This window comes from Sorex fumeus, unplaced genomic scaffold (assembly GCF_029834395.1).
Source record: "Sorex fumeus unplaced genomic scaffold, SorFum_2.1 ptg000151l, whole genome shotgun sequence".
NCBI lineage: Eukaryota > Metazoa > Chordata > Mammalia > Eulipotyphla > Soricidae > Sorex > Sorex fumeus.
Window position 1 is genome coordinate 1 of NW_026606208.1, and position 144,179 is coordinate 144,179.

The 144,179-nt window shown below is 47.8% G+C and overlaps 2 protein-coding genes, 1 non-coding gene and 1 pseudogene across 4 annotated transcripts in view; 2 read left to right on the forward strand and 2 right to left on the reverse strand.

Moving 5' to 3' along the window:
• Nucleotides 1–4,716: 4,716 nt before the first annotated feature.
• On the reverse strand, nt 4,717–4,832 carry LOC130016319 (uncharacterized; annotated as a pseudogene).
• A 10,461-nt stretch (nt 4,833–15,293) lies between these two features.
• On the reverse strand, nt 15,294–57,460 carry LOC130016284 (alpha-protein kinase 2-like; the record flags this gene model as incomplete). Its single annotated transcript, XM_056106955.1, has 4 exons — nt 57,249–57,460; nt 41,925–42,051; nt 38,939–39,056; nt 15,294–16,123 (listed from the first exon to the last, which is right to left on the reverse strand). Coding segments are annotated over exons 2-4 (1,057 nt in total), but the record flags the coding sequence as incomplete, so codon positions are not given.
• Nucleotides 57,461–95,522: 38,062 nt separating this feature from the next.
• Nucleotides 95,523–144,179, forward strand: part of MALT1 (MALT1 paracaspase) — a 53,730-nt gene continuing 5,073 nt past the window's right edge. Inside the window, exons 1-15 of one of the 2 annotated variants that reach the window (XM_056106961.1) lie at nt 95,523–95,768; nt 102,039–102,205; nt 109,823–109,944; nt 113,538–113,697; nt 118,267–118,445; nt 118,830–118,926; nt 119,598–119,630; nt 122,478–122,504; nt 125,292–125,324; nt 131,393–131,596; nt 137,006–137,183; nt 138,453–138,527; nt 139,061–139,188; nt 142,875–143,024; nt 143,369–143,526. In XM_056106961.1, the coding sequence (XP_055962936.1) occupies nt 95,548–95,768; nt 102,039–102,205; nt 109,823–109,944; nt 113,538–113,697; nt 118,267–118,445; nt 118,830–118,926; nt 119,598–119,630; nt 122,478–122,504; nt 125,292–125,324; nt 131,393–131,596; nt 137,006–137,183; nt 138,453–138,527; nt 139,061–139,188; nt 142,875–143,024; nt 143,369–143,526 (1,932 nt within the window). In that variant the 5' untranslated portion in view covers nt 95,523–95,547. The remainder of the gene's footprint in view (nt 95,769–102,038; nt 102,206–109,822; nt 109,945–113,537; nt 113,698–118,266; nt 118,446–118,829; nt 118,927–119,597; nt 119,631–122,477; nt 122,505–125,291; nt 125,325–131,392; nt 131,597–137,005; nt 137,184–138,452; nt 138,528–139,060; nt 139,189–142,874; nt 143,025–143,368; nt 143,527–144,179) is intronic. The other variant, XM_056106962.1, reaches the window with a different exon arrangement.
• LOC130016322 (U7 small nuclear RNA) lies at nt 130,457–130,515 on the forward strand. Its single transcript, XR_008791227.1, has one exon. It is a non-coding gene; the product is annotated as a U7 small nuclear RNA (small nuclear RNA).

A 144,179-nucleotide genomic window follows, 5' to 3' on the forward strand; every position in this document is an offset into this window, starting at 1 on the left:
CAGGCCCGCAGGCGCAGGGCCCAGGGAATCCGTCTCCCAGCATGGAGCCTGGGTCTCCGCCTGGAAAGAAACAAAGGAGACTAATCAAATAGCCTGCAGGGGTCACAGCAAGGGTGAGAGCCTACCCAGCAGTGACGGTCCCCAGAGACCAGGATCCTGACTTTAGCCCTGAGCTCTGTGAGAAATGCCTGTTTCAGTGGTCAGAGGTGTCAGCCCCCCGCCCTGATACCCAAACCCCGCTCTGGCCAGAGAAGTGGTTTCTTCCCTGGAAGGCGGAGGGTCCTGGACATCTGGGGGCGTCTGGAGATCCCCCACTGGCTGCTGCTCTGTACACTGAGCCCACCCCCCAGTGGATCCAGGCTGGCCCCAGCCGCTTCATCCGGGACTAGGGGACAGAGTGCAGTGTGACCTCTCACAGGGTGACGGGAATGAGCCAGGAGGAGCCACAGGAGAGGGCCAGAGAAGAGAGAGGAGGGGCGGGCGAGAGAGAGAGAGAGAAGGCGCAGGAGGGAGAGAAGGAGCGGGGGAAGACAGAGAGAGAGAGAGAGAGAGAGAGAGAGAGAGAGAGAGAGAGAGAGAGAGAGAAAGAGAGGGAGAGAGAGACAGAGAGGGAGAGGAGAAACAGAGAGAGACAGAGAGAGGGAGAGACAGAGATAGAGAGAGGGAGAGAGAGCCAGAGAGAGAGGGACAGGGAAAGAGAGAGACAAAGAAAGGAAGAGAGTGACAGAGAGAGGGAGAGAGAGAGGGCGAGAGAGATAGACAGAGACAGAGAGAAACAGAGGGAGAGGGAGACAGAGAGAGACCAAGGGGGGGGGGGAAGAGAGGAGAGAGAGAGAGAGAGAGAGAGAGAGAGAGAGAGAGAGAGAGAGAGAGAGACACTCTGAACTCCCAGAACCTCAGTTCTGTCCTGGTCCCCACATTCCTGCTTCTCTCTCCTTCATGCAATTCAACCTCATCCAACAGACCCGCCCCATCACACGGGCCCAGGCTGTTCCACAGCCCCCTCACACAGGGCTGAGGACAGAGGTGCTGACCGCGCTCTCCCACCCATTTTGCTCCCAAACTTGGAGGCTGAAGAAGCTTATTACTTTTTTCCCAGAACGCCTGGTCTTGCCTGCGTGGTTTCATTTATTAATTTCAGGGATGTGGGCTGGAGAGATGCTCAGGAGGTCTGACACAGGCTTTGCATGTGAGAGGCCTGGGTTGGATCCCCCACATGACACAGATCCTGAGCACTGCCAGGGTGACCCCAAACCAACAATCAAACAACAAAAAAAAACCACTTAGGAACTTCCATGCCCCCACCAACACCAACACACAGCCCATTCCTCTCTAACACCACCCCCACACAGCCTATCATGTACACACACACACACACACACACACACACACTCAGCCCATTCCTCCCCACCTCCACCCCTAAACACACAGCCCATCACCCACCCACCCACACACACACACAGCCCATCCCTCCCCAATCCCTCACAGAGCCGATCATACACACAGCACATCTCACACACAGACACACACACACACACACACACACACACACACAAGCACGCATGCACACACACAGAACTCATCTCTCCCTAACCCCCAACACATAGTCCATCACACACACAGCCCATTACACACACACACACACACACACACACACACACACAGAGGAGCTCACGGTTCATCCCTCCCTGCCTTGCAGACCTCCCATGGAGAGAAACTAGAAACTTTTTCTGTGCATTTCAGGCTGGATAAAGGCCAGGGGGGTAGCACTGAGCCTCCTCTGTGGCGGAAGGAGCCCATCTGCAAAGTGATGTCTCCCTTGGCAGTTCTAGAAGTCAAAGAGTGAGGGATAGCGGTCACCCTGAGCCCTGACAGTGACGAGCATCAGGGCTGGGCCCCTGCCGATGGTGTACACAGGAAGTCCCGGGTCAAGACCCTGCCCTGTTGGAGATCAGGGGGGCGTCCCTGCACCCCACAACTCGGCATCTAAAAAAGCCGGGCGTGAATTTCCCAAAGACCCTTCCCAGAGCCAGAGAAGAAGATAAGGACACAGGAGACAGCTGTCGGTCATCAGGTCTGGTCTGGACTCCGCCCTGAAGTTCCCTCCAGGTCCTGCCCTGGGTATCCCAGAAGCTGCCAGCGAGGAACTGGGCAGTGAGTCCCATCACAGAGAGGACAATTTCAGGGGCGGAGCTGGATCAGTGGAGAGGCCGTCCGGCCGTCTCTCCCAGGCCTGGCTCCCTCTGCCTGCAAAGCCTCGAGTCTGTTTCAAAACTGAGTTTCCTCCTGGCTCTGTGCTCAGGGGTCAGTCCTGGTAGGATAGAGGGGCCCTACATGGGATGCCGGGTATCAAACTGGTCGGCTGAGTGCAAGGCCAGCGCCCTCCCCCCTCTGTGCTCCAACCCGTGAATATTGTTTGTGTTTTATTGTTTTTTTTCTTTTTGGGTCACACCCAGCAATGCTCAGGGGTTCCTCCTGGCTCTGCACTCAGAAATTACTCCTGGCGGTGCTCGGGGGACCCTATGGGATGCTGGGAATCGAACCCGGGTTGACCGCGTGCAAGGCAAACGCCCTCCCCGCCGTGCTATCGCTCCAGCCCCTTGTTTATTTTTAAAACATGACTTCAAAGACATGTCAAACTGCAAAGCCCTGGCTTGGGGTGGGCAGGGGGAGAGAAAGATGCTGCAGCTGCTCTGGGAAGCTGCCTGGTGAGGGCGGGGGGTCTCCCAGAAGCTGACTTCCAGTGCCTCCCCCCCAACCAGGCCATGCAGGGGGGAGTCACCTGGGAGAACTGAGAGCACAGGTCCACACAGACGCTATACACAAAGGCCACGGGGGCGTCCACACCCTCCAGCTGCAGGCATGGCCGTGCAGGTGATGCGGGCAGTCCCCAGGCCGGCTTGGGGAAACATCCCCCAGCCGCGTGCTGCCTTTCCTCCTCTCCGTGGGCCATTCTCCCTTCTATGCTTGGCTCTCTGAGCAGGCCACGCCATTGTCCTGTCCAGTGAACACTCGCCTGGGGGGCTGCTTCTACAACTCACGGCTGGCACTGGTCTCTGGGGGCCTGGGAGCAGGGTTTTCTCAAGAATGTGCACCGCAGGGGCTGGAGCGATAGCACAGCGGGTAGGGCATTTGCCTTGAACGCGGCCAACCTGGGCTCCATCATCAGCATCCCATAGGGTCCCCCAAGAACCACCAGGGGTAATTCCTGAGGGCAGAGCCAGGAGTAACCCCTGAGCATCACCGAGGTGTGACCCAAAAAACAAACAAACAAACAAAAAATGGACACTATCGTGTGAAAGAACTACTTGATCAAGCAAGGACTTTGGGACAGCAAAGATATTGGCCGGCCAGGGGCCTGGCTTCCCTGAGAGTCACACATCTCGCATGTTACAGATCTTGGGTGATAATCACAGCCCTCAGCAACACAACCACAACAAAAGAGTGTTGCTGTGGACACACCAGCTAGCATACCTGTTTCTCTATGGTCCCCACAACTTGTCACACTCACCCTTCACATTTGTTATTTATCTGCCAGGTAAGAGAGTCATAGTTTTGGTCCTTCACGCCCAACCGAGGCCATGAGTTGCCCCCACAAGTGGCTCTCTGGCACGGCCATGGCATCAGAGGTATACGGACTTAATCCAGGGCCCCAGCAGCTTTTGGCAGAAACGTGAATGGACTACGCGTTAAACTACGGTGCCATGCCCCCACCCACCCAGGAGGGAAAGAGTGTCTGTATCTTCCACCTTCCTCCGCCCCCAGCCCAGCAGCACAGCGGCTGCCACGTCAGAGCTTATTGGAAAGCCAGGTATGAGCTGGCGGTCATGGGGCAACTGCAGCCTTATAGGAAGGGGGGCGGAACCGGCTTGTCCTTCACGCCCAACCGAGTTTCCCTCCATGAGCAGCTCTCCGGCATGGCCATGGCACCAGATGCACAGAAACCAATCTCATAATTATCTGGCTCTTGGCAGAAATTCCTCCAGACTTAATTAATAACATATCAGAAATCACATGGTTTTCATAACCACTAATAGAAAACAAATTATTTCACAATGCCTTTTCAGCAGTTCTGATTGTTGGGGGGAAATTCCAAACAATAATGGTTGTTTGTTGAAATAATGAATGTAATCAAAGTAGAGAGAGGGTTAAGTAAAAATCATCTGCCTCACAGGCTTTGGGAGGAGTGAGGGGCTATATTGGGGTTCTTGGTGATGAAAAATAATTACTGGTGAGTGGAGGGGTGTTTGATCATTGTATGACTGAACACTTAAACCTGAAAGCTTTGTAACTTCTCACAGTGATTTAATAAATAAATTTTTAAAAATAAATAAAATAGTCGCAGAAAAAAAAGAGGTCATATTTTTAAGATGACAGAGAAGTCCAGATATCTCGTATGTGCCTTAATGCTTTGTAGTTCCTCTTCTGTGAACTTCATAATTACTTATTTAAAGCTTTGGGGGGTTTTATTCAGTTGTTGACTTAAAGGTTTTTTTAAAAAATCCCTTTGGGATATATATATATATATATATATATATATATGTGAAATTCATCTTTGTCTATCAGGTGTGTTACCAATCTCTTATTTCTAGATCATAGGAATAGTTTTCATTATTTTCTCCTGCTCGTGAACATTTCTGTTTTTAGATTACACTCAGAAGCCCTACAGGAGTTGACACAGTTTCACCGGAGCACTCATTCTTCACTCAGTGCCTGATGTCTTCACATCAGCTAAGGGTTCATTTCTCTGCTAGAGGTTTTAAGTTTTCAATTAGCAATAATCGCGCCTCAGATAAACCTCATTGGCTATGATACTGCCACTGCGCAAAGCTTCTGCTAGAGGTTTAAAGGTCACCTTTATCCAAGCCCAATTTCTTGGGTCTGATTCTGTCTTCTCCACTTGGTTCCCTTCAACTTACTGTTCTATTGGGAGCTACTGCCATGCTGTTTCGATTATCATGGCTTTAGCATTTGTTTGGTTCAGTGTGTGTGTGTGTGTGTGTGTGTGTGTGTGTGTTTGTGTGTGTGTTTGGGGGTGGCGGGTGGTTAGCTGCTTAACCCATCTCTCTCATCTAGAGACTTAGCAAAATCTATAAATAAACACACACCTTCCCCCCCCCCCCAAAAAAAAACCATCAGGGCATGTTTCTGGTCCCCGGTGATGGGAAGCTTGATATGGGGGTAGCGGTCCTGAAACCCACCCTCACAACCGTGTGACCCCTCTCACTGGCCTCACATGCTGCCGCCCAAATTCCTGTCACTGAACCACTCCCTGAAATAAAGCGCAGCTGTAGCTGGCACACCTGTTCTGGATTAGCGACAATAAATCAGGAGCAGGACCCGTTTCAGAAGCCGGACAGGTGAGCCCACACCACGTGGCCAGCAAACAGCCCTTTCACAGCCCAGAAAAGTCCAGATCACGAGGGGTTTTGCTTGCCCTGGAAAAGCCCCAGGGGGCCGGGTTATTCTGCAGGCCCAAAGCAAGATTCACACCAGGTCTCTGTAGAACTCAGCTCGGAACGCCAGCACCAGCGTGCTCGAAGGGCGGTGGAGCAGTCTGGGGTGACAAGGAGAGCCCTTTCACGTGTGAAAATATCTTCCCTCTGGTTACAAAAGAACCCAGGCTTCGATGCCTGGCCCTAGGGACTCAGTGGCCAGCACCACCTGGGCAAGGGCAGCCTCTCGCTGCAACGTCTCGGTGCCCCCACAGATGTGTGGAGCAAGCTGGCACTGTGCGGCCAGTTTGCGTTGGGATGGCGGTGGGGTGGCATAGCCGAGGCTGCCTCAGTTTTGCTGCAGTTTTTCCCAGTGTCGGGGCCTGAGCAGCAGGAATAATGGGTGCAGGAGACAGAGCAGCCTTTGAGGGGGGTTGCTCTAGATGGGCCCCACCCAGTGGTACCCAGGGATCACGCCCAGCTATGCTCAGGTCACCCCACGAGGTGAGAACCCAGAGCACAGCAGGCGCTGGGTGTCTGGAGCACCAACCTCTCTCCTGGCTGCAGGGGCCCTCAAAGCCTGGGAGATTTCAGCTGAAGCCGGGGGTGGTGTGCGTGTGCGGGGGGAGGGGGGGTGCGACCGCCCGGCAGTGAGGCTGGCGCAGGACCCACTCGGGCCGGGGCCTCAGCCTTAGGGAGTCCTGGTACCCACGGGCAGCCGCCATTCACCCGCTTCCCTGGAGCATGGCAGTAACAAAACAGAGCCTGCAGTCCCCGGCCAGCCTGAGTGCCCCAGCCGGTGACCCCGGGGGTCCGGTCCTGCTCTCCGAGTCTCAGCTCTCACGTGGCCTCTCTGTGGCCTCAGGACGGCTCTGCAGGAGGGAGCCCGCCATACAGGCTCTGCACGGGTTAGCTCCCTGTTCCCGGGAGGACGGGCGGCACGTGAGCACACACACACAAACACACACATGTGCACATACTCATGCACACACACATGTGCACGCATGCACACGTGCACACACATGGACATGCACATACAGTACGCATATGCACACACATACACACATGCACACACAAATGCACGCACACACGCGCACACACACATGTAAACACACGCACATGCACACACGCACGCACACATGCACACACGCACATACATGTGCACACATATATACACACACAGTGTGCTCTTTCAGGCATACTACATCCAAGTGTGTGCCACCCTCACGTACGCAAAGCAGACCCTGTGAGAACCCCAGCTGAGTGCGTGAGCAGGGCAGACACGCAGGAGCCCCTGGGTCCCGAAAACAGTGATAATGGGGGGAAGGAAAACAGACGTGTGGGTGTATATGTGTATACATGTGTCTCTATGCATCTATGCCCCTATAGGTATACAGGCGTGTACATGTGTCTAGATGTATCTACACATAAATGTGCATACATGTATACATATATGTTGTGTATATCTGCATATACATATGCATGTGTCTGTATATGTGTGTGTGTGTCTGTGTATATGTAAGCTCGGCTAGAACAGGCGGCACGCGAGGGATGCTCGGGAGGCCCAAGGCCCCTTGGCAATCCTGTCTCAAGGGCACCCTGGGCTGCTGACAGCAGGTCCTGTGGGCACACCCTATCCCCGCCCACTTTCGTGAGCCCTGCTGCTCCAGGAGCACTGTGGACCGGAAGGGAACTCACAAATGACCCTGCAGAGACACGGCAGAGGGAGAAGACGAGTTTGCGTGCAAATGTAGCACTGGGTCATCTGGTGCCGCATGAGTGTTCAGGGGCCCTGGACTCCAGAGGGGAGAGAGGGGCGGGGTAGGATGAGAGGGGCAAGGGGAGAGAGAGGGGGGGAGAGAGAGAGAGAGGGAGGGAGAGGGGGAGAGAGAGAGGGAGAGAGAGAGAAGTTAGGGAGGAGGGAAGAAGGGAGGGAGGGAGGGAGGGAGGGAGGGAGGGAGGGAGGGAGAGAGGAGGGAGGGAGCATACTTGCAGGACATGTTCAACCTTTAGCTCTGAGGGTCTAAGACCTGGCACCCAGCAGAAGTTTGTACTTCACTCCCTTTAGCATCATCTGCATGTTCAGCAAATGTGAGTGGTCCTAGAGCGTGGCGAGTGCCCACCCTCAGGACATCCGGGAAGCACTCCCAGAGCTGACAGCACCCCCAAGTGCTTAGCCACACTGCATCAAGCTACACCCGATTCTGGAGATGGAACAAAGGGCCCGCATGGTCAGTCCCTGGGGAGGAAGGACAGGGACCTGGTCTCGCCTGCAAAGATCCCACAGTGGAGACCAGGGCTCCGGGGACCAGGCGCTCACGCCAGTCTCCCGGGACCTGGTTATGAGCAGGGTGGGATTACTCAGCTCGTGGGGGCAGGCTCAGAAGTCTGCATTTGAACGAGCAAGCCCTTGCACCGCGGAAGGGAGCAGAGAGGCTGCAAGTCCTATCACCTTTCCAGGGCTTATTTACCTAACCGCTTGCGCGTCACGGTGGCCACGAGGCATTAAAGGATCTTGTGGGTTCGGCACAGTCATGGTATTTGGCAGAGGAGGGCAGCTCGCGGGTCATCTGTGGAGGGGTGCTGACAAGGGGCGTGAGAGACAAAGCGATGATGATCAACGTGTGCTCTCGCCAACGCCACCACCACTAGTGGATTCCCGCCCTCAGGAGTGTCCCTTTAAACAGCAGTTATTCAGGAACGTGTTTTGTTGTGCAAATATCTTCAAGACTCCAGGGATTCTGTCCGGGAATGCGAAAATTATAGTTCAAGGAGTTTCTTCTTAGAAATCCTAGAATTGAGCAGAAATCCTAGAATCCTTAGAGTTGAGCAGTGGTCTAAGAGCTGGAGACTCACGTTTGCCCTGCGTGGCCCTGTGTGAGATTCAAACCAAGCCAGAGTGCAGCCTTGACAGGCGGCAGAAATAAGAAAAATAAGGTGGGCCTCAGGTTCAGTTCCTGGCACTGAAACAGATTCAGTTTCCTAAGCAGTGAAACAATACGTAACTAGCCAACCCGAACCCACCTGGGAAGTTGCAATCTATCATTATGCCTCCATTAAAGGGCCCCAGAAATTATCTTTTGTTAACCATAAGGAATGGGTAGTCTATGCAATCATAGAACTGGTACTGTTATTGGAAACTATTGTTTAATTGTTGCCAGATCACTGTTACATTAGTGCTTGCTTGACTTGGAGACTTTGAAACCTACATAAACAGCTTGTGATTTGGTGTCAGCGTCCTTGTCAAGACTCCACTGTGTTGGATGAGACTTGGACCCTAGCTCGAGCAAAGGAGCTAATTTCTTTGCTTTTGCGTTATCATGTGTAGAACTGGTCTCTCCACAACCACGGATCTGAAATTCAAACCCAATACATGCATATCTCCAAGGGGGCTCAACACCCTGTTTTTCATCCTGCTTAGTGATGAGGCCGACCCCACATCAACATAAAGAGTAAAATACCTTTCTCTCAAGATCTTCTACAGGGGATACAGGTCAGTCTCTCTCTCTCTCTCTCTCTCTCTCTCTCTCTCTCTCTCTCTCTCTCTCTCTCACACACACACACACACAGTCTCTCTCTCTCTCTCTCTCTCTCTCGCTTGCTCTCTCTCTTGAAAGCCTAGCCTGTCTATTGAATTCACACACACACACACACACACACACACACACACACACTGTTCTCTTAAAAGTCTAGTCTGTCTATTGCATTCACACACATACTCCTCTTGAAAGCCTAGCCTATCTCCTGAATTCACACAGACATAGACAGACACACACACACACACACACAGACACACACACACACAGAAGAAAATGGGAATATCTGCATAAGGTCGGTTTTGGGAGTCAATGCAATAGCTTAGTGCGTGCCAGATATCATAAACACTATGCTTTTCGTGAAATATTTCCATCAGAAAAGCTGAGCAAAGGAGACAGCTCTCTCTGTACTATTCATCACAACTGTGTGCGCATATGTACATATCTCAATAAATTCATCACTTAGAAATGATATAAAAATCTATCATCTTGGGGTTGGATAGCAGAAAAGTGTAGGTGCTTGCCTTGCATGTGGCTGACCCTGGTTCATTCCCTGGCACTGCATTTGGTCCCCCGGGGACCCTTGGAAGTGATCCCTAAGCATGGAGCAGGAGTGAGACCTGAGCACTGGCCAGGTGTGGCCCAATTCCGCCTACCCCCCTAAAATGTGTAGTTAGCTTCCAACAAGTCTTCCACATGGGAGAAAGGACGTATGTATCAGGAAGATCAATGACACACAGAATTTAAGTGACAACAACAAAAAATTTTTTACTTGATGCTAACTGCCGGGGCCAGAGAGATGGTACACTGGTAAGGAGTTTTCCTTGCAAGCAGCAGACCCAAGTTTAATCCCTGGCACCACACATGCCCCCCCCAAGCACTGCCAGGATCCCAGAGCCAAGAATTAAGCCCCGAGCACAGCCAGGTGTGGCACCAAATGACATTAACTTCACAGTAGGTACTGTGCTGAACTGAACTGCAGATTTGATTCTCCCCCAACCATGAAGCATTCCTCTCATTATTACTGCCAATGTTATTATTACTATGATTGTTATTATTATTACCAATAGAGGAGGAAACTCGGCCAGGGTCATCACAGCCACAAAGCCCTGGGGCATGAGGTGGTGCCAGATTCAGCTCAGCAGGTGGGGGCTATGCCACTGCCTGCAGGCATGAGGCCCTGAGTCTGATCCCTGGGCACCGCCAGGTGTGGCCCCTGTAAAGAAACCCACAGATGGGGGAGGGAAGTGCTCCCAGGGCAGGAGCTGGGCTGAGGGTCCCTTGAGCTGCGCTGTGCTGGCGTCAAGTTTAAGTAATCCTAGGGAAGGGTAGGTGGCTCCCGGGAGGCAGATCAAACCTGCCTGAGAGACCTCACAATGCATGGGGAGGTGTGTGCCCCGCATGCAAGATGTGGATAGGTTTTAGTTTTAGTTCTAGTTTTTTAAAAATAGTTAATTATTTATTTTTCTTTTTGGGTCACACTCGGCGATGCTCCGGGGTTACTCCTGGCTCTGCACTCAGGAATCACTCCTGGCTGTGCTCAGGTGGACCATACGGGATGCCAGAGATTGAAACTGGGTCAGCCATGTGCAAGTCAAACAAACGCTCTACCCGCTGTGCTATCACTCCAGCCTCCACGTCGACAGTTTTGTGCCAACCACTCCAGTCCCAACATGTGCTTGCACAGACAGACACACAGAGAGACACACACAGAGATACACCATATACATATACAAACATACACACACAGAAACACACACTCATACATACAAACACACACAGAAACACACTCGTACATACACAGATATACACACACAGAGACACACACACTCAGACACACATTCTCATACAGACAGACACAGATATACACAGAGACACACACACTTAGACACACACTCTCAGACAGACAGACAGACACACACAGAGTAATGGGGCCACTCCCAGTGGGATGTCGGCAGTATCCTCTTCTTTCTTTCACCTTTGTGCCTGTGCTTTCAGTGCTGTGGACCCCACTCGGGGCGGCACCCCTGACAGTCCTGTGCTCTAGCCCTGGGCCATGGACTCGTGTGCCGTGAAGGGACCCAAAGGCTGTGCAGGCCAGTTGAGACTGAGACCAGAGATCAGAAGGCGCATGTTGACCTGAACTTGGGGTGTGGCCTCGAGGAGGCGCACTCGGTGGGTCTGTACTGAGCGTCACCCGTGTGGCAGGTCCGAGTCCAGAGATGGGAAGTAAGCGGAGGAGACAGATGGCGCTGCACGGGAGCACCCCTCTACACAGCCCCCCCTCAACTGCTCCGGCCATTCCCGCAGACCCTCAGCATGCCTTTGCGCACTGCACTCTGGAGACCCCCTCCACCCTGGGACCCCAAGAGAGGCGGCTGTTTCTGGGGTGTCGCCGGGAGGGTTCGGGCGGGAGGACAGATGCTACACTTGTGCTTTGCGGAGCGTAGATGGTCTGACCCCAGGCCGCGAGGGAGAAATTCAAGCTGGGCCGACTGGCAGGGGGACGGTGAGGCCAGAACCCAGGGGAGGGGCTGGCTCGAAGCCCTTGAAAACGGTTCAAGCTCGCCCGGGGTACCCTCGCCCGGCTCCCCTCCCACACTGGGGCTGACTCTGGAGTCCTCCATAAACGTAGGGAAATTGGGGCCTTTCCAACACTAGCCGGGCAGAGTACAACGTGGGGGAAAGCAGGGGAGGAGGGTGGAGGGCCCAGGGCCAAGGGAGCAGGCGGCAAAGAGCTCCCCACAGAGCCGTGCTCAGCTGCAGAGCCAGAGAAAGGGACCAAAGTCAGGCCGCTCCGAATCCACGCACAGGAAAGCTAACACCCTAAGAGAAACTGCTGGCCCGTTTCCACAGTGACACACCTGACAGGTAAGTGAACCTGGCCCCAGTCCTCAGGGGGGAAAATCTATGCTCATCGCCTCACCCCAAATAAGGACTTGAAACCCAGTCAAACATTGAGGTTGACGCAAGCCCCAGCTATGGGAGAATAAAGATCTTTTTTTTTCTTCCTTTATGTTTTTTTTTTTTTGTTTGTGAGGCAGCAGAGTTTTTCATTGAACCTTATTTAGGAAGTTGTGAGGGGAGAGAAAGGAGTAGTATGTGTTCTCTGGAGTGGAAATAGGCAAGCAAAGAGACAGAGAGACAGGCAAACGAGAGGCGGGTTCCAGGGCGACGCTCGAGCCGCAATAATAGCCTAAGCATCTCTCTGGCCCAGCGACAGAAAGACGAGGCGGCTGCTCTTGGAGCCTTCTTAACTGAAAAGTCCAGCTTCCCTCCCCAAGCCCCCGGAGCCTTGGCGTCACAGTAGCGGGGCCTCAGGCCAGGCGGTGAGTTGGCCATGCTGGGTTCGTGAGTCAGAAGCAGACCCCGGCAGGCAGGCAGCCCCTTGCGGTGTGGACAGAACCACCCACACTGCCGGCACCTGTTGCTGACACCAAATCTGCCCGCCTTGCTCAGGGGAGAGTTAAGATCCTGGATCCCTGAGACCCCGTTTCTAACCCAGGTAGGAGCACACACACACATACACACACACACACACACACACACACACACAGACCTGCAGTCCTGTTTCTGTCCCAGCTGCTGGCTTTCCCTGGAGCGAGCACTGCTCAGTGAGCCCAGGAAAGCTTTCTGTCTCTCTCTCTCTCTCTCTCTCTCTCACACACACACACACACACACACACACACACACACACACACGGGTCGCAGGTCATGGCCTTGGATGCCCCACAAGACACCCTGAGAAGCGGCAGAATCAGTGGATGTGTGTGCATGTGTGCATGTGTGTGCGAGTGTGTGTGAATGTGTGTGCACTTATGTGTAAGGATCAGTCCCCTGAGCACTGGCAGAGACCAAGGCTGTTGGCTCCGAAGTCTTTCTGCTCACTGCTCCCCCCGGGAGCCCGTGGTCTTGCCCAGTTTCTGCACTAGGGGTTTGGTTAAAGATAAAGGGGGGTGCCTACCTACAGCTTTTCTCAATTGTGGGCAGCCAAGAGGCTAGAAATCCCTCCCTAGTGGGGTGGTCCAACACGGGGGTGGTCCCCAGCCTCCTCTCCTCTGTCCTTTCCTTTCTGCCCCCTTGACCACCACTCCAACTTCCTCACATGCACCCCTTCTGGAAATCTTTTACAATGAGAGCAATTTCCCCAATGAAACACACTCAATGGATGAGCTAACGGCACTCAGCTCTCCATTTCACAGATAGAAATAAGAATTTATTGAAACAAAACTTACATATTGACAGGGGAAAAAATGCACCTGGTAACTTTTTTTTTTCAAAAAAATATTTTGCCAAACTACCCACCTCCATAACTTCTCTTGGGCGTGAGCTTGTGGTCTCTGTGTCCGGGTAGCTAAGAGCCAAGTGTTAAACAACCAAGCAGGAGAAGAAACAAATGACTCCCCTGCAAAGGATAAAGTGTGCGTGGCCTTTATCTGGCTAAATCAGTCTGGAACAGGACGTTTTGCTTAGTCAATAATTACTGAGAATCTTTAGATTGACTCTTTAGCACTGGATCTTTCGAAATCAATGCACAAAATTTTAACATTTTCACAGGGAGCTGTCCATCACTTTGCATTTGGGTGTATTTTGTTCTCTAGAAAAACAAAACTAAGTTCCTCCTGCAAAATTGGAGGAAGGGAGAAGCCAAGGATTGCCAAAAATGATTGATCGATCATCTTTCTGAGGTATTTCTTGACACAAATCCATGCACGGCCTAGGAGGGCATTGAGTTCTAAGCCAGTGCATTTGGAATTCTTGAGAATTAACAGCGCCTTTGTAAGTCCACAGAGCAAACACAAGATCCTTTGCGCATTAATTATTCCCACCAACTTAATTCCATCTCTTTCATACATGCCCCCAAACCAGTAGCAGGGCGAAACACATTAACATCCTGGCAATATTTTCTTCGCCCCTTTTACACTCGAAGGCTAAGAAAATAAAACACACAGCCCTTCAGAAACACCTCACCGGCTTCACAAAACCTGAGTCCCCCAGCCTCACTAAGTGAATCCAGTCAGACTTCAGACCCACCGCAACCATCCACGCACGTCACGAATTAAGACGACAGGCAGCCAGCACCAGCATTTTCAAAGCACCTCTAGAGGGAAATGACCAAGGATCGGCTTTCGACCGATTTCTTTGTTTCCTCTCCCCCCTTTTAAACACAGTCCCCCAAACCCTTCTCCTGCAGCCCTTTCTGAATGGTGACATTGCCTGGTTAAAACACATGCAATCCAACCAAGATCGGGTTTCTTTTTCCAGCTGTCCAGAATCCCATTAGTGGCTCTTACTTTATCTGCCTTTTGCTATAATTAGGATGGCTTAGGGTTTATCTGGGCTTTCTGTCAAACCCAGATTTCCTTCCTCGCCGCAGCTGTCATGCACAGGTACCCTGGGCGGACCAGGAGGCGCATTCCCATTTCCATTGCGGAACGGCCCCCAGAGACACGGCCCGGCACACACGCCCCCTTTAGCTTCCTTCTTTCTCGCTTTTAAAAGTGGAATCTTACCTGTGGGCGATCGTTCCCCTTCGGAGCACAACTTGTTTCCGGCAGGTGCTGGGAGCAAGCCTGCTCTCCGCTGTCCACACGGGCGTCCTGGGGGAGGGGGCACCACGGCTGGGTCTGCAGCGGGGGACCCGCTGGCTGCACCGGGGACCGAGAAGCACCTCCTCCGGCAGGCTGGGCATCAGGAAGGGCGGCTTCTGCCAGGGCACAGGGGCCCTCGCTGCTGCCAGCCTGATTGAGGGGCTGCTGAGCTGGCCCTGTGGGACCCAGCAGCTGGTCGGGCGGGGCTCTGGGGACACTTCCTTTGAGCTTCTTCACTTTGCCCTTCATTATCGCCGGCCGCTTCCCCCGGGAAGGCTTCTCGGAATTCCTCTTTCCCAACGGTCCCTTCTCTCCCGCTCTCCCCTGGGTTCCAACGGGCTCCGCACCCTGGTCTCTTCCCGCTGCTGTCTCCAGCTCACGGGATTCGGTCCCCGCTCCTGCTTCCTCCATGTTCAGCAGCTTGTCACTGCCGAATTCCTCTCCGGCTCTGGTGTCTCCCGGAATTCCTGGATAATCATTTCCCGCGGCCCCAGACGCTGTGGGGCGTTTATAGCCCCGCTGGTCCGCTACCGTGGACATTCCAGCCTGGTGAGGTCCCCGAGCCAGGGTCATGGGGGATGAGGGCCGGTGGGGGGAGGCGGGGTGACTCCTCACCCCCACTTCTCGGGGCCGTGAGTGATGACCACAGACGTCGTCTGGGGTGGAATCCATAGGCGCCGTGTTACCCGACACCCCAGGTCCACCGCCCGTGTCACTGCCCAGCGGCTCACATCCCTCCAGGCCCCGCTCGCTGAATTCCGGCTCTTCGTCATCGCTTTCTAATAAAAAAACCCGCTCGGCCCCTTGCAGACTCCGTTGCCAAATGGCATTAGAGTAATCCGTCATCACATCGGAACATTCCAGATACTCCAGGTCATCATCTGAAAACTTCTCCGTGTAGGTGAAGGTTATCTCCGGGCAAAGTTCATAGTCGCTGTCGGAGTCCTCGCTGGGGAGCCGAGGGCTGGGGTGCTTGGAGCAGGCTGCTGGCTGGCCCAGGGTCCCCGACTCAGCTGTCACCGGCGGGGGTGGTGGCAGCGGGAGACTGAAGCTAATGTACTTTTCGGCTCTGGGGTTTGGAGGAGCAGCGCTGAAGGCGGCATGGCTGGGGCCAGCATGGCTCAAGGCCTCCTTCTCCTGGACCCCGGAGATGGGCCGAGGTGCAGAGCCTGAGGGGCGATGCCCATCTTGGGCCACAGAGGCAGGACTGGACTCTGGCCGGAGCTGCCCGTGGACCAGCTCCTCCGTCTGCCTGGTGGCCTCCGCGCCGCGGGGATGGTCAGTACTGGATGCGCTGAGGTCACCGTTGGCCAGCGACTGGCCCCAGGCTAAGCCATGGCTCTGGGAGGAGGGGGGGTCAGCTGACCCGGGGGCGGCCCAGGAGGTCCTGGCTTGGGCCTCGTTAGGAGGGGCCTTCTCGCAGTCCACCGGCCTGGTCTCTGGGGCCCCAGGGTCCGGCAGGGTGGTCGGGCGCTCGACTTCTAGGGAGGCAGAGCAGCAGATCATGCCCTGCCCGTTCCTGGCAGAGACCTGGTAGACGGCAGCGTCGTCCTGGGTGCAGCTAGGAGCGAGAGCACAGACAGGTAAGCCCACGGGGGCAGGGGGTCACTCAAAGCGGGGTGCACTTGGGGAGCCCTGCGGTCCCCCTGGACAGGGCTCAGAAGCCACTGGGCCTGTTTGGGGAACCCCCAGCATTTTCCCAGATGACTTCCCAGAATCATGCCCAAGTAGAAAACATAGAGCGAGACAGAGGGAAGGGATGCCAGCTTGGCTCTCTCCCCCTCTCCTATTCTAAGACATTTTAGTGTCCAGCGATCTAGAAAGGGGTGCGCCAGAGGGAGACACCATCTGGGAGGGAGGGAGGGATTCTAGCAGGGTAGGAATAACTCACTTTATGACCACACTATGCCATGGAGGTGGTTTAAGATGGGATGGTAACAAGCCTGTGCGTGTCAGTGCAAGTCTGTGAGGGGAGGTCGGTCCCTCCCAGGTCTCAGCCCCCGAGGTCCTTTGACTGGATCCCCGGAACCAGGCACCACTCGGCCACAGGCTGCTGGGACTCACACAGCACATACGGGGGCTGGACCTGGCTCATGCTAGGGAGGCACTGATGCCTGGATCATACCATACCTGCTCTCCTGTTCCAGGAAGGACAAGACAGCGAAGGTCCTTCTAGCCTAGTTCCACGTGGAGCCAGAGACTGACCGTGAGGATCCCTCCTGTGTCCATTAAGATTGTTACTAATGTCTCTCTATGTTTTACCCAGTATAGAAGTCCCCAGCTATTTGGAGAAGCTGAGATCTGGTTGGAGAGAATTTCCTTAGAACTTCCTTGGCTGGCTTGGGTAAGCCACGTCCAGAATCTAACCCAGGGGGCTCCATGCCGGAGACCCTCACTCAGCCTTCCTTTGCCTCTTTCTTGCTGGAGGGATGCCAGTATCTCCCACAGCTTATACAAGTGCAGCGACCCCTTCACTTCCAGAGGCTCTGTTTTCCAAGAGCAGTCTCTAGCTCCAATTTTGCTAGTTGGTGTGTTGGTTTCCTGACGCCCAAGCAGAGGCCACTCGAGGTGGCTGAGACAGGCCAGCCCAGGCCTGATCTGCCTTGTCGTGCCAACAGTAAAGGGGAGACTGAAATGTAGGATGATCTGGGAGCCACACGACTGACTCCTGCCTGTTTCATGAGGTTACTTGGAGGTTGAAAGAAGAGGTTGGTGGGCAGGGGCTTGGGAGAGCAAAGCCCCTGTGATGTGTGTGTCCTAGGGGGGGGCGGGCGAAGGCACTCAGACCAGAATGCCCGCGCCATTCCTACACGGAGCAGAAGACACCAACAGAGGATCATCAGGGGCCAGAGAGACAGCACAGGAAGAGTCAAAGCATTTAGCCTGTCTCCATCCTGGGCTCTATAAATGTCCCCTGAGCACAGCCAAGAACGCTAGTGCTCAGAGCCCAGCAGTAGTGACTCCTGAGAATGTGTGACCCCCAAGCAAATGTGCTAGTCAGATTCCAGAATCCAAGGGGGGAAATGTGGGTGCCTGGTTGTGAAGATCCCAAAGACACTGCCAGGTGTGACCCCCAAGACACTGCCAGGTGTGACTCCCCCAGCAAATGTGCTAGTCAAATTCCAGAATCCAAGGGGCAGAAATGTGGGCACCTGGTTGTAATTATCCCAAAGACATGAGCTGACTGAAATGACAAAAAGCACCATGGGTGAAACCCCCCAATTTTTTTTTTTTGTTTTTTGTGTCACACCTGGCGATTCACAGGGGTTACTCCTGGCTCTGAACTCAGGAGTTACTCCTGGCGGAGCTCAAGGGACCATATGGGATGCTGGGAATCGAACCCGGGTTGGCCGCGTGCAAAGCAAACACCCTACCCGCTGTGCTATCTCTCCAGCCCCGAACCCCCCAAATTAATCCAAGTAAATCCTGACTTCCTGATTACCCAGGTCAGGAGCTCTCTGCTCGGGAAGCCTCGCCTCCCAAGACACTGTGATTGGAGAGAGGGCAAGACATGCAAGAGTCGAAAAGGCAGAGAGGTGAAGGACCAGGTAAGAGATTTATCAAGGAGCAGAGTGGAGTTGGTTCTCCAGAGTCAAGGAGGGGAAATGAGAGCAACCCAGAAACATGACTTGATGACGTCTGCTTCATGTGGGAGGGATTGAACGTGAGGGAGAGGGTCATGGTCATGGTTTGGTTATGGATGATTTGGTAGACCGTGTGTTTGAGCTGATAATAGATTTACAAGGCGTCTTAAGCACACTGGAGAGGAAATGAGCCTGGATTAAGGGTCATTACTTTCTAAGTGGTTCACGATTGCCTGAGAGACTGTTATGGTTTGTGGCTGACACACTGTGGATAATGATCTCTGAGCACTTTAAAGAAGAGGGGAGACAGTTGGGCAAGAAAGCCCACGTGGGTTGCATGCTTCCTTAACAACTACTTAATGTGCTAGCTAGCTTCTCCTCATATGCCTAGCTGGGGCTTTTAGGTACTGAAGGATTTCCCGAAAGGAATGAAGCCAGGAGGAAGGGGAGAAACCAGCAGCTTCTGCTACTGGGCCCTGGCTCTGGAAGTCCCACCAGGAAACCAACACCAGGAAGAAAGGAAGGGCTGGGGCCAGCACACTAGCACAGCAGGGAGGGTGTTTGCCTTGCACACCGCCAACCTGGGTTTGATCCCTGCCATCCCATAAGGTCCCCAAGCCTGCCAGGAGTGATTCCTGAGTGCAAAGCCAGGAATAAAACCCTGAGCATTGCCAGGAATGGCCTTCCCCCAAACAAAATAATATTTAAAAGAAAAAAATTGTTAATGCAAATCAAAGGCTCCTGTCCTAAGTTTGGTTTTCTCTGGTCAAGTGACTCCAGGGGATAGGGTATATCCTGGGATTCTGGATTGTGGCAAGAGTCGGGAAAGAGTTGGGAACGCAGGAGGCATCAGGTCCAGATGCAAATATAAAAATCTGCTGAGAGACGGCACATAAGTGTCTGGAGAACCTGGGCCAGGTCTGGCTAAGTGGTGCAGTAGAGGCAGAGGGTTTGGGCTGGTCAGGTGGAGCTCGGGCAGGAACGGAGGGCATGGGGCAAACTGGGCTGGAGCTCAGCGTCTTTTCTAGACTCTGGTGGAAGGAACTATGAGGCGCACGGTGGAGTGACAGAGAAGCACAACATGGGGCAAGGAAGTGTCACTACAATCGATTGAGTTCCTGCCTTGCCAAAAGCCTTTCTTTTGGCCAAAGGAAGTGAGAGCTTTTTTTTTCTTTCTCCTTGTGGTTGGAGTCTTTCTGGAAACCTCTAGGTTTTTTCTAAAGTTATCCTTTCCATATGAAAGAAAAGGAGGCATGAGCTTCTTTAAGGCATCCATGCTGAAATTTGTATTAAGTTACATTCAAGCAAGAGCCACTATGGATACGACACTGGCATGAGCATATGAAAAAGTGGGATACATGGAGGGGTGTAGACTGTGGGGGGACAGGTGGCTTTTTTTGAGTTGAAGCCCTTTGGATCAGTCTAAACCAGAGTCTCAAACTTTTGCAACAGAGAACATCTTTTAATTCTCAAAAAAAGTTTTGAGGGTTCAGATCATTTGCCTGAGGAGGGAGTTACTCTATCAATACAGACCATATTACAATTAAAAAGAAAAAAATTAAGCATTTATTCATTCATTTTCAAAGAACAAAAACTTATTACATGTTATCGTAAGTAATTTGTATGGAGATACCGATCCCAAGCAAAGTAAAATTTTATGACAGTGATATGCTTTTATATTACATGTATTATGTCTATTATATATTATAGAAGATGGTGAGACTTTTGTGTGTGTCTGCATTTTCTGTCTTGCAGTACAGTGCTTGACTTAAAGCATTAGAAGGAAATGTGTCCTGGTACAGATATAGAATCCAAAACCCCATCAATAATCTTGCTACATGAAAGCCAATGGGGATCTTTTTTTAAAAGATGCATGTAAAATATTTATTTCGCATGCATCTTTTAATCATATCGGGCTGGAGCGATAGCACAGCGGTAGGGCGTTTGCCTGGCATGTGGCCAGTCTGGCTGACCTGGGTTCAATTCCTCTGCCTCTCTCGGAGAGCCCAGCAAGCTACCAAAGAGTATCGTGCCTGCACAGCAAAGCCTGGCAAGCTCCCCGTGACGTATTCGATATGCCAAACACAGTGACAACAAGTCTCACAATGGAGATGTTACTGGGCCCGCTTGAGCAAATCGATGATCAATGGGAGGACAGTGCGACTGTGCTTTTAATCATATATTGGTCATGTGGGAAAATGTGGTTTATGAGATCCTTTTAATACTCATGTATTTAATGATACAATATTTTTAAATCCATTCGGTTTTATGAAACTACTGACCTTTATTTAGAACAATTATGAAGCATTGGGAAATTATCAAGTTCTGGTGAAGAATATAAATTTTCCTCATTTCTGGTAAGGAAGATAATAGGAACATAAATTGATTGTAACTATGTAAGTGAAGTCTGTGATAAGTAGCATAGTAGAAGCAGCAGGGAAATGTGTCATCAAAGATGACAGAGTAAAGTGCCCTGGCATCTCTCTCCTCCATAAGACCCTGGTAACATTGACAAAATGTCATTGGAAGCATCTCTCAGTGTTCTGAAACTGAACCGAACGAAGGCAATATGTTATTTTTGTTTTGCTTTAAGGTTGGCATATATTAATATTCCTTTTCTTTCACTTTTTTTTGAGGGAGGCCACACCCAATGATACTCCTGGCTCTGCCCCCAGGAATTACTCCTGGTGGTGCTTGGGAGACCATAGGGAATGCGGGGGGTTGAAACCAAGTCAGCCACCTACAAAGCAAAACCCACCTTCTGGACTATCACTCCAACCCATTTTTCTTTTACTTATTAATTTTGGGCCACACCTGGTAGTGCTCAGGGCTTTTCCTTAGCTCTGTGTGTAGTAATCACTCCTCATGTTTTTGGGGTACCATATATGGTGCCAGTGATTAAACCAGGGTCAGCCACATGCAAAGCAAGCACCTTAACCTCCGTGCTATTGCTTCAGTCCCCCATTTTATTTTCATACCAGCACTGCTGTGTATTACACTCACTCCAGAGTGCCAGGACCCTCCACTATTACCCCAAGGTCGCTTCTGCCAACCCCAGCACCCTCAGGTGGTTGTTGTTGGTTTGCTTGATTTGGGGACCACACCTAGAGGTGTTGAGGACTCACTCTTGGCTCTGTGCTCAAGGAATACTCCCAGCAGTGCTCAGGGGGCTGTGTGTGGTGCTGGGGATCAAGCTTAGGTCTGCCACATGCCAGGCAAGTACCCTACCTGCTGTCCTGTCTCTCCATCCATCAGGGCACAGGTTTAGGGAACATATCTCAGAGTTCCAGAGGGGATGGTCTAATCCCTCGCTTTATTTCTGCATATTCTGCATATGAGTGAAATCATCTGGTGTTTGTCTTTTATTTCCGGACTCACTCCACTTAGCCTGGCACCGTCCAGCTCCATCTAAGTTGCAGCAGACTGCAAGATTTCATCTTTCCTCCTAGCTAAGTAGTATTCCATTGTGCATATAGATCACAGTTCCTTTACGCATTCATCCACTGTGGGACACTAGCTATTTCCAGATCTGGGCTATTATAAATAACACTGAGATGAATACAGACATAGATCAGTCCTTTCAGATTAATATTTTTGAATTCTTGGCATGAATGTCTGGGAGTGGAACTGCATGATCATATAGAATCAATCTTTTCTTAATTTGGGGAAATTTTCCGAAGAGGCTGAACCCAGCATCTGTCCCATCAGCAGAGAATACGTGTTCCTTTCTCACCACATCGCTCCCTGCACTTACTAGCTCCAAACCTGTGGATATAGACCCTTCTCACTGGTGTGAAGTGACACCTCATAGTCATCTTGATTTGCAGTTCCCTTGACTGCCATTTCAGTGATAAGCAGTGACGATCACCATCATCTCATATGCTTATTGACCATCTTCCTGTTGTCTTCAAAAAAGTGCTGTCTCCTCTTTCCAGTCTTGGACGGGGTGATTCCATGTTTTGTGGTGGTGCCCCAAGTGTATTTGGGTACCATTTCACTTATCACTTAATCACTTAACTTCCCGTTAGTCGGCGATTTGCTCGAGCGGGCGCCAGTAACGTCTCCATTTGTCCCTGTCGCGTGCTAGTGTAGCCCAATGGCATCTCTTCGCTCCGGGAACATGGAGGGCCTCAAACCCCAAGTGTATTTGGGTACCATTTACTCAGGAAAAACACTTGAATTTGGGTGAAAGGAGAGAGCTGTCAGGTGTTTTCACCCGCTCTCTCATTCTCCCCACTCAGGCTTCAGGGCAGTCTTACAAAACAAGAGTTCACATTCCGGGTGAAACCCACTACTGGCCATCACAGAAAAGGCGCAGAGCAGTGCTGGAGACTCCCCAAAGCCCCATGCCTGGGGACCTGCCATCATATCATCTAACTGTCCCCTGAAAAAGCTCCATCACAGGCCTTCCTGGGAGCTAACTCTGCAACCCCTGCTGGGATGGCAGCTTTAGTCAAAGGTCAGAAGCCACAGCTGAGGAGAGGCAGAGCAAGGCTACAAACACCAATCGGCTCAAAGGGAACTGGGAACGAGATGCCCCGGGAAAGCTCTGGCACCTCCCAGGGGACCTGGAAGGTCATGGCCGTGTACATGGGCATGTGTACACAGGCAGGTGTGGGGCCATGCACAGCCCGAAGATGTGTGAGCAAGCACCAAGCCTCCACTTCTAACTGACCTTCGGGCTCGGCATCAGCAGAAAGTGGAGGTTCAGGCACAGGCAGGGTGATCACTGGCGTGGTCCAGAGCCCCCCAATCCACCCCAACACAAAAACCGAGACTCATGGTTCTGGATGTCGAAGGAAATCCCTTCCCCATCCTTTCGGGAATGTGAAGCTAATGGAGCAGAGACACCCGTGATGCCACGCGGAGAGCAGGGGTTAAAGAATTTGTTTAGCAAAGTCAGCAAAGGGACAGAAATCACCATCCTGGGAAGCTGCTTCCCAGAATTACTGCAAATCCCTGTGGGTCCAGAGACCTGGTTTCCAGGGCTGGAGCACATGGTCTGGAGGACCAGGCTTGATCCCCAACTCTGAGGGGGTCCCCCCATCGGAGCTCCCTGGTTGGGCACAATGAGAGAGAGTACACAAAGGACTGCTGGGGGCAGCCCCCAAGCAAAAGGACATTTAAATAAAGTAAATGTCCAGTTTTAACCCCCCAAATTAGGAGACCCACAAAGAAAGGATGAGGAGTTTATTATAAATGGGGTTTGAGAATTGGGCTATAGCCTATCAATGCTATCCCCGGACTTGCTGGGATAAATCGGTTATTTTAGGTGTGTCCAAAGACCTAAAATACTAAAGGACTAGAGGAAAGTTGGAGAGAAACATCTCAATAGATACGGAAATTAAGAGTTGGAGAGATAATGCAGTGGACAAGGCATTGCCTTGCGTGCTGCTGACCCAGGCTCCATCCCCGGCACCCCATACGGTCCCCCAAACTGCACTGGGAGCAAGCCCGGAGCACTTCTGGGGTGGCTCAAGAACAAAAGTGAATCAATTAACTTGAGAATTAACTACAAAATCTGAAATTTTTAAAAAATTCACTTTTTTTTTTATATCCACTGAAATAAAGCTCCCTGGGAAGGTCTAAACGGAGTAGGTGGAATAAAGGAGGGAGATGGAGGAGGATCACAAGAGATTATCTGGTGATTATCTGGCAGATCCAAGGGCCTTGTGGTACAGGGAGCAAGTGTGGGGCCTGGAATATGCAGGATAGGAGCTGTTTTACTTCAGGACTAGAAAGGAAAAATGGGGAAGGGAAAGGGAAGGGGAAGGGGGAGGGGAAGGGAAGGGAAGGGAAGGGAAGGGAAGGGAAGGGAAGGGAAGGGAAGGGAAGGGAAGGGAAGGGAAGGGAAGGGAAGGGAGAAAAGGAAGGAAAGAAAGAAAAGAAAGGGAGGGAGGAGGGAGGGAGGGAAAATGGAAGGAGGGAAGGAGAAGAGGGAGAAGGGAGGGAGGGAGGAGAGAAGGAGGGAGAAGGGAAGAGGGAAAGACGGAGGGAAGGAGGAGGAAGGGGGAGGGAGGGAGGGCCAGAGAGCTAATACAGGGGTTGCATGTGCCCACCCAGTTTCATCTCCAGCATGGTCCCCTGAGCACCACCAGGAGTGATCCCTGAACACAGAGCCAGGGATTGCCCCTGAAAAATTGCACCATGTATGCATCCTCCCCACACACCCCCCCCCCCCAAAAATGGTGTCTCTTGCTGGGAAACCACCAAGCTGAGAACTTGTGCATAGTTAAGATCCCAGATGGACTAGAAAAGGAAGGAACCGGGGCTGGAGAGATAACACAGCAGTTAGGGTGTTGCCTTGCACGCAGCCAACCTGGGTTCAATTCCCAGCATCCCACATGGTCCCCCGAGCACTGCTAGGACTAATTCCTGTGTGCAGAGTGCAAAGCCAGGAGTAACCTCTGTGCCTCACCAGGTGTGACCCAAAAAGGAAAAAAAAAGGAAGGAACCAGGAAGGATAGTTTGTTCACTCAGATATTTTTTCTCCCTGACAGCAGAATGAAGGTTATAATATGTTCTTGGATAAGCATCTCTATGTCATTACTTGCCTAACTGTAGCGATCAATAATTTCATGAACTGAATCATTCGGAATAACAAAGGAATAAGGAATGGGCTATTTTCAGGCCCTCTAGGACAGACTATGTTTCATAAAGCTCTCTGTTACAGAGAGAATTCTAACACAAGAAATACCAGAATTTTTTTGTCTTTGTGGAGAAGGGGATGGGGGGGGGGGCACCCCAGCATTGCTCAAGAGACCCAGGGTCCCTAAGATCTCGGCCCACAAGTGTTGGTGTGGGGTGCTGCAGAGCTGGGGGCAAGGCGGGGGGGTGGCGTGCCAGGGATCGAATGAACCCTTTCCCTGTTGCCAGAATGGCCTTGCTTTTGGTTTTGTTTTGATTGAGCTGAGTATCTTACGTAGACAATGCATCTGATTTAAGGTTGAACCACGTGCAGACCCCCTTGAAAGTAAAAAGGGGTGTGATGAGCAGAGACTGGTGTGATGATCAGATGAGGGAGATCAGCTAATCGGGAGATACAATCGCCCTCAAAAGGGGCAGATCCCAGATCTGGAAGACTTTCCATCCCACCCCAAAGAGGTTGCAACAATTCACTGTGACACAGAGCTGAGCAGCCGCATAGGGAGGCGAGAACATCATCCTCTGTTCGCAGTGCCCTTCAGGCGGGACACAACCCCATGGAGCATTAGCAACCCCACTGTCCCAGTGTCTAGGTGGTCCTAGGACTATTGTGCACAGAATGCTGCAAGGGGCTTGAGAAGGGAGACGGGAAACCGGTGCTCTCAGTGGAGACACAGTCCAGGGCTCGGGCACGCAGCTCACATGAGGCTCACTCTCGTTTGAGCTCTAGCAGTGCCACGAGGGGCCCCACAACACCTCCCATTATGGCCCAGACCGACCCCCAAAAAGAAAGAGGCGCTCTAACTCCTGCTTATATTGGGAGCTCTAAGCCTTGGTTTTATTTGAAGCTCTAACTCTTGGTTGTAATTTGGGCTCAAACTCTTGGTTGTAATTGAGACTCTAACACACACACCCCCAGTTGTACTGGGGCTTTAACCTGTTGTTGTATTCAGGAGTTTAAACGTTGGTTGTATTGAGGCTCTAACCCCTGATTGTATTAGGGCTCTAGCCCTTGGTTATAACTGGGGCTCTAACCTCTGGTTGTATTTGGGTCCTAACCCCTAACTGTAACTGGGGCCCTAATGCCGGGTTTTATTTGGGGCTCTAGCCCTTGGCTGTAACTGGGACCTTAACCCCTGGTTTTATTTGAGGCCCTAACCCCTGGTTGTTACTGGGGCCCTACCCCCTGGTTCTATTTGGGGCCCTAACCCCTGGTTTTATTTGGGGCCCTAACCCCTGGTTGTAACTGGGGCCCTAACCTCTAGTTGTAACTGGGGCCCTAACCCCTAGTTGTAACTGGGACCCTAACCTCTGGTTGTAACTGGGCTCTATCCCTGGTTCTTTCCTGGGGAGCTGCCTGTTGTGCGAGAGAGCTGGTGTTCCGAGAAAACGGGGAGCAGCAGTATGTGACTTTTGCAAACTTGGGAGTCATCGGATTCCAGAAAGCCACAGTTGAGGCAGGACAGGCTCCCGGTGGCCAGGAGGGGAGAGGTCACAGTGGCCTGCATGTCCAGGCAGGAAGCCAGCCAGGGAACCTGAGCCTGAGGCCGAGGATTAAAGCTTGGCCCAGCGGGGAAGGCACGCCGGGCGATGTCCCGGCCTGGGCCCGGGTGGTGAGTAAAGGGACAGTTAAGACACAAGGTGATACAGAGTCGCGGGGGGGCAGGGCGGGCCGGGAGGAGGGGATGAGGGTTGGCAGGCACAGAAACTCGGGGTCACGGGGGGATCCTGCTTCTCCGCTTCACCCAAGTGCAGTGCGGAGAGGATTGACGAGGCTGAAACACATGCCAAGTGGGGACACAGCCACTAGCTGGTCGGGGACAGACAACCACCTGCCCCCTGGGCTGCCACCCCATGATGCTAAAGGGCTCAGGGCATTGATGCCACAAGGAGGGACAGCCTGAGGATTTCAGAAGCTACTTACCAATTCCTGTCACACTCAGACACACTCACACAGACACACACACACTCAGACACATACACAGATACTCTCTCATACATACAACAAATACTCAGATACACACACTCATAGACTCTCTCTCTCTCTCTCTCACACACACACACACACATTCTCAAAAACACACTCACTGACTCCCATTCAGACACAGACTCTCACACATGCCGACACACAACCAGACATATATACTCATACACACACTCTCTCAGATACACACTCACACATACACAGACACACATCTCAGAGACACACTCACTGACTCACATTCTTTCACACTTGGGCCCACCCCCACTCAGACACCGACTCACACACAACTCACACACACTCACTCAGACACACACTGATATACACACTCAGACACGCACACACTGACACAGTCTCACACACTCAGATACACATACTTACTGACACACACCCACACACTTAGACACACATTCGTGGGCACTTACATACTCAGATGCACACACTCCCGGACACACACACACACTCTCACACACTTAGACACACACTCACTGACACCCTCAAGCTATGCATGCACTCCTGGCTGTGGTGCTCACTGAGGTCCTTGCTCCTTTCACTGGAGGCTTGCACCCCCTTGGGGGATTCACATATGTCACTGAGGTGCCCACATTCCAGCTGGGGATCATGTGGTGTCAGCACAGACACTCCCCCTGGCATGGTGCTCTTTCCACTTGCAGTACCCACTCGGGTGCTCACTCTCCTTTCTACTTGCAGTACCCACTCGGGTGCTCACTCTCCTTTCTACTTGCAGTACCCACTGTGCCAGCAAGATATTGGTCCCCAGATGCTGCCTGGGTAGTGCTGGTCCCCGGAAACTGCCTGTGTGGTGCTTATCTATACTTCCCACACTCCCATGTCCCTCATCCGCAAGACCCGAGACTGGACCTGCTCTCCACCAACACTTCCTGCCTCCGTCTCTAACAGTCCCTGTGGGGCCTCAGAGGTCAGATCTTTCTGGGTCTGCCAGCCACAGGGTACAACAGGTGACAGGTGTCACCAACTAGGCACCAGGAACCTGGAGAGACACAATTCTAAGGTCTGAATCCTCTTTGTACCTAACCTAATTAGGGACATGAATAGCAGCCCCTGACCCCTGGCCCTGGCGCTGGGTGAGAGATGGGTTCCCCTGACCCTCACCGATCAGATTGGGGTGAACCGCGGGGCTCTCAGGTCCCAGGGGTGATGGACAGCCAGGGTTGGCATCATCCTGGGGACCATGCCCCCTGGTCACCCGGGATCCCAGTCAAATGCAGAGTCTGTGTTTTATGAGGATAAAATTTCTTACTTGGACTTGGCCAGCTGGACGGAGTTTAGAGAATCCCAGTGTCGTGGGCGACCTCCCAATTGTGTGGAAAGTGCAGAGTGCAGCTGGCTGGGTCGGGGTGGGCGGGAGCTGCCATGTGCTCCTGCCCCCCCGAATCCTGGAGTTCTGGTGCCACAGGCAGAATGATTCCCCCCCACAGGCTGGGGCCTGGGGTTCCTTCTAGCTCTGGCCCCTCCCCTCAATTTCATGATGCCTGAGAGCCCCTTGACTCAAATCCAAATCCTCCCGGGCAATATTGGGCTGCTGCTCCATTGGACCCAAGTTCCCTGTGCTAAGAGCCTGCCACAATGTCCGCAGGCCACTCTATGGGTGGGCTTTGCTCTTTGAAGAAATTGAACACACGGCTGGAGAGATAGCACAGGGCTAAGGCGCTGAACCGGGTTCAAACCCCCACAACGGGGCTGGAGTGATAGTACAGCAGGGAGGACGTTTGCCTTGCATGTGGTCAACCTGGGTTTGACACCCAGCATCCCATATGGTCCCCTGAGCATCGCCAGGAGTAATTCCTGAATGCAGAGCCAGGAGTAACCCCCTGAGCATCCCCAGGTGTGACCCAAAAAGAAAAAAAAGTCAAACCCCCCACACCATATGGTCCCACCCACAGAGTTAGGAGTAGCTCCCAAGCCTGCCAGGCCTGACTCCCCACCCCCAACCCCACCACAAAAGGTAAAACACTTCAAGATGGTTTTAATTAGGGTCTGGAGCAATAGCACACCAGGTAGGGCATTTGCCATGCACCCAGCTCACCCAGGTTCCATCCCTGGCATCCCAAACGGTTCCCCAAGCTCTCCAGGAGTGATCCCTGAGCACAGAGTCAGGAATAAAACCTGATTATCACCAGATGTGGCCCCAAAACCCAAAAAAGGGGGGAGGGATTTAATTAAAAACTTCGAGCTGGCACAAGTGGATAGTGAGGGGTGGTGCTGGTGCCCACCAACACACCCATCATCCTTCTGCTTCACTCTGCTTCCTCTCCTGTGTGGGTAGGCCTGAGGGGGGCGCACACTGCCTGGGAGAGACTGCACCCCACCACAGAGCAGGCAAGTGAGGGGTTGCCGAAGATCAGCTATAGCCCAGGGAAGGGAGACCCCCGGCCTGCCCCAATCACAGCCTGGGAATGGGGGTGACAGAGACAGGAAGTGGAGGGAGGGGGGAAGACCAAGCATTCAGGCTGCCTGGAGCGACTGACTGGGTTGCCTCCTACATCTCTGGGGCTGCGGGACTCCCTCTCCAAACTCTTGGGGTCTCGGGTGGGCCTGAAAATGAAGCTGACAGAGATGTGAGGCCTGTATCCCCTCCCCAACACCACAGGCCCACCCCTCCCCACCCCGGGCAAGCACTGATTTATGAGAAGCCCCATTTAAAATCATTCGGGGGGGAGGGGGGTGCTGGAGCTATAGTACAGCGGGTAGGGCATTTGCCTTCCATGTGGCCGACCCGGGTTCGATTCCCAGCATCCCATATGGCTCCCCGAGCACTGCCAGGAATGATTCATGAGTGCAGAGCCAGGAGTAATCCCTGAGCATCACCGGGTGTGACCCAAAAAGCAAAAATAAAATAAAATAAAATCGTTCAGGGCCAAGAGACAGTTCGGGGGAGGGCGCTCAACTTGCATGCAGTTGATCCAGGCTTAATCCCCTGCACCAGTATGGACCCCCCAAGCACCACCAGGAGTGGTGCCTTAAGTAAACCAGAAGTAAACCCTCAGCACTGCTGGGTATGGCCCCCAAACCAAAAAGAAAGTACAATAAACAAGTACACAAAGACAGATGACCTGGAGGAAATGCACATATGCTTTACTGAATGGTTCAAGAGCTGTAAGTAATAGTAAAGTAAAGGCCCTCCCGTTGATCATCGATTTGCTCGAGCGGGCCCAGTAACGTCTCCATTGGAGACTTTGTTGTTACTGTGTCTGGCATATCGAATACTCTCGGTAGCTTGCCGGGATCTCCGAGAGGGGCGGAGGAATCGAACTCGGGTCGGCCATGTTGGCTGCGTGCAAGGCAGACGCCCTACCCGCTGTGCTATCGCTCCAGCCCATAAGCAAGCGGCTGATTTGGAGATGCCGGGGACAAGAGCTGAGTAAATGAAAACCCCACGGGCAGCAGTAGGCAGGCCAACAACCTATGAGCAGGGAGGAGCAAGGCTAAGGGGTCTGCTAGGGGCAGCAGAGGGAGCAGTCACCATGGAGACAAGGGTTTGGCTGCTATGTTGTGGGCGGTAAGTCCTGATCCCTCATTCCCCCACCCCCAGCTCTTCCCCTGACCTTGAGCCAGACTCTGTGAAGCCTACAACAGATAGACCACGTGCCTGGTGCCATTTTCCCTCAGTTCTCCTGCAGGCCTGGGGATGGGCACGAAGCTGGCCCTACCACGAGGCAGGAAACATATCAGGCAGGGAGCAGAGCGGGCAGGGAAGTGGGGAGCCGCCCAGAAGAGCTAGTGCAGGAAGAAAAGCACTGCCGTGCACGTGGCCAAGCCCAGTCCCATCCCTGGCACCCCAGATGGTTTCCCTCACACCACCAGGAGTGATTCTTAGTCGCACAACCAGGAATTAGTGGTTCCTGAGCACCCCCTAGAAAAAAAAAAAAAGCTCAAATCAAAGAAGTAGACATCCTGATCAGAAACATCCCAAGAATCAGATTGTTTCCTAATAACAGGGAACAGACAACGGATCCAAGGAGGCTCCAGTCAGGAAACTTGGATCCCAGGAAGTTCTGCCGCGGGAAGGAAGTCACACACAGGAGAAGATGTGATGGCCTGTTTTGAAAATTCTAGAAAAGACTGCTGCGGGTCCAGGCATTGGAATTAGGTGGGTGGAGGGATAGTGGGTGTCCCGCTGGAGGTGATGGGTCTGTGGCCACGTGGCAATGCCCAGCACACGGCACTTTAACACTGAGGTTCACTGTTTGCCAGACCGACTCATGGCCAGCACAGAGGACTCGGGATTGCTGTACGAGCAGACACACCAAGCGGGTGAGAAACAGAAGAAAGGGAAAGGGGAGCCCTGCCAGGGTCTTGGCATGGGGACAGTGGGAATGGCGGGTCTGAGCAGATGGTGGCCATCAGGAGACTGAGTAAAGGCCCTGGGGCTCCCAGGGAGAGAACATCCCCACAGAAGGAAGAGCAAGGCCCAAGAGTCTGCCGCTGGGCCGAGTTCTCATCCTTATGGCCGCAAGAGTCTGCCACTGAGCCAAGTTCTCAGTTCCCTGTCCACTCTCAGGTTCTACTGAGGAACTTCTCAAACTTCCTTCATGGATGGGGAGCCCGAGGCTGACCCCATTGAGGGTCAACCATGACATGAACAGAGCCAGCAGGACCCTCGAGCCAGCCCACCTGGCATGGCCATTACCAAAGCCACACCTGCGAACTCCCCACCCAAACCCAGTCCTTTCATGCCCATAAAATGCCTGATTACGAGTCCACGGCTACTGGGCGGGGCAGCCCCAGTTGGCCCTGGAATCGCCCAAAGTTCCTGGGGGCTCTCTGTGTCCACGGGGTCTGGGGCGAGCTCTCCAGAGATGCAGAGCACGTGTCTCAGTGCCTTTCTCTGACTGCCTGCTGCAGGATTAGGGGATGGGGGTCCCCCACCCTCCCGTTGACTTGCCCCAAGAGTGGGCAGCAGCTGAGCCAAGCCTGAGTGTCCAGGCCAAGCAGTGTGGCCAAGCAGGGTGTGGCTTCTGAAGCCACAGAGTCAAAACGGGAAAGTGACGAGGCCCCGAGATGCCGCATGGACCTGTCACCCTGGCACTAATTAGGTGCTGCTCACACAGCCCAGGTGGGGTGGGGGACTCATTCAGGCACAGACCCAAAAACAGCCACGACACACCTGCCACATTCATTCAGAGCAGTCCTACGTTGGCTTGCAACCACACCGAGAAACACAGGAGCCACCACCCAGGGCCCCGAGATTCGACCTGGCCTTGAGACATGACAGCACCTAAAGCTACAGAAATACACAGGTCACAGAAGGCCCTTTTGGCCTGCATGGGGTGCAGGGAGCTGGTCATGGCCTGTCCAGGCCTCCCAGACTGACCCAGGGCTTTCCTAGTTAGACCTGCCTAGGATATTTCATCTCTCAAAAGGAAGCGGCTACATCGTGAATCATCAGGGAGATGCAAATCAAAACAACAATGAGATATCATCTCACACCACAGAAACTGGCACACGTCGAAAAGAACAAGAACAACCAGTGCTGGCGCGGATTCAGGGAGAAAGGGACTCTCTTTCATCATTGGTGGGACTGCTGACTGGTCCAGCCTTTTTGGAAAACAATATTGGACATTCCTCCAAAAACTAGAAATTGAGCTCCCATATGACCTAGCAATACCACTTCTGGGAATATATTCCAGAGATGCAAAAAAAAAATACAGCAGAAAGGACACCTGCACTTGTGTGTTCATTGCAGCACTGTTTTATAATAGCCAAAATCTGGGGGAAAAAAAATCCGAGTACCCAAGAACAGACAACTGGTTAAAGAAACTTTGGTTACATCTACACAGTGGAATACTATGCAGCTGTTAGAAAAGATGTAATCATGAAATTTGCATAGAAGTGGATGGATGGATAATGGAGAATATTATGCTAAACAAAATGAGTCAGAAAGAGAGGACTAGACAAAGAATGACTGCACTCCATTGTGGAATATAAAGTAACATAATAGGAGACTAACACCTAAGGATGGTAAAGATAAGGGCCAGGAGGTTCGCACCATGGCTTGGAAACTGGCCTCACATGCTGGGGGAAAAGGCAGCTGGGATAAAGAAGGGACCTCTAAGTCAATGATGATTGAAGGGCACGCTTGGGATGGGAGATGGGTGCTGAAAGTAGACTATGGATCAAACATGATGGCCTCTTAGCACCTGCATTGCAAACCACAACACCCAAAAGGAGAGAGTAAGAGGGAACGCGCCTGCCACAGAGGCAGGGGGTGGGAAGGGGTTGGGGTGGCGGGAGGGATACTGGAAACATTGGTGGTGGAGAATGGGCACTGGTGGAGGAATGGGTACTCGATCATTGTATGACTGAAACGTAAACGTGAAAGTTTGTAAGTCTGCAACTGTACCTCAGGTGATTCAGTTATAGAGAGGAAACTGCAGTCCCAGGAGAGCTCCGTCTTTCCTCTCCATAATAAAAAGTGCCATTTGCATTTTACACTGTTCCCAGGATGCTAAAGAGCCATTAGTAGTCGCAGGTTCTGAGTTCCTGGCATGTGCTCCCATAAGGCAGGCACTGCAGGTCTGCGGATGAGGAAACTGAGGCACAGAGAGGCTCAGGACCAGCCTGAGCAATACCGCTCCTCACTCTGGGGTGGAAGGGGGCTTTGTGCAGCAACTTGGCTGTGACAGTGCCACCTCCGGCACGACACACACCTGGAAGTGCTTTGGAAATGGAGCAACAACATCCTGGCTTCTCTCCAGGTTTGGCAGGAGCAACAGCATCCTGGCTTCTCTCCAGGTTGGAGTGTCTCTGGTTGGTCATGTGATCATAGCATGTGTGTTAAAGCCCTCACAGGGGCCCACTTCTGCAGTTCACATACAAATGGATACAAATGCTGGTAAGCAGTTGTGCCTATTGCAGGCCCAGGGAAGGCAACCAGTGTCAGAGTGTCAGCCACAGTTACAGCTGCACAGCACCCAGAGGCACCGAGACAGGGTTTCCAGACATCCACTGCACAATCCAAACTGCTTCATCTGGGCGTCTGGGCCCCATCGCACCCATGAACCATCCAAGCCCTCATGGGTTCCAACACTTTCAAAGCTATTCTGATCCTGTGGTTCTGGCTCCAAACCCAACGGTTATTATAAAAGGAAAGAGTATTTCAGAGGAGGCTAGACAGTGCAGCAGGGGAGGCTCTGGCTTTGTGAGCGGTTGACCGGGGTTCAATTCCTTGGCACCACATATGGTCCCCTGGGCATTACCAAGAGTGAGCCCTGAGCCAGGAGTAAGCCCAGAAGGCTGGTGTGTATGTCCCCCAAACAAAATAAACCTAAAAGGTGGGGCTCACAGAGCTACTGGGTTAGTGGAGGTGGGGTGGGCACCCACAGCCACCCCCCCCCCCACATGTGTACATCACTTCCTTCCCCGGGGCTGACTCAGAACTGAGGACGGTAGAGCATCCGAGATTCGAAGCCAGGCCTCCTCCTGAGTTGTTCTCACAAACAACACATGTCTGAGGTGTGGGGAGACTGATACCGAGTCTGCAGCCGGCAGGAAGCGGTGTGGGTTACCTGGGACCCAATCTTCGCACCTGCATCTGAGGTGGGGCGCAGGGCAGGGGGATGGGGCTCTCAGCCCTGTGCGGTCCAATACGAGTGCTGGGGAGATGGTGTCAGGACTGAACGTCCAGAAGAAAAGCAGGTGACAGTCACCATCTCCCCCAGGGTGAGTAGCAGAAGGCAGGAACTCGTTGTCTTCCTACCCCGGCCCGCCCTGTGCTCTGAGGTGGGGATCACACCAAGGCCCCCCAACACTGTGGGCTCACTGAAGGGGTGAAGACCAAAACACAATGATTCCACAGGCAAACGGCAGAGCAGGAGCTCTTGAGCAGGACGAATCTGAGACAGGTGACTTGAAAGAGGAGTTGGGTGTACCAGGGAGGAAGAAGACCACATCCCCCCAATAGATGGTGTTGACCCCCTCTCCTGCCTCTTAAATCTGCCCCAGCCTGGACCTTGCTTTATCTGGTAGGAGGGCCAGGATGGCCTTGGGACTCCAGTCCCCGGCAGGAGGCGACCAGCCCTAGCCTTCCGGGGGCCCGGAGCCCCCAGGAGACTCCAGCACCAGCTCCCGGCGTGAACCATCCAGTCTGATCTGTCCCCACTGAGCCTGAGAGGGCCAGGAAAGCCAATAGCGGAACGCCAGTAGCCCCCAGAAATCTTGAGAAGCGGGTTCTGGTGGGAGGCGCTGTCTTGTTTGGCGTTTGAGAAGAGACAGCTTTTTGTGTTGGGGTGGCACCCTGGACTTGTCTCCCGGGAAGCAGTTTCCTTATCCTCAGCCCCTACCCCTCCCTCACTGCAGCGCCCAGCTGTGCCAGTGTCTGTTCGGCACGTACACGTGATCTCAGGACCCTCATGTGGATTTTTCCTTCAAGGGTTTTTTTTTGCGGGGGGGGAGGACAAGAACAGACCCAGTGATGCTCAGAGGCTATTCCTGGCCCTGCACTCAGGGAACTGTGTGTGATGCTGCCATCTCACCTGGGGCCGGCCATGGGCAGGGCCAGTGCCCTAACACCAGATGCTCTCTCGGGTCTTCCTCCTGAGTCTAGAGCAAGCAGCCCGGGCAGAGGTGGGGAAATGTCCTTCCCCTCCTTGACCTGGAGCTGCTCGCAGGTGGCCAGGAGCAACACTGCTAGCCGAGAGGGCGGGTGGCCCCAAAGGCTGTCTTCCCTTTGCTTTTATCTGAATGCGTTCTCTTCCCAGAATGACCCTGTGGGAACCGTGTCAAGCAGAGAGGCCTGCAGCAACTGAACCGTCTTCCTTCATGACACGGTGACCACAAGTCCAAGGTCCAGGCCTCCAGGGTTCCCTTGACCCTCAACAGGCAGCTGGCGATTCAGGGTCTTCCTGGTTTATCACCCCTTCACCCCCACTCTCTGCCTGTGACCTCTGCAGCAGCATCCCTTGCTGTGTGACTCTGGTTTCTCCACATACCCGTCAGGAAACTGGGGTTCACGCTCGTCCATCACGAGCTCATCTTCTTCAATGAGTGATGACTGTAGTGACCCTGTTTCCCTATGAGTCACTTTCTGGGTGTGTAGGCGGATGTGAATTTGGGGTGCACCATTTAACTGGCCCATGCAGGAGCAGATGGACTTATTGCAGGGGATGTCTCCAAGCCACTGTCTCTACAGGACACCCACTGGGCCACCTCCAGTCCCACCAAAGCCAGGGGCTGCCGGTCCTCTGGGAGCTGCCAGCACCCCAACCTGCCCCTCTAATCTGCCTGTGTACCACGATGTGCCGATGAACTGTGGCTCTGCTGTCTCTCCTTAATGATGGCAAAGCTGGGTTTCTTGTGTTCCCCAGAGTCCACTGTCCCTCCATTTATAAGCACGTATTTCACACATATGCACACGCATCCTATTTTATATATGAGGCAACCAGCTTTAGAAAATGTTGCTTTGCATTTTCCTCCCCTCCCCACCACTCCATATATTTTGGAAACCGTTTTTTTTTTTTTTTCCACTCGATGGTGTCAAGCTTCCTACATTCACTGACACTTCTCTCCCGTGGCCTTTCCTGGACCGGGCGTGCCCAGCACACCTGACCTGTGAGAGAAAACAGGTCTTCAGGGCCAAAGAAAGTCCTTCTGAGGGTGTGTGTCCGTTTGTCCAAAGTTCCGGGTTTTAGGGATTAGGAGGGAGTGTGGGAAAGATCTAGAAGGGGCTGGGAGGAGGCTGAGGTGTGTGGAAGCTGGTTCCTGGCCTCAGAGGGGAGCAGCAGACAGACACATCTGCTAACCCAGAAACATCCCGGGGAATCACAAAGAGCCCGCGGGCTCTAAGACTCAGAGCCAATGAGCCAAGGACTAAACTCAAGACAAATCCTTTTCTTTAAGGACTCTGAACTTATCTGCTAATGTGTTAATTCTAGCAAGAAAATTTGAGGCTAATAGTGTAATCACCAACTCTCCCTCAAATAGAGTTTAATGCAGCAGGACGAGCCAGATCACTTTGTGGGTGCATCTTCTTTTTCCTTTTTTTTTTTTTTGGAGCTATTGATTTATTTATTTTAATTTTTTTTATTTATTGAATCACCATGAGAACAGTCATAAAGCCTTTCAGTTTAAGTCTCGCTTGGTCATACAATAATCAAACATTCGTCCCTTCACCAGTGCACATTTTTCCACCACCACGAACCCCAGTATACCCCCCCTCCCAGACTTCCCCCTGCCTGTGTGGCAGATCTCCACTTTACTCTCTCTCTCTCTCTACATTGGTCACATTCAACATTACGACGAAAGAGTGGATGCATCTTCTGGGACATGAAGGAAACACCTGTCGCCTCAGCCCACACACTGGAATCACCTGGTGTTCAGACTGAATATGCCAACGAGGCAGAACACCCCTTGGTGGGGTTTGATTTAAGGAAGGGGAGCTGGGGCCGCACCTAGCAGTGCTCAGGGCTGACTTGTGGCTAAGTTCTGGGGTCAGTGAGGGGACGAGAAACCAAACCCAGGTCAGTCAGATGCATGCAAATCAAGCACCCCACCCAATGTACCATATCTCTAATCTGCTTTAGTGGGGTTTTGAAGTCCCCTGAATATGCTAATGGCAGCTCCAGCTCTGCAACGTGGTGTAAAGTCAGAACTTGCGTGGTCATCAGTACCAGACTTTGCTATGGGGCAGGAAAATGCAGCTGCCCCTCTCGGCAGTGTCTTCATGGGGTCTGCCCTGGGAGGTCCACAGTTAAATGCTAAACAATAACTCAACACCTTAAAAGAGACCTGAGTGAAAGAGAAGAGTAATTTTGATCCAGGGCAAATCCAGGGGTACCTAGCACTGCTGGTGAACCAGAAAGAGTGCTCTAAGCTGACAGGGGTGCAGAGGAGGGAGGGTCAAGCCTTGGCCAAACTGGGGTGAAGGATGCAGGAAAGAGGGAGCGTGGATGAGGAATGGGGGGCTGGGGTAGGGAGTTGGTGATGGGCAGAGAGGAATGGTCAGACCTAGAATCAAAGCACATGTCTCCAGCAGAAGTGCTCCTTAACGGGATGAAGTCACACATGGATGAACGCTGCCTGCACCATCAGACTAGAGATGCTGGAGGCTCATAGGGTCAGCCTTTCAGGCAGGGCAAAATGGTTTCTTATGTGATGAAGAGCAGATGGAGAGAGAAGAAATCTAGTGCTTCTTGAACAAACCACGGCACAACAAACCTTTCATGAGCATAAAATCATTTCATGCTCCCAGTGATGCCTTTATTTCGCAACTGAAGAAACTGCTTCTCCAAGAGGTAAATTCCTGTCCAGACTAAGCCAGAACAGAAACACTCAGGCTGGGAACTCTCAGGTCCAAGGTCACTGGTGCAAGGTCCGGCCTCCACGACATCTTCATACCAGGCTCTGCAGAGCTCGGGCCCCTCAGAACCAAGTAAGGAACGTAGGAACAATCCAGGCCGTGCTAGGGATCTAGCATGAGGACTGCACCCTAAGTTCCAGTCAAAGCTCACTCCCCTTTCCTTACTTTCTAGATGGCATTTCCGGATTGCATTTGAACAAACAGTTCTTCAGGGCAAAGAGAAAAAGAGGTCATTATTCTACACTGTTCCTTTCCTAAAAGGCGGAAGTTCAGTTTTGTCTTTTTGTTTTGTTTTTGCTTTTTGGGTCACACCTGACAATGCACAAGGATTACCTCCTGGCTTTGCAATCAGAAATTACTCCTGGTGGTGCTCAGGGGACCATATGGGATGCTGGGAATTGAACAGGGTTCGGTCGTGTGCAAGGCAAACGCCCTACCCGCAGTGCTATGGCTCCAGCCCCTCAGTCTTTAACTCTATCACCCTTTGCTGTGGACACACAGTCAGCCACTTTTTACTTCCATCCTTTACAAGGTTGGATGACAACACTGGGTTGGTCCAATCCTTCTGTACTACTTGACTTTCCAGAGAGAACAAGATTAAAGTGGGTGGATCACCTTGAGGAAAGTTTAAGGTAGAGCTGGAATTCCATATGTGGCAGCACATGGGCCGGGTGGGGGTGGGCAGTGTCAGGTCAGCAGTCATTGCCGGGTGCTCTGGGCAATGTCTGCCAAACAGCACCTAAAGACTTAAAGAGAAAACCCAAGGTCGCACAAGGCAGAACACAGGGGTCTTAGTATGCGATCACAGAGACACGACCACTTACTTACCAGTAGAGATGTAACATATGAATATACTGATTCTGGAAGAACTCATAACTGGAAATAATACCGCACTCTTCTATGGTTTGACCATTCTTATACCAGGTTACCTCTGGTTTGGGCTGACCTGATGATAAACAAATGAGAATATTCTTATTACGTGAGCCGTCATTAGGAAACCAAACCATAAAACTATGTGCGAGAATAGGTAAGGGCCAGAGGGATGAGTGTGATGTTTTAGCTAGGGAAGGAGAGAAACGTCTACTCACTGCTAAGAATCCAACTGGGGCCTGGTATCTACCTGGGACCCCCATGCTCCTTCCTGGGACTGAGCACTCAGGTTAGAAACTCCATCTCTTGTCCAAGGAGCCCCCAAGAACCATTTGTCTGAAACTCAGATGTCATTTAAAAAAAAAAATCTGGCTAATTTCTTTCAATGGCTCATGGGGGCAAAGTTCCATCCGAGAAATAGCTAAGGAGAGTCTGCTTTCTTCATTAAATGAGCTTTATTGACTAAGCTCCCACATTTGGTGAAATTCCATGAAAACTTAGAGATTTTTAAAAATGGGGTGCCTGGCTGGTCCTTGTCTGGCAGAGAGATAACCCCACAAATTATGATTTCTTGCCCTAAATGTTATTCATCAATGTTTGACCTCACTTGATGCTTCTATCCTACCTGCCCCTTACTAAATTGCCTGTAAATATCTATATCCTCAAACATTTTTTGTGGAGCCTTAAGACTTGGTGGTTCTCTGTTTATTCTTTGAAAGGTTTGTTTCATATCTGTATGGGGACAGGGGCTTTCACAAGAGCCCAGAATTGTGTGTAGTTGGAAGGGGGAAGAACAAAGTGATGTTGCAGTATCCTTTGTCCCCACGTCTGCAGGAAGCACCACAGAGCCTGATCTCCTCTCTTCCAGGTGATCCTTAACCCCTTTGATGCCAGAGGTTCATCTGGACACCCCACCACCACCACCACCACCCCGCACCCACACACACAATGCCAGTGGCTCCTCGATTTCCCCCTTTGTGACAGGACCAGACGGTTCCTTAAGTCCCTGAAAAGGCCCTGAAGGTGCATTTTTGCAGGACGGAAGCCCTCACTGGGCCTCCGCCCACTGAATCCATCGCTGCGGTGGTCCAGCTGCCCCATGACCAGGTGCCTGACCAGCAACTGCAGCGCCCTCGCAAGGCAGCCCCTTCCTATGGCCCTAAAGCTAAGAGAGGTGGGGGGTGGGGGGTCTGTACCCCGACGGGGCCTGCAGAAGCATAGTGCCCTCTGCCTCAATCTCCAACTCTCCCCCAGTGTTCTGCCAGCTGTTAGATCTGACAGCTGACGCCCTCGGCTGCGCCTTCAGCACCGTCCCTGTGACCGGTCTGGGGACACAGCAGCCAGGCTTACAGGCCTGTGACTCATCCCCTACATGACTAACGCCGAGAACGCGTTTCCCCGAAAGCCCAACTCCATCCACTCTGCCATGAGCCCCCACGGGGGTCTCCCCTCCCCGCACTGGCAGAGAGTCCCCCCACCTGCCCGGAACCCGTGTGCGCATGCTCACACCTGAACCAGCCGCACATCTCCGCAACACGCAAGTGCGGGACCCGGGCTCAGGTCTCGCTGCAGCTGAGCCCGGTAGACTGTTTCCCTTCCTAGCTTCACTGTTCATGCCGTTCAGCCCCAACACCGAGCCTCGAATGAGAACTGCGCCGTGGACTCGGTGTCTGGGATAGCTGGTGAGCGCTGGGCCTTCATGCTTCCTTGCCCTTGCTTGGTCCCCAGCATCCTACCCTACAGTGTGAGCCTGCCCGCTGTGAGGCCTCTGCAGTTGGCTACTAAGGGGGTCGGGCCCTAGAGCGCGTTGAGGGTCCAAGCAGTGGGGCTTCCGGAGGTGGGGCAAGGGGACCCTTCTTGGAAGGGTCAGTAGTGGACATGTGTCTCTCCACCTGTGTCGCCGGGGACAGACAGGGGATGGGTGGCTGCGTGGTGGGTTCAGAGAGATCTATAGGCCCTTTCCTGCAGCATTTGGGGTACGAGGACGGAGGAGGAGGAGGAGGAGGAGGAGGAAGAGGAGGACGAGGAGGGAAGGGCTGTTTGAGAATCTGGAGGAGGAGGAGCAGAAGGAAGAGGAGGAGGAAGAGGAGGCTGTTTGAGAGTCTGGCCTTCCTCTGGATGGTGCAACAGGCTGGGCAGGAGGACACTAGGTCTTCACAGAGTTCTGGGGTAGACCCAGCCTCAGGCAGAAAAAAACCACAGCGACCCAATCCCACTGTGCTGCCCAAGGCCAGCGCTCTGCTTTTAATAATAAACCATTCAGAGAGTGGGGGCAGTTCTGGGTCAGCTCTGGGTGATGGTTCTCCACCCCAGGGGGAATTCCAGTGCCCTGCGTTTCCACCATGGCACTCTGTGCCTTGGCTTTAACCTCTTCACCACTGACATTGACTGGCAACCTAAGGAAGACAAACCTTAGATTTTGGTGTAGAGGGGAGAGTTCAATGAACAGAAGAGGCCAACTCCATCCCCATGCACTACAGGTAGTTTAAAAGTGGATTCGAGGGCCAAAATGATAATACTTGCCTAGGAAGGGTGCTTGCCTTGCATGCAACTGACCCGGATTTGATCCCCAAAATCTCCTATGAACTGAACTGAACTCCTGCCAGGAGTGATTTTTGAGTGCAGAGCCCCGAGTAATCCCTGAGCAATCACAGTTGCAGCCCCCTCCAAAAAAATTAAAAAATGGATTAGGAAAAGAGAGCCAATGTGGGAGTCATAGAACCTCAGTGGGAAGTAGAGAACAGACCACAGGAACGTGTCCAGGAAGTGACTGGAACAAATGGTTTGGGGCAGGGCTGTGAGGGAATCGTTCAGGATACCCAGGGATCCCTCAGCCTAGTGGAGGTGCTTCCTGGGGAGTTTCCCGAGGTAGGGCTCCAACGGTGCCTCTAGGGGGTTGACGCCGGTCCATGGGGCCGTTTCAGGGGGGAACTAGGGATGTTACCAGAGATCATGCAGCGAAGCACCGTGTCCGACTTCTCGGGGACCTTCTGCGAAAGCAGCGTGGAGAGAAAGCACAGCCCCCGCTGCGGTGGCCCTCTGGAATCCGTCATCTCTCCTGCCCTGTGGATCTGGAAGATAAAAGCCCCGCTGTTGTGCTTTGCTCCAGGATGGCTCCCACTCGCCAAGGAGCTGCAACCCAGGAGAGGCTCCTGTGGGAAGAATGTCACCCATTCCTCAGCCTCCCGCTGCTGGCCTTGGGGTGCAGGGGGCGACCTGTGCCTTACGGGGTTTTGAGTTGCAGGCCTGGCTCCCACTCACAGACCTTAAAGCACCCCTGCCCCAGAGCTGCTACCATCTTAAAGGATTCCAGACCCACCCGCTGGCCAGGCAGAGAGCAGGGCTGCCAGGGGACACTTGCAGGACACGCACCCCATTTTTCTTTTGCATTTTGGGTCATACCCAGTGATGCTCAGGGGTTACTCCTGGCTCTGCACTCAGGAATTACTCCTGGCAGTGCTTGGGGGACCATGTGGGATGCTGGGGATTGAACCCAGGTCCTGCAAGGTACGTGCAAGGCAAACACCCTACCTGCTGTTCTATCCCTCCAGCCACGTTTCTTTATTTCCCTCCTCCTGTCTTTGCATCCCAGGCCCCAAAGCTACCTATGGTTGAGCATCCTGCTCTCTGAGGTGGAGGAGAGGGCTGTATGCAAATGTGTCTCCAGGTGGGAGGCACTTGGAAAGGTGGAGAGGTTGCTACTGAGCCCCAGACAGCTGCCAGGGGCAAGCAGAGTGGAGAGCATTTTTGAGCAAGTATGTAATCAGACGCTTGGGGCATTCAGCGCCCCATTAATCACCAGGCATGCTAGTTCATCTGGTCTCTGTTGGACTAATGGCCTATGAATACTCCTGATCTCACAGTGAGGGGTGGGGGGGAAGTAAGGCGTCCAGGGTCACACGGCTCAAGGGGGTGTCACCCAGCCTCTGGGCAATGCCAGGCATCCCTTGCACAAGTCTGCTGGTGTGCCAGCCCCAAAACTTACCAAGGGTGTCAGGTGTGGGGGGGAGTCCAGCTTGCAAATAGGGCTTTAAACTCTTCAAACCCACCCTGAGCAGCTCTGGCCCACCAGGGAACTCAGAAGGAACCATTTCCAGGTCAAGGGGGTCGCATTTAGCATGAATAGAGGAGAGGCTGCCACCCTGCAGGTGGGACTCAGGGGATGCTGAGGGTCCCACAATAGAGTCTGAGCTACGTTCTTGCTGGGAAAGCTGGGCTCAGACAGCCCCCCATCTGTCTTCAAAGGGGGGCCATCCTCCTCAATGCAGCTCAGCCCAGCTCCCAGCCCACTGGATCTGGGTTCTAGATTGTTCCAGAGAGCCCAAGAAAAAGGCTCCCCGTGACAATTCCAGCTTGCACCTACCCTGAGACCTGAGCAGAAGGTGCAGGCATGGGGAGGGGGTGATCGGAACCTCTGAGGGGCCACCAGGATGCAAGAACACGGATCTCAGGGGAGACTTCTGCTGACCACAGGAGCACTGCCAGGCATGTGCAAAGCCCGCAGACCACAGAAGAAAATAGGGGGTGGAGGGGTAGTTTTTTCCGTCCAGATCTGACAAGGGGACTGGAGACGGAGACAGCAGCAGTAGACAGGACAGGGACACCCGGTTCCAGGCGAGTCCCAGGTTCTGTGACCCCCCCCCCAGGGTCTGCCAGCCCTAAACGGGATCTGCTCAGGCGCCAGAGCTTCGGTCTAGAAATATGGGGAGTCTTTGGGAACAAGTACTGCATCCTCACTCTGCCACTGTGTGACACCCCCCTCTCCCAGTGCTCCCCATGCGGGGAAAGGAGAAAGAATGGGGGACCCCTCTCCCACCACACACACACACACAGTTCCACTGGAAGCATGTGTAGGAGCCTCTGCCGTGCAGCCTGGGGTACTCAGGGGGTTGACGGGGAGAGGAAGGAAACTGGGAGAGCTTTAAGGAAGCAGAAGACCAGTGGCGGGCTCGAAGAGCTGCAAGGAGACAGCGAGTCTAGAAAGGGAAGTGAGGACATCTCCCTCTGCCGCCGAGCTATGCCCTCTGCTGTTCTTTAGGAAAGACTCGACGCCAGCTGCAGTTACCTTTCCCCCAGGGAGTTGGGGAGGGGCTGTTTGGGTGTGTGCTCAGCAGTGCTCGGGCTCTCCTCCTGAGTCTTCACTTGGGGATCACTCCTGGAGGGACTCACGGGGACCCTGTGTGGTGTCAAGGATAGGATCAGGGTCTGCTGCATGCAAATCTAGCAGCCACTGCACCAACTATCCACCAGGCCCTGCCTTGGAGAACTTTGCTTAATGCACCTGCTTGGGGGCTGGAGAATGGCTCAAAGGGCTGAGCTCCTGCTCTGCGTGTCTGGACCCCAGCTTCCATCCCTGGCACTGCCTAGTCCCCTGAGAGCAATTCCAGAGCTCTGAGCTCAGCTCTGAGCACCTGAGCACCGTTGGCCGTAACCTCAAAACTAGCAAATATACATGAGGTCATTCTGAGATGGGCCCACAGTGGATCCTGGTTGATAGGGGCTGCGTGTTGTGTTGAAGCAACACCCAAGGGCTGGGCAGAGAACATAGGGGTCAGGAATGCTTTTCAAACCTCCGGCACCACATAGACCCCCTGAGCACTGCCTGGTGTGACCCTGGAAGCCGGTGACTCCCAGCACTGTAGGTCCGAGCAACTTGGCATCCTTAGCCCCGAGTGCCACCAGAAATAGCTCCGAGATCTCCCCGCACCCAGCGGACTGCTTGGGGGCTCCCCTTGCCTAAAGAAAGCCCTCCACCCTGCTCAGAGCTCTTGGTGACTGAACTGCACAGAACAAGAAGGAAAGAAGGAAGGTGGCGAGCAAACTTTGGGAGCACCCAAATGGCAGGGAAGGGCCGGATATGACAGAAGTTATTGTCATTTACTTAGCAGTCAGAGTGTTGCCTAACAGGGAACAGCTATTCTCAGATGGGTTGAAAGACATGTCTAAAAAAATATTCAAAAGAAGAACTTCCACACTGGCCATCTTGCACAAGAATGGAAATATGGTGAGTGACGCAGAGCCTCGTCTGAAGAACTGAACAAGATGCATGGGTGGTGGCCTCAGCACCTGGGAACCAAGGAGGAGGAGGGGGCCGCATTTTCCATGCACCCCTGAGGATGTGGGGCTGCCCCAAACCCACCGGAGCAGGAGGAACCAGGTGTCTGTTAACAACACACAGTGCCAGCTAGAGGCTCACTGTGGGGCTCGGGGACTTGACAGATCTCAGAAGGGTTGGAAGATTGTTGAACCAATCGTTGTAGGAGATGGCTGCACACCGAAGCAGAAGGAACTGCATCTAAGTGCAATTTTCCGGTTTTCTTCATGATATTTCACAACTAAAAGGAAGGTTTCTACTCCTGTGCTGAGTTACTATCCCGGATGCAAAGTAAGGTAGGGACCAGAGGTTGACAGAAATCTAAAAGTGCAGACATTTTAAGAGCCTAAATCTGCATGCACTTGTAGGTTTTCAGACAAAAATCTGAAGGTACATGACTTTTTCTTTTTTTAACAGCTTCAGTGAGATAGGATTTGCATGCCGTACAAGCTGTCCATTGTTTAAGGGCTGGAGCACATGCTTAGCATGCAGGAGGTCTGATCCCCAGGAGTATGAGGTCCCTGAGCACTGCCAGGAGCAACTTCTGAGCACTGAGCTGTGAGAAACCTCTGAGCACTGCCAAGAAAGACGGAGAGACAGACAGGAAAAGGACAGGAAGGAAGGAAGGGAGGGAGGGAGGGAGGGAGGGAGAGAGGGAGGGAGAGGGAAAAATGGGGAGAGAGGGAAGAGAAGGAAGGAGAGAGAGAAAACGATTTGATAGTTTGCCTGATATTTTGATAGTTTTCCTTATGTTGATAGTTTTCCTTATGTATTTGATATTTTCCTTATGTTTATGTTTCCTTATAATTTCCTTATGTTTATTATACAGCTGTTCCAAATTTAGAGATTTTCGTTGCCCTAAATAAAAATTAGCTTTCACCTCTCCAACCCCTCTCTCACACACAGTATCAGGGATCACTAATCCACTGTCTACCTCTGTGAATTTGGCTATCTGGATGCTCCTTACAATCAAACAAGATGTGTTCCTGCTTAAACACATCTTCCATTTGGCAGAACCCTTCAAGTTTCATGCGTGTTGTAGCATGTACTTCAGTCTTTTTCACGGTCACTGGCAACTCATCTTTAGGAACTGTAGGGAACCGAGGGATGGTATCTCTCCCGTTCCCTGGAGACTTCCCCAAACCAGTGTGGGTGGGTGGGATGGCGGAGGCAGTGCTCTCTCTCATGACTCAAAGACTCTGGACCAGGAAGCATCGTTGGATCTGGACCAAACCCAAACTTGGTCCCCTTGCTGGGCTGAGTCCACAGGTGGAGAGAGCAGGCAGGCAGGTCGCTCACCTGGAACAGCTGATGGCATCTGGCAGTTGCCTGGGAAGAATCTATTACAGAATTGGTCTTCGAGATGAGAATCAGCAGGCTTTAGGGAAAGACTTGAATTCTTTCAATTTCCTTTACTGCTGTGGGTTGCCACAAAATTTCTTAAAGCCATGTTCCTTCGATTGTTGACCATTGGAACATTTCTGCTGTAAATTATTTCCCTTGGGCCGTGGCTCCTTCTGTTTTCATTCCCGGGGTCCACAGCACCTATTGTTAGAGCCAAACTCTGCTACCAGGAAGGGTTGAGGTTGCGTTGTCAACTGCGACTCCACCCAGGGACAGCTTCCTGACCTCCTCATCCTCCCCAGGCTGTCACACTCACACCTACACTGACTCACTCTGTGGGTTTCAGTTCACACATAGCACAGCAGGGAGGGGACCTGGCCGGACAGGAAGGGACAGTTAAGTCAGGGGAGGCAGAGCATGTTGGCTTGGGTGCAGGTGAGAGTCCTGGAAGACAGATTTATCATGTCTGCTAGAGAAAGGGCAGGTGGACTAGCCAGGTGACTGGGGCCACTCACAGCCCCCATGCAGAGAAAATGCAAATGGGAAAGACACAAGGTTCTCCAGCTTGTGTTTCTTAGCAGGTGGTCTGGGCAAGTTTCTTCGTAAAAAAATTAAGGATTAAGGAGACAGTTCTGCTTTACATGCAGATGCCCTGGGTTCGATCCCTGGCTGTGCATGGACCTTTAAACACCACCAGAAATGATCACCGAGTACCAAATTGGGAATAATCACTGAACACTTTAGAGAATGGCCCAAACACACTCCCCCCAATTTTATTGATAGTTTGTTTATACTCTAGATGCCTACAGTAATATTCTTAAAATTACAGATAAAGTCTCCCAGTGCCATCTCTGTACTTGTCTAAGAGGAAAGCTTCAATATTTTTCATGCATTTAAAAAAAATTTTATTAGTGAGACACCATGAGGTACAGTTGTAGACTTACAAATTTTGTGCTTGGGTTTCAGTTATACAATGATCAAATACCCAACCCTCCACCAGTGCCCATTTCCCACCACCATGGATCCCAGTATCTCTCCCACCCCCCATGCCCCCCACCATCCCACCCTGCCTCTGTGGCAGGGCATTCCCTTTTGTTCTCTCTCTCCTTTTGGGTGTTGTGGTTTGCAAAAGAGGTACTGAGTGGCAATCATGTTTGGTCTATAGTCTACTTTCAACATTTCATGCATTTTTAATGCATCTCCATATACAGCATCTACACATACGTATACATTATAGATCTATATGTTCAGGTGTAGCACTGTAGCACTGTCCTCCCGTTGTTCATCGATTTGCTCTAGCAGGCCCAGTAACATTGTGAAACTTGCTGTTACTGTGTTTGGCATATCGAATAAGTCACGGGTAGCTTGCCAGGCTTTGCCGTGTGGGGGAGATACTCTTGGAAGCTTACTGGGCTCTCCGAGAGGGGCAGAGGAATAGAACTCTGGTCGGCCGGGTTGGCCGCGTGCAAGGCAAACCCCCTACCCGCTGTGCTATCACTCCAGCATGTTCAGGTGTATAAAATGTAAAAAGCTGATGAACCTTAAGGTCTCTTTACTTGCGATCCAGTTGACTTGAAATATATAATTTTGGGGGGTGCAGTGCTAGGGATCCAAGCCAGGACTCACCATACAAGGCAAGTGCTCTGCCATTGAGCCCCAGCCTCCACCACTCCACCCTCTGGCTTATTATTTAATTTTTTAAAGAATCATGCTTTATTCATCACTGTCTCCTGCGGACCCAGGAGTCCCTTCCCACAGAATACAGATCCAGTGAACACTTGTCACTTAATTACAAAGGAAGCAGCCTCTCCACCCATCTCTCTCTCTCTCTTCTCTCTCTCTCTCACTCTCTCTCTCTGTCTCTCTCTCTCAGAATTTGCAAAACAAAAAGACCAAACACCATCTCTCCAACACCTTCCCAGCAGGGCAGCTCCTGGCTTTTCTTGAGCTATTTGGACTTGCATGTTTTGTGCAGGTAAATGGAAGATTTCCTTCAGCTTATTGGCTGAGCTGCTAGTTTCTTTTAATAATAAGTTTCGCAATATTTCCATGAAATTCCAGTACAGAAAGGGCCATGTCGCTTTTAAAAACTGCTTCATGATATCAGTGTTCCTTAACAATAGCATGCTTTATCTGCCTGTCCTTGTACTGGTGACGCATAAAGTGCCTGGAATTTTTCAGACTCACAAACGTGTTTAGAAAACATTCCAGTACATCTTCCTTGGACACAGATCCTATGAAGTGGAGCTACTGGGGGCAAGGGGGTTCACGTGGCACATGTGGACAGACACTCCACCGTGGACAGGTCCTCACAGGATAGCAGAGCAGGTGGAGGACCAAAGTTCCCGTTTCTCTTTAGCTAATTTAGCATCTTTCTTCACGTCTCCATCTGTAAAGCTAATAGGATCAGCTTCCTTTCTAGAGATGAAGCAAATCTATGGAAAGTTCTTCAGAATGGCAGAGGCACCGCTATAATATTTATGTAACTGCTGCAGCAGGATTACAGTGCCTTCCTCTGGACGGGGTGGAGCACAGAGAAGAGGTTCTCAGAGTCGATCAAGAGAGAGCACCTTAGGCTGAGCACCTGCTTTGCCTGGAGGTAGCCAGGTTTCATTTCCTGGCACGATATGTTCCCCCAAGCACTTCCAGGGGCTACCCCTGGGCGCAGAACCAGGAGTAACCCCCGCAGTACTGCCAGATGTGACCTCAAACCCAAACCCACCAAACCAAAAGAAAGTTTCTAAGAGAGTTCCTGGAACGTTGCAAGCGTTCCCACAGGTAGCAGCAGCAGGCGCCTGTCAGCGGCACAGCCCCGTCAGCTGAGGGCACAGGGCAGGGCTCTCTGTGCCCACACAGGCCTGGGGACCAGCTCTCCCGGCGCTGGCAAGGAAGCCAGCTGTCGGGGCACCTTCTCTCTGGGGACAGCAGGGATTAGCTCTGATTACCAGCCTAATCCGATGGCAATTGTGTGCCTGTGCTGGCCATCGAGTGACTACCGATGGGGCTGCCACCCTCGGTGACTTAAGAGCGAGCCCCACGTCACTTAGAGGAAAACGCCCTCCCCAAAGAAGGAGTCTGGAACGTTGGGGAGAGTGGGGGCACTCCAGCAAGAGAGAGACAACGAACAGACGTGTCTTGTGCCAGCCCCCTGTCTAAACCCTTTGGAGACATTATGAAATTTCATCCTCGCAGCAAACCTACCGGGAGGGGTTGGGCCCCTTCCTGTTTCCCAGGCAGTGAATGACGTGAACACTCTTGGAAGTGAGCAGTGTTCCCATGCCCCGTTCCTCCATGTCTGCGGGGACAGGTTGGGATCTAAGTTTGGGGAACAGGTCCCAAGAAGCTGATCTTTTGGACATGAATTGAGGGTGTTCTGGGGTAGAGGCAGGCAAGTAAATAAGCCGATGGAAACAGTGCCTCGCTTCTTCAATCATGACAGAAGAGGAGAGTATACATGAACCCCCCAGAGAGATGGCATCCCCATCCACTCAAACGGCTGTCGTGGATTCAACCAGCAAATGTGGTAAAAGGATGGGGGGGGGGGGGGGACAGGGGGAAAATACCCTCCTACATTGCCAATGGGAATTCCAAATAGTGCAGACACTTTGAAAACAGTCTGGTATTTTCTTCAAAAAGACCCAGAAATTCCATTCCAGGTATGCTACCTAAGAGACATGAAAATGAAAACATGTACCTACACGATGTGCCCTGCCAGATCATAACCCCACATTGGAAACCACCTAAAGATCCACCAAAATGAACAAAGACCAGGTGTGGAACAGCACACGGTAGTCACAGAGGAGACAGGCCAGGAAACACCAGGATTTGGGGGTACAAGGGGGCATGAGCTGGCAGGACATTCTCACCGTGCAGGACGCCACACAGAGGACCCATGCGTCATCTGATTCTATTTATAGGAAGTGTCCAAAACAGCTAGAGAGACAGAAAGTAGGTTAGTGGTTGCTGGAGGGGGAAACAGCGAGGATGACACGAATTAACAACAAACATGCACAAAGAATACAGTCGGGGCAGGGTGGGGGGAGGGAAATATTCTAAAATGACCTACAGGGATGGCTATGCAACATGATGAATTTAAACATCATGAAACTGAACACTCAGGAGGGTGAAGGAGGGACTTTGCATGTGGCTGACCTGGGTTTAATTCCCTGACACCCCCATATGGTTTCAGGAGTGAACAATGAGCCCGGAGTAAACTCTGAGCACTGCCAGGTGTAGCCCCAAATCAAAACAAAGCAAAAGTGAGGGGCGGGGGTGAATAAGACGATGTGAAAAATATAGCACTGTAGCATTGTCCTCCTGTTGTTCATCGATTTACTTGAGCGGGCACCAGTAACTTCTCCATTGTGAGACTTGTTGTTTACTGTTTTTGGCACATTGAATATGCCACGGGGAGCTTGCCAGGCTCTGCTGTGTGGACAGGATACTCTTGGTAGCTTGCCGGGCTCTCCAAGAGGGACAGAGGAATCAAACAGGGGTTGGCCAAGCATGCAAGGCAAACGCCCTACCCGCTGTGCTATCGCTCCAGCAAATAAATAATAGTGAAATATATATCTCTATAGAACTAATTTTAAGATAAAGTCTAGAGGATGATAAACATTTAATAAGCACCTACTACATTCATTGCAACCTACAGCCAAACCTAGATGTCATCAGTAAGGATGAAGCATCCCATTGGCACTGCCAGGGTAGCCAGGAGTCCCAGCACTGGGATTCACATGCTCGGGCCTTCCATGGAATGAACAACCCAGTTGGCCAACAATCATTAATGGGGTCCCTGAATTGCTCTGGAGGCCCCTCATGGGAGGAAAAAAATCTAATTTATGGGATCAGGGATATGAACTCAAGTAATAGAGCACACGTGTGTACCGGCCTCAAGTTCCATCCCCAGCCCCCGGGTCCATCTCCAGCACTGCATGCCCGTACCCCGGCCTCACCAGGCACAAACGTACCCCTCTTTAAAAAAAGAACCTAGTTACAATATAGCTCTCTGATGGAATTTTTTTCAGAGCTATAGACATAACAAAAAATAAGGCAGTTCTACTTCCGCCCTTTTCCCCCCTGGCAGCAAGGTAGCCGCCACCTCAGAGCTTATAGGAAAGCCAGGTACGAGCCGCCAGTGACGGGGCAACTGCAGTCTCATGGGAAGGGGGGCCCTACCGAGGTCATGAGTTATCCCCCCATGAGCGGCTCTCCAGCATGGCCATAACACCAGACATACAGAAACCAGTCTCGTAATTATCTGGCTCTCTGCAGAAATCCAAAATCGTGGCTGCCTGACATTATATGATTCTCATAACCAGCTATAGAAAATAAAATATTTCATAATGCCTTTTCAGCAATTCTGATTGTTTAGGGGGAAATTCTAAACAATAATGGTATATCTTTTGTCAAAATAATGAATGTAATCAATGTAGAGAAGAGTTAAGTAGAAATCATCTGCCTCACAGGCATTTGGAGGGGTGGGAGGGGTGGGGGGGAGAGTATACTGGGGTTCTTGTTGGTGAAAAATGAGTACTGGTGAAGGGAAAGGTGTTTGATCATTGTATGACCGAGACTGAAACCTGAAAGTTTGGTAACTTTTCCCACAGTGATTCAACAAATAAATATAAAAAGAAAAATAATTAATTAAGGTAGAGTTAATGCTCAATTCAATCAGCTAATCAGTGGCTGAATAAATAGCAGTACTCCTACAAAAAAAAGGCAGTTCTATATGCACTGATATAATAATACCCAGGAGTCCTGGTTAAGCGAAACAAACGAGAATAGTCTAAAAGAGAATACAGGGTATGATTTCCCCTGGCTAGGCAAAAAATAAAAAAGTTTTAAAAAGGAGGAAGGTCCCGAGAGATAGTAAATGGACCACAGCTCACAGAGTAGTAGTCCCCAAACACCAGCAGTATATCCCCCACAAAAATATAAAAAGAGGGAGGAGGGGGAGGAGAGGATGAGGACAAGGAAGAAGGATGAAAAGGAAATGAAGGAGGAGAAGGAGGTGAAGGGGGAAAAGAAAGAGGAGGAGGAAAAGACGCTAACATGCCATTTCAACTGATGCACAACACTAGAATCGGGGTTCCCCTCAGGAAGGAGCCCAGAATGCCCAGGTTCAGAAGCGGGCACCAGTGGAGGTCAGTAATAGTCTCTGCAGAACCTTCTGGATGTTTTCCTTTACTTAAATCAACAACCACAATTTCATTGTTTGGGGGCCACATTTGGTGATGCTCAAGGGTCACTCCTGCCTCTGTGTTCAGGAACTACTCCTGGCGGTACTTGGGAACCATATGGGGTGCCTGGGACAGTCCTGGGTCGGCCGTGTGCAAGGCAAGTGCCCTGCCCACAGTACTCTCTCTCTCCGGCCCCCACAATTTCATCTTAAATATGCATAGTGTGTGGCTCCGAGCATCTAAGCATCTGACAGCTTGCTCAGTCACAGAGGCCTGGGCTGTCGCTGCCTCTGCTCTGCCCAGATTTGTCTCATGCTTGTGGAATGAGAGTGCTCCCACTGGACTCCTCCGCCTACCAACAAGTCCTGAGGCAGCTTCTAACTCTTTAAGGGAGGGCTAAGGAAAGCACTCCAGGGGAAGGAAAGCTAGAGGGGTGGTGCCTCCCCTGAGTTTACCACTGAGAAAGAAATACCTGGGACACACACACAGAGAAGCAGCTTCCCCCAGGTCACACAGCCTGTGAGTGGCAAGACCCAGGAATGTTGGGTGGATCCAGGCCATTCACCTGCCTGTCTTCTTGCTCATCGCAGAGTGCAAACAAGAGAGAAGGAAGTTCCCGTCCCCGTGAGTGCACAGAGCAGGACAGTGTCGGAACAAGACCGAGTTTGTGGGAGACAAAACCATGGACGGAGCACAACAGGTAGGGATCTCCCTCCCTCTTCTGGTCAAACCCAGCCCAGATCAGCGGGAATCCCTGCAACCTGTCAGTCCTCAAGCCCAGAGTCTAACCAGGCGTTTAGCTGTCCCTGGCCGGAAGCTGCAGGCCGCAGAGTCCACAGGGGCAATTTGTTTGTTTGTTTGTTTTGGATCACCCAGCAATGCTCCGGGGTTACTCTGGGCTCTGCACTCAGGAATCACTCCTGGTAATGCTCGGGGGGGCCAAACGGGATGCTGGGGATCGAACCTGGGTCAGCCACGTGCAAGGGAAGAGCCCAGTTTTGCTATATTATGGCTCCAGCCAATATTGGGGATGTTTCGATGAGATTCTCCGGAGCTGACCCTCTCTGCTCCCCCACCTCTGCCTCTGTTTACCTCCATGCCAGAGTAAGGGAGCACCCTATGTGTTCAGAATGTTCTCCAGTCTGAAAATCACAGCTTGTGCTGCTAGGGCAACTCACCCACGGTCTCTGCTAACACATACACACACACACACACACACACACACACACACCGCCACCTTCCCCCCGCCCATGACTCCTTTTCATCCACGCCACCCTCTCTCAATGCCCGTGTCTAAACAACCAGAGAACTGGTGCAAGGCCCAGCGACATGCTTCAGGGAAAGCTGGCTTGGATCTACTTGGACCCATCAACCTTAACAACTTCCTAACCCCAGACGGCCCCTTGTATGTGTAGATTGTTCCTGACATTTTCTTACCATGAATTCAGGAAAACTCAGCCTGAAATATACACCCCGAAGCGTGACCCAGACCAAGGAAGGGCTCAGGAGGCTCGATGCATATACTGCATTCACGAGGCCCTTGGTTGACTCCCTGGTACCACCTTCCCTCAGCAGTGCCTGGGATAGCCCACAAAGGCCCTGGTAATAGCAGGGAGGCCCTGGAGGTCCCTGAGTGCCTCTGGCTCTCTTAGATCCAAGCAGCACCACATCTCAGCACACAGGCAATGAACTCTGCAAGCTGGTCTCGGCCAGAACTGGCCTCTGGGCCCCAAACACTGCTTAGAGGGATCCCCCGACACACACACACACACACACACACACACACCATGAAAAGTATTGCCTGGGAAGATGACATCATATGACTCCCTCTTTTGAAATAAGATATACACCATCAGTCATTTTCAGACACAGATAATTTTTTCTCTCTGTAAAGTATCCCAGGCCAGGGATATAGATCAGTGGTGGAACACTTGCCTTTTATTTGTCAGGCCTTGGGTTTGATCCCCAGCATCACGACCGAAAAACAACTTTTCTCTTTTCTTTTCCAAGAATTTGACATTCTAAAATATAACCATTTTATAAATGTTTCTCTCAAACTCATGGCTTTCAGGTTCAAAATTTCCCTAAAACTCTAACAGAGGGGAGGGGGCCTGAAGCAGTAGTACAGCGGGTAGAGTGCTTGCCTTGCATGTGGCTGGCCCAGATTTAATCCCCAGCACCCCTTATGACTCCCCCAAGGAGTGACCCCTGAGCGCAGGGCACCTGAGTACTACCAAACATGGCCCCAAAACCAAAATAATTAAAATATAATTTTGTACTGGTTTGGAGCGATAGCACAGCGGGTAGGGCATTTGCCTTGCACGCAGCCACCTGGCCGACCCAGGTTCGATTCCTCCACCCCTCTCAGAGAGCCCAGCAAGCTACCGAGAGTATCTCGCCCGCACGGCAAAGCCTGGCAAGCTACCCATGACGTATTCGATATGCCAAACACAGTAACAAGTCTCACAATGGAGACGGTACTGGGCCCTCTCAAGCAAATCGATGAACAACAGTGACAGTAAATTTTGTATTAACTGGACGGATTCCACAGAGGTTAAAATGCTTGACTTGCATACAGCAGTACTACATATGGTCCCTCAGGAACTGCCAGGTATGGCCCCTGAGAACCACCAGGTGTGAGCCCCCTTCAAAAAAATCTAATTTTCTATGTTATTTTTGTTTCATTATGAAACCAATGTAAAATGCCTGCTTCCTATTTCCTTAATACCTTATACTATGAAAAGCTTTCTAGAGTCTTAGCAAAAGAAAACAACAGAGTTGCTTTAGGCCGGAGAGACAGCCCAACAGGCTGAGTATATGCTCTGCTGACTGGAGACCCAATCCCCATCACCACGTGGTTCGCCCACCCTCAATACTACCAGGAACAATCTCCCAGCACCGCTGGGAACAGCCCTGGAGCACTGAACCAGGAGCAGCCCCAAATAGGTCTTGCTCCTGCCTCTGTGCTCAGGGATCACGCCTGGTAATGCTCGAAGAACTGCCAGGGATTGGCCTGATTCAAGTTAAGGACCTTAACCAATATGCAGGGGTTTTAATTCAGCAAGGGGAAGAGAGAGCTTTGCGAGGAAACTACCTTGGGGTAGACTCTTCAGGTGTACCTCAGTCATCAGCCCCCCACAGACCCATTAAGCGGGTACTATGATCTTCGTTTCACAGATGCAAATTCTGGGTTGCAGACAGACAGGAAAAAAATGTGCAATCTGGCTCCAAATCTAAGTCCAGCACCCGCCTGTACCCCCTTCCCCAGCACCCACCTGTACCCCCTGGTCCAGGGAAAAGAGCACAGGTCAAGGTCTCCACCCTCTCTGGGCAAATATCTCCAGGGAAGCGTCCCCAGGGGGCTCTTCACAACAAATCTCTGCAAGTGTCAAAGACAGAGAATTCCACAGACCCCAAAGTCTATTCCAAAACCTGATGGAATGTCTTCTGGAACTTCAAAGGAGAAGTGTCATCTGAGGGCTAACATACTTTTAGTTTAAATTTTGATCTCCAGGATTTGAACCTTTTTTGTCGACCATCATGTCTTTGGACACTGGAATTGTCTATTATTCGTGATTCGGAAGCTTGGCTCCCGATTCCCCGGGTTTCAATTCAGAATGTTCCCGCCAGGAAGCAGGTTTAACTCTCCCATACAGTTAGGACGCTGTTCTAAAATGTCTCCCACCATTTCTGGCTCATCAACCGTCACAAGTGAAGGCTACCTTTACTGCAGGAAAGAGTTGTGAAAGGGAAATAATTCTACAGAAGCCATACTAAGACTATTCTTGCTTTTATCTACTTTTAAACGATTTTCAGACTTCATAACTGATACCTGAAATGATGTTTTTAAAGTTTTCGTGTGCTCAGCATCATGGAACATGGCAATGATGCCATTTTATCAATAGATTGGGGGGTGGGGAGGACTTGACATTTTGCCTTAAAATTTTTTTTTAATCTACATAATGACTCAAATACAACAGCATGCCTACAGTTAGCACTTCTGTAACTGCACATTTAAAATGTACTAAGTGGGAAGCATAGGTTAAGGGTACAATAATATAAAACAGGAAAGGAAATCTGTTTAACACCCCGCCCTCCATGACATATACATCAGCTAGTCTGAAATGCCTACGAGCTTTTCAGCAATGTTTCTTGTCTGTTGTCAGACAGAACAGAACTGTCCACTCAGAGGAGTTTTTCCATCATTCAGATAATCCAAATAAAAGGAAAGACTTTTTGGCTAAAATTCTCAAGTATTTCCAGCACAAGTCTCTATGGACCAAGGTACCTGTATTATCAGTTGGATTTTTCACATTCCATTGCAAACCAGCCTTCCGGGACAAACGATATGTTTGCTCTTTCTAATTGCTGAGACAGCACCTGGGGTAGAATCTGCATTAATTACCGTCAAGCCAACATATACAAAGAGGCATTTAAAAAAAAAAAGAATATTTCCCAAAGGGATCACAATGGGATCTCAAACTAGAAAGAGAAAACCCTAACTACCCACACACAGCTGCAGAACCCTCCTCTTTTCCTTCTACTTTTTAAAGAAAACAGACAACTGGGCTTTGTCCACGAGTTAGAAGATGTCCTGGAGACCCCACGAGAAGCCCCCGCCGCCGCGTCGTTACAAGCCCAGACTCACCTTTGGGAACTGTCTGTCCTACATAGGAGGACTGGCTGGACCGTGGGCGCCGGGGCTCAGGGTGAGGCATGGGTTGGCTGTCCCTGCGAAGCCCGGGCGGGGTAGCGGGTGCAGGTCTTCTCCACCCACAGCTCAGCTCAGAACCCGCTGGGGTCTGTTTGCAGCAGGCCCCGAGGCCTCCTGGGCCCTGCAAAACTCTGCCAGAGACGCATTGTTGCCTGCCCTTGAGCGCGGCCGCAGGGCGGCCCGGCCAGCATCACCCTGATGAAACTTGAGGGCGGTGGGGGCAGTAGGTGCCACTCTTGCTGACGCCGCCAGGGAGCCCTGGCCAAGGGGCCCGCGAAAGGCGGCGGCTGCAGTGAGCTGATGAAACGCAGACGGGCTGTCAGAGCTGGGGGCCCCTCACCCTCCCCGGCCCCGGCAGCTTGGTGCAGTGCCTTCGCGGGGTGAGGGGCTCCCTGGTGGAGGAACAAACACAGCTGCCTGCCTGTTGATTGAGGACCGGTCAGAGGAACTGGTCCTGCCCCAGGGCACGCTTGCGCTGCGTGGGCGCTGGGGAATTGGAGTGGGGAGGGGTCTTTCCCACGGGGATCAGCCCTTCTCTGCAGCAGCTGTGAGGACAGTCCGCCAAGGCAGGAAGGACCCGTAGCTTCCACCTGTCCCCCGGGTCCCCCATTTACACTCCCAAAGCGCTCTTGTCTCTCTGACTCTTTCTGAGCCCTCCTCCCTCCCTGTGCTCACTGCAGGATTAAGAAGCAGCGGGGGTTGGGGGCTGGAGCGATAGTACAGCCGGTAGGGCATTTGCCTTGCATGCGGCTGGTTGACCCGGGATGGATTAGGGTCCCCCAAGTACCACCAGGAGTAATTCCTGAGTGTAGAGCCAGGAGGAACCCCTATGCATCGCCAGGTGTGGCACAAAAAGCAAAAAAAAAAAAAAAAGAATAAGTGGGGTGATGAGACACAATCCACACCAGCCAAGTTTCCTTTAAATCGTCAAAACTCAGTTTTGCCCCATATCCAAGAAAGCCTGATCTGGCCACCCTTCCTGCAGGCCTCTGCCACTGTCCACTGGAATGTGAATGCGCCCCACCTAGAAACTGACAGCTTCTAGAGAAACCTCTTCAGACTTAGGGAGCTAAAATTAGCAGTTTGGAGTGGAGGCTTTGAAAGGCGGCAACTGGAAATAGTCCCTCTGTCTGGGCACCCTAGCCCTGGGAAGCAAATTGGGTGTACACAGAGAGTCTTGCAAAAAATATGAGTGACACAGTGTGCAGTGCACCATGGCTTCATGCAATGACTTTTTTTTTTCACCCGAAGAAAAAAATCATCATCTAAAACCATCCCCAAGCTGCCCAGCGTTGGTGGTTGTTTTTCCATTTGATCTTCACACGAGCAGAAAGAAGTTGGCAGAGAGGCCTGTTCCGCGTGGCTGCCCCTGTGGGTTCACATCTGTGAATCAGGTTGGTTGTGGGAAGGTAGCTTCTGGTTTTATTTAAAGTTGGATCCTCGGGGCTGGAGAGATAGCACAGCGGGTAGGGGGTTTGCCTTGCGCATGGCCAACCCCGGGTTCGATTCCCAGCATCCCATATGGTCCCCTGGGCACCTCCAGGAGTAACTCCTGATTGCAGAGCCAGGAGTAAACCTTGTGCATCGCCGGGTGTGACCCAAAAAGCAATAAATGAATAAATAAATAAAGTTGGATCCTTGGGGCTGGAGAGATAGCACAGCGGGTAGGGCGTTTGCCTTGCGCATGGCCAACCCTGGGTTTGATTCCCAGCATCCCACAGGGTCCCCTGAGCACCACCAGGAGTAACTCCTGAGTGCAGAGCCAGGAGTAACCCCTGTGCATCGCCGGGTGTGACCCCAAAAAGCAAAAAAAAATTTTTTTAATTAAAAAAAAAGAACCCCCCCCAAAAATAAAGTTGGGTCCTCCCCTCATGGTGTTTCACTAATAAAAATGTTTAAAAAAGGATCTGAAAAAATAAATAAAGTCGGATCCTCGATAAGTAAAGAGAAAGATAAGAGTGGGTCCCCTGCTCCAAGAAAGGTCCTCTCCAGAGAAGAGGAGATAGCTTTAAACCGAGAGTGAAGAGAGGAGGAAGGTGTGATGATAAGAAACAAACAAGTGTTATCAGTGGGCTGGGGTCATGCCAAAGGGCACCAAGTGTCCCAAGGCCTTAGATAAGCAGGCCACTCAGGAGCAAAGTTCTTCAGTGGAAAAGTTGACCTCATCCTGAAACTTCATTTCGCTCCTCACAAACAATCTGAAGGGCGATGCCCCTTAACCCTTAGGGTGCAACTTCAATTCATAAATTTAAGGAGCAGAGGATTTTAAAGTGATGCATGGGGGACAAAGTGACAGTACAACAGGTAGGGCTCTTGCCTCACTGGAGGCTGACCCAGGTGGCCTCCTTGGCATCCCATATGGTCCCCCTCAAGCACCAGCAGGAGAGATTCCTGAGTGCAGAGCCCAGGGAGGAACCCCTGAGCATCACTGGGTGTGACCCCCAAATGAAAAATTTTAAAAAATAAATTAAAATGATGCAATGATGTCTACCATTATATTTTATCCTTCTCATTAGGTTATCACCTCAGAATTTCCGCTTTGATCTCTGAGCTGAATGACCAAACATGGAAGAAAATCAAAGACAGAGGCTTAGGGCTTGAACTGAATCAGGTCAAGTGATTGAGTTGGAGCCTCTTCTAAATTTTTGGCGATTCTTCAAAAGGTGAAAATAGAAGAACTCAGAAGTTGAGTTGAAGAGAAAAAGAGATCATGGGCATCCCTCTGACAGCATCAACATCTCCATGGAGAGATTTTGACTGTAAGTCAAGGCCTAACCCCATTTAGTATCATTCCAAATAATGTAGCATGAGATACAAAATGCAGGAAAGAAAATGTTCTTCCTGCATTAACATATGCCTCAGAGACCTGGGCCCTGCGCAAACAAGATGAGAACGCTATTCAGGTCTCCCAAAGAAGAATAGAAAGAGCTATGCTTGGAATATCACGTTTCACTCAAATGAGAGAACGAATCCGGAGTTCTGACATCCGTCGACGATCAAGGATCAGGGACGCTGTCTCATTTGCCAAGGTGTCGAAAATCAGATGGGCTGGTCACATAATGAGATTTAAAGACGACCGCTGGACTAGAGCTGTTACCGACTGGATTCCACGGGATGTCAAAAGATCGCGTGGCTGCCCACCTTCCAGATGGTCAGACTTCTTCGTCAAGATCATGAACGATCGGTTTGAGGCCCTTCATGTTCCCGGAGCGAACAGATGCCATTGGGCTACACTAGCACGCGACAGGGACAAATGGAGACGTTACTGGCGCCCGCTCGAGCAAATCGACGACTAACGGGAAGTTAAGTGATTAAGTGATTAAGTGAGATACAAAATATACGTGATGGCAGCTTCTCTTTCTGAAGACATAGGAAGAGAGAAAACAACTTCCATTTGTGAGGACATTTTCTTTCTTTCTTTTTTTTTTTTTTTTGCTTTTTACTGGGCCCGCTCGAGCAAATCAATGAACAACAGGAGGACAGTGATACTGACAGTTTGCTTTTTGGATGACACCTGGTGATACTCAGGGGTTACTCCTGCACTCAGGAATTATTTCTGGTGATGATGGGGGTGGGTGTGGGTCAGATCATATGGGATGCTGGGAATCAAACCCGGGTCGGCTTTGTGAAAGACGAACGCCCTACCCCACTGGCTGTGCTATAGTTCCAGCCCCCGGGACATTTTCCTGTGCAGCAGAATAGGGAATGTTGTGTGTGCGTGCGTGCGTGCGTGTGCGCGCGCGCGTGTGTGTGTGTGTGTGTGTGTGTGTGTGTGTGTGTGTGTTTCCAAACAGATGCTAATTTTTAGCTGCAATCCTGAAAGGCCCTTAGACCTTGTGCTTTCTCGGTTTCTCATGAAAGGGTACCCCAGCTTCACAACCTCCCCAGGCCCTCTAGGAGCTGGGACCTTCCGCATTTCTAACTCATCTGAAGTTTAAAGCAGAGCGACTAGGTGGTCCAGCTCCATTTCCCTCCCTTCTCCCAGCTGGGCTGCATTTATTAAACAGAGCTGGACTCAGTTTATTCCTGCTGGCCCAGAGGCTGTTGAACATTTGTGTCTCCGGGAGGGCTGACAGGGCCCCTAGCTGGACAGCACATTCCTGGCTGAGGCTAAGTACCAATCACATGTCAGCTCAGATCAGATTTTCTGCCGGTCCTTGAGCCAAGCAGGAAAGGGGCAGCTCACTCTAGCAGCGGGGACCCATCATTATCTGGGAGGTTCCCCCAGCACTGAGATGCTCAGCCCAGGCTTCCTCTCCCAGCCATCATCTCTACCCCCCAGCCCCCCGATCAGGCAGTACTGCCGCTGTTCTCTCTGTGTGATTCCTTGCTCTGTGGACATGACCTAAATCGGGCACTTGGAGCTCTCTTTCAGTTCCTTGGACTTTATTTCCACACCCACTTTTCTTTTCTCTCCCTGTGTCAGGGATTGAACCCAAGGTTTTGCCCCCTGGCTCAAATTCCCTGGGTTTCAAATGGCTCCTGGCCCCTCAGGTAAGATGGTATTATTTCGGGGCTGGAGCGATAGCACAGCAGGTAGGGCGTTTGCCTTGCACTCAACAGACCCGGGTTCAATTCCCAGCATCCCATATGGTCCCCTGAGCACCATCAGGAGTAATTCCTGAGTGCAGAGCCAGGAGTAACTACTGTGCATCACTGGGTGTGACCCCAAAAAAGCAACAAAAAAAAAAAAAACAAAAAAGACGGTATTATTTCTCCCCGAGTGCAGTGGTGCAAGAAATAGGTCAGTAGCACTGTTCTCTCTGCTGTCTATAAAATTTCCCATGAGAACATGAAGCTTAAAAAGATTTGCAATCAGAGAGATAGTATAGTGGGTAGGGCACTTGCCTTGTACGTTCTATCCCCGAATCTCATAGGGTCCCCTGAGACTCCCAAGTGATGTCTGTGTGCAGACTCAGGACTAAGCCCTGAGTACAACTAGGGGAGGGAAGGAAGGAAGGAAGGAAAGAAGGGAAGAAGGAGAGAAAAGAAGAAAGGATTCTCCAAGTCTGGAGTTCAAAGGGCCAAGCACATACTTTCCAAGAGGAACCCCATGTTCTGTCCCCAGCAATAGATGGTCTTCGAGCACTGCCAAGAGTGACCCGTGAACCAAACATGGTAACTTCTCAGTATGTGTATTGCAAATCATAATGCCCAAAAGTAGAGAGAGAGTATGGGGGAAATTGTCTGCCATGGAGGCAGAGGGAGGGAGGGAAGGGGGGGTGGATATTGGGGACATATTGGTGGTGGTGAATGTGCACTGGTGGAGGGATGGGTGTTTGATCATTGTATGATTGTAACTCAAACATGAAAGCTTGCAACTGTATCTCACTGTGATTCAATAAATAAATAAATAGATAAATAAAATATGGGCTTTTACTGTAAAAAAAAAAAAGCAACTCATGAGTATTGGTCTGGGAATAGCCCCAGAGCACATTGGATGTGGTAAAAACAAAAGAAACAGAACAAAAACACCTTAACACATTAATATATTTACAAAAATAACAATTTTACCCAAAAATGGAGGGTGTAATTTTAGTTGAATTCATATATTCTAAGAGAAACTTTTCCAAAACTGTTTGGATTGTGAAATTTATTCTTCCCCAGAGTAACCAACATTTTAAAGGGTAGAGACTCAGGAATAACCTTCCAGAAGTGTTTATTTCATCGTTTTCCTTCAGTTCAGTACCTCACCTGTCTGAAACCACAAGATTCAAAAGCCAGGTTGCAATTCAGTGTACCATTATGACCAGGGGGGAAAAACCAAACTCCCATGATAGTGCTCAAGTGTGTCTTATTCCCGTGTTTCCAGTACATTTTTAGCAAGTCACAGTAAAGATTGCAACTTTCAGAAGAGAAGCACAATTCCTGATTTTCCAAACTTCACATGTTGAGACTTTAGTCCGTTTTCACAAATCCTAAGTGAAACCAGTAAGTCAAACAATGTATGGAAATTTGAGTTAAGAAGCAATAAAGATTGGGGGGGGGGGCTGGAACAATAGCAAAGTGAGTAGGGTGTTTGCCTTGAACGCGGCCGACCAGGGTTCGATTCCCAGCATCCCATATGGTCCCTGAGCACTGCCAGGAGTAATTTCTGAGTGCAGAGCCAGGAGTAACCCCTGTGCATCATCGGGTGTGACCCAAAAAGAAAAAAATAAGATTTTCATCTGTTAAATAGACTTTGCATTTCCTCAAAGTTTTCTTTTAAGGCTTTCTTCTGCTAATAAAAGCTATACGTACTCATATCTACACAATAGAATACTATGCAGCTGTTAGAAAAGATGAAACCAGGGCTGGAGCGATAGCACAGAGGGTACAGCATTTTGCCTTGCACTGGGCCAACCCGGTTTTGATTCTCAGCATCCCATATGGTCCTGTGAGCATTGCCAGGGGTAATTCCTGAGTGCAGAGCCAGTAGTTACCCCTGTGTATCGCCAGGTGTGACCCAAAAAGAAAAATATACATATATATATATATGAAACCATGAAATTTGCATATAAGTGGATCAACACGCAGAGTATCATGCTAAGCAAAATGAGTCAGAGTGGGACAGACACGGAATGACTGCACCCATTTGTGGAATATAAAGTAGTGTAATAGGAGACCAACACCTAAGGACAGTAGCGATAAGGGCCAGGAGGATCATTCCATGGCTTGGAAGCTGATCTCATATGCTGGGGGAAAAGACAGGTGTGATGGAGAAGAGACCACTAAGTAAATGATGGATGGAGGGATTGCTCGGGATGGTAATGCATGCTGAAAGTAGACTAAGGACCAAACATGATGGCTGCTTAGTGCCTATATTGCAAACCATAACACCCAAAAGGAGAGCGAGAGTAAGAGGGAATGTGTCTGTCACAGAGGCAGGGGGTGGGAAAGGGTGGGGGTTGGGGGGGATACTGGGAACATTGGTGGTGGAGAATGGGCACTGGTGGAAGGATGGGTATTCGAACATTGATTGAAACATAATCATAAAAATTTATAAGTCTGTAACTGTATCTCATGGTGATTCATTAAAATAAAAAAATTTGGAAAAAAAAGGAAAAAATCTATATATACTCATTAATGAAAATAACAGGCTGCGGCCAGACATTTTTAATGTTTTGGTTTTGGACATTTCGAGCACCCCACTATTCAGTAATGGGCAATATTGGATGTATTTTTTTCTTTTATTTTTTTTTTGTGTGTTCTGTATGGTTTTCTTCCACTGAAAGAAAACTCTCTCTCTCTCTCTCTCTCTCTCTCTCTGTTGGTTTTTGGTCCTCACCCAATTGTGCTTAGGACTACTCCTGACTCTGTGCTCTGGAATTACTCCTGGAGGGGTTCAGGTGCCCAGAAGGGAACCTCTGTCAGCCAACCAAACAACCTTCCCCACTGTGCTGTTGCTCAGCCCCTGAAGCTTACCTCTCTCTTTAAGTGTACTTCTGGAATACCACCTTACTCTTTTTGGTGTCTAAATGCATTACCCTGTCTATGGCCAGTATTGTTGGATTGCTTGTGTATTTTTGCTTTAATAAATATGTAATATTTATTTAATTTAATAATAATTTCATTTCATTTCATTTCATCATCCTGTTATTCGTCGATTGCCTCAAGCAGGCCCCAGTAACGTCTCTTTCATCCTAACCCTGAGATTATATTCAAGGCTCTTTAGGAGAATGAGACCCATCATTGTTATTGGTATTTGGCATATTTGGTATGCCACGGGGAGTTTGCCAGACTCTGCCCTGTGGGCAGGCTACATTCGATAGCCTGCAAGTTTGCCCAAAGTAGGAATGAGATAATAAGATGTCATAAAAGATGTCCTGATAAGAAGTCGTGCAGCCGCAAATGTGGCCGCGCGGTTCCGGGAGCTGGATTTTATAGTCTCTGAGTCTTGGCCGTTGATGGGATTACACGGCGCCAGGGGGCCAGGTGGTGCGTGTGACCCCCGCCTACTGGAATTTGGAGGATCTGGGTGGAGGATGCTCGACTCCAATCCAAGTAATTTAATAGTTTAATAATTTAATAAATATGTGGGCTGGAGTGATAGCACAGCGGGTAGGTCATTTGCCGTGCACGTGGCTAACCCAGCCAACCTGAGTTCAATTCCTCCGCCCCTCTCGGAGATCCCGGCAAGCTACCAAGAGTATCTCACCCACATGGCAAAGCCTGGCAAGCTACCCATGATGTATTCGATATGCCAAACACAGTAACAACAAAGTCTCACAACGGAGATGTTACTGGGCCCACTGGAGCAAATTGATGAACGGGAGGACAGTGCTAATAAATATGCAATATAAGTTCTTGTAAATATATCTTTGGGCTCAGCCCTCTCGTCAAGAGTTGGAACGTTTAATTTGACATCAGTGATGGGTTGAAAGTTAGGAATTTTGGGGCTGAGGCGATAGCACAGCGGGTAGGGCATTTGCCTTGCTCACAACCAACCCAGGTTCGATTCCTAGCATCCCATATGGTCCCCCAAACACCACCAGGAATAATTCCTGAGCATTGCCATGTGTGACCCAAAAAGAAAAAAAAAGGAATATTTTAAGGTTTTGAAACTTGTCCTATATTGTCTCTGCCCATAGGGCAGGAGTCCATCCATGGCCCTGAGAGTAGAGAATTCCAGATCCTCACAAGAGAATTCCAGCTCTCAGCACTAAGAAAGATGGTCGGAAATGCTTTGGGGGCTGGAGCCATAGTACAGTCTGTAGGACACTTGCCTTGCATGCAGCCATCAAGGGTTCTATCCCCGGCCTCCACGCAAACATGGGCTCATTCATTCACTCATCTTTGGTGCGAGGGAAGCTCTAGATCTTTCCCCATGCCAGCCTTGTGCCTGCTGTTGAGTCCCACCCTCAGCCAATATCTCATTTTAATATATATTTCTTTGGTCTGGGGGTGTGACTCAACCATGGAGCACTTAGTCAACTTTGCTATTTTCTGTTTTTCACACATAAACAAACACTTAGTCTATCATTGGCTGAAATGGGCTCTCTCTTCCAATTGGCGGTTTGTCAATTTACATACTTTGGTTTGTAAAGTTTTTGTATATAAAATTATGCATCAATATTTAACAAAAGCTGTCCCAGGGGTAAGGAAGAGGTATTAGTATGTGATGGCTACAGTTTTCAGTTTCCTGAGATAGGGAAATTTTGGAGATCTGTTTCACAATGATATGAATACATTTAACAGTTCATGTTGCCTCTGTTTGTTTGTTTGTTTGTTTTTACCACAATTAAAAACCATTATTATGGGGCTGGAGGGGAGTAGGGTGGGGAGTAGGGTGCTTGTCTTGCAAATGGTGACGGAGGCTCCATCTCCAGCAACCCCTATGGCCCTCCAAACCCACCAGGCATGATCCTTGAAAGCAGAGCCAAAAGTAACCCCTGAGCACTGCCAGGTGTGGCCCCAAAACTAACAAATGATAAATCACTGTTACTTCCTATGGTTTCTTCCTTTACTTATAAATTCCATATCCCATGTTCCCATGTTCCACTTACGTAAAGCCGGGTTCTCTCAAGCGCTTCTCTCTCTGTCCTGGCCCTGGGTCTGTGCTGACGTGCTCACCAGTGGGTGCCTTGTTCCTAGCCCAGGCATCTCAGATCCTCCTGCTGCTGCAGGAGTGTCTCTCTACCCTTGGCAACTAAAAGACGTCTGGTTTGAAAATCCTAGATTAAAACTAAAACGAGGAGCCAGAGAAATCGCTCCATGTCTAAGCACATACGAGGGAGGCCCAGGATTGAATCGTGACACCTGGTGATCCTGCAAGCACCACCAGAAACAACCCTGAGCACAAAACCAAAATATCCTCTGAGGGATGGAGTGATGGTACAGTGGGTAAGTCACTTGCCTTGCACACAGCCAACCTGGGCTCTATCACCAGTACCCCCCAAAATAATAATAAATTGAAGATCTATTTAGGGGGTAGAGAGAAGGCCCAAACCCCTTTCCCTCCCCCGCATTCATCACTCAATGTTCCCTGGAAATCTACTTTCTCTGAGCAAGTAAACAGAAAACACCTGCACTTGCATTTGAAGCTACTGCCACCCACTTTGAATCATCCCAGGAGCCCAAAGGGGGTAGCTTATTTCTCCCTCTTTGGAAAAAAAAAAGCCTAATCTTCAGGTTTCCTGGAGTACAGAGCAGAGAGTAACCTCCAAACACTACTGGGTGTGTCCTTAAAAAAAGGAAAAAACGGGGACTGGAGCAATAGCACAGCGGGTAGGGCGTTTGCCTTGCACACAGCCGACCCAGGTTCGATTCCTAGCATCCCATATGGTCCCCCTGGCGAGCACCGCCAGGAGTAATTCCTGAGTGCATGAGCCAGGAATAACCCCTGTACATCGCCAGGTGTGACCCAAAAAGAAAAAAAAAAGGAAAAAACAACATCAGAAAAGTCAATACTGAAAAGGAGAAATCCCTCATAAAGAGACATGAGGGCCCAGTACTGGGTGAGGCAATGAGGCCTGAGGCGCCGAGTTGGACAACTCGCACCACCCCACACCCCCCACATGAAATCTTGGCAGCAACGCCATAGTGATCTTTGGTGGCAAAGGGTCTGACCTCCAGCACACCAAAACCAATGTACCACCCCCGAAGTGTTGCAGCAATAACAGCAACCAAGGGAAAGGGAAGTCTAAAGAAAGAAAAGAGAAATGAAAGATTAAGGAAATGAAAAGATATTTCATGTTTCTGAACTAGAAGGCTCCAGCATTGTCAAGGTAGCAATCCTTCCACAAATCAATATACATATTTAACACAGTCACTTTCTTTAGACTTTCCTTCCCTTGGCTTGCACGTGGTAGACCCGGGTTCGATCTCTGGCCTCCCATATGGTCTCCTAAGCCTCCCAGGAATGATTCCTGAGTGCAGAGCCAGGAGTAAACCCTGAGCACTGAGGGGTGTGACTTCAAAACAACACAAAACAAAAAAATCCCCCCAAAGACCAGAATTATTATTAATGCAAAATCTTGAGAGTTAAATTCTGTACGCCTTGGGACAGAGAGATAGTACAGCAGGGAAGGCATTTGTCATGTAGGCAGTGGACCCAGATTCGAATCCTCGGAACCACATGTGGTTCCCTGGCAGGTCGCATCTGCTAGGAGGAATTCCTGAAAGCAGAGCCAGGAGTAAGTTCTGAGCACAGCCGGGTGTGGCCCCCAAATCCAAAATAAGTAAGTAGTTTGAAAATGAATAAATAGATTCTGTATGGTTCCTGGCAGGCACGTCCCACCTGTCAAGGTTGTTCAAGACCTCAGTCTCCTGACCTTGGCACAGCTGCTTAGGTTGCCCTGTCACCTTTGCATTTACTGGAGGACAGGCTCCTGGGCACTCCTGTTACATAAGGGAGTGGCACAATCACACCCTCAATTGGGCAAGCGTCCCTCAAGGCGCTAGTGATCATTCTCCTCTTAGCCTTGTGAGACTCCAGGCAGCTGTCACGAGGAATATCATGTTCAGGAGGGTTTACTCGCCGGCTCGCTACTCCTTGGGCTGATAGGGATTGAAATCTGAATTAATTATTCAAAGCTTTACCAAGTGGGTCCTTTGCTTTTTTAATATGACTCAAGAATAAAGGTCAGCTAAAGGCAGCCAAGTCAGAAAGGAGCCAGTAATATTATCTGCTAGCAGATGACACCATCTCATACGTAGATAATCCTAAAGACTTCACAAAGAACCTGTCACAACGCCTATGAAAATTCAGTAAAGGCTTAGAAAACAAATCAGCAGAGAGGGTTGGAGTGATACTACCTCAGGTAGGGCGTTTGCCTTGCACCTGTCTTCCCGGGATTGGATCCCAGGTTCTGCATATAGCTCCCCATGACTACCAGGAGTGATCCCTAAGCATAGAGCTGAAGTAATCCCTGAGCACTACCAGGTGTGGCAAAAAAAATCCAGACAAACAAGAAAACAAATCAGTGAAAAAAAAAAGCACTTGGGTTTCTCCACGCCAATAATGAATTGTGCAAGATGAAAATTTAAAAAAAAAAACAGTCTCATATATGAAAGGAGCAGAGAGTAAATTACTCAGGAATGAACTTCATCCCCAAAAGTGAAAGATTTGTGCATGGAATTCTACAGAACACTGATGAAATAAATTAAAGCAGATAAAAATAAGTAGAAAGACATCCCCATGTATGTGGATTTGAATAAGGAATATTGCCAAGATGGAGGGAACAAGTGGAAAGGGTCAAACAGTCCCACCATATTTGGAAATCTGCTCCATGAAAATAAAGTTATTCCCCTTGAGGACAAAATCAAGGGCACAGAGGATCACATCATAATTTTGCCACCCTGCTTGATGGCCCATTGTCTGGTCAACATTCCTTACACTGTACAGAAAAATATCAAACCCAGTGAAGGCGATGTCTTTCCCCAGTTTTACTCATTTCCCCATAGACAGGAAAATTAAAATCCAAACACAAAAAACGCAGTTCCATTCTTGTTGTGAACATAACAAGCTATTCCTTTACTCGCTAGAGCTTTGAAAACAAGTATCAGTGTCACCCTAACTTGCCTGTGTGTTATGTGTCTCCAGACAGTCCCTAAGCCTATGAAAAGCTCCTACTTGCCCGCGTCTCCAGCAGTTATGATGGCACAGTCTGAAGAAGGCTCCTCGCATCTTTAACCAGATGACCGAAGGGGACTTTTCTTTTTTTTATTTTTTATTAGTGAAACACCATGAGGTACAGTTGTAGACTTACAAATTTTTTGCTTGGGTTTCAGTTATACAATGATCAAGTACCCATCCCTCCACCAGCGCCCATCCTCCACCACCACGGGTCCCAGCATCCCTCCCACCCTCCCATCCTCCCCCATCCCACCCTGAACCATCAGTGGCCAAGGAGAACAATCCTGGCTTTTTTGGGGTACTATAAGGGGATCACTCAGGGTATTCGCCTAATAGTGCCTATGAGTGTCTGGTCATTGCTGGCGACTGGCATTTCTAAGAGACAGGAGGCAGGGCTCTGTCCTCACATGTGAACACAGGGAGCAAAGGGAGGGCAGAGAGGGGGTGGCAAATGCTATTCTGGGGTGGTATATCTGAGGGGCAGCTTCGGGGAGAGGGGGCAGGAGAAGAACATCTCGAAAGAGATGGCAACGGGTCAGTGCAAGAGTGTGGCTCACTGAGTATGGGAATATTGTCTGCCATGGAGGTAGAGGGAGGGTGGGAAAGGGGGGTTATACCGGGGATATTGGTGGTGGGGAGTGTGCACCGGTGGAGGGATGGGTGTTTGATCATTGTGTGATTGTTACTCAGACATGAAAACTTGTAACTATATCTCACAGTGATTCAATAAAAAAAATTTTTTTAAAAAGTGTGTCTCATTTAAGAGAACTGCAGTGCCCAGCAGTGTAGAGAGCAGGAGGGCAGGCAGGGAAGGCCTCTGGGGCTGATCCCTTGGGTAAGGTCACCAGGGACCTGGCTTCAAAGGGTTCCTCACTTGGCTTAATGAGATACTGGACCATTTTGGAAAAAGATACCCTGCAGTTTGCATGGTGCCTACGAATCATGCAGTGGGTCTTAGGAGGAGATGTGACGATGCTTTTTCAGAAGGCTTATAAGTGTGTGTATGTGTGTGTGGGGGGGAGGGGAGTGACAGGCAGTTACCCATAGAGAAGCAAGCACAGGTAAACTAAGGAGGGCGGTGATGTGGAAATGAATGAGATTCTAGTAGAAACCTAGAGGGCGTCTGTCTCTTACCTAGAACTAATGAGATCAGGACTGGAGTGATAGGACAGCCGGTATTGCGCTTGCCTTGCACGAGATTGACCCAGGTTCAATCCCTGGCATCCCAGATGGTCCTCCAAGCCCATCAGGAGTAATTTCTGAGCACAGAGGCAGGATTAACCCCTAAGCATGGGTGAATTTGCCCCAAAACAAATAAAAACAATAAGTCGTGTGACCATTGTGAACATTAATATAAACACAACATCCCCTATCTAACATTGACTGATGGTGGGGAAGAGGGCTGGAGTGATAGCACAGCAGTAGGGCGTTTGCCTTGCACGCAGCCAACAAGGCCGACCCGAGTTCGATTTCTCCGCCCCTCTCGGAGAGCCCGGCAAGCTACCGAGAGTATCTCGCCCGCACAGCAGAGCCTGGCAAGCTCCCCGTGACGTATTCGATATGCCAAACACAGTAACAACAAAGTCTCCAATGGAGACGTTACTGGGCCCTCTCAAGCAAATCAATGATCAACGGAGGGCCTTTACTTTTTACTTACTTATCAGTTAAGAAATGTCAGATGTTTTACACTTCCAAACATGATTTTTTTATTAATTTTTATTAGTGAAACACCATGAGGTACAGTTGTAGACTTACAAATTTTTGTGCTTGGGTTTTGATTATACAATGATCAAATACCCTCCCTCCACCAGTGCCCATTTTTCACCACCATGGATCCCAGTATCCCTCCCACCCCCATCTTCCCCATCCCACCCTGCCTCTGTGGCAGGGCATTCCCTTTTGTTCTCTCTCTCCCTTTGGGTGTTGTGGTCTGCAAAAGAGGCATTGAGTGGCAATCATGTTCGGTCCATAGTCTACTTTCAACATGCATCTCCCATCATAGGAGGATCCTCCCAACACCCTTTATTTGGTGCTCTCTTCTCTATCTGAGCTGTCATTTCCCCTAGAATGCCCGGCTGGCCTCTAAGCCATGGAGTAATCCTCCTGGTACTGATCTCGGCTATTCTTGGGTATTAATCTCCTATTTTGTTACTTTATGTCCCCCAGATGAATGCAATCTTTTTATGTCTATCCCTCTCTTTCTGACTCATTTCACTTAGCATGATACTTTCCATGTAGTACCACTTGTATGTAAATTTCATGACTTCATCTTTTCTAACAGCTACATAGTACTCCATTGTGTAGATGTACCAAAGTTTCTTTAACCAGTCATCTGTTCTTGAGCACTCAGGTTTTTTCCAGATTCTGGCTATTGTAAAGAGTGCTGCAATGAACAAACAATTGCAGATGTCACTTCAACTATACATTTTTGCCTCTCTGGGATATATTTCCAGGAGTGGTATTGCTCGGTTAAACGGGAGCTCAATTTCTAATTTTTTGAGAATCGTCCATACTGTTTTCCAAAAGGGCTGAACCAGTCGGCATTCCCACCAGCAGTGAAGGAGTGTCCTTTTCTCGCCACATCCGCACCAGCATCGGTTGCTTTTGTTCTTTTGGATGTGGGCCAGTCTCTGAGGTGTGAGATGGTATCTCATTGTGGTTTTGATCTGCATCTCCCTGATGATTAATGATGTAGAGCATTTTCTCATGTGCCTTTTTGCCATTCAGATTTCTTCTTTGAGAAAGTTTCTGGTCATTTCATTGCCCCATTTTTTATGGGGTTGGATGTTTTCTTCTTGTGGAGTTCAACCAGTACTTCATATATCCTTGATATCAATCCCTTGTCAGATGTGTATTCGGCAAATATCCCTTCCCATTCTGTAGACTGTCTTTGTATTTTGGTCACTGTTTCTTTGGAGGTGCAGAAGCTTCTTAGTTTAAGATAAGGTAAAGGTAAAGGCCCTCCCGTTGATCGTCGATTTGCTCGAGCGGGCCCAGTAACGTCTCCATTGGAGACTTTGTTGTTACTGTGTCTGGCATATCGAATACTCTCGGTAGCTTGCCGGGCTCTAAAATAGTCCCATTTATCTATCTCTGTTTTCACTTGCTCGGCCAGTGGCGTGACATCTTTGAAGATACCATTAGCTTCAATGTCATGGAGGGTTTTGCCAACTTTGTCTTCAATGTACCTTATGGATTCCGGTCTGATGTTGAGGTCTTTAATCCATTTTGATCTTACTTTTGTACATGGTGTTAGGCAGAGTTCTGAGCCCATTTTTGCATGTAGCCGTCCAGTTTTGCCAGCACAATTTGTTAAAGAGGTTTTCCTTACTCCACTTCACATTTCTTGCTCCTTTATCAAAGATTAGATGACCATATGATTGAGGGGATATGTCAGTATATTCAACCCTGTTCCATTGGTCTGCAGCTCTGCCTTTGTTCCAGAACCATGCTGTTTTAATTATTACTGCTTTGTAGTACAGTTTGAAGTTAGGGAGGTTGATTCCTCCCATTTTCTTTTTCCCAAGAATTGCTTTAGCTATTCGTGGGGGCTTATTGTTCCATATGAATTTCAGGAGTGTTTGCTCCATTTCTTTGAAGAATGTCATGGGTATCCTTATAGGGATTGCACTGAAATTGTACAATGCTTTGGGAAGTATTGCCATTTTGACAATGTTAATTCTCCCCATGCACGAGCAGGGGATATTTTTCCATTTCCTCGTGTCCTCTTTTATTTCCTGAAGTAGCATTTTGTAGTTTTCTTTGTACAGGTCCTTTACTTCCTTAGTTAAGCTGATTCCTAGGTACTTGATTTTCTGGGGCACAATTGTGAACAGGATTGTTTTTTTTTCATGTTGCTTTCTTCTCTCTCACTGTTTGCATATAGGAAAGCCATGGACTTTTGGGTATTGATTTTATAACTTTACTATACAAGTTCATTGTTTCTAGAAGTTTCTTGGTGGAGGTTATAGGGTTCTCTAAGTATAGTATTATATCATCTGTGAATAGTGAGAGCTTGATTTCTTCCTTTCCTACCTGAATGCCCTCAATATCTTTTTCTTGCCTAATCGCTATTGCAAGTACTTCCAGTACTATATTGAACAGCAATGGAGAGAGTGGGCATCCTTGTCTCGTCCCTGATCTTAGAGGGAAGGCTCACAGTTTTTCCCCATTGAGGATGATGCTTGCTGTAGGCTTGTGGTAGATGGCTTTAACTATGTTGAGGAAAGTCCGCTCTATACCCATTTTGGCTAGGTTTTTCATCATAAAGGGATGCTGGATCTTGTCAAATGCTTTCTCTGCATCTATTGATATGATCATATGCTTTTTATCTTTTCTTTTGTTGATATGATGGATTATGTTGATTGATTTCCGAACGTTAAACCATCCTTGCATCCCTGGGATGAATCCTAATTGGTCATGGTGTATGATCTTTTTGATGAGTAGTTGGATTCTATTTGCTAGTTGGATTCTATTTGTTGAGGATCTTTGCATCTGTCTTTATCAGGGATATTGGCCTGTAATTTTCTTTCTTTGTGGTATCTCTGTCTACTTTTGGTATCAGGGTAATATTTGCTTCGTAGAAACTGTTTGGAAGTGTTTTTGATGTTTCAATTTCATGGAAAAGCTTAAAGAGGATTGGGAGTAAGTCTTCTTTAAAGATTTGGAAGAATTCACTTGTGAATCCATCCGGGCTGGGACTTTTGTGCTTGAGGAGACTTTTTATTACCATTTCAATGTCTTTGATGGTGATAGGTCTGTTCAGGTATTCCAGGTCTTCTTGATTCAGCCTTGGGAGTCTGTAGGAGTCTAGGAATTTATCCATTTCCTCGAGGTTTTCATGTTCCGTAGCATAAAACTTCTCAAAGTACTCCCTGAGGATCCTTTCTGTAGTTTCTGATGTAATGACCCCCTTTTCATTTCTGATTCAGTTTATTAGGGTTTTCTCTCTCCCTTTCTTTGTGAGTTTTGCTAGAGGCTTATCGATCTTGTTAATTTTCTCAAAGAACCAGCTCTTGGTTTCATTGATCTTTCGAATTGTTTTTTGGGTTTCCGTCTCGTTAATCTCTGCTCTGAATTTTATTATTTCCTTCCTCTTGTTCAGGTTGTGCTCCTTTTTTTGGTCCTTCTCCAAGCTCTTAAGCTGTGAGGTTAGGTTACTTATGTGTGCTCGCTCCTCCTTCCTGAGGAATGCTTGTAGAGCTATAAACTTTCCTCTTAACACAGCTTTTGCTGTGTCCCATAGTTTTTGGTAACTCGTGTCCTCATTTTAATTTGTTTCTAGGAATCTTTTGATTTCCTCTTTGATTTCCTTTCTAAGTCACTCGTTGTTCGATAGTGAACTGTTTAATTTCCAGGTGTTTGATTTAGTTTTCTGTTTTTGTGTGTGATTTACTTCTAATTTAAGCACATTATGGTCTGAGAAGATTGTTGATACAATCTCTATCTTCTTAATTTTATGGAGGTATGTTTTGTGGCTCAGCATGTGGTCTATCTTGGAAAATGTTCCATGTATGCTTGAGAAGAATGTGTATTCAGCTTTTTGAGGATGAAGTGTCCTGTGTATATCTATTAAGTCCCTTTCTTCCATTGTTTCCCTCAGATGAAGTATGTCCTTGCTAAGCTTGAGTCTGGTTGTTCTATCAGGAGGTGATAAAGCAGTGTTGAAGTCTCCCACTAGTATTGTGTTGCTATTGATGTCTTTCTCCAAATCCATGAGTAGTTGTTTTAAGTACTTTGCTGGTCCCTCATTAGGTGCATATACATTTAGTATTGTAAGTTCTTCCTGTTGTACAGATCCTTTGATCAATAAAAAATGGCCTTCGCTGTCTCTTATGACCTTCTTCACTCTGAAATCGATGTGGTCTGATATTAGGATGGCTACCCCAGCTTTTTAATGGGAGCTGTTTGCCTGTAGGATTGTTTCCCAGCCTTTGATTCTGAGCCTGTGTTTGCTTTGACTATTGAGATGTGTTTCTTGCAGGCAGCAGAATGTTGGGTTCAATTTTCTAATCCATCCTGCCACCCTGTGTCTTTTCATTGGTGTGTTTAGCCCATTGACATTGAGAGAGATTATTGTTATGGGGTTATGTCCCATTTTTCTGAAATTTGGTATATTTGAGGGACCTGCCTTGTCTTAAAGTGGCCCATTTAGTTGTTCTTGTAACCATGGTTTTGAGTCTATGAAGTTCCTGAGCTGTTGTTTGTCTGTGAAACTATGTGTTGTTCCTTCTGTTATGAATGAGAGTCTCACTGGGTAAAGTATTTTTGGTGAGGCATTTATTTCATTGAGTTTTTTTCACTATGTTCCACCACTGTTTTCGGGCCATGAGGGTTTCATCAGACAAATCAGCTGTGAATTTTAAGGATGGTCCTTTGTAGGAAATTTCTTTCTTTGATCTTGTTGCTTTCCGAATTTTGTCTCTATCTAAGGTTTTGGTCATTTTGATCAGGATGTGTCTTGGGGTATTTTTATTCGGATTTCTTCTAGCTGGTACCCTTCGGGCCTCCTGAATGTGGTCACAAGTTTTCTTCAGCTCTGGAGACGACAAACATGATTTTTATCTGAAACTTTTGGAGTTCTCTCTCCTGAAAGAATTGATCACTACTTCTAGAAGGCTCTCAGGATATTCTTCTAAATGTCTTTCCTGTTTTTGCTTTGTCCTATTTATGTTTTCCTGTTTTTGTTTTGTCCTAGAAGTGGACATGCTGGATCAAGCCATAAGTGCATCTTTCATTTTGATATTATTAAGCTATTCTTCAAATGATTCCAGAAAATTTCACTCCTTGGGGGCTGGTGAAATAGTATAGCAGGTACAGAGCTTGCCTTGCACATGGCTGACACCAGTTCAGTCCAATTCACCCCTTATGCTCCTCCCCCAAGCACAACTAATCCATGAGGCAGGAATTAGCCCTGAGCACTGCCAGTGTGACCCAAAAAAAATGCCCTCCTGCCAAAAAAAAAAATTCTCCCCTGTAAACTATGAGTTCCTCCGCCCCTCTCGGAGAGCCCGGCAAGCTACCGAGAGTACCTTGCCTGCACGGCAAAGCCTGGCAAGCTACCCGTGATGTATTCTATATGCCAAACACAGTAAGAAGTGTCACAATGGAGACGTTACTGAGCCCGCTCAAGCAAATCGATGAACAATGGAAGGACAGTGACAGTAACAGTGAACCTATGAGCTTCCAGATTGGGAGCACTTTCTCTGACACAATGTAGTACCAGAATTGTTTTAGTTTCCAACTTAATAGAGAGAAGTAGTCTTATTGTTTATTTAACACTGTCCTGTCCTCCCGTTGTTCATGGATTTGCTCGAGCGGGCCCAGTAACATCTCCATTGTAAGACTTCTTATTACTGTGTTTGGCATATTGAAAACTCTCCGTAGCTTGCCAGACTCTCCGAGAGGGGCGGAGGAATCTAACTTGGCTCGGCCAGCCTGGCTGCATGCAAGGCAAATGCCCTACTACTGTTCTATCACTCCAGCCCATTGTTTATTTGAATTTATTAATATTTGTATATTAGTAGTACTAATTTAATAATTACTATTTATTTGTATTTGTGTTCTTTAAAAAGAGGTGAAATTTTTATATATCAAAAGTATCTGAGTGATTTTTGTCTGAGAATTACCTATGTATCTTCTTTATTTTCTTTCCATTGGTAATTAGCCTTTTTTTTTAACTTGTAAGTGTAGTTTATATGTAAAGGCTAACACCCCCTTGTTCTTTTTTTTGGGGGGGGGTCACCCGGTGATGCACAGGGGTTACTCCTGGCTCATGCTCTCAGGAATTACTCCTGGCTGTGCTTGGGGGACCATATGGGATTCTGGGAATCGAACCCAGGTGGGCCATATGCAAGGCAAACGCCCTGCTGTGCTATCACTCCAGCCCCACCCCCGTCCTTAACATAAGTACTTGTTTGTCACACATTTTACATTCTTTCCATGAGAAAAGTCTTAAACGTATGTGGAAAAAAATTAAGTTTCATCTTTTAAGTCTTTTAAAAGCTTTCATTTTCAAAGAAAAAAAATGTCCTCTCAATGTGATGAGCGCCTCCTGAATTCTCTTACTAAATGCTGATGGTTTCATTTGTTAAGGTACTGTCTGCTTCTTTGATCTTGTTTGGTGAGTGGTGTATGAGTTAAGGAAACATTTCCCGTCTCAACACCCAACCATTCAAAATCAAATTTCTCCACTGATTCAAAATGCCACTATTACTAGCATTTCAGTTCTCGTCTATTTTGGGCGTCTTCAAGGTACTGTACTTTATTCCGTTCATTTGCCCACCTCTGAGTTATTGTGAAACTCTTTAGTACTATGTCAGCTCTAGTTTGTTTTGATGGCTTCAAGGGCTGCATTCCGCCCATTCTCATTCCTCATTGTTCCCGCTTTACTTTTCTGTGTCAACATTATCATCGCCTCTGTAATTCCCATGCACACCCTTACATCTTTCTGGAGACAATATCACCCCTGAATTTTCATAAAGGTCAGTCTGAGTTCATGGCAGAGAACCAAATATACACAGAGAAGGTGGAGAAATAGGATGGGTATTCAGGCGCTTGCCGTGCAGGTGGACAAGCTGTGCTGGATCCCTGGTACCTCCTATGGCCAAATGGTCCCCCTGAGCACCACCGGGAGTAATCCCTAAGCATACCTAGTGTGCGGCCTAACCAAAAATTAAAACTAAAATTACAATCATGGGGCTGGAGCAATAGCACAGCGGGTAGGGCGTTTGCCTTGCACGCTGCTGACCCAAGTTCGATTCCCAGCATCCCATATGATCCCTTGAGCACCGCCGGGGGTAATTTCTGAGTGCAGAGCCAGGAGTAACCCCTGTGTGCATCGCCAGGTGAGACACAAAAAAGCAAAAAATAAATTAATTAATTTAATTAAATTAAAATCAGGGCTGGAGAGATTGTGCAGTGGGTAGAATATGAGTGAGATCAATATCATTCAGTTCCCAGCACTACATGTGATGCCCTGAGCACAGCCAGTAATGATCCCTGAGCACCACCAGGTTTGGGCCAAAATTCCAATGAACTAAATAAGTAAGTACAAGGGGAGAAAGTGACATCCTGACATGCACACCACAGAGCGCAGAGTGGAAAGCACTTGGCTCAGTGAAGTAACCAGAGCAGAAGGGCACAGATTGTATGGCCCATTGATGGGAGAGACCTGGAAGAGGCAAAGTCACAGAAACTGAAAGTGGAACTGGGCCCAAGGCTGGGAACGGTGGAACTAGGGCTTATTATTGAATGGATAAGAGCTTTCTGTTTGGGAGGGTGAGAAAGAGGTGTTCTGTGGACAGCGGGGTGAACTTAATGACATGCTAAAAAGAATTCAAGCAGGACATTTTGTGCTCTGTATAATTTACCAAATTAGATATGTGTTGACTGTTTCTTGGAGAAAGGCTGGGCATGTGCTGAGTGATGGTCACGTGGCTATGGTTTAATCCATTCGCTCTTCAAGACTGAGGGATTCTAGCGAAGCCGCCTCACTCCCTCTCAAAACAATGCAACGAACTTTGAGACACAAACTATAGAACCTGCATCTCTGGAAATCCCCCTCCCAGGGAGTGAACCACAAAGGGAGGAAACAGAACAGGGTGAAACCAAAAGTTTACAGTAAAAACCTACAAGGTCATCTTATTTCATTTTGCACTAGAAAAACTGGTGCGGGTGACTGTAGCATGGTCTGATGGGAGCATGGGAGCTCTCTTCGCTTCGCTCTTTATTTTAGGTATTAAGCTTGTTCCCAAATATCTTTGGAAGCAAATAAGTGTAAACAATCTCATTTAAGAGCTGGGAGAGGGCTGGAGCTATAGTACAGTGGGGAAGGCGTTTGCCTTGCACATGGTGAACCCAGGCTTGATCCCCACCAGCTCATATGGTCCCCCAAGCACCGCCAGGAGTAATTCCTGAGTGCAGAGCCAGGAATAAGCCCTGTGCATCATCAGATGTTACCAAAAAAGCTAAATAAATAAATAGCTGAGGGGGATTAGTACAGCAGGTAGGATGCTTGTCTTCTAAACACGGTCAACCCAGGTTGACCCGAGTGATCCTTGAGCGCAGAGCAAGGAATAGGCTGTGAGTTTAGCCAGGGGTGGACCAAAAACCTAAACAACAAACAAAACTTTTGCTCAAGAGCTGAAGAGCTAGTACAGGGGTAATATGCTGACCTTCAGATGGAGCACCAGAGTTTGATTCCTGGCACTGCATATGGTCCCCTGAGCTGCCCCAGGAGTGACTCCTGGACTCAGAACCCAGAGCAAACCCAGACATTCACACTCAGACACTCACACTCATACTCACTCAGGTACTCACCCTTAGACACTCAAACACCCACACTGAGACACACATACACTCACCCTCAGAAGACACTCACCCTCAGACACTAACCCTCAGACACTCACATTCAGACACTCACCCTCAGATACTTACACTCAGACATTCGCACTCAGACACACAGACACTTACACTCAGACACTCACAGACACTTAGAGACTCACATTCAGAAACTCAAGGAATATCCCTCCCCCCACCAAGACTAAGATTTAACAAAATCGGTTTAAAACTCATTGGACAAATGAGCTGAATATTAAAGACCAGAATCGAAGAGCACTGACAACAATTAGAAAAGAACTGAGTCAACCACCCGGACCAGGGCGGCCCGAGCGGGGACTGCCGGAGCCCCACAGAGAGACGCACTGGAGTGACCACCGGGAGCTAACTAGGTGCCAGCGACCTGGGGACTCGAAGAGGAGAGAGAATGATGTTGGAACTAGCAGTCACAGGGTCAAGTTCTGAACAGTCACTTTGCAGCTGGACCTGGTAAGTCAATTAGACTTTATGAGCCCAATTCAATTATAAAAAGAAGCAAATAATTCTAACAATGCCACCCCTTCACCCAGGAATAAGTTGTACTTGATCGCACATTTTTATAGCTACCAGACTCAATTTGTTGATATGTTAGTTGAGGAGCTTTGCATTTTCTTTGCTTTCTGAGAATAGCTATATTTTGTGCGGACTCTTCTTTATCAGACTTTGATAGGGTCTTCGAGTAGATAGAATTGAGATGGCTTCCATTTTTTAGTGTGTCCTCAGGGACAATTCATGTCACTGATAAATCAATACTTCAGAATTCATGTGTAAAGAATTCATGTGTTAAGCCATAAATCATGTAAAGCTAGCCTAGTTTTGCTGTGGAGTAGATAAAGGATTTGTCTCTCCTTTTCTTCAACAGTGGGTCTGTTGAGTTTCGTTATTCCCCAGATCAGGGCACAATGACCAGCCTAATAACCACACTCAAGCCCTCAGGGTCAGTATTGGCCTGAGGTTGTGACCAAATGGGAACACTTGACAGCACCATGGCATAGGAGCATTTTAGCCAGTGGTTGATTGTTTCTCTCTTTTAGCGTATGTGCTTTTCACTGTCTCTCCCACCTCCACAGAGCCACCATCCTTTCTTGTCTGGACACTGTAATACCATTTAATGTGTATCCCCTCCAGTGGTATCCTTAGAGCTATGACATTTCCTCTAAACACACATTTGACTACATCCCATGGATTGCAATACCTACTGTTCTCATATTTATGACTCTAGAATCTAATTTCAAATTTTCTTCTAGCCTAAAAAATATTTATAGAAGCATTTATATATGCTTCTATATATGCTTCCATGATGCCCTGTTGGCATTAGCACTACCATTGTACCCTGCTGTATAATAAACAGTCTTAGCATTTACCCATTGTTGATACAAATGTTAGTCCCTAACCACTTTTTATATGTTTTAAATTTTTGAAATTCAAGTGTACCTGCCATAACATAAAATAAACACTAGACTATCACATTTTGAATGATTTCTTTAACTGAGATCCTCAGAATTTTATTCAACACTATGAAGGGGTTTTTTTGTTTGAAATAAACCTTAAGACCACAGGCAGAGCCTGGCAAGCTCCCCGTGGCATATTCGATATGCCAAATACAGTAACAACAACAGGTCTCATTCCTCTGATCCTGAAAGAGCCTCCAATCATTGGGAAAAGATGAGTAGGAAGAGGCTGCTAAAATCTCAGGGTTGGGAGGAAGAATAGAGACGTTCCTGGTGCCCACTCGAGTAATTTGACGATCAACGGGATGACAGTGATATAGTGAGTCAACCAAACTGATATCAGAAATCAGCACTATGAAAGAGGCTGTCCAGCTGCCAATACGACTGCCACACAAACACAAATTTGCTGTTGTTCCAGGGGACACTATTCGTAGAACTTGTCATAAAATGAAGGAACATCTAAATACAGTGATAATCCAAAAGCTCTCCAGGGGAAAAGAAGTGTAGTTGATTAATGCTGTGATTAATAAGTGGATTAAATTACTTACAATAATAAATTTTCAGGCTGGAGCCATACACAGCAGGTAGGGCGTTTGCTTTGCATGCAGTCGACCTAGGTTCGATTCCTTCGTCCCTCTCAGAGAGCCTGGCAAGCTACCGAGAGTATCCCGCCCGCACAGCAGAGCCTTGCAAGCTCCCTGTGGTGTATTTGATATGCCAAACACAGTAACAACAAGTCTCACAATGGAGATGTTACTGGTGCCCGCTGGAGCAAATCAATGAACAACAGGAAGACAGTGCTACAGTGTGAATAAAATTTCACAGAAGAGCAAAGCTGTCTAAGCAAATATTATGAGATTAGAGAATGCGCAGAGGGCACAATGGGCTGGAGCACAGGCTTGTCTGCAGATCACCAGGAATAACCCCCTTAAGCACTGAGCTGGGAATAGCCCCTGAGCATTTCCAGGTATGACCCTCCCCCAAAACCCCCATCAAATAAAAAAAAGTAAAAGAATATACAAAGATTTGACGGGGGGGGGGGGCGGGAGGCGTGTCCCAGCATCCCATATGGTCCCCTGATCACCGCCAGGAGTAATTCCTGAGTGTAGAGCTAGGAGTAATCCCTGTGCATCACCAGGTGTGACCCAAAAAGAAAAAAATAAAATAAAAATTAAACATCCCAACCATATACTCCAGCAATGTCATTCCTTGTTACTTACCCACAGCAACAGAAAACTTAAGACCACACAACAACCTACACATATGATTATGATAGCTTGGCTCAGGATGACCGTGTTTATGGAAATTGCGAGCAGCTAAGATGATATCCTTAAGTTAGTTGTCCACGAAGAAACCAACTGTGGCTTATCCAGACACCAAGGCATCAACTCATGCAAAGATGCAAAAGACCCTTCAATGTGTGTTAGTAAGTATAAGATGTCCATCTTAAAAGAATACAAGCTGTGGGGCCAAAGCAATAGCACAGCAGGTAGGGTGTTTGCCTTGCATGTGGCTGACCCAGGTTCGATCCCCGGCATCCCATATGGTCCCCCAAGCACCGCCAGGAGTAATTCCTGAGTGCAGAGCCAGGAGTGACCCCTGAGCATGGCTGGGTATGACCCAAAAAGCAAAAAAAAAAAAAAAATAGAATACAAGCTGTGTGATTCCAAGGCCAAGGCATTCTGGAAAAGGAAAGTTGTAGAGACAGTACAAAGATCAGAGGTCACCAGGGGATGACTTGAGGGTGAATAAGCAAGAGAAGCACAGAGAATATTTGGAGCAGTGAAAATGCTCTGCATTCTCAAGGATGGATACATGTAGTGGTACAATTGTTTAACCCAAGAGTGAGTGAATTTTAAGGTAAACAATGGATTTTAGTGGATTTAAGATAAACAATGGTAACCATTGTTAATGAACCCAGGTTCAAGTGGGGAGAAATTGCAATTGAAGTGCTAATACAAAAAATTAATAGAAAAATTATATTTAACAACCTGAGAAGATGGAGGATTTGTGCCCCCAAAGCCCATCTTACCCTCAGGTTGGGGATCGGGGGTTATAGAAGCTTGGTTAGAAAAGTAAGTTAGAAGAAGACGATAGGAAATGTGTCAGGGGAGAAGGGAGGCCTTTCTCACATTCATCTGCCTGACATCAGAGGTGGATGAAGGCCAGAAGATGATGGTCTGTGCTTTGTAGAACTCTGAGATTACTGGGATTGACAGCATGCACCCCTAGAGTCTTGCATCATCAATTTAATCATCACCCCAGAGAACTGGCTGTTTGTCTCTTTCCTCCATCCACCACTGGACCTTCGTTAATTAAACATACAATGCACAAAAAAATATTTTTTAGGATTGAGGCACATGGCAAAGGCCACGAGGGAGTGAGAGGCTATAGGAAGTATATATGTGAGATGAGGCCAGAGTGATGGCACAGGGGTGGGGTGCTTGCCTTGCACGCAGCCAGCCCAGGTTCAGTCCCCGGCATCCCATAAGGCTCTCTGACCACCACCAGGAGTGACTGCTGAGTGCAGAGCTAGGAGTAAGCCCTGAGGTGGTCTCCAAACCAACCAACCAACCAACTGAAAGTTTCATCCTCCTGGGTACTTTGCTAATTAAAGCTTTGACAGGAAAATGTAGTTTGTCATGTTACCTTAGGGAATGAGAGGATTCAAATATGTCACATCTGACCCAGGCTTCAGCCCCTGTACCACATGATCCCCTGAAGATTACCCGATGCAATGCTGGGAGCCTCCAAAATGTCACAGTGGCCTGGGTAATTCCTGACTCCACCAGACCCAAGTAGCACCTCATCCTCAGGCCTTTGCACTGAGCACTGACCTGTTTGGTGAGAATCCCCAGGGGGTCCCCAGACTTCCTGAACACTGCTTGGGAATCCTCCCCATCATAACACAAACCAAAAACAAAAAGAAGTTATCCCACCCCCGAAATAAGCTTCTTTGGTTAATGACTATTTTAAGTGCTGGTGTCTGAGATTCACAGATGGGAAGGGAAAAGTAACTTTCTGGGAGGCTTCATTATCTGACTAAAAGCAGTAACTTCTGGAAAACAAGGCTGCCTTCAACTCCTCTTCAGAGTCGCAGTACAGCCACATGGGAGAAATCAATAAAACTAGCCCCAAACACTCTTCCGAGGAGCACTATGACCTTGAAAAATTAAGATCGTAGACCTATTAGACAAATATCATCACACACTGACATGCTCCTTTTTTCCTCCAGAAACCATCTGCCTCGCCAGATAGTACAGAGGGTAGGGCATTTGTCTTTCACACAGCCAACCTGGGTTCAGTCCCCGGATCCCCATATACCATCCTGCACATAGCCTGCCAGGAGTAATTCCTGAGCACAGAGCCATGAGTAAACCCTGAGCACCACCGAGTATGGCCCAAAAACAAGAGAGAGAGAGAGAGAGAGAGAGAGAGAGAGAGAGAAACAGAAATTGTCTGCCTTTCCTGAAGAAACACACCTGCCATAAGAGACTTTAATAGGAGCCTTTCCCTCTTGTCACTAAATTAAGTGATTACTATTATATGCATTATTATTATTATTATTATTATTATTATTATTGGGGCTGGAACGATAGCACAGCGGTAGGGCATTCGCCTTACAAGCGGCCAACATGGCCGACCCGAGTTCGATTCCTCTGCCCCTCTCGGAGAGCCCGGCAAGCTACCGAGAGTATTCGATATGCCAGACACAGTAACAACAAAGTCTCCAATGGAGACGTTACTGGGCCCGCTCGAGCAAATCGATGATCAACGGGAGGGCCTTTACTTTACTTTACTTACTATTATTATTATTATTATTATATGCACTGCACTGTCCTCCCGTTGTTCATCAAATTGCTCGATTGAATACCAGTAATGTCTCCCTTGTGAGACTTCTTGTTACTGTTTTTGGTATATTGAATATGTCATGGGTAGCTTGCCAGGCTCTGCCATGCGGGCCGGATACTCTTGGTAGCTTGCCAGGCTCTCCAAGAGGGATGGAGGAATCGAACCCAGGTTGGCCGCATGCAAGGCAAGTGCCCTACCCACTGTGTTATCACTCCAGCCCATTATTATTATATATTAAATTAATATATAATAGTATATAATGTAGAATATAGAATATATTATTATAATGTATTATTATTATCATCATCATCATCATCATGATCATCCTTACACCTAACCCGTCCAGGCGCCAAGGTTTTCCTCTCCTGGTGGCCACGTACACACAAAATCAATCTTCTCTCCTGTCTGCCCGCCCTTCGTCAGGGTCATCTGAGGAGTCGGGGCCTGCAGTGAGAGCAGCCTGCAAGCTTCCTCTCCTCCCCTATAGCTCACGCGAGTGGGCTCAGCCCACAGACCTGTGGGAGAGGTACGTATGAGCGAAGCCAGGAACGGGAACACCAGCCCCTGCCCGTCTCCACCTCTCCTTCCTGCCTCTCACACTCCTCCTCCACCACAGACCGGTTTCCTCCGGCACCACCTCACACCCACAGCCTGGCCACCAGGCAGCCTCAGACCGGCTTCCCTCCACTGAAGGCCACAGAGCCCCAGGAACGGCCGGAAGTGGGAAGCAGGCCTGCCAGCCTCTGGCCAGTCATTGAGTTAAATAAGCAGAATGGAAAGAAACGGTGGGAGGCCCATAAGGGGCCATAGTGTTGGGGCAACACCCGGCAGAGCTCGGGGCTTACTCCTAGCGTCCTGGCGGGGCTCCTGAGACTATATGGGATGTTGGGGATCGAACCTGGGTCAGTCACCTGCAAGGGAGGTACCCTGTTTGCAGTACTACTGCTCCGGCCCAAGAGAGACAGTATTTCTGAGTAGACAACGGTGCTGCTCATGGTGGACGAGACAGTCACCGTTCACCACACGGTTCATCTCCTCAGCACAGGGGTGACCTGAGAGACACAGTCAAGCCTGCATCCCCAACTCTCCTTACTCGGGCACCCCCAGCCCTGGAAGGCTCTGTCTGCCTGGGGTTGGCCGGAGTGGAAGGGAACTATAGAATCCTGCTCTGAATCACAGTCATCTTGACTCTTTCTCAATTTTTTTTTATTATTTATTTACTTTTGTAGGGTCGAGATTGAGCCGGGGGCCGCACAGAGAGGAATCATCGGTTTCAACCCTCCAGTCCCATCCTCGGCCCCTTTGGATTTGGTGGTAACGGCAGTGTGGAACACGATATAGGCGTCCGGTGCTTGGCCATATCGTCTAACATCTGTATCTGCTACATTATAACCTCTCACCGAAAATCTGGCTTCCCCCTCAAAGTCCATCCTTTTCCCTGTTTCTGCACACCCATAACCTTTCCTTCTCCAGTAAGCCAGGTGGCCACCATCCATAGCATCTGAATTGTTGGCCTGTCCACCCACCCCGGGCTCAGCACTGACTTGGCAGACACCAGCTTTCAAAGTCAGACCCCGAACTTAGCTGTGTCACAGTCTCCTCTGGTCATCCGTGTTGGGTCATCCGAAGATCAAAGAATGGCTGACGAGAAGGAGAAGATCCTGCTGTCTCCACACTCTTCCCACTGTCAGATTTGTCTACTTTCACCCCTCAGCCTCTCCTTGGTGCCCACTTCTTCCGAGACCCCCCACTCTTCGCGGGTCACAGTGAAGAATGTATGAATGCACCAGAAGGCAAACTGGGGGGATGGCTGACGGCCTGGAGTAAAGGCTTTGCAGGTGGATGCCCCAGGTTTATCCCTGGCACCTTTGGGGGTAGCCCCAAAATAATATACCACCAAAAGAATGTTCCAGAAGTGTCTCTGTGGTGAGAAGACTTGCCCTTCAAAGCTCAAGGGAGATAAATTTAGACATAAAACAAGAAGTAAGTCTTGATGTGGCTGACGGTGATCTTAGAGAAGTGACTACCCCTCCACCCCAGAGTTTAAACTAGAGTAGATGGTGCATCCACACTGTTCAGCCCAGATTCTGGATCCATCCCCAAGTTCATGCCGAAACTCTGGTACAACATGTGGTGCTGGAAGATTGCATACACGAGACCCTGCCAGAAATGGGTTATTTGCTAACGATTGCCAACTCTGAAGCCTCACATCAAAAGGCAAAATGCTAAGTATAAAATAACACTCATAAGAATCTGGTGCTTTTGCTCAGGCCCTATCCCTTGAGCGTGAGTAGGTGAGAGTCGAAAAGCGAGAGGTCCCCAGAGCCCCGTCAGGCTTTTCCAGATGGTGAATTCTTGCCTGAAGTCCAGGGTGCCAAGCTGGACCCTGGGGAGGGGGGAGGAGGAGGAGGGGGATAAAATCCTACCCATGTCCAATGGGCGCCTGCAAATATACTGTCTCAGGCTTGCCCCATCATTAAAACACTATTGATGCCTTACTTTATTAAGAAACTCCAGAAATGTCCAGGAACTCCAGAATTCTGCTGTGTGTATAGTGAGACCTCATTAGCGTTATTTGGGGCTGGAAAGAGCTCCCCCAGCCCACTAGCTTCCGCCCTCCTCCCTATGTCTACGACTCCAACTCTTCCGGGTGCCTGAGGAGTGGAATCAGACAGAATGTCTCCTACTGCGCTTGGCTCCTTTCACAGTGCTCTCCAGCTGATATCTGAATTCCCTCCACTGGGGGACTGTGTGTGTACAGAGCTCGCTTGTGCTCATCCATTCCTCTTTCAAAGGTCATTTGTGTCAATTCCATCGTGTTGTTAATTGCAAAGAATGCTGCAAAGTTTGGAATCTTTCCTGGCAGGCTCGGGACACCATATGGGGTGGCAGAGATGGAACCCAGCAAGACAAGTACCCTACCCATGGCACTATCACACTGGTTCGTCTTTTCCCCTTCTATATGTTCTTAGCTCTGCCCTCTGGGTTGGTTCTCCCAGTTTGGTGTTTGAACGAATTAGGGAGGCAAAAGGCCCCTTTCCACCAATGGAGGCTGGAGAGGGGAGGTCCCTTTCCTCGCCTCCAGCTGGGATTATTAGATTAGTCATCCGTGTCCTCTCAGCACCTGAGAAGGAAAATTGACTAGACTATTTTGCGAACGCAGACTAGACTAGACTAGAATGCAGTGGGTGGGTTGGCAGCCAGCTAGGGTATCCAGGCCTTCCTTGATCTTGATAAGGTGTCCTATAATCCTGAGGGAGAGGTGTTCAAACTGGTAGGATGCAAATTATTCCTCTTTATAATAAATACATTTTGCCAGGGTTTCCCCCTCCTCCCTTGCAGATAAGGAGAGAGATAGTACAACGGGTAGGGCACTTGCCTTGCACTTGGCTCACCCAGGTTTGATCCTTGGCATCATATGTGGTTCCCTGAGCCCCGTCATGATTGATCCCTGAGTACAGAGCCAGGAGTAAGTCCTGAACACTGCCAGATGTGGCCCAGAAAATGAAAAAGGAAGGAAGAAAGAAGGGAGGGAGGGAGGGGGGGAGGGAGGGAGAATTAGATCAACTCAGTTCAGAAGCTTTACAGGACCTACATAATTCTCTTACCTTTGGATTCACCCTGTATGGCCATAACACCTTATGGTTCCCTTGTTCATTAATGATTAAACAAAACTTTGACTCTTACTTTTGGTACCTTCATGGAAATCCATGATTTTAACTTCCTTTTAACAACTCTCGTTTTCCAAAGCTGGAACACTGACCAAACCTAATGCGGAGCTTACAGAACAACAGGACACCCACTGGTGGTGGGCAGGAATGTAAAAGGGTCCCATCACTAATGAACCTAGACACATTCTTGACGTGTGATGAAGAGTGCCACTCCTTGGTATTTACCCAAAGGATAACTATCCGTGATTGCTAAATCTCGGAAGCAACCAAGATATCTTTCAGCAGGTGAATGGATAACTACAAGGTGGTGCATACAGCCAACAGAGTGCTATTCAACAGAAAAGAAGCCAAGAAAAGACAGGGAAAGACTTCCATGCCTGTTACTAAGTAAAAGAAACTCATCTGAAAAGACCAGAGAAGGGGCACCAACTCCCCAAATAATGCATAACTTTGTCCCCCCCAGAAGCTTAACTCTAGCAGGTAGAATCAGAGAAAGCAGAACCAGTGGAATTAAAAAAAAAAATCCCGGGGCTGGAGAAATAACACAGCGGGTAGGGCGTTAACCTTGCACATGGCTGACCTGGGTTCGATTCCCAGCATCCCATATGGTCCCCTGAGCACCGCCAGGAGTAATTCCTGAGTGCATGAGCCAGGAGTAACCCCTGTGCATCGCGGGGTGTGACCCAAAAATTTAAAAAAAAAAATCCCATTGTACGTGGAGTAGCAAAGTTCAAACCCATGTTGTCTAAGAATCAATGATTTACAATGTTATGAAAAAGACAAACCTAGGGAAATTATATATATATATATATATATATATATATATATCTTGGTCTTGTGTAATAGTACAGCAGGGAGGGCATTTCCCTTGCATGTGGCCAACCCGGATTCGATCCCCTACATCCCATATGGTCCCTTAAGCACTGCCAGAATTAATTCCTGTGTGCAGAGCCAGAAGTAATCCCTGAGTATCTCCAGGTGTGACCCAAAAAAGTCAAAAATAGTGGTTGCAAAGGGTTGGATAGAAGGAAGGATGAGCAAGCAGAAGAGAGGACTTGTAGGGCAGTGAAAATACTCTGACACCATAGCAGTGGCTACGCGTCATACACTTGTCTTGACCCACAGAACGGGAGAGAGCACTGTGGATTTACAATGATGGTGAGTTGTCAGCAGCTGTAACAAAAGTACCACTCTGGTGGGGGCTGTTCTTAATGAATGGGAGAAGTGATGTTGTATGGAGACAGAGGGGGTATAGGTACTCTATTCCTTCTCAATACTGCTGTGAACCTAAAACTACTCTTAAAGGCTAACAATTCGATCAAATAGAGCCTGGTTATGTAACAGCATTTGGTACAGAACCAGACAACCAATAAACATCCCTTGATTATTAAATGTAGCCCTGTAGCACTGTACTCCCGTTGTTCATCGATTTGCTCGAGCGGGCCCAGTAATGTCTCCACTGTGAGACTTGTTGTTACTGTGTTTGGCATATCGAATACGCCACGGGCAGCTTGCCAGGCTTTGCCATGCGGGCAAGATATTCTCGGTAGCTTGCCAGACTCTCCAAGAGGGGCAGAGGAATCGAACTTGGGTCAGACATGTTGGCTGCGTGCAAGGCAAACGCCACTGCCCACTGTGCTATCGCTCCAGCCCGATTATTAAATGAATAAACCATAGCCAAGTAAGTGTGGTATTTACCATGGTCAATATAAAGACCACAACCAGGACAAGGAAGGTATGGAATGCCATTGTGACACTTAGACTGCAAAACTGAAGCCAAAAAGGGACCGTTTTCTCTTAGCCTTTAGGATGATGGCAGCAAAATGGGTGCAGATGTCTGCAGAAGACAGTTTGAGTGACTCCCTAGAGACTAACTCAGGTCTTGAAGGGGGAGGAATAAGGGTAGGAACCAAGAAAGCCACTAGACACAAGCTCATCTCCTTCCCTTCCCTTTTTTTTTGTGGGGTGGGATGTGGGGTGGCAAACCATACTCGATGGTGTCTGGGATTGTTCCCAGGGTCCTAAGGAGATCGTGGAGTACCAGAGACTGAGCCTGGGCCTCTTGCATGCAAAGTATGTGTTCACCACTTGAGCTCTCCCCCCAGTCCATAGTTGTTATTGTTGTTTGGCGGGGGGTCACACACAGCTATGCTCAGGAATAGACCCCAGTCAATGCTCAGGGATCAGAACCGAGGTCAGCTGCATGCAGGCAAGAGCCAGAGAACCTATACTATTCCTCTGGCCCCCTCCCTACTACTCTTGTACGAGCACGCCTCAGAGACACTGCGGGTTCAGTTCCGTACCACTTCACTACAGGGATTAGTACAGTGAAATGAGTCACATCAACCTTCTTGGATTCCCAAAGCACACAAAAGTTTTTACACAAATCGAGTCTAGTAAGTATGCAAGATCTTTATATGTAAAACACAACAATGTAAACACCTTAATTTTTAAATATTTTATATAAAAATATGCATAACGATTACTATTCTGTGGAATCATCTTCAAGTGGCTTCCAATAGTAATAATAAATTTAATAATAAAGTTTAGGGGCCAGAGTGATAGTACAGCGGGTAGGGCACTTGCCTTGCATGTAACCGACCTGGGTTCGATCCCTGGCACCCCATATGTTTCCCTGAGCCTGCCAGGAGTTATTCCTAAGTGCAGAGCCAGGAGTAAGCCCTGAGAAAATTTGGATGTGTCCCTCCCCCCCAAAAAAAGAATAAAGTTTAAACTGTAAACTTGTAAAAACAAATAAATAAAAGATTTTATTACTGAAAAAATATTTACCATAAAAAAAATATGCTCACCATTATCTGAGATATTGGAAGAATAGGGCCAATTAACTTGGTCAACAAAAAATGGAGTTCACAGACTTACTCATTATAGGGTGCCAGAGCTGTTCAATTTCCACAGAGTGCGTGCCTGGGGCATGCATGGTGGTGAGGCACAGTGGAAGGGCTGCTCCATTGATCCCTGACCCTGCTTGCTTTCCTGAACCTGACCTGAGAGAACCTGTCCAGAAAGGAAACGGTGTGTGTTCTAACATTTTCAGAGTGCAAGCTCTAGTCAGATTGTGCAAAGGAAAGATGGTTTGAGTCAGCTTCTAGACATGGGATTTGAAAATGACCTTTCACTGAATTTCCCGCGAATAAAACCACCAGCTTCCTGGAAATTGTCTGGATTCACCACAGTCTGCCACTTTCAGTTAATGAGGAAGCACTGCCAAGAAGGCAAGCTAAAGATATGCTCGGACTTCACAGGGCAATCGAATGCCGAATCCCCATTCTTAATTTTCTCCCATCTTTATGCCAACAGAATGGTTGATTCAGAAAAGGAAACTAACTTGCTTTTTATGTTGTTCCCAAAACTAAATAGTTTTTTTTTGGGAGTATAAATGGAACAGGAGGGTTTTGGGGTTTGTGTTTTGTTTTGGTGGGTTTTTTTGGGGGGTTTTGTTTTTGTTTTGCAGTACCAGGGATCAAACCCTGGGTCCCACACCTGCCAGACAATTGTTCCACCGCTGAAGTGCATCTCCTGTCCAGATGTGAAAATGAAGCTGATAACTGAAGTCAATCGCTTAAATTAGTATCAGCATCAGGATTCTAATTCAGGGTTCTGGAGAGATAATACAGGGATTAAGGTATTTGCCTTGTATGTGGCTGACTCCAATATGGGTCTGGGTACTGCATATCCCAGGGTTCTCTGAATACCCCCAGGAGTGATCCCTGAGCACAGGGCCAGAAATAAACCCTGAGTACTGCCAGAAGTGAGTTAAAAACCAACAAAACAGAAGCAAAATATCGAAATTCAAATTCAGGGCCTACTCCAGGAGTCATTTTCTTTCTACCACTTCCTTGCTCCCCTAAAGAGAACCTCAGGAAGGAAAGGACAGAATAAAGATATGACATTTGATTGGGAAGACATAAAGGCCCAACAGGGGAGCAAGAGATGGCTCAGTGGCCACGGCCTTGCAAGTGTGAGGTCACAGGTTCAGTTCCCAGGGCCCCTCTATGCACCACACACAGGTCCAGCCCCCTCAGCTCTCTGCCTCCAGTGCTCCAAGCATTGCTGGGCACACTGTCCCTGTGTGCATGTGACCTCCAAAACTGGAGACTGCTACCTCCGGGAAGCCGTATGCCAGAACGTGCCTGAGCACTGCAACAAGAAGGGTGTGATCCCCCACTTCAAGCCCACAGTTGAGAGAGTAAGCACCCTAACCAAGTGTGTGTGGCCCTCCAGCAATTCACCACCACAGAGGGAAAGGAACAGGGATTTTTTTCAAACTCAGTGGAAGCGGTTAGAGAGATGGTGAAGAGATGCAAAGATTGTTACTTTGCTAAGGCTGGTAGTGCAGTGCTAGCTATGCTGATATATAAGGTAACCTGATTGAACTGGGAAGAATACTCCCAAGTTAAATAAAACAGGGGTGCGCGCATGCACACACACTGAGAAGCTGCAGAAGGAACACAACCAGCACAGTATTTAATAAAAAGAAATCTGTTGAATCTCGATGTTAGAATGAACCTCAAACTGGGAAAGTAATTCAGGTTCAATAAAACAGGGCCCTTTCAAACACACACAGCGTTAGCATTAACCTGATCGATCTGAGAAGAAAACTCCAAGTTCAATAAAATAGCCCTTCCCAACCACACAGGAGCTGTAGTAAGCACACTCAGCACAGGATATTGAATCTTCGGGTCAGGGCTAGAAGATGAGGCTGACACAGACTGGACCAATAAAGACCAGAAGGCTTGGTTTCTGTAACTAAGACATGCAGTGAATGTACTCATAAAACATTGGTTCAGGGACTGGTTGAGTGAAGTCAGAAACAAGCGCTGGTATTTGTAAGGATAACCGCTAGGATTTACTACCCTCTGTGTGCAAGGCAGAATTAATGCTTTAAAAGAAAACACCAACTCCTTAGATTTCTGCTGCCAATTCCCTAGCTACAGATCCCATTGAGTATTAAATCACTCCATCAAGATCATCAAGCTGGAATCTAGCTTTTCTGGATGCATTATCTAAATGGACACTGGTTTGAGAAAAACACGGCCCAAGCTAGAATGCGGTGGAGACATTAGGGCGCAATGCCCTTGCCCGTGAGTCGTGAGTGTCCCAGTGGTTGCTTTAGAATCCTCCTGCGTGACAGGCTGGTCAGTCACACAGCAGTTGATTGCTTTTGTCCCAAACTCCGCTTTTTTCTTTTCCCTGGGAGAATGATTTGAATATTGATTTTTTTTTTTAAAAGAGCAAGCTTAGAGATGGTCTGCGCTAATTATATCATCAACTCTCCATCCTCTCATGACAGGACATCCGGTATAAAACCGCTTTGATGAGAAGGGTTGTGGGTGACAGTCTGATTAGGAGAAAAATCAAATCCCTACTTAAAAATAAATAAAGCAATGGTGCCCAAGCTCTGACTGGGTTTAAAATACAGCCCAGTGCAAGCTTTGTTCTTCTTTCAAGCCAAAGCCCCAGATTTCGTGCAATTTCCCTTTGAGCACCCGAAGCGAGAAGTCCACTTGAGCCAAGCCAACCGCTGTTGCAGAGAGCCCTGCAACAACGACAAAAAAAGAGCGAGAAGGGGCTGGAGCAATAGTACAGCGGGTAGGGCGTTTGCCTTGCACCGGACTGGCATGGGTTCGATTCCCCAGCATCTCAGATGGTCCCCGAGCATCGCCAAGGGTAATTCCTGAGTGCAAAGCCAGGAGTGTGCATAGCCGGGGTGTGACCAAAAACCCAAAAAAAAAAAAAAAAAGAGCGAGGAGGCGCGGGCACACGCGAGGGCCTGAGTCAGCCGCGCGCGCCCCTCCGTCGGCGAGAGGCGATCTCCCTCCCTCCCACGGTCCTCGGGAAGCCCCGGTGCCGCAGGCTTCCTCGCAGTCGCACGGCCGCCGGGGCGTACTTCCTGCCCCGCTTCCTCCGGCCGCGGCGACCGCACGAGCCTTCCGGCCCGGCCGCGGCTCCGCCTCCGGGTTTTGGAAAGCGCGCGCCGCGAGGAAGCCCGGGGACGGCGGGGGCGGCGGGGGCGGGTGGCCGCGCGCACGCGCGCCTGGAGCCCCGCCCCCGCCCCTCCAGAGGCCCCGCCCCCGAGGCGCGCCCGGCGCGGCCTTGGAGCCCCGCCCCGCAGAGGCCCCGCCCCGTCTAGGCCCCGCCCCCGAGGCGCGCCCGGCCCGGCCGGCCGGCCCGGCTCCCCGCGGCCGACCCGTCTCGGCTGGGCGGCGAGCGGAGCTTCCTCCTGTCACCGCCCGCCCGCGCCTTCCGCCCGCGTCTCGGCGGGGCTCCGGGCGAGCGAGCGGAAGGCTGCGCCGAGCAGGCCCGCGATGCGCTCGTCGTCGGCGGCCGCGGCGGCCCCGGCCGGCTCGCTGTGGGGGGAGTCGCTGCAGGCCCCGCCGCCCCCGGCCGCGCAGCCGCCGCCGACGCTCAACCGCCTTCCCGAGCCGCTGCTGCGGCGCCTCAGCGAGGGCTTGGACCGCGCGCCCGAGGGCCGCGGCTGGAGGCGCCTGGCCGAGCTGGCGGGCAGTCGGGGGCGCGTCCGCCTCAGGTGAGTGAGGCCCCGGTGAGGTGAGGTGAGGTGGGGGGGGAGCGGGAAGACAGCTGGAGGGCGACGTCGAGGGTGGGGGGGGACGCTGAGGGGTCTGGATGCGGGGACCCCCCCCCCCCGACCTGACCTGACCCGATCGTCAGGGAGGCTTGTGAGGGGTCGGGGGCGCTGGGCTGAGGGAACTGACGTGCCGCTCGCACCGTTCATCTCCTGTCAGACGAAGGAAGACAGAACCGTGGTTTTTTGTTTGTTTGTTTGTTTGTTTGTTTGTTCTCTTGTCTTCAGAAATCATTGAGGATCCCGCAGGGTTTTTTGCTTTTTATGTTGTTTGTTTGTTTGTTTGTTTGTTTAACGTGGGTTCTGCATCGCGTGCACTGTACGTGCTCCTGTTTACCACGTTAGAAATTCAAACTAGGAAATGTCCTGAGAACTTCCAAAGCGGAGCGCCAGAATGTGGTAAAAGAACCTGCTTTTGCCGATGGAGGGGGGAGAAAAATCTCCAGAACAAGCCCCCAAAATGAGTTCGATGGACGGCATTGTTTTGTGTGTGTGTGTGTTTTGAAAACCCCTGTGGTGGCTTGGGCTTAGCTGCAGAGCTGGCTTCTCTTCTACTTCTGCATTTGCTCTGTGCCTTGACCCTGAAAAGCGCAGCTGCTCTTTCCCTGTGGAGAGAATGAATGAAGAAGAGAACATCTCAGTCTGCCCTTGGACCTGCTGAATCCCTACCCTGGGATTCCTCACTGCACTTTGCCCCCACCCTCCCCACCCCCTCCCCGTACTTCTGGTTTGCCCTTCAATGCCTTAGTAGATTTTTAACTCCTCATACTCCTCAACTTTTGCCTCCTGCCATCGTTGTTTGTGTATCACCTTGTGAACTCCTCAAAAATAGGAACCAGGGGGCTGGAGCAATAGCACAGCGGGTAGGGCGTTTGCCTTGCACGCTGCCAACCTGAGTTCAATTCCCAGCATCCCACATGGTCCCCTGAGCACCGCCAGGGGTAATTCCTGAGTGCAGAGCCAGGAGTAACCCCTGTGCATCGCCGGAGGTGACTCAAAAAAGAAAAAAAAAAATTAGGAACCATCTCTTACTAGTTTTCTGCTTCGGAGAGGAGTCATTTCATTGATTCTAAGCTGTTTCCTTTGAGTGCCTATGATTTGCTGGAAGTTCCAGAAGATAAAAAGCATGACCCATGGTTAGGGTTTATCGAGCGATGGGTTGTCATTCTGAGACATTCATAGGTAATATGTTAAATGCTATGTTGAGTGTTAATATTTTTATTTTTTTTAATCCTTAATTGAGCGCTCAGTATAGTCCAGACAGCGACAGTCTATCTTTCAACCCTCACAGCAGCCGGGAGGTTCAGAGTTTGGGGTTTCTTTAGAGGAATGCTGATTTGCAAGCATTTGCAAGCATCTGGCCCTTGCAGGGAGGAGAGCACAGAATAAAAATGTTGTGAACATGAAGGCAAGTAATAGGGTCATGATTTTTTCCTGTGCTAGGAATAAAAAGCAAAACATAATATTGGGGGGGGGGGGTTTCCGAGTAGTGCTCAGGTAGCTGGGAACCCTGCTGGTGTCGCTCAATCAGAGTTTGGATGCAAGGACCTGAGGATGTGCTGCTGCTCAGGCCCTGCGGTGGGAGTGATACCAGGGCCACACCCAGCGGTGCTGTGGGACCGGGTGCTGGTGAGTTCAGAATGGGGTCCTGAAGCCTAGAGCGTTGAGGAGCTCCCAGTCCCCCGGCCTGCTGAAAGGGAAAAGGTTCACCCTGGGAATGTGTGAGATGAGGGAAATGACCAAGGGCAGGGAGCACTGGTGACATTCAGGGGAGGACCCAGGACAGGTAAAGGAGCGTCACACTGATGGCCGAGGGACAGCTAGGAGAAGTGGAAGGGCCTAAGGACAGAGTCTTTGGTGTGCAGGAACGGGGGTGCGAGTTCAGTTCCCCTGGTAGTGTTCTTATAGAGTTGCTCTCCGTGAAGTCCCAGCTCGAGCATCGCCCCACATGGCCTGTCCTGTTTGACTGTGTCTTTCCGGCTACACACCTTCGCTTGAACTGGATGGAATTGAATAGACCTGGCCCTCCAGGATTAGGGACAGCTAGAAATGTTTTCACTGGGGTACTGATGAGTCCTAACCATTCCTGGCCTGGAGTTTGGTGTCCCCCAACCATGGGCCTATGGGCATGCTCTGGATAAACACAGCCCTAATCCCGCTCGCCCCAGCCCCATTCCCAACACTGTGTGAATGCAGTGCAAGTCCTGCCCAAGTGACTCTGTCCTGTGGAGAGCCTGGTCCCGCAGATGGCAGAAAGTGGGGGTTACTTTGAGACAGACCCACAGCACATAAACCTCGGAAAAGTGGCTTGCTGCCGTCCCGAGAGCCAGTAGGTGCTCCTTGAACATTGATGGCAGAAATCCAGAATGTTAGTGACAGCAAGGGAACACGAAGAAACCCAAGCCACAGTCTTCCTCCACTCAGCATATCCTCCCACCACTGGGCATGGGGGGGGGGGGGGGCCTTCAGGCTGGCCTGGCTTCTCTTTACCCTGCTGGCCCTTCCTGCCTTTATCCTCCCAGGCCTTCACCTCTGCTTCCACTGAGTACTCTCCAACCTTCAGCCTGTGTCGCAGCTTTGACCCATGGTCTGCCTTGAGATGGCTCTTGGCACCATCTTCCTTCCCGAGGTCCAACATGGTAGATTGCAACTTGCACACACTGTCCTGGAAACCAGCCTCTCCAGCAGTTTCCTCACCTGGGCAGGGGGCTGCTCTCCCTCTGACTGCCCCCCCCACACACACACACACCCTTAGTGCTCAGGCACACCTCTTAGTCATCCCCAAGTCTGCTCAGACACACCCTACTTGAGTGTTATCTGCAGATCCTGCCAGCCCTGCCTTCCCTGTATATCTGGGAGGTCTGAATCCAACCTCCGGTGCTGCCATGCCAGCCACTCTCTCTCACTCGGGGTTCCCCAATAGTCCCCTAAATCTCCTCCTCCAGCTCACCAGAGCCCCTGTCTGTTCTCAGTCACTGTGAAAGTGACTCTTCTCAAATGGGAAATCATGCCCAGTCCTGAGACCCTCTTGTCCCCTCCCTCACACTACTCTGCTCACATGGTCCTCACTGGTTTGTCCTGAATACCCTTGGGTTTGTGCTGAGCATACTCGGGTCTGTCCTGAGCATTTGGGTCTGTCCTGAGCACACTGGGGTCTGTCCTAGGTTGTCTTGAACACTTCGGTCTGTCCTCAACATATTCAGGTCTGTACCTTTCGTTTTCTTGGCAGAGACCGACAACAACCACACACCTGACTTGCTCCTCTTCCTCTTCAAGTTTGGGCTTACTTTTGGTGATTAATCAGTGCTTGTTAACAGTGATTCCAAAGAGTCAGTGTAGCCAAAGGAGAAGCAAAAGAAACCTTTTGGTAGGGATTTGGGCAAAAGGACCCGGTGCTTGGGGAACCACATGCAGGTAGGAAGCCAGCTTTCTGCAAGACAGGCATCGTAACCATCCTACTCTTTCCCGTCCAGTAGAATAAAATCTTTATTTTAGTTTAGTTTCTATTCTTGAAAATGTGCTTTAAAAAAAAAAGATATTAGATAGATTTAGGGGGAAGGCACACCTGAAGAGGCTTAGTGCTTACTTCTGGCTCTGCCCTCAGGGATCTGTCCTGGTGGTACTTGGGGGAACCAAAGGGGGACTGGAGGTTAGGAAGGGAACCTGCTGCCTACCTGCTGTTCCCTTGTTCTGGCCCCAAACTTAGGTACATTTTAGAAAAACAAAGTTTTTTTTTTCTCATCTTTTTACTAAAATCAGATTCCAAATTCCTCTGCTGGAAACCACTTCAGAACACTCTTACAGGAAAAGTAACTAAAAAAGGAAAGAAAAAACCTGTGGGCCCAAGCCACCCCCAAGAGGCGTAAGTGAGAAGAAAGGTTTCTTTCCTCCTTTCCACCTTTCTTGGGGGCCTCTGTATTGGAAGTTGCAGTCTTTCCACCAGTTACATAGGTTTTCTCTTTCTGACATAAGTATCAACACTAGTTAAAGCCCTTGTAAATGTTCACAGGATGACTTATTTCTAGATATTAGATCCCTGTAACCATTCTGCATCATGAAAAGTATATTTTGCATAGAACTTGTTCTGATTATTTGCAAACCAGTTCATCTTTTGTTTGTTTGTTCTATCTGTTTGTCTTTAATAATGATTTCTATCTGTTTGTCTTTAATAATCATTTCCTTGTTGTGAGCATCACAGAGTCTGGGAAAGGAAAATCTCAAAGAGAGAACCATTAGGCACCATCAGTATTTTGTTTTTGTATTTTGTTTTTGTTGTCTGCACAGCCTCCGTCATTTCATGGCAGACAGGATGCTTTAAAACACGAGGGAACATGGGGCTGGACCCATAGTACAGTGGTTAGGATTTTGGTTGTGCGTGCAACCATCCCGGTTCAATCCCTGGCATCCCACATTGTCCCCTGAGTGCAGAGCTAGGAGTAAGTGCTGAGCACCCCCCGGTGTGGCCCAAAAACAAAAATATAAATAAAAGAAAAATAAAGTGCAAGGAAACCCATCTTAGAGTAGCCGACAGTCCACCTGCCCTTATTTCCATCATTTTAACCTGGATCTCAGGTTGTGCTGCTGGAGCTTGGCTCAGAGCCTAAGAACTGTCGATCTTACGATGCCAACCCTCATTGAGCCTGTGTAGAGTGTAAGGACACACTTTTAACCAGGCTGCTTAGAAAAGTACCAAGTTGACATAGCCTGTCTCCCAAGTAGTGACTACTCAGAAGACATATTGAAGGAAAAGCTGTTTTTCAACATAAGCAGAAGGTCAGTTCTAATATTTTGATTTTATACCAAGAGCTCATGTTCACTTACTGAGCTAAGTACTTTTAACACATATTATCTATTCAATTCTAAGAACCCCATGGAAGAGATATACTATTATGGATATATTATGGGTGCATGCTTTTTTTATTCCCTTATGACATAACCCCTTTTATCACAGCTCTTGGGAGACCAATCTTTGAAAACTGGGGCAGTGTTGTAATGAAACTGAATGTTGGGGTGGGTTAAGGCCTTTTCTGAGTCCTCTGAAGTCTTCCACATCTGTGCTGGCATGGGTTTTGTTTTGTTTTGTTTCTTAGTGAGGTCAAGAAATTTTATTTATTTAAAGAGGAGAGAGAAGAGGGAACACAGTAAGGGGAGAGTGTCTGCTCCTCCAGAGAGAGGAGGATGCCATGAAGTAAGAGAAAGGGCACTGTAGCCCTACAGATGACTCTGGAGTGGCCTGTGCCTATGTGAGGGGAGACCCTTTCCCCTCCCCAGGGTTCCCATTCCAGGCACAACTGATGGTACTCAGTGACACTTCCTTCCCCAGGCATTCCTGTAGACAGGAAGAGCGCTAAGGAATCTTTTTATCCCCACCTCCACCCCAACACACACACACACACACACACACACACACACACACACCCACACACACACACCCCAGAGAGGTCCAAGTAGTGAATATCCTTTCAGACCAACTACTTGTTTCTGCTGTTGTGAATCTGCATGAATGAGCTTCACTGCCATTTAGTAAAACTTTATTTACAAAGTCAGGTGCTGACAGTTTTGGTCCAAGGGAGGCCATAACATTTGCCTTCTTTTGCCTTAAGGTGTTCCTAGGCACTTAGAAGTACCCTTTTTTAAAAAATATTTTTTAAATTGTGGTATGATGATTTATATGGTAGCGGGGTCATTATTACTCAGAAATACTTTAAATGTCTGTAGTATTGATTGGCTTGCTCAATGTTCCTTGCTTTGAAACTCTTGAAAGAATCAGGGCACATGGTAAAAGTACTCAGCTGCACCAGAATGGTTATAGTAGAAAGCAGTCATCCAGCCTTGGTTTCCCCTTTCTTTTTGGGACTGCAATGACACCCTGGAACCCAGCTTTTCCTTTCTATTTTGGGGTTTCGGTTTTGATTTGGGGGCCATACCCAGCAATTCTTGGGCTTAGTCCTGACTCTGTGCTCAGAGGTGGTGCTCCAGGGACCCTTTGTGGTGCCGGGGATCAAATCCAGGTGAGCAGAGTCCACGCAAGCTCTTTACCCCTGTGCTTTCCCCATCGGTGCCCTTTTATTCTCCTCATTGAGCCAAGTTGCAGAAGGAACAAAGGAGACCCCTAATCATTGCCACCCCCCCTTGCCACACTCCCCACAGTGCCAGGCAGAGGGCAGGTTTCTCAAACTGAAGAAAACTCTTGAATTAAATTCTGTCTTGCAGTTGTCTCGACTTGGAGCAGTGTTCTCTTAAAGTCTTGGAGCCTGAAGGAAGCCCCAGCCTGTGCTTACTGAAGCTGATGGGGGAAAAGGGGTGCACAGTCGTGGAACTGAGTGACTTCCTGCATGCTATGGAGCACACGGAAGTTCTCCAGCTTCTCAGCCGTCCCGGTAGGTGCTCCCTTTCCAGCCACTCTGAGAACACTCACAGAGCAAATGTGGTACATAAACATAGGAATATAATGGTTCCCCAAGCCAGGAGACACTTCCAGAATAACCAGAATCATTGGGCTTTAACTTGCCTCTGTGATAATAGGGAGTTTATCAGGTGATAATGGTGGTGGTGTTCCACAGAAGAATAACTTTATTCCAAGGCAATGGTTGCTTCCAAGACATAAAGTACACAGGAGTAAGGTTTCTATCACTTCCCCTGAAATAGTACAGCCAAGGAAGATACACATATTGGGGGGTGTGTGTGTGTGTGGACTGGAGAAAACAAACATGACAAAATGTTTACTTGGGATTTGGGGTTGATGTTTTCTTTTGGTCAGTGTGGTGGTTTTGACATGTTGATTGATTCATCTAGCAATCTTTTTCTGTCTGTGCCAACACTGTGTTGTGTGGTTCGATATGAGCAGTGTGGGAAAGTCCTCTCTAGAGTTGCGTGCCTGCTCCGGCAGGAAGAACCACATCATGGAAGTCAGTGAAGGCCACAGCCCTGTGAGCTGCCTGTCTTGGGAAGCTAGTGGATTTGGGACAGATAGTATAGTGGTGACTTTCCAGTTCTTGTCCCAGAAACCCCAGCTCAGGTGGCACAATAAGGAAGGTCTAAAGCAGATTGGATTTTCAGAGGCAAAATGCAACCCTGCTCCAAAGAAATTGGCTTGCTCCTATCTTTGCTTGTTCTCCCCACCAATGGCTGAGCCTGACGTTCTGTATCATGTCTAGTTCTCCTCACATGTGTCTGGGCTCCAGTGAGAACCCCAAGATTCACTCTAGTTAGCTGTTGCAACACACAAGTGTGCCCCTCACACTCGGCTAGAGAGGTGGACAGTGCCACTGGATCAGGCCAGGAATAGAGTGAGGTCAAATTGGCTCCAGAAACCACATGGATCACCATATGCCACTGGGCCAGTGGGAAGTTGCAGAACCAATGAGGGGAAATAATAGAAGAGTTCACTGCACAAGGAGAAGACCTGGGCTTACAAATCCAGGGACGTGGACTCTTGTGCCACCTTATTTTTCAGAGCCTGGGATGGATGAGAAAATAGTCCATCCCTACAAGTCACACCCTGTAGGAGGACTTCTGCATGCCGCCTCATCCTAAGAGGCTTGGTAGGAATCACAGAACACTATTGCCTGTCATAATCAGTAAAATACTTTCAAAGAGGTTTGTTCATTTTTGCTTTCTTTAGGACTACCCCAAGAATTTGTGAGCATTCTGACCTAGGGCCTAGCTTCTTAATCTCAAGGGTCGAGATCCCAGATGGGGCACCCATGCCTTTTTTAACTTTGACTTTAAAATAAATTTCTTCATATTTTTTTTCTCAGTAAATGTCTGTTTTGTTTGTTTTAGAACCACAGCGGGCAGTGCTAAGTATTTACTCTGGCTCTATGCCCAGGGTTCATTCCCTGTGGTGCTCAGGGGTACACCCATATGGGGTGCCAGGGATCAAACGTGAATTAGCCGCATGCTAGACAAGCACTCTGGCCCCATGTCAGTAACTGTCTGGTATGTGTATCTACCTTATGTACCTATATACCCAGGGTCATATAGAAATTTCCTGGGCGAAAATTGGCCACGAGTTGAACAGCAAATGCAGCCCTAAGCCAGGGCACTCGGTGTTCAGTTCCCATGCATCACAGAATCCAAGGGCTCGGGGAGCCAAGGGACCTCTCTGGCCAGTCAGCACTATTCGGTCTCATTCTCTCGTCATTGAACTGAGTTCCTCAGACCCTTGTCAGCAGAGTCCAATGAGTTATAGGCCTCAACCCTCGGAATCTGCACACATAGGGCCTGTGATTCTTCACGACTTCCCTGTAGGAAGCTGGGCTTGACTGAGACAGATCACATTTGTTGGTGAATAACGGCCTGCCTGAGATATTTAAGCAACGTTTCCTAGTTGGATTTCTGAAAACCCAGCAATGAATCCAGTCCCGTGCAAGCTGTGTGGCAAGTGCACTTCTATGCTTGGTCTTCTCCAGATGCTGGGATTAGTGCCTTGCCCTCAGCATTCCCCTGTGTAAGATGGTCTGGTGGGCTTCTTTACAGTTAGCCCCTGTTACCTTTTCCCATTTGAGGAGATAATCGGAAAAGATAACTGCTAATGTAGAAACTACTAATGCAGCGTTCTGTGAAGTTTTGAAGTTTCATGTCCTATTAGCCTCAATTGGTATCCATTGAGAAACTAGCTAGAGTGATAGTATAGCAGGTGGGGCATTTTCCTTGCATGTGGCCAACCCAGGTTCAATCTCTGGCACCCATGCGGTCCCCCAAGCATCACCAGGAATGACTCCTGAGCCCAGAGCCAGGAGTAAGCCCTGAGCACTGCCAGCCCCAAAAACAAACTGGAAAAAAAAAAATATAGAGATGTATATGTGTGTATACATACACACACACACACACACACACACACACACACAGATAAATATGAAACAGGTATTAGGGGACAGCAGAGATAGTATAGGGCTAAAGGCACTTTTTTTTGCATGTGGCTAACCCAGGTTTCATCCCTGTTTCAGCACTACAGTTTCTACCCAAGAGTTTCCAGGGGTAACTCCTGAGCACAGAGCTAGTAGTAAGCCCTGAGAACTTTGAACCATGAGGTGTAGTCCAACAGCCAAAAACCAGGGGACAGAGAGATAGTACAGCAGGTAGGGCACTGCCTTGCATGTGCCCAACCTGGGTTTAATCCCTGGTATTCCATATGGTCCCCTGAGCCCTGCCAGGAGTGATCTCTGAGCACAAAGTCAGGAGTATAAGTCCTAAGCAGCCAGGTTGACCAAAAAAACAACAACAAAAATATTTATTTGAAATTTAGAACAGCATTACTCTAAACATTGAATTTTTACCCACAAACAGTTTGGTGAAAATTTAGATAGTCAAAACTTACCATTTGGGGGCTGGAGTGATAGCACAGCGAGTAAGGCGTTTGCCTTGCACGCAGCCAACATGGCCAACACAGGTTCGATTCCCAGCATCCCATATGGTCCCCAGAGCACCGCCAGGAGCAATTCCTGAGTGCATGAGCCAGGAGTAACCCCTGAGCATCGCCGGGTGTGACCCAAAAAGCAAAAAAAAAAAAAAAAAACCTTACCATTTGACCAGAGTCATTGTTGGTTGCTGACCAACCTAGGGTTAGAACCAGAGCCCACTGGCAGTGTCTTTTCTATAATGCTGGAAGATTTTCATAAAATCTTTGACCGGTAGATTTCAGGTGGGGTTGTTTTTTTTTTTTGGTCCATTTAAAATCCTCAAATACTACCCTATTCACTACGGCAGGTGGGGGCTGGACCTGGAGGGCCCAATCACTGCAGAGTCAGAGCAGCACCACATTGCCAGGCCCAGGCATTGAACTGGCCAGCCCAGTTGTCTATTACCACAAGTGGCATCCAGATCCCTGAGCATCCCTGGAATTCCCCATCCACATACAAGAAAAATACCCAAATGCTATCTTATTACTTGGACTTGTTTGTATGTTAAACCACTGAAATTCCTGGAAGGAAAATACAAAGGAGTGAGAAAAAATACTCAGCTGATGTGGATAGGGAAGGTGACAGGATGACAGGATGCAGTAGAGAGAGAGAGAGGAGGGAGCAGTAAGTGAGGGGAGAGTGTGTGGTCCCATTCAGGGCTTCAGAACAGGACACCAGGAGACTAGCTTGTGGAGTGGACTAGCTTGTGAGGGGTGTCCACAGGCATGCTTCAATCTGGAATTGTTGGAAGAAGATAATCGGTATTCTGTAATGGCATCGAGGGCTTTGAAGTGAAAACTTAGACATATTTCAAATAACCTCAAGAGAGAATTTTAGGTCCATCTTACCCAGAACAGGGGATACCACCCTTTACCCCCTACCCAGGGCCTTCAGTCGCCTCTGGTGCAATGGGGAGGAAGTGCCTCTGTGTTTGCTTAAAGAAAGTAGAGTGGTAGGGGTGTGTGTGTGTGTGTGTGTGTGTGTGTGTAGGAGATTGCAGGCCAGGTAACTCTGGGATTTGTTTGTTAGTTGGTTTTGGAGCCAAACCAGGTTGTATTCAGGGTTCACTCCTGGATCTGCACTTGGGGATCACTCCTAGTGGTGCTCCAGGAACCATATGCAGTGCTGCGTATGAAGTGCCAGGGATCATACCTGAGTCTGATCATACTTGAGCCCATGTCAGCCATGTGCAAGGCAAACACCTTACCTGCTGTACTCTCTCACTGGCCCCAAGTTTGGGAACTTCTGATTTAGGTAGGAATTGATAGAAAAAGATTGTTGGTTCATGGTCTTTGAAAAATGGGTACAGGGGCTGGAGATATTGTTCAAGGTAAATGAAAGCACATGCCTTGCATGTGTCAACCACAATTTGATCACTGATACCTCTTGTTCCACTTACCATTGCTTGGATGCAGCCCTGAATCCCCTTTGCGTCTCTGGGTATGGCCCTGGAGTCCCCAGCACACTGGGAGTGCCTGGGTAATCCCTACCCTACAGGGACAAGTAGCACCACATTCTCACGCCCTTGCATGAAGCCACTGGCCTGATTGGCAGAGAATTTCCAGTCAGAATCCCTAGACCTCCTGAACAATGCTTGGGAGACAACCTCCCCCCTCCCGCTCCTTTCCCCGCAAAAAGATGCATTTGTATGTATGCAATAGATCTATTCCTGGCAAAACTGAATTACATCACCATGTTTGTGCCTTGTCAGGGAGAGATGCTGAGTCATTTTGTCAAGTTAGCCTCACCCTAATTTGTCTGTCCTGTGATTCCTGCAGGATTCCTGTCCTATGGTTCAACATCAGTTGTCTATTGATCCCCTTAGGTGTGTCCTGAAAGCCTGATCCTCCTGTCCCTAATCAAGCTCTCCCCTGTTTACAGGAAGTCATCACCTCTTTGACTTCTTGGCTGATGTTATCTAAAAACAGGCTTCTTTGCCAGGAAGCCATGCATTCAGCCTCTCACACAGAACTTTCCTTTGTGTGTGCGCCCTCCATGGCACAGGCCCCCATATCCTCCCTCACCCTGCACATGTGGTGATTCAAGTTGGCCATAGTTCCCTGCAGCCCAGTGCTGTGTGGGAGGAAGGAAGCGTGCGGTGAAAGCATGAGAGGAGTTTCGACTCTGCTCTTTACTACTCACCCAGGGTGGTTTCCAGATCACCTGGTGCCTGTCACTTCTCAGTCTCTAAAGTAGTAAGTTGTAAACATGCATGTTTACTTGCTTGCTGAATGCTAGTGATGAACGTTTTTAGTCCAGATCTAGAAGCTATGTGTCTGCATGGATATTAGACAGCATTTACTGGGCCAGAGAGATAACTCAGTAGGCTGAGCACAGGCTTTGCTGGCCAGAGGCTTGGGTTTGACCCCCAACAGCGCAGGGACCCGCAGATACCACTGTGAGTGACCCCAGCATTTACTCATTTACTCAACTCACAGAGGAAGGATATTTTCAAGAAGACCTTTTTCACTAAGGTCTCATTCCTTTGCATAAGGCCCTCTCTGGAGAAAGCCCTTTCATTTCCTCCTCGTCTCTTGTCTTCTTGGTTACGTATAAAGGATATTTGCTGTGGTCCATATATAAGCATGGCCCAAGCACATAGAATGACCTGTTGCTGCCCCCCCCCCCATTATGTGAGAGACTCCCTGGTCTGACAGGTGAGAGGACCCTGGGAAAATTGCTCCAAAATATGAGTGTGTGGGGTGGGGATGTATAGCTAACTTAGTTACCCTAATCAGTACCGGCATGCAATGGATTTGTGTTTCTAATCAGTAATCACTGTATCACTGTCATCCTATTGTTCATCTATTGCCTCGAGCAGGCCCCAGTAACGTCTCCTTCATCCTAGCCCTGAGATTTTAAAAAGTGCCACATTCCAGACTCTATCAGGGTCAGGAGAATGAGACCCGTGATTGTTACTGGTTTTTGGCATATTAAATATACCATGGGGAATTTGCCAGGCTCTGCCGTGTGGGCAGGATACTTTTGGTAGCCTGCCAGGTTTTCCAGAGTAAGAACTGGATAATAAGATGTCATGGCCCCGCGTTTCTGGAAGCAGGGTTTTATAGTCTCTGGGCTGTTGATGGGATTACATGGTGCTGGGGGCAGTTGGTGGGTGTAACGCCTACATACTGGAAGATGGGGGATCTGGGTGGAGGAGGCCCCAGTGCCAATCCAAGCAGGCTTGGAGATCTACGTCCTGGGTCCCGCACATCTAGGTTTCTCTGCCGGTTCCTTCATGCGTGAGGCTCGTCTGAATGTGTGGAGAGAGGTCTTAAGCATGGCTGTGGCTGGAACCGGAGGTCTTCAGCTGCCGGGGCTCTGCTTGGGGTGGGGAGGGAAACTCAACTCACCCTCCTCACCTCAGTAAAGGTGGATGAAAAAAGACTGCTGGAATAGCAGTAGCATGAGGAAGACCCTAGTTTGCATTCTAGTTCTTCCACCTATAGTGGGGGCAGAGGGGTTGTCAGAGAGACTCAGTAGTTTACCCAAGGCAGTTGGGGTGGCCTTCCGCAGATGACTGAACTCAGCGTGCTGATTAATATCTAACCTTGCTGGTTATTTTGAAGGTTAGAGATCAAAATGTCTGGCACATGTAATACAGCACATGTAATACAGTAACTTACCACTGCTGTGATCTTACTATTACTGTACTTATTTACTCAGTCAATAGGTGTTGAACGCTAAGGAAACTGGCAATTAAGGGTCTTGTTCTCTAGCTCCTATTTCAGTGGGTGAGGCCAAGTAAGAAACAGGATTTGTGCAGTGAGGATTACACAGCAGGGTGAAAATGATGGTGAACTTGGGGGGTGGAGGGGGAGAAGGAGGCCAGCTCATTTGAGTCCTTTCCCAGGGGACGCCTGAGACCTCAGGTGTGAGAAGAAAAGGAGCCTGGGGGCAGCTCCATCTGAGCTGTGTGGCAAGTGGAAATGCAGAGCATGGCTTGGCTTCCAGAAGAAAGAGAGGCCCAGGTGGCAGGAGCCGGAAGCGGGCCGGGAAGGGAGGACAGCGAGGGTAGAGAAGGCAGAGGGCTGTAGTGGCTCGAATCACAGGATGGACAGAGATTCGTAGGTTTCTCCAGGACACAGGTTCACCATAGCTGGGTCAAGTGCCAGTGAGGCTTGGTTAAATTCAGGGTACCCCTGTCAGCCACACTTATAAAAATCTGTAAACCCACCAATTCAGACAATAGCTTAGCAACAATCCCCCAGCCCAGTCTCCCACTCTCCTTTCTTGAAGTCTTATGTCAAAAGTTTTTCCTGTCAGGCCGAGAACTGAAGGGCGGCACATCATTTTCTCCCCCATATGTGGGGAAGTAATGAGATACGGGGAGTAATGAGTCGATCAAAGGCTTCTGCCCACAGGTTTCCTTCTCTCCTCCCGGTTTATTATACCTGGAACTCACGAACTCCCACTAATGGAGAAAATGTAAAGCGGGTGGGATGGTGGGGGATGGCAGGGGCAGGGGGATGTTAATAACAAGATGGATATGCAGGTTATTTCCAACATGCCATTTTTGTTGTTTATTTCAGAAATAGAAACACAGAAAATACCTCATTTTTACTTAATTTAACTTTTTTTTCCCCCCCAAAGGATTAAAGATCACTGTAAACCCAGAATCAAAGGCAGTCTTGGCTGGACAGTTTGTGAAATTGTGTTGCCGGGCAACTGGACATCCTTTTGTGCAATATCAATGGTTCAAAATGAATAAGGAGGTAATTTTTAATGTCTTTTAATTTCTCTGTCACAAGAGAGAATGATAGAAAAGTAATGTTATTGTCCTCAGTGCTATTAGAAATTTTTCTAAAAGAGCTGACTGCTATTATCAATGTTATATTGAGATATCTAATGTTATTTTGGTAAAATAATTCCCGAAAAATTCTTACCGAGGCATTTTTGTGAGCAATACTGGAACCAGTTTTTTACTCTCAAAAGAGGGGGGTCTGAGTGATAGTATAGTGGCTAGAATATTTGCCTGGGATATGACCAACCTGGGTTTGAACCCTGGCACCGCATATGGTCCTCTCTGCCCACTAGAAGGAATCCCTGAGGGCAGAGCCAGGAAGTAAATCCTGAGCACTGACAGGTGCGCCCCCCCCCCAAAAAAAAACAAGATAAAAATAGGGATTAGTTGGAGCAACCATGTTGACAAGTATGACGCATCACCAGAACCTTCTAGCAAATCTGTGTAAGATTCTTTATAGCAGGGGCGAAAGAGATAGTGCAGTGGTCAAGGTGTTTGCTCTCCCTGCATCCCATATGGTCCCCTGAGCATCACCAGAAGTAATTTCTGAGTACAAAACCAGGTGTAACCCCTGAGCATTTCTGGGTATGTCCCAAAATAAGAATAAAACAAAACAGAAAAATTATGCACCAACCAGAATCTTTAATTAAAAGATTTCAAAGCAGCATAGATGGCTAATGTGATTTTATCTTAAGCCTTCCAGATAACTGTACTATGTATATATTATATGTATTATCATAGTATATGTCATAAGAGGGTATTGACTACTGGACTAGATGGGAGAACAGGGTTTAAGGGGCTAAGTGTATTCTCTGCATGCAGGTTTGATCCCCAGCACCCCAGACAGTGGGAGTAGCCCTTGAGTACCACTGGGTGTGGCCCAAAAATCAGGGCAACCAAAGTTTAGTGTACTGTGGCTGACTGAGTTAAAATTCAGTTTAATGGAAAAGGCCGTTTATTCTGCTTATGGAAGGATTATGTTCTGCACCAACCCCTCCCCAAATCATTAAAAATGGCTGATTGGGGTTCTTTTTTTCTGAAGCCCTCTCTGAGCCACTTTGCCATTGGAATTTCCCACTGGTTTGGCTGGTCCATCTGCATCCCACTGACACTTTCTGTTCTGATTCTTCCTTTATCTCCACTGTGCCCTTCCCTGTACCTGGAATTTCCTCAATCTTCAGCCTGCCAGTCAAGTAACTCATAAGTTTTCTTCTTAATTTGACTCAAGCCTTCTTTTGTAAACTGGGAACATTCTCAGACTCAAAGGCTAGTGTGCATTTAGGAATCCCTGCTTCAGTGCCTGGCACTGGATGGTCCCCCAGACACAAGGAGCAACCCCCCACGCAACAAATCTTGAGCAGCCCTGGGCACCACAACGTATAGCACCAAAACCAGCAAACAGAACTATTTTGAGATTAGCTCTTTCTTTGAACAGGCTCACCCTGTGCCTTATAAGAAGTGTTCATGTCTCTTCTTTACAAGCCAGTAAGTCAGAGCAGCTGTAAATGAAGAGAGATCGTACTTAGGTTCTGGTGCCAGCAGACCTGTGTTGGAACCTTGGCTTCCTGGGTTAGCCATCTGAGCTTTGATATTGGGGCTGTGAGAATTCAGTAGACTTTCAAGAGGTGGAGTATGTGTGTGTGTGTGTGTGTGTGTGTGTGTGTGTGTGTGTGTGTGTGTGTGTGTGTCTGTGCGTCTGTCTGTTTGTCTGTCTATCTGTGTCTGTGTGAATTCAGGAAATAGGCTAGGCTTTCAAGAGGATGTGCGTGTATCTGTGTGAGTGAGTGAATTCAATAGACTAGGTTTTCAAGAGATGAATGTGTATGTGTGTGTTTGTGTGTGTGTGTGTGTGTGTGTGTGAATTCAGTAGACAGGCTGGGTTTTCAAGAGGTGAATGTGTGTGTGTGTGTGTGTGTGTGTGTGTGTGTGTATTGTTTTGACAGGATTAAACCTAGGTTTTAGACTTTACTGTTGAGCCACCTTCCCAGTTCCCAAAATTTTTTGCCATATTTTCTCAATTGTAGAGTTGCTTTCATTTTAAGAATTGTTTTTTTTTTTATTTTGTGATGTTTGCATTTAAGACAGCTTCTGGTAAGATATAATTGATATTTAGTAAACTACAAGTATTTCATGTGTGTATTTTGATGGAAGGGTTTTTTGGGTTATTTTTTTTTCCCCGTTTGTTATTGCAGGGCAGATGGCTGGCATTTAACTCGGAGCCTCACACATGTGAGGCAAGTGTTCTATCACTGAGCCCTCACCCTCGATGAGTTCTGACATACATATACAACCGTTATTACACTTGAAATTAACCAGAAGCTGCAAAGTGACATCGCCATCATTATAATAAAAATAATGGCCATAGTTATCATCTCCTTGCAATGTCTTCTTCTCCCCTCTCTTCCCCAAAAACCACTGATCTGATTTCTCCAATTGGTCACTGGTCTGCTGACATTAGTTTGTGTTTTGGAGAACTTTACACAGAAGTGATCATGAAGAATGTATTATCTTTTTTTCTTGCTTATCTTTTTTTTTTTCTCAACATATTGATCACAGACTTGTCACATGCAGCAGCAGTCTCTGTGTGACCGCACAGTTTATTTGCTCTTTCTGGATGATAGGGCAGATGAACTGATTTGAATAGCAAGTAATGATTTGTTTCTAATCAGATTTTATTGGTTTACAGTCCGGTAAAGTTTCAGGAGTGCAGCTCCATACTCCCTGTATGTATGACTCACCACACCCACTTGAAGTTGCAGTGCCATCCCTCTGTCCAAATGACTCCTCCCCATCCGCACTCACCCCTGCCCCTTTTTCTCCATGTTTTTCTTGTGTTTTTTGCTAGTTCATCTGCTTTGATTTGTTAACCAGAAATGACTGGTGGTTTTTGTTTTTTTTTACTTTGGGATCCAGCCGGGAGGCTCATGCATGTCAAAATGCACGTGTCTGTGCTCTCTGCCAGGGAGTAGTAACTGGCCATAGTCACTGCCTTTTGGCAGAGAAATAATGATAAAACTGAGGTCGATGGTTGATGGAGTGAGTCCTGATTTGAGGAAGGTAGCCATGTAGGTGATGGTGCCACACCCGGCAGTACTCAGACTTACTCCTGGCTCTGTACTCAGGGACCGCTTCCTGGCAGGACTCAGGGGACCATAGGGGTTATAGGGGTTTGAACCTGGATCAACTGCATGTAAGGCAAGTGCCCTGCCCTGTGTACTGTATCTTTAGCCCCAGTGTTTATTTCTTTTTACTGAAGTAAATGGTTTTGCTTAGAGAAATATGAAGGGTGAGAGAATGAGAGACTGTGTGTGGTACATATTCAAATGTGAGCATGGCCTTCTCCAAAGGGAAGAGGGCCGAGAGTGCACATATCAAGGGAGCTGCAAACGAATTTTCAGGATAATGTAACTCAAAGTGCTTATTTTTTAAGTAGGAAGTACTTTAGGACATGGGAAAAAACAGCACTGTTTTCAGAGCCCCCCAGTCTGGCACTTCGCAGGGTACATCTGCTAAAGCATGCTTGGTGGCTGAGTCGCTTATATTCTGCTGTTGGTTCTTTCACAGATTCCCAATGGAAATGCATCTGAACTTATTTTTACTACTGTACATGTAAAAGATGCCGGCTTTTATGTCTGTAGAGTTAATAATCATTTTACCTTCGAATTCAGCCAGTGGTCTCAGCTTGATGTCTGTGAGCCCACAGAAGTAACAGGAAGCTTCCAAAGTAAGTAATAATAAGTGGAGTGGGAATTGCCTGTCTTTTATTATGCCTTTATTTTTTAATTAATTCCAAAGTGTCCAAAAACACCAAAAGCTAGGGGCTGGATGGATAATACAGAGGGTAGGGTGTTTGCCTTGTGCATGACTGACCCGGGTTTGATCCCTGGAACCCTGTATGCTCCCCCATGCCTCTCCAGGAGAGATCCCTGAGCACAGAGCCAGGTGTATCCCACTACCAGGTGTGGCCCTCCAAAAAAAAAATAGCAGAATCTGTCATATGTACTTTTTTATAAAGTCATCAGTTACTAAGATTTTATCCAACTTTGCTTTGATCCTCTTTCTGGCCAGGTATATACTAACCCTTCTGTTATTATTTACTGGAGCTTTCCACATACATAGGTATATGTATACATATATACTTACACACATACATATTTAGCACATATGTACAGGCCTCACAGAACCCTTCTCAGTCTGGATCTGCTAAATCTTGCCTTTTCTCGTGTATTGAAATATTGTGGTCCCTGACTTTCGAAGAGAAAAAGTTAGTTTATAATTGATTTTTTTGTTTGATACTTTGATTTTGGGTCACACCCAGTGGGTGGTACTCAGGGGTTACTCCTGGTTCTGCATCGAGGAATCAATCCTAGTGAGCTCAGGAACTACATATAGGGGATGCCGGGGATGGAACCTAAGTCAGCCACATGCAAGGCAAGCCTTGTCAACTGTACTATCTCTCCAGCACCTATAATTCTCCCAAATTATTACCTATAAAAAATCATTTTGGTAAAAGAACTCCATAAAGTGGATGTCAACATGGAAGATTGAACAGTGTATGTATGTATGTATCTTTCATGCAGTAAATTTCAGCCACTAGTTTTCTTTCTGTCATCCATTTGTGTTTTTCGGTGGGCCAGGAATTGAACCCAGGGCCTCATGCCCCTGTTAGGCAGATACTCTTTTTTTTTTTTAATGTAGGAGTACTGCTATTTATTCAGCCACTGGTTAGCTGATTAAATTGTGCATGAACTCCACCTTACTTTTTTTTAAATTTTTTATAATTTTATTTATTGAATCACCGTGAGAGCAGTTACAAAGCTTTCAGGTCTAAGTCTCGGTCATACAATGAAACACCCGTACCTTTACCAATGCCCATTCTCTACCCCCAACAACCCCAGTATACCCCCATCCCCGCACCCTCCCCCTACCTGTGGGGCAGACGATTTCTACATTACTCTCTCTCTACTTTGATCACATTCAATATTTTGACACCAGACCCACCATTATTATTTGAGATTTTACCCCAACACTCAGGTCTTCTGAAAAGGCAACAGTAGACAATTTGTTTTCTGTTGCTGGTTATGAATAACATGATGTCACATGGCTGCAGTAGTGGCCGCGCGATTTTGAAATTCCAAAATTTTAACACTTAAATCTGCAGGAATTTCTGCCAAAACCTGCTGGGTTCCTGAGTCTCTGGGATCATGGCCATGAAGCAGCTTGATCAGGAGCCAAAAAGGCCGTTCATGAGCGATGACTTGGGGTCTCGTTGGGGTGGGGAGGACAGGACCAGCTCCACCCCCATCCTGTGAGGCCCAAAATGTCTCGTCACTGTGGGCCCAAACCTGACTGTCCAATGTCCTCTGAAGGATGACGGCCACCGAGCCGCCAGGGGGAAGCAGGCGGAGGGACAACACCCTTTCCCCCCTGGAGTGGCCCGGCAATAGTAACCTACTGTGGGGTTCAACGCATTTCTGCCAAAAATCGCTGGGCTTCGAGATTTTGTTTCTGAGTCTCTGAGATCATGGCCGTTAAGCAGCTTGATCAGGAGCCAGAGAGGCCGTTTGTGGGCGATGACTTGGGGTCTCGTTGGGGTGGGGAGGACAGGACTGGCTCCACCGACATCCCGTGAGGCCCTGCGTGTCTCGTCACTGCGGGCCCAAACCTGACTGTCCAGTGGCCTCTGGAAGATGGCGACCATCAGGCCGCCAGAGGGAACAGGCCAAGGCACAAAACCTATTCCCACCTTGGTTGGCCCAGCACCCGTAACCTACTGCAGGGACTGGACGCATTTCTGCCAAAAGCCTCTGGGTTTCAAGATTTGTTTCTGAGTCTGGAATCATGGCCATTAAGCAGTTCAATCAGGAATCAGAGAGGCCATGCCTCCAATTACATAGCTGAGCCTGAGGTGGTTTGTGGGTGTGTTTACCACATACCTAACTTTTGGTCGTTTACTTTCTTGGTAAACTTTGCCCCAAGTTTTTGGGATCTGGCCAAAGGCACAGCAGCAATTTTGGGGTATCTGGAAGTCTGAAGGCACCATCAGGCTGCTGATGCACTCACTTCACAGGTGTAGACTGACCTGCTGGCGGCACCATACCCCCTAGGCAGATACTCTTAACACTAAACCATGTTTTCAGCCCTCATCTATCTTTTTAGTCAAGTGATTAGTATTGATCATGAAGAAATTCAGTCTACTCTGAAGAATAGCCTTCATCTGTCTGTTAGAGTTAGACCTAGTCAGGATCCTTATTCATTCTGCCAGGCAGAACAAGAAGCAGAGTTTTGGAGTTTTTGAAGACAGAGCCAGTCTGTCTGCCACTCTTCTTGCACAGCTTACCTTTGTCTATATCTAATAGTCTCCAATACAATAGTGGTTGTATTGCAGAGTGTGTTGTATCTTCCTAGAATATTTCTATACATTCATTTCATTTCATTTCATCATCCTGTTATTCGTCGATTGCCTCGAGCAGGCCCCAGTAACGTCTCTTTCATCCTAACCCTGAGATTATATTCAAGGCTCTTTAGGAGAATGAGACCATCATTGTTACTGGTATTTGGCATATTTGGTACGCCACCGGGAGTTTGCCAGACTCTGCCCTGTGGGCAGGCTATATTCGATAGCCTGCAAGTTCTATACATGCAATAAGCTTTATTTACCATGATATCAGGGGCTGGAGCGATAGCACAGATGTAGGGTGTTTGCCTTGCGGTCAGCAGGCCTGGCTGAGCCAGGTTCAATTCCTCCACTCCTCTTGGAGAACCCGGCAAGCTATCAAGAACATCTCGCCTGCACAGCAAAGTCAGGCAAGCTACCCATGATATATTCAATATGCCAAACACAGAAATAACAAGTCTCACGATGGAGATGTTACTGGGCCCGCTCGAGTAAATCAATGAACAACAGGAGGACAGTGACAGAAACAATGATATCAGACTCATTGATCATCTGTATTGTGCCAGACACTAACTCTGTAATTGAGACTTAGTATTGCATATTATTGACAAGCCTGTTCTCTGTCATGAAATGTAGAGAATTGTAAATGAATGTTTAATAAGTAATGCTTCTGATATCCTTCATGCGGAGAACTGCTAGTAATAGCAGGTGTATTTATTCAGTTCTTATTATAAAATATCCTATTTTAATAAGTCAGATTAAGTCACCAGTCCACAATCAGTGCTGTGGATTGGTGAAGTCCAAAGGCTTAAAAAGTTTGGGAACCAAAAAAAAAAAAGTTTGGGAACAACTGGGTTATATCACACAGCAGGTCTTGAATGTGAATGTCTCATTTGCGCCCAAAACTTTCTGCAACCAAATTGTTTGTGAACTCCTTGAGCTATTGTCTACTCTTCATTCATTGAGCACAATAATACTTTGATTTTTTTGTTTGGGTATTTTTCTGGAGAAGTGGGGTGAGGTTCACACAGTGGTGCTCAGGGCTTCCTGGCTCTGAGCACAGGGATCAGTCCTGGTGGTGCTCAACAGATCATTTGGGGTTCCAGAGATCAAACCCAAGTCTGCTGCATGAAAATCAAGTGTGTTTACCCACTGTGCTTTTATTGGCCCTTTATACAGACTTTCTTTCTTCATTGCTTGGAGGATGATAGCTTCATGGCATATAGTTTAGGAGATGCTTTTAAAGATTCTTGGTGGTGGGGCTGGAGCAGTAGTATAGCAGGTAGGGCGTTTGCCTTGCACGCGGCTGACCCGGGTTCAATCCCTGGCATCCAATATGGTCCCCCAAGCACCACCAGGAGTAATTCCTGAGTTTAGAGCCAGGAGTAACCCCTGAGCATCACTAGGTGTGACCCTAAAAAGCAAAAAAAAAGATTCTTGGTGGATTGTGAGATATAACAATGATCATTAATTGACTCTTACTCATCTAATTTTTTCATATTTCCATCTATAACAAGCAATATGAAGTAAATTTGTTTGTGCCGGCAAGGGGACAGTCTTGGTGGGGGGAATGTCACACTGGTGGTGGGATTGATGTTGGAACATTGAATGCCTGAAACAACTATATTCCGAATTGGTAAATCAAATTGGTAAATCACTGTATTGGTAAATCACGGTGTTATAATCATTTTGTAAAAACAAATAAATGATAAATACCTCTAATTTTTTTATTAAGAAAGATTCTTTGTGGCATGTTTTTAATGACAAAGATGACAATATCTATTTTAAAAGTAAAATATAAAATATTTTAAATAAAATATCTATTTTAAAAGTAAAAGGAAACACTAACTTAAAGATCTCTTCATGTTTAATGATATTCTTTTTTTTTTTATCAAGGAAGTTGGGATGGTGTCTCTGAATCAAGATTGCAGATCTGTGTGGAACCTAAGTCCCAAAAGCTGATGCCTGGCAGCCCCTTGCTACTACAGTGTGTAGCTGTTGGAAGCCCCATACCTCACTATCAATGGTTCAAGAATGAGTCACCGTTAATACATGAGACCAAAAAGCTGTATATGGTAGGAAGCTGGTTTTACCTATGTGTGTTCATATGTAAAATAGTACAATGGAAGATTCAGGTGACTGTTAAAACTTTATATTCTTGTTACTATTTTAATGTTTCCAGTGTGTTTATGTCAATTTGTTTAATATCATTTGATTCTTATATTTGCAAAATTGCTAGAACAAAATACTGACATCTAAGAGCTTATCCATAAACTGTCAAAAGGATTAGTACCAATGCTACTATTAAACCTGATGAATGCAAATATTTTTAGAATGACCATGTACCTTCAGAAATGTTGTTTTGTAGAGTATTTTTAGAACACAAAATTACAAGTTTACTTCCAAGCCAGTTGAAATGAAACCTGAAGATATGTGTGTGTGCTCTGATAATGTCACAGGTGCCATATGTGGATTTGGAGCATCAGGGAACCTACTGGTGTCATGTATATAATGATCGGGAGAGTCGAGACAGCAGGAAGGTGGAAATCACCATAGGTGAGTAATCACACTTGTTCTGACAAAGTCTGACTTATAAAAGGAAATATGTCAGCAATTGAAGTTGACTGAAGTTGTTTTTTCCCTGTTCTGTTTAGTGCTGTGATGGTACAAGGATTTAGAGTATGTAGTTGAGTGAATATACGCTAAATTCATAAGTCCATAGACAAAGAGCAAAAAAAATCCCAAAACAGCTTTTAAAAATTTTAGATCTTTTTTATTATCTTTGATTTTACTCATTTATTTTAAACATTTAGGACTGGAAAGGCAGCCCAAAGGGTTGGAGTGAATGCTTTGCATTCTGGGTTTGATCCCCTGAGGACACAATGGTCCCACAATCACTGAGCCATGACTGGTCCCACTCACTGCCAGGTGTGGCCCCAAAGCAACAACAATATCTTAGGATAAATTAAAAAGTACCTAAAACTTTAGCTATAAAAATCTTGATTTCAGGGAAAAACATATTTTAAAAGCTGGCATCATAGATGTGTCAATGAAAGAATGATTATGCATTAGCCATCCCAATGTATGAATACATGGGTGTTGATTCTCCTTAAGCTCTGCATTGTAGCTAGGGCCTGGTATTTTTTGTGCTGTTTGTTTCTGTTTGCTTGATGGCTTCCTAAGATTGTGAATTACAACGTGTTCACATTTGTTTCCTTTGGAACAAGGAAGAACAAATGAGGCAGTGGAATGCACCGAAGGTATTGTAACCCTTTGGTTAAAGCCAACTATCCTGCATGTCGATTCTTCTTGAGATTGGTGGAGAGCTCTGACAACCGCAGGCAGTGACAGAAAAAATACTAGCTCTCAGAAATGGTTCTCATGAAAGGAAGGATGGCATGTCTGAGTCTTGGAGGGTGTGTGAACTGTCATAGACGCAGTGAAACTGCCATCTATTAAAGCAACTAATTTTCGGTTTGATTTTAAGAATAGCTCCTGCACAGTGTTAGATGATATTTCTCCTGAGTGTTTAGATTATCTGTCCCTGGTCATGAAAAGATACCTCTTATATATAGACTCAGGACAGATTTATTGTCTAACACATGTATTTTAAAATATTACGTAATCTCCCTTAATATAAATTTAGAAAAGACTAATTTTTGAAGCTACATGGCTATAATCTACTGAGTCGCCTTTATCAAAACATATAAAAAGAAAACAGAAACTATTTCAATATAAGCTTTAGTTTTTTTATTGATCAAAGCTTTTTACTTAATGTTAAATTATTTTCCCATTGTGTGATGTCACATTTTTGCAAATTATAAATGAAGAGAGCAAAGTATTTTTTCAGTTTCTGCCTCAATAGAACACCTTTATAACCTCAGGTTCTAACTGGGTAAAATAAGAAAATGCTAAAACCGTGTTTCCTGGTTCTTCTTTCTTCAGACCTCTGTGGTGCTACTTGGGAATGCTGTATGTAATTGGTGTTTTCATTCCATTCCGAAGTTGTAAACAAGAGCATCAGCTTAAAGGAGTTCTGGGGCATGCTGTGCAAAGAAATCCTAATCAAACTTCCTTTCCTTCTCTTATTCCCATTTCTCCTGAATGCATGATTTTTAAAATGTCCTAACAGCAGGGACCTATCAAAATAGGTTTTGGGGTTTCAGAACACTGCATGCCAATCACCACCTTTCTCTACTGTCTCATCTGCATGATTTCCCCTTTGATTTTTGCTGTACGCTATTAAATGGCAATTTTCAAAAAAAAAAATGTCCACTCAGAGGTGAAAATCCTACTGTGAAACTTCTTCAAAAATTTCACTTGGAATATCTAGATCCAACTTTCTCCCCCCTCCCTTTTTTTTTTTCAATTTTTCTTTAAAAAAATGTCTACAAAGTTGAGATATTTCGGTCCGGAGCGGTCGTACAGGGGTTAAAGCACTTGCCTTCCTTGCATGTGGCCAATTCCTGTTTAATCATTGCACCATATATGGTCCTTGAGCCTCACCAGGAGCAATCCTTGAGGACAGAGGCAGGAGTAAGACCTGAGCACAGCTTGGTGTTAGGCCAAAACTAAAACAACAAACAAAAAAGTTGAGATGCTTTATAATTGGTAAATTGAGATATATTGGGAAGTGTCCTACATTATCTTTTTTAAAACTTGTTGGAATACAATGCTTTTGGTTTTTGTTGTTGTTGTTGTTTTTCATTTTAACATATATATTCTATGAAAGATTTGATTGGGACAGGGACAGGCCAGGAGTTGAATACAGGAAACTCAGGGGATTTTCTGAGCCTGTGAAACCATTCATTACAACCATTGTCATGGTGTATAAGTGTCTGTACCTTTGAAAGAAAGCATATAGTGGAGGATCAGAGGAGGGGCATGCTGGGATGGAATGCAGAATATGACAAAAGAATCCAACTATCAGGTGGTATGAAGGCACCTTCTTTGCAAGGGGATAGACATGGGCACAGGCCTGGGCCACCAAAGGGGAAAGTTGCACACAGCATGGGCAGCAGCTGCTCCTACTGCTGTGCTCTTTGTATCACGTACAAGAGAGGCTTCCAGTGTTGGCATTGTAGGAGGAGCCCACGACTTACGATTCATTGTGTTGGTTTCCATCTTCCTTAAATTTATAAAAGTGGAAATGAATGGCTGCCATGTCATGGACATTGGCCTCAATGGTTTCATCTGCTCTTTAGCTGGAAGGAGAAGTTAAGAATTCTGAGAGCGAGGGTCCAGAGTGCTAGTACAGCAGCTGACCTGAGTTCGATCCCCTACATCCCATATGGTCCCCCAAGCACCACCAGTAGTAATTCCTGAGTGCAGAGCCAGGAGTAACCACTGAGCATCACCAGGTATGACCCAAAAAGCCAAAAAAAAAAATCTGAATGAGCATCCCTCCAGGGGCACAGCCCACCAGTCGAACCATGAGAAAATCATCAGCCAGATCCCAACTGAAGGTCCACAAAATACCCACAATTAATCCTCAGAGCTGCTGGGTTCATCAGAATAAAACAAATCTGGAAACGGTCACAGGAACACGACACTCGCAGAAAGAGGAGTAATGAAGTACCCAAGATAGAAGGGATTTTGTGAGAGATGTTCCACGTACGGGACGCCAGGTCTGGGTACCCCGGTACTGATGAGCTCTGGACACTGATCAAAGTAGTTCTATAAGTCTCCAAAGGTTCAAAAATAAGAAAGGTTTTTCAGAAGGTTGTTTGAGAGTGTTTGTTTCAAGAAATTTATAGTTTAGGCCACAGGAAGTTCTCTTGATAAGTTTTGTTCCAAAATTAGTCAGAATACCTAAAACTTGGAACATATTGGAAAAGAGCTTATTTAGCTTTTAATTAATTTGTGAAAGCCATAATAGCACAGAAGCTTTGTATTTATCTATAGCAGCATTACTGCCCATTCAATAATTTGCATTGCTTCTTATCTAAGACATTTAAAAGTTCTAACTGATAAAGCACTATGATTTATTTATTTAATAATACTATGATTTAATTGCACAAACCCCACTTCTTTGATTACTCCCATAATCTGTCCTAAATTGCCAGTTTGATTACTTAAAGCTAATCTATTTTTCCTTGTTTTTTTAGATGAATTACATAATCTTGGGCATCCTGGTAAGTAAACATTAGTTTTATATTTGTTTTTGATTAGTTATTAAATACAGCAATTTAAAGAAACTTTAATTAGGTTTATTGGGGGAAGGTGTCCCAAGAGATGTTTCGGAGGCCCAGAGCCCCTGCCAGTCATTCTTGGCCAAATGGACCAGAGGTTCCTGTGGAGATCTGAGGGTGTGGTGCTGCTGCCACAGTGTCCCAGGATTCCTTGGGCTCACCATGGTGCTGGGAGTCCCCAGGACTCACCTATGCTGCTGGGGTCTCCAGGGCCACATTTGGTGATGCTTAGGGGGACCACATAGGACTGGAATTGAAATTGGAGTCAACCATGTACCAGCCCTGTGCCTTAACCATTGTACTGCCATGTCTGGCAGTGCTCAGGGCTTATTCCTGACTTTGTGCTCAGAGATCATTCATATATATATTCATATATATATATATGGGGGGGCTGGAGTGATAGCACAGTGGGTAGGGCATTTGCCTTGCACTCGGCCAACCCAGGTTCGATTTCTCTGTCCCTCTCAGAGAGCCCAGCAAGCTACTGAGAGTATCCTGCCCGCACAGCAGAGCCTGGCAAGCTTCCTGTGGTGTATGCGATATGCCAAAACCAGTAACAAGTTTCACAATGGAGATGTTACTGGTGCCCAGTAGAGCAAATGGATGAACAACGAGAGGATAGTGCTACATATGTGTGTGTGTGTGTATAGACAAAGTGCGACAGTGCTACATATGAATGTGTGTGTGTATATATATAAAGTTTTATGTATATATATATATATTAAGCCATCAGTTTAGTTTTAGAAATTCACTATTCCAACACCAATCCCACCTTCCCACCACCATTATTTCCAATTTTCCCAACCACCCTTTAAGCCTTCCCCTATAGCGGGCCCTCAGTAATATATTTTACAGTCCTATTATAAATAATTTGCTAAAAGTTGTGTCTCATCATGGAGCCATTAAGCGCTTGTATAAGATTATTAAGATGATGTTACAGGTTGAACCTCCAGTGTTTATATTTTGTTAATTGAAATTTGTTGCCTTCTACATTACATCCATCCAATCTGGTATGCTGCTCCTGGTTTATCAGTGTTGTAGAGTTTGAGATGTTGCACAGCTGCAAATGCACCTGCATACTCCAGGGTGTCCAAAATTTTTAATGGGCGGTACAACTGGAATTAAATTTTTCAATGTGCTTGACTGCCAGGGCTTCTGAAAGTACAGGGAGATGTAGAGAGGTAGCCCATCCCCAGCTCTGTGGAAGTCTGGAGATTTCAGTCACAACACCTGCATATCTGAGGTGTTAATTAATTTAGATTAATTTCTGAATGAGGCTTGTCCAAGCAGTGGGGTCTGACCAGGAGCATGGCGGCAATTATGGAATGTAGAGGTTTTGGGCAGCCAGGACTCTGTTTGGGCGGGCACTGGGTTCACAAGCCCCACTCAGCCTTGCACTGGGTCTGGGAGAAATTCTTCCACTTGTTGATCTCTTTTGAGATCTATTAATGAGTCTCTGGCTCATTTTAGTAATCTCTTAGTAATCTTGTCATGGCCAGTGAATGAGCTTATCTGGCACCAGAGTCAGTTCATGGGCATCACAGGGATCATTCTCAATGGTGCTCAGGAGACCCATACGTGTTGCCAGTAATTGAACCCAGGTCAGCTGCAAGCAAGGTCGGTCCCTTTCCTGCTGTACTTATCTCCCTCCCACTATCGATAGATCTGGCATGCACCAGACCCAGCACCACACCCCACAAGCATTGCTGGGTGAAGTGCTTGCTGCAGGTCCCTAGTACCCCTGGGATAGCCCAGGTTTCCCTGGCACCGCAAGGTCCAAGCAGCATCACCATATCCTCTGAACTTGCACTGAGTTGACAACCCAACTGACTGAGAATCACTGGTGGGACCCCTGAACGTCCTGAGCACTGCTTGGGAATCCCCACAAAAAAAGAATCCAGAATCTCTTCTCCACCCCTGCCTCCTCCCCCACCCTACCCCAACCCCACTTTGGTGAAACAAGTGCTCCATTGCTGAGCTACATCCTCAGCCCCAGAAAACCTTGGGGTCAGTATACAGTTCAAATGGTAGAGCACAGGTGTTACATGTATGAAACCCTTTATTTAATCTTGCCACGTACCCCCCTCTCTTAAACACCATTCAGTGTGTCTCTCCGATCCTCTGCATAGGTAGGTCTGGTCCTTGCAACAACAACAGCAGCAACTATCACTAAATAAGTAAATGTTTATTTTTTTGTTTTATATTTTAAGAAGTTGAACACCTTCAATGAGATAATGATATCTCATTATCTCATTCCTACTCTGGACAAACTTGCAGGCTATCGAATATAGCCTGCCCACAGGGCAGAGTCTGGCAAACTCCCCGTGGCGCACCAAATATGCCAAATACCAGTAACAATGATGGGTCTCATTCTCCTAAAAAGCCTTGAATATAATCTCAGGGCTAGGATGAAAGAGACGTTACTGGGGCCTGCTCGAGGCAATCGACGATTAACAGGATGATGAATGAATGAAAATGATGAATGAACACCTTCATATCATAAGTTAACAAGTTGAAGCTACATTCTGGGCTACAGAGCCAGGGCTAGAATGCATGCTTGACTGTTTGACACCCTCAGTTGAACCCCAGCACCCCAAAAATCAAAAACTCAAAAAAGTAACTGCTTTCTGTCTTTAATGTTACTGGTGTTTTTGTTCTTTGTTTCCATGTACCACTAACCTGATAATAATATAAATAACTTCACTTTTTTGCATTTTTGTCGTTTTATAGATAATAAAGAACGAACAGCTGATCAGCCTTTGGGTAAGTGAAACTCTAACATGTGTCCTCAACACATGTAATTGTATATAACTCTTATAGTATCTACTCCTGGCTTTCAGACAATTTAATTTGACAGTTTTTATAAAACATTTGAATAACACTGACACCAAGTGTTTGGTGTGAGATATGTGAAAAAGAAAGTCTAGAACAGGAAGGAGGCTTGAAAAAAAAAGGAGAGTATAAATCCAATTTCTAGAACTGTGACAGTGTCCATGGCACAATCTTTGTTTTGACAACATGGGAACAAATAAATACGTAAACAAAAAAGGAAAATGTGTGTTACATCATAGAGGCTGATCCTCTTTCCTTGTGGGGTTAATAATTAGAAAAATGCCAGGACAGTTGCAGCTCTGGATCTTGAAAGGTGATCTGAGAGAGAGGCCTTCTCGACAGAGGGGCCTGGCACCCTAAGTGCAAGCAGAAGAGAAGTGAGTTGTGTGTAGCATCGGGAATGGCAGGGCCATAGGTTCCCATTTTCTGATTTAGGGTAAGTGAAACATGATTCTTGGGAAGACCATCTTATTCCGATAGAGCCAGATGACTTTGTTTAGGACAAAAGAAACTATTGCAATAGTCCAAGTAAGAATGAAGAAGAATGCAAAAGAGACAGCAAAATCAGATCTTTAGGGAGTGGGATCAGTAATAACCTGCATCACCTTGCCTATGGTATGAAACTAGAGAGGGCCCAGGTTCCATCCCAAACTTCATGTGGGTCCTGCAAGCATGGCTAGGAGTAACACCCCTAGCACAGAGCCAGGAGTAACCCCTGAGCATGCCAGGTGTGCCTGACCATCCCCAATCACGAAAAAACTAGAAAGAAATAATGTTCAGAGGATAAGAAAGAGCTAGGGAAAGGCACAGTGCCTGTGCTAAGTCTTCCTTGGACCCTGCACCTCCCCCCACCCCCGGGTGGGTAACGATTCACTGGGTTGAACTTGAGAGTGCAGGATCCTAAGCGAAGGTCAGAGTATAAATGAGCACCAGGCTGGCACCTAACCCACTTGAGGTATTTCTGTCCCCTCTGGGCGTAGCTCTGCAGCAGGCAGTCATCCAGGCAGCTGGAACACTAAGGAGAAGTATAGATTGGAGAGTTCTGAGCCTTACACAAGAGGCGGAAGTTCTTTGAAGCCATGGGGTAGCTTAAAGGACATGGCTGTGGGCCCCCCCCCCATAGGAAAATGGCGTAGGGGCCAGAGAGATGGTTCAGTGGGTAAGGCACTTGCCTTATATGCTGCCAACCCAGGTTTGATCCCCAGCCTCCCATATGATTTCCTTGGCACCTCTAGGAGTGATCTCTGAGCGCAGAGTCAGGAGTAATAACCTCTGAGCATTACTGGGTATGACTCAAAAGAAAAACTTACCAGTCGGGTGGGGTGGGGTGTGGTGGGGGTCGCCCATTCTTGTGGTAGTCTTAGTAACTAGGACCAGTTGCCAGGAGAGACAGTATCTCTCTTCCCCCTCCTTCCCTGTGGGGTTTTGCCATGCTGTCACTGAACTTTCCTAGGTAACTAGACAGATTCCCACAGAGGACCCAGAACCAGCAAAGTGTCCTACTACATGAATTTCAAAGGCAGCCCACATTCAGGGGTGGTTGCTGAGGGCTGGGGTGCCAGTGGCTGCCCTACGTGATGGCAGGGACATGTGCCCATCGAGGACCCTTTTTCTGCAGCAGAAGACAGAGGCATAGACCATAGTCACACATCAATGCTTTGTATGCCAGACCAAAGAACGTGGACTTGACTCTGTAGGTCATAGAGTGCCCAAGACCAGTAAGCACTGTCCATTCAACAATTCAGATGTGTTGCGAAGGTGAAAATCATGACCAGTTTAAGATATATATCTGAATTAATGAGGTTAAAATAACTGAGTTTAAGACATGTAACTGAATTAATTGATAATATTCCACCATAAACCCACTCTGATTTACACTGCCTTATAAATGGAATAGCTTTGGGATTTGGGCCCTCACAGGAGACTCTAAGGCCAAGGCTCCCAGCAGATGGGACTTGAGGTGTCGCTCTGGTGTGGGGTCTGCATTTCTGATAGGGTTGAACAGCTCATTTTAAAATGCACTCATTTAAAGATTTGTTAGTGACAGACACTTCCATAGCATTTCCTATGTGCTGGGTGCTTGTCCAGGTGCCTGTGAGTATTCATTCATTTTCGATGAGATAATTTAGAATAATTTGATGTGGAATTAACATTGCAGTACCATCCCAGTTTGCATTAAACTTTGGAAGATACCTTTGGAGGCTCTGTGGAAGGGACATGTGGAAATATTTCATTGAAGTAGTTTTATTACTCTGTTGCCTAATCAACTGGCTTTTGTTTGTTTCATTTCTTCTAGAAAACAGTTTGTTTCGAGAAATCATAGGTGGCTTTTCTCTAAGTGTTTTTCTACAGAAAATATCTAATTCAATAAAATTCAGCTTTAAACTTTAACATTTTCTTTGGCTCCTTACCATTATCTCAGCTCCAGCTTGTCTCATTTCTTTCTCTGCAGTCTGACTCATTCTTCCTCTTTCTACCCCTCACTTCCCAGCTGAGTTTGTGCCTCTCTTGCTCCAAACATTGCGGTGGGGTTCTCTGGTCCAGCCCTTCCAGGCCTGCTCCCTGTGCAAGGTAAGGTTAACACACGCTTCTTCAAACATTGTGATCCAGAATGCTCCAAGGCATGAAGGAACTGACAATTACAACCATCATTGGAGGAAAGATTTTGAGGGTTTATGGTCAGTTACTGGCACATGCCTTTAAAGGCACATAGTCAAATCGATGATTCTTGCCTTATGTAAACCACACCAAGTTTTCTTTCTAGAGAACAAGACTAGTTAATATAAGACTGAGATTAGTAGAAACATGGCTGGATGCTTACTTGATAACTGTTTTTTCCACCCCGGTGTTGTTTGATTTATTTTTTTCAGTTGCATGCTTGTACTTTTTTTCTGCCAATGAAACTGAGTTTGGAAGATATATATCTGAATTAATTAGTAATATTGCACCATAAACCCACTCTGATTTAACACTGTCTTACAAATGGAATAGCTGTGGGATTTGGGCTCTCATAGGAGACTCTCAGACCAAGGTTCCCAGCAGATGGGATTCGGTATGCCACTCTGGTGTCAGGTCTGCATTCTGATAGGGCTGAGGAGCTCATTTAAAAATGTGCCGAGGTGGGGCTGGAGCGATAGCACAGCGGGTAGGGCGTTTGCCTTGCACGCAGCCAACATGGCCGACACAGGTTCGATCCCCAGCACCCCATATGGTCCCCTGAGCACTGCCAGGAGCAATTCCTGAGTGCATGAGCCAGGAGTAACCCCTGAGCATCGCCGGGTGTGACCCAAAAAGCAAAAAAAATAAAGAAAGTACAAACCAACATTAAAAAAAAAAAAATGTGCCGAGGTGGCTGATAATTCGGCAGGTAGGGCACGTCCCTTGCATGTGGCGACCCAGAGAATTGATCCCCAGTAGCCCATATGGTCCCCATGCACCACCAGAAGTGATTCCTGTGTGTGCAGCCAGGAGTAATCCGTGAGCACCACTGGATGTGACCCAAAAAGACAAATTATATTAAATTAAAATACCCTGAGGGATTGGAGCAATAATACAGCAGGTAGGGTTCTTGCCTTGCACGCGGCCAACCCGAGTTTAGTCTTTGGCATCCTATATGGTCCCCCAAGCACCACCAGTAGTAATTATTGAGTGCAGAGCCAGGAGTAACCCCTGAGAATCCCCAGGTGTTACCCAAAACCAAATAACAATAATAATAATAATTGGCCTTTTTTAATGAAGACATCATTTGTACAGAGCTTAAAGTAACATTGAATTGGAAATGACTTAAGTAGCATTTAATTAATTTTTTTCTAAAGACATTATTATTTAGGGGCCCATGAGAGCACTCAGTAGACTGTTTCCTTTGCATCATAGTCCTTGCTACCATATATGGCCACTTGAGCACTACCAGGAGTAACTCTCAAGCATAAAGCCAAAAGTAGCCCCTAAGCATTGCTGGGTATGCCCTAATTTTTTTTAATTCATATACTCATAGGAATAAGCAGTTTTCAAAGAAACACTGGAAACTTAGATGCAAAACAAAACACTAAGGCAAAAAAAAAAACAACTAGAGCTCTTCATCCTATGGTGTTTTCTGCCATGTTCAGTTTCATTCTTTGAATCTTGTGCTAGTTTCCATTCCAAATCTTAAATTTAATGCTTGACATAGTGCTTAGTGGACAAAGCAAAAATTACACCGAAGAAATTGGGATGACATTCAACCATCATAATGATAGGAAACACCTGAAATTCTCTTGCATGCTGCAGACAGTAAGTACGGGGGTTATTTGTGCCTATCTTGATTGCATAAGAGTACAGAGTAATTTATAAATAATCTACTTAGCACTTTGTGACACAGGCCGGCTGCCATGTCCTGGCCTGGGTCAGAAGAAGGTGGCCTGCAACTCTACCCAGTGCGGCCTTGGGCCAGCTCCTCTTGTTACTTACCCCTCTCTCCTGCCCCCTGCCTCTCTGTCATGGGGTTTACTAAGACCTGGCCTTCATACCCCCACTACCCTGCAGTAATGCTGTCAACTGATGATAAAAGAATAAAATTATCATCTTATTCTCAGCTGCTCAGCTGCTCGTGCAGTCTTCAAATATCCTTAGGGAGCCATATCTAACCCAAATGGGGAGCTGTTCAATTTAATTTGATTTGATCATTTGATCACTTGATATCCTGTTACTCATCGATTAGCCTCAGCAGGCACCAGTAACGTCTCCATTCATCCCTGTTCGTATTCCTAATTTAATTTAATTTTGAGAATTTGGAGGCCACCTCCAGTAGGACTCAGGGGTAACTCCTAACTCTGTTCTCAGGAATCACTCCTGTGGTGCTCAGGAGACCATAAACAATGCTGGAGATCAGACCAGACCACATGCAAGGCTGACCTTGGCATTTCCCAGAAGCTATTTGTTGCTTGGTGCACAGGACAGCAAATGGGACCATGTGGGACCAAGGGTTGAAACCAGGGTTAGCAGAATGCAAGGCAATTGCCCTAACCCCTGAGATTCTCTGGCCCCCTAAGGGTCAACTATGAAAAGAATGTGATGAGTAAGCAGATTAGTGTTACAGCTTTTTTAGAATTTGTCTAGCAAATTTCTGGTTGCTACCAGAAAGCCTCCCTCGATCCCTCCCCCCACCATCGAAAAAAAGGGTAAGAAAATTCAAGCAGGAAGTTTACCCCCTGCACTCTTTTCTCCAGGCCAGGAAATTGGTTTTGTTTGTGTGTTTGTTCTTTTTTCTTTTTGAGTTTTTGGTTTGGGGGAGTTGGGTTTTTGGGTTTTTATTAGTTTTGTTGCTTTGGATCATGCCCGGTGATGTACAGGTATAATACTCCTGGTTCTGCACTCAGGAATTATTCCTGATGGTGCTTAGGGGACCATATGGAATGTCAGGAATTGAACCCAGGTTGACCACATGCAAGGCAAATACCCTACCCTCTGTGCTACTACTCCAGCCCCAGGAAATTGTTTTTAAAAAAACTAAGAAGAGATAGTGGATCAATGAAAATAGTAAGACCCAGAACTGTTACATTCCTGCTTTCTCTCCTTTATGCTCTCTCTTTAACCCTTACTTGTTCTGTTGCAAATTCTTTCCATCCCTCTGATAGGTTTTTGTTATTTAGACTTTTCTATTATCAGCAGAGCAGAGCCTAATTTGATGGAGAGTCAGTATCAGACATGCCTTTTTAACTTTGCTCTAAAGTCTTGTTAGATCTCTAGTCTTACAATTCAGGAAAAGTATTGCACTGATATGAGATAGCATTACGTTTCATTTTCAGCTAATCACAGTGACCTTGGCCAGGTTCAAAAGAGCCTCAGTATCATCTGGGATTTGCGAGCCTCCCTTCCTCCCTGGATACATTGGCCTGCTACAGTTAATCATAGTTCTAGGTTAAATCAAGCAATAGTGAAGTCTTCTGTGTAAAACACCATGTGTGATGGTGTTTGTCTTCATCTTTATACCCTCCTATAAATTTCCTCCCTTATTTTAACAGCAAAGGACAAGGTTGCTCTTCTGATAGGAAATATGAACTACCAGGAGCACCCGAAGCTCAAAGCTCCTTTGGTGGATGTGTATGAATTGACCAACTTGTTGAGACAGCTGGACTTCAAAGTGGTGTCCCTCTTGGACCTTACTGAGAACGAGATGTGCAATGCCGTGAATGAGTTTTTACTGCTTTTAGACAAGGGAGTCTATGGTAAGAGATTGTAAAATTTTGTCTTTATTATTGTTCTTCTTCTTTTCTTTATTATTACTCTTATCTTACTTTTAAGATATGAGTAAAAAACCAGAAATAATCCACAAGAAAGTTTTTAATTTCCCCTGAACCCTGTCAGGACTGATCCCTGGGTTTAGAGCCAGGAGTAAGCCCTTAGCACCACCAAGTATACCCCGAAATTTTTTTAAAAACTAAACCCCCAGAGAAAACCAGACACTATTCAAGAGTTTTATACTTGTAAAAAAAATAATAGGCTTTATCTTCATGCTTTGTTTCCTATAAATAACTGATGCATGTAATGTTTTTTATGTCACATCTTTTGTTTTGTCAAAACTGTCCTGTTCTCAATTAGAAACCTTTCCTATATTAACTTATTTTTTTTTTACTGATTATAAGAGCTACAGTTAAATTCAGTGATCAAATAGCAAATTGTATACTCATGTATGTAAAAATACTGCTTGATCTGTGTGTTGGTTTGGAGTATGAAAGTTTCTCACCAGATGTACATTTTATACATTTCCCTTTGCTAACGTGAAATATTTTACTCTGCTAGGGGTAACTAAAATTTTACAAGGAAATTTCAGAGAATAAGACATATGTGAACAATTTATGAACTAAAGTTCCTATACAGATCAAGTTAAGGATAGACTTTCTCCCAAATTCTGACAGTATTTTGTTTCTAGTTCTCTCATTCTTTCACTTAAATCTGATGTGAGAATGGGATCTGAGGTAGAGCCATTAAACAGGCAGACTGCTATCAGTAGAAGTTAGTTACTACCCTCCTGTAAGTTAGTTCGTTGCTAAGCCTAACCCTAACCCTAATTCCTTGAGTTATTCATTTCTTTTCATGGGAAGTTTGGGAAGGTCAGCTGTTGGCTCAGCTGCACAAAGTATTGTACAATGATGTTTGGCTGCCAGGAAAGTGACATTTCCAGGCCTGTTAGGATACCAGTGATAAACAGAGTGTCTATTTGGCTTCTGTCTGATTCAAATTATTTTACATCAATAATCCTAAATCAGGCTCCCTGTAATTAGATGGCTAGGATGAAGCACACTGGTTAAGTTGCTAATGATTGCAAAGAATTTTTAATGAAAGAAAAAGTTTTTTTTCCCAAGATTAACATATTACTATATTAAATGAGTTTCCTCTTCAGTGATAGGAATTAGAGTGTAACACAAATGAATCAGCAAAATCCATGCCTGAAGTGTGGAATATCAGTTAGGATGCTGATGTTATAGTATCAGAATCTTGCTTTTGACTTTATTTTTATGGTCCATTGAATTGTCTCGTGAAAATATGAGATACTGGACTATCTTCTGTTGTATGCAATGTTGAGAATTGGTTTGTGTTTTTAGTCTAGAAAAAGGTGAACTGTTTGACTGCTTTTACATTATGTAATTTTTTTTGCTGCCTTTAAACACGGTGACATCAGCATGTACCGTTGGTGACTCACACTTGTATGTGGCTTAATTAACACAAACTGGAGCACTGGTGTCAATGTCTTATTAAAAGCGAACTGTTTAATCTTTTGAAATTTAAATTCTCATCTATAAAATCAGGATAGATATCATTAAACTGGTAGGTAGATTAAAATCAGGGCCTGTACCTGGAAGTGCTTTGAAAGCTGAAAATGTGATACAAATATGAAAGGTTCATGTCTTCATTCTGGCCATTTTCTTTTTAAAGCAGAGAAATGGAATAAATGGGGAGGTGTAAAACATCAGTAGGGACATGAGTAGTTGTCCATTCCACAGGTGCCGCTCCCAGCTCACACTACAAGAGGAAGCAGGGAGGCAGGCGACAGAGAACTGGCTGAGGGCCTGGAACTTCAGGCTGCCTTGGGGGATTGGTTAAGATTTGGCTTGACTGAATATTGAGTGAATTAACAGGATCATGGAGAGCTCAGCACAAGCATATCATGCTCTTGCAGCCTTTAAAGATCGATGGGGAAATAGAACCATATGTTGAATGCTGGACAGGAGGACCAGTTTCACTCTGTAAAAATCTGCAATTCAGTGGGGTTTTGTACATTCACAAAATTGTGGGACAGTCACGTAGTTGCAGAACTTTTTCATCACCCCAAAAAGAAGTTCCATGTCTCCTCGCTGTCCCTCTTCATTCCTTCCCACCCTAAGAGGCAACCCCAGATCCTCTTCCATCTCTCTGGATTTGTGTGTTGGGAGCATTTCATATAAATGATCTCAAAAAAATATCACTTCGTTGAATGCCCATCATTACATGTGGTCCCAGGACTACTGCCCAGGGTCACTCCTGAGCACAGATACAGGAATGACCCCTAAGCACTGCTGGGTGTGGTCCCAGCTGGCCTTCCCCACAAAAGAGCACTCTGTTTATGACCTTATGTGTTGTTTCTGCTACTTAGTCTAGTATCTTCATGACTTGGGCCTTTTTATAATGCAATAATCTTTCCCTCCACCATACACCACATTTGTGTACCCATTCACCAGCAGCCTTCAAGTTCCCTCTGTTTTGGGGGAGGAAGACTCCCACCATGTGCGTATTTATGTACAGTTCTAATGTGGCTGCATTTTCAGGTCTCCTGGTTACGTACTTTCAAGGGGAATTGCTGGGTCATACAAGAATCTTCAGTGTCACTGTTTTGAGATAACAACTCTTTCCAAAGCGCCTTCTCTGCGTGTCTTCCCACCAGAAGTGAGGTTTCCAGTTTCTCTCCATTCTTGCTGCCCTCATTATTGCCTGTCTGAGTCACACCATCCCACTAAGTAGCTCATTGTTTGGCATTTCCCTAAAGGTCAGGGCTGCTGAGCATATTTTCATAGACTTTTGCGCCACTTGTATGCCCTCTGAAGAAATGTATCTTCAAATCATTTGCCTGTTTCAGGGTGTGTGTGTGTGTGTGTGTGTGTGTGTGTTGTTTTTTGTTGTTGAACTGAAGATCTTCATATCCATCCATATATTATTAGTATTTAATGTCATGTATATTAAAATATCCTAGATGCAAGTTGTCCTTATAGTTAAAAGATTAGCAAATATTGAGCCGGAGTGATAGTACCCAGTGGATAGAGTTGAGTGAGCTGCGGGATTCTTGGGGCCAGAGCCCACAATGAATAACAGGGGAAGTTATTGGGATTTCGTTGTGGCAGAAGGTGTCTGATGGACCTCCAGGGGAGATCAGGGGAGCACTCCCGGAGATACTCTGCAGATGTAAGAATTCAGTGCTCAACTGGGTGAGGTGGTACTGCTTGAACCCTGTGGTGGCAGTGGCCCATTCAGCCACACACAGTGGTGAGCAGGAAGTGTCAAAGCAGGGACCTTGGGACCTGTGCGTAGTGGCATGCTTACCACCCTTTGGAGCAGCCTCCCCCTACCCATTTTGTCGTTTGGAGACTGAAATGTTGCATACAACTTTTCTCATTTTGAAAGTTTCAAAAAAGTAGAAGACCTGGGTCACACTCTCTAAAACCAAATGGAGCAAGTTTTCTTTGGTGTTCAAAGCCAAGTTTTCCTCTAGGAGCTGGGCCCCTCATCACAAAGGATTCTCTTTGGTCATTGTTGCTGTCTAAATGCCTTTTTCTCATGAACTTTCACTTACCAACAAAAGAAGCTGTTGCCTCCAGAGTTTCTGAGAAACCAGAATTCTGCATCTATGTAGGAAGGCCTGTACTGAACTTTGGGTTATGTGGTTTGGGTTTTTTTTTTTTTTACAATCAAAGCAAATTACAAGAAAATGTTTAGTTATGGTTGTTTGCTGCAACTTAGTGTCATTCCCAGTCAAGAAATGACTCGCCTCTCAACTACTAAAATGAACCCAGATTTTAGATGACAAATTTAAGAGACTCTGGATGTAAAATGAGTAATATTTATGGCTCATAAAGAGAACTCATGATTCAGGAACTCAGATTTCCCCTCCTAGATAAAGCTTTATTTATATGTCTGTTACCTTCCTGAGACTTGGTACAATGTCCTTGGGAGTTTCTTGTTCCTTGATACTGCAGTGGTTATTTATCTATAGTGTGTGCATTTGTTCCTCCACTTAATGCTCCGCTCCTGCCGTGTGCCAGGTGTGCATGGACACACAGGAGAATGCCCTGCAGGAAATCCTGGTCTCACAGTGAGGACAAATGAGTCAGCAACAAGTGGAGAGCCTTGGGCTTGGTTTTTCGAGCCCATGTCCTTGAACATGTATCTCTCTCTCTCTTTCTGCTTTCTCGTGGTGGAGCAGCCTGGGTTCTCTCTTAAACACACATTCTTCTCTTTCTCCGCCCCCCCATCTCCCCACGTCTTTTCAGTAAGTTTTGTTCAATTAAAAAGATCTTGTTTCAGGGGCACAGCGTGCTGTACAGTGGAGAGGGTGCTTGCCTTGTACACAGCTGACCCAGCTTCAATCCATGGCACCCTACATGATCCCCTGAGCCAACCAGAAGTGATCCCTAAGCATGGTCCAAAACAAAAAACAAAACAGAAAAATCTGCTTCACTAAAAGAAAAAAAAGCAGGAGGGCAAAATGATAGTATACAGCAGGTAGGGCGTTTGCCTTGCATGTGGCTGACCCGGGTTCGGTCCCCGGCATCCCATATAGTCACCAAAGCACTGCCAGGAGTGATTCCTGAGTGCAGAGCCAGGAGTAACCCCTGAGCATCACCAGGTGTGACCCAAGAAGCCAAAAAAATTAAAGTGAATTCTTGGTCTGGTTCAAGCAAATGCGACAAAACTGCATTCCTTCGAATAGTACACATACAAGTGAACTACCTTAGGAATTCAGGTTGACTACTGGAACATAGGAACTGGTCTCCAGTGGGCAGATGAGCACCAGGGAGAGAAGGGAACACCATGACAGTGGTGGAGAGGAGGAAAGGGGGTCCTGAAAGGTGGTAAAGAGTTATTCAGGAATCCCTATCATAATTGCACTGATATTACTATCAGTAATATTACTATCAGTAATAGTACCACAGAGCCTATAAAATAAACAAATGTGCCTCTCAAGGAGGAAGACTTTATAGTTGGGAGGGAAACTGAAAATGGTGATAAAGGAAAGTTAACACTTTGAAGGGATTGGTATTCAGGGACCGTAGAGATGGCACAAGGGTTCAGAAGCTTGTTTTACATGTTGTCGACCCTGGTTCTATTCTTGACACTGTCTCCCAGCTCTGATCCCTGAGCACAGAGCCACGAGTAAGCACTAAGAAACACTGGGTATACACCCACCCCCCAAAATAGACCAAAAATTACTTCAATGAGTAGTACACTAAGTACCTCTCAATGCAAATTTAGTTAACACAGACTGTAACTGGCTATCCTTTACCTAAGTTTGCACCAACTTGGAGAAAATAAGCATTTTTTAAGAGCTGTAAACAGGCTCTGAGTACAACTTAGAATTAACATTTGTCTTTTTTTTTCCATTCCAGGGTTATTATATTATGCAGGACATGGTTATGAAAATTTTGGGAACAGTTTTATGGTCCCTATTGATGCTCCAAATCCATATAGGTCTGAAAACTGTCTGTGTGTGCAAAAAATACTGAAATTTATGCAAGAAAAAGAAACGGGACTCAATGTGTTCTTACTGGATATGTGCAGGAAAAGGTAAAAGGGCTCTTCTTCACTAAACCAAGCATGTTGGAATTAAAATTGAAACTTTGGGCTGGAGTGATAATACAGTGGGTAGGGCATTTGCCTTGCAAGCGGCCAACCCGGGTTCAATTCCCAACATTCCCATATGATCCCGTGAGGCACCATCAGGATAATTCCTGAGTGCAAAGCCAGGAGTATCTCCTGTGTATCTCCGGGAGTGACCCAAAAAGTTGAGTTGAAGGCCCTCCCGTTGATCGTCGATTTGCTCGAGCGGGCCCAGTAACGTCTCCATTGGAGACTTTGTTGTTACTGTGTCTGGCATATCGAATACTCTCGGTAGCTTGCCGGGCTCTCCGAGAGGGGTGGAGGAATCGAACTCGGGTCTGCCATGTTGGCCGCTTGTAAGGCGAACGCCCTACAAAAAAAAAAAAGTAAAATTGAAACCTTGACAGATGAAAACCTAGGCACAGAGTCCTGAGGGCATCATGGTGGGAAGATGCGGTCTGCAGTCAGGCACGGGGGTTTCTGGGGACCCTAAGGCAGTGGTAGAAGGAAGCAGACTCTCTAGTGGAGGATGTTCAGTTGGAACGGTTGTATGCAAGAACCCCCATCGTGAACATTGTAAATCACGTTGACTAAAATAAATGTAGGGGGGGAATTAAAAGGACCATCTGAGACTTTAGATTTCAGTCTATAGGTTATCGACAGAAACTGTCCCAGAAGAAAACTAAAGGAAGATAGATTTTTGCCAGTATGTGTTTCATACACATTGCATGTAGGAGGTTAGCTTTGCTCCCTATTTGCCGTAAGGCATTAAAGGGCACATAGTTATTGCAAATGCCAGAGCTTCAGAGTGTCTCTTGGTGTCTCTCCTCGTTAGGCTTCCTAGAAACAAAACCCAGGCTTTGGGCTTCCCGTGACGCTAGCCGAGCTGGGACAGCCACACCAGCTGTTTGAAGCCTCTTGTCGGCCTTTGTGTTCCAGGGAGGACAGCTGGTGATCGTTCTTAGCTTTACAGATTCCGTTAGCTTTTACTGCTCAGAACCCAATGCTAGTGTGCTCCATCTCACAAGAAAAAAGATGGACACTCTTGCTTTTTTCACTGGGCAGGAGGTCTGCTGTGCCTCTCACTGGATAAAGGAATTTTGACCCTGTGATTTTTAAATGATGCTTCATAGTCTTAGATTCTGTTTTTTTATTGTACTGTGGTCGACGCTTTTTTTAAAGGATGCTTGTTTAACTTTTCATAACTGTCTGTTCTCCATCCTGCCTTTCACATAGAAATGACTACGATGATACCATTCCCATCTTGGATGCTCTGAAAGTTACCGCTAACATTGTGTTTGGATACGCCACGTAAGGAAGTTTTATGGCCTGTGGAAGGTTCTTTTGTGCTCTGTGACATCTTTGTGATCAGAAACCAGAAGTCCAGAAATAGCCATAGACATCAAGGCACAAATGTGCCTCCTTATACTCTTGGTAGAAACTGCTAAGGAGTTGACAATGAGTCTGCATGTCTTGGCTTCTCTTCACCAGGCATTTTGTTCTGATTAAAGAGGAGCTCCTGGGGCTGGAGCAGTAGTACAGCGGGTAGGGCGTTTGCATGCAGCCAACCTGCATTCAATCCCTAGCATCCCATGTGGGCCCCTGAGCACCTCAGGAGCAATTCCTGAGTGCAGAGCTAAGAGTAACCCTTGAGCGTTGCTGGGTGTGACCCAAAAAACAACAACAACAAAAATTTAGAAAATAAAGAGGAGCTCCTGAATCGGGGGCGTGGGGAGTGGTCCTTGAAAGGAAGGGTGTGGGTGAGGCTCATCGGTATGTATGGGTCCCCTGGGTGGCATGTGCTTGCTTTGTAACATTTCTCTTTCCTTTTCGCCCCATCAAAGGTGTCAGGGAGCAGAAGCTTTTGAAATTCAGCATTCTGGATTGGCAAATGGAATCTTCATGAAATTTTTAAAAGATCGGTTATTAGAAGACAAGAAAATCACTGTACTGCTAGATGAAGTTGCAGAAGGTAAAGTGAGGAGAAAGCTCCTGAGGTCCCCTGTTCAGTGGTTACTTCGGTCTCTGTTGTTACTATGAAGATTTGGAACTAGTATTTGGTGGTTAGGACTTACGGCACTGTGCTCAGGGCTCATTTCTGGCCGGGTCCCGGAGACCAGGGTTGGCTGCCTGTCAGGTGAGTGTCTCACCTATTGTACTCTCTCTCAGGCCCCTGGAGCCACTGTTTTTCAGATGACAGATGTTTCATGTTCTGATGCTGTCCCTCCACGTTCAGTGAGCTGTGTGCCGTTTCAGCTGCGTTACTTGAACTCCAAGTTAGGGCTGGGCACAACTGTAAAATCAATGTAGTGTAATCTTCCCAGCCCTTTTTCGTCTTGAGAAGTTTGTAATTTGTTTTCAAATAACAGTACACCTTTTATGGAGTCTCATAGGTTACATTTCTGTGAAAATGATGAGGAAGGGCATTTTCCCCTTGAAGTAATGTTGGTTTTCAAGACTCCTATGTGTTGGGGTACAAATCCACAACTCTTCAAAGTTTCTTACCATACCCACCATCTGAGCGCATCCTCCACCCTGCAGCCCCCCCGGCCCACCCCCTCTGTCAGCCTCACCTGTGTAGAGAAGCTGCATCTTCACTCACTCGTCTGTGGCACTTGGGTTGGCTCTAGTCTCCTGGCTGTTGTCCTGGCAGTAGCCTGGGCATATTTTCTCAGATTGTGTGTGTGTGTGTGTCTGTGTCTGTCTGTCTGTCTGTCTGTCTGTGTCTGTGTTTCTGTGTATATGTCCGTGTTCTTCAGAGCCTCTGAGGAGGGGGTTCCTGCATCATCTAGTATATCTCTTTAGAATACTTTGGGGAACAGCTATACTGTTTTTCAGAAGTTGAACCTATTTGTCTCGCTGTGTGTGAGGGTCCCGCTACCGCCTGCCTGCACTGCTGGTTACTGGCCTTTTCCGTACAGGCCATTCTCACAGAAATGAGATGATGCCTCAGTGTTGTTTTCATTTGCATCCCTGATCATCAGTCATGACGGGCACTTGTTCACGTGCCTGTTTGCCATCTGTCTGTCTTGGCGAGTATCTGGACAGTGTCCCTGCTTTCCCATTCAACAGGCTGCAGGGCTCCGGCAGCCTTCTGCTCCTGCCTCAGCCGGGCGGTTCTGCTTTTATATCTCTGACAAAAGATGCTGCTAACAGAAAATAATTTATGCCTTAGGAGCAGGGCAGCTGCGCTCACACTGAAAATGGTTCAGAGACTTGAAAACATTTCATTCTAATTTCATGATAAAAAATACAAGTGAGGCCACAGGTGATCTATACCAGGTTACGACAGTGATTATCATTCCTGTAGGCACCCCCCCCTTATTTCGGGGATTGTGAAGTTGGGGAGAAATCACACCCAGCAGTGCTCAGCACTGACTCCTGGTTCTACGCTCAAAAATCACTCTTGGCAATGCTCCAAAGACCATATGCAATGCCAGAAATGGAGCTAGGGTCAGCTGCTTGTAAGGCAAGTGCCTTATCCACTCACTATACATTCTCCTTCATGATTTCTTTTTTTTTTGGGGGGGGGGGGGGTTGGAGGTCCACACCTGGCAAGGGATCAAGGTTTATCTGCTCTCAGAAGTCACTCCTGGCAGATATGGACCCTATCGGTTTTCGGGATGGAACCTTGATCTGCCATGTGCAAGGCAAGTGCCTCACTGTACTAATGATTAGGCCCCTTGTAAATTACTATTGTAATCTCTACCATATTTTTTGATATACAACACTATAAGTCATTTCTTAAGTGTATTCAGGGGAAAATAGTATTTAGATATTATAAGTCAAGCAACTGAAAGGGAAAACAACCTTTCTGTTATTAATTTTGTGCAAAGTAAATGAAATAGGAAATAAAATGATTGCATAAGGCTGCAACTGTCCCTCTAGTAGCCAGATTTTGTGTCTTGCACTCCGCTGCACACCCTTGTTATTAAACTGAAATTTCAAAATAAACATTCACCTGTCTCATTTTAACAAGGAAATGGCATTTAATCATATGAAAATCATCTCATATAAGTACCGCTGAGCACATCTGGCAGATTTTATTGTGCGTGGAGATTCATCAGGAACCTCAGACACTGCACAGCTCTGTGTAATGTGTAATGTGTAACCTGTGTAATGTCTTCCTTCATCTCTTCCATCATTCTCCACGTTGTTTGGGTGTTTGGGCTTGGCTTGGGTTTTTGTTTGTTTTAGTATCACGGGTGCTACTCAGGGCTTTCTTTGAACTCGGGAAATACTCCTGATAGTGCTCGGGGGAACACATAGGATGCCAGTGTCAAACTTTGGTCAGCAACATGCAAGGCAAGCACCTTATACACTGTATTATTTCTCAGTTCTTGAGTTATAATTTACCCACAAAAAAACAATGCATTTCTGTTTTCATCATTTACCCTTTATAAAATGAAAATTATGTCCTGCATGCTCTTTAGACTTTTTGTTTTGTTTTTGTTTTGGGTCAATACCTGGTGGTCCTCAGGGCTTACACCCAGCATCCTACCCTGTGCTGTCTCTCCGGTCCCTCTTTGGAATTTTGAATGCTTTCAGTTAATAATTATATCACACAGATTGGTTCATCTGAGCCTTGTCTCAGGCTTCAATTCATTTTGATTGCTACATGTCAGTCTGGTCAGACAGACCCCATGCTGTTCTCCTTTTGACTGCATCTGAGTGACTTCTGGGTTTTGCTGTTTCTGGACAGTGAGCAAGAACATTCTCTCTCTCTTCAGGGGTAGGGTGGTGTACAAGTTGCTCTGGGTTCTAAACCAGGATTTTGGAATTGCCAGGTCAGTTCTCACAGGCATTGACAAACTGTTTTCGCACAGCAGCTGAACCAGTCCACACACCCCCACCCACCTCACATCTGCAGGAGATCATGCGCTCTTTGCTCTCTCCCTCACTCCCTGCATCAAGCTTTTTCTTCCTCCTGCCAATCCGATGATGTTGAACTATCTCACTGTGGCCTCTAGTTCTTTTCTGTTTGTGTTTGAGCAATAGTACAGAGGGTAGGGTGCTTCCTTGCAGATGGCTGAAGCGGGTTCAATCCCCAGCATCCCATATGGCTCCCCGAGCACTACCAGGAGTGATCCCTGAGCATCACCGAGTATGGCCCAGAAACCTAAGTAAAAAACATTTTTAAGCTGAGGGAAGACATACTGTTTTAACTTTCTCATAAGCATGTAGTCATTTCCCGATGGAAGATAGACATGAGATTTTCATGACTGTCCTCCCAGTAAAGTACATTTTCAGCTCTGATGGCAAGGCTTAGAACTAGGGATTTATTCATAGGGTCACAGGAAGATTGTGGAGAATAAAGACTAGAAAGGAACCTTGAGGAGTGAGCTGGACCAGTCCCCTTCTAGTCTGCTCATTGCTGTATCCCTGACACCATGAAGCACCCTGGCACATAGCACCTATAGTATTTATTGAGCACTGTGGGAAAGACCCACAGACGTGAAAGCAGTTGCCTGGCCTTTACCCACTCCAGTACCATCCCTAGACACATGACCCCTGAGACCTGGGTGTGTGTCCCAGAAACATATTTGTTGAGTGAATACATGATGCTGAGACTATAACCTACACAGGCAAATTGATGACCAGAGCACAGATGCCAGCGTGCAAGGATTGCCCTTAAACCAGTTTTCGCTTTTCTTGTAGATATGGGAAAATGTCATCTCACCAAAGGCAGGCAGGCGCTCGAGATCCGGAGCAGTCTGTCTGAGAAGCGGGCGCTCACCGACCCCATCCAGGGGAGCACATGCTCTGCGGAGTCTCTGGTGCGGAACCTGCAGTGGGCCAAGGCGCATGGTGCGGCAGGGTGAGGGGGGCGGGAAGTGGGGTGGGGGTGGGATGGAGAGAGGTGGGTGGGGGGAGGTTCCTTCTACCGTACCATGATACGGAAGACCCCATAAAGAATGTGTTGAGGGGCTAGAGAGATAGGACAGTGGGTAGGGCACTTGTCTTACATGGGGCCCACCCAGGCTCAATCCCGGGCATCCTATATGGGTCTCGATTCCTGAGCACAGAGCCAGGAGTTACCCCTGAGCATCGCCAGGTGTATGTGATTCTTGCTAATCATTAGAAAACTTTACAAATACTCATTAAATAGTGATTTGTATGTTGTTCTGTTGTTTTTTGTTTTGTTTTTCCAGAACTTCCAGAAAGCATGTGTCTTCAATTCCAGTGTGGTGTGCAGATCCAGTTAGGATTTGCTGCAGAGTTTTCCAACGTCATGATCATCTATACAAGTGTAGTCCACAAACCCCCTGATATAGTAATGTGTGACACCTATGTTACCGATTTCCCACATGTAAGTTCCTCCTAGTTTCCTTTTCTTAAAATACAATGATATGGGACCAGGAGGGTATCTTATAGAGCTGGAGCACATGCTTTGCATGCATAAGCCCTGGGTTCAAACCCCAGCACCACCAGATATGGCCTCCCCACCACCCCCAAGAAAGAAAAAAATTGCAATGATGTGCCCTACTTAGTAGAAACTAAATTTTTGGAAATGTAAAGCAGATGGCAAATATAAAGGAAACACACATATATATATATGAATATAAATACTTAAGTGTATTATAGTACAATGGTCAGAATATTTTGAAACTCTTTGCTGAAATACTTGTCAAACAGTTTGCCCAGGAAAGAAGCATAAATTCCTCTTACCCTAAATGGGCCAGCTGATGCGGAACGTTACTTAGATACCCATCATCTAGATTCTCTTGCACAGAGTGATGGTCCGGGAGAGCCAGGAATGTTGCACTCATGGGACTTGAACTTGGAAGGAAGCCTGAGTAGTTTAAGAAGTCTTTCCCTGGGGCCAGAGAGATTGAACAGTGGGTAGGGCACATGCCTTGCACAAGGCTGACTCAGGCTCAATCCCCAGCACCACATATGGTCCCCTGAACCCACCAAGATTGATCCTTGAGCTCAGAGCCAGGAGTAAGTCCTGAGAACAGC